A 121,896-nucleotide genomic window follows, 5' to 3' on the forward strand; every position below is an offset into this window, starting at 1 on the left:
ACGATGTGAATAATGAAATAATTGGTGATCATCGTTCAGATGATGATGATGATGAATCTGATCTGAGCGAGGCCTTCAAGGTTTTCGATATGGATGGTGACGGTTACATATCTGCTCGGGAATTGCAGTCTGTTCTTGGTAAATTGGGATTGCATGATGAAGGGCGTGAGTTGGACAGAGTTGAGATGATGATTTCCTCCGTAGATCAGAATCACGACGGCCGCGTTGACTTTTTCGAGTTCAAGCATATGATGCGCACCGTTATCGTTCCTTCTTCCTAGCCACATGCATCCATCCCATCCCCAATCCGATCCGGTCCGATCCAATCCTTAATATTTCAATTCACTAGCCTCTTGTTCTTGTATAATCTTATTCGTCTTCTTTTTATATATCCAGTACTGCATGCAATGGTACATGACTACTAGTATTACTGCTGGTTGTTATATATATCTTATATTTCTTTCTTTTCTCCACATATATACATATCAATTATCATGAATGAAATGCTACTTTTGTTTTCAATCATCTAATTTACTTACACTATTGGTATTATTTTGAGTTTGATGCAATTCTAGTCTTATGGCACTTAGTTTGTACTGTAGTGGACTGGAATGTGATAGATACGTGGCTGTTGTTCTTTTGGGAATTTCGAGCCCATTATGAGTAAAATGAAGCCCATTCATTGGCAGCAATGGCCCATAACTATTTCCATATCTTATTATTATTGTATTATTCAACATCATGCAAATGCAAAACACCATAAACTGCTCCATCAATCAATCAATAATATAATAACATTGCGTGGCCAATAAGTTATAATCCTCGTCACTTGTTTACACATTTTACTACTATGAATGAAAAGTCCAACGCTTACATGCTCCTGCGTGTCAATAATACATTTGTAAGGCCCAAGCTAAGGCTTATCTTAGCTAGATTAAAAAAACAAAAATGGGAACCAACATCAATGTGGAAAAATTAGCTAATAGTGCTCCCTAGATATAATAATGAATTATCACTAACAAGGATATATATTTTCTTTTTGGTTCACTTTAAATTCATTATTCGAACTGTTGTGGGTTCAGGCTCACAAACAATAACAAGCTACACAAAATGAAAACCAAACCAAGAAAGAACACACAGATTTCATTGTGTTGACTCAACCGACTATTGACACCGATGCAGATAATGCAATTACAATTGTCACAGGTCTAAAATTGAAAGCTATAAAACAGATAAAGAACACAATATTTAAAGTGGTTCGACCTGTATCACCACAGGCCTACATCCACTGTGCAGAGAGAACAAAATCCACTAGATCAAGAAGGTTACAGATTACAAGATAGTGATTACACTCAAACTCTCAACAGCTATTTCACCTAAGCTGTATTGACACTCCCCTGTGTATATCTCACTGTTTCTCTCTTGTTTCCCAACCCCAAATCTCACAAACCCTGTGAAGATTTTCTTCTTGTTTTCCCTCTTCTTGAGAGTTTCCTCTCTTTCCAGCCCTTCAAGCCTTATTCCCTTGATTAGCCTTAGCCTACAAGCCTCTCCACCAAGTGCTTTATATATGCTGAAAACCCTAGCAAATAGCAAACTTGGTCCCCAAGCAAATCATTGTAAGCTCGACAGGTGTCCACCACTGTCAGAGTGGTCCTCACGGGTTCTGTCTTCTTATGTAACAGCTCCTTACACTTCCAGCTCATACTTTGACTTTTACTTTAACTGATGCACCAGATAAAGTATCTACTTGGCATGTACACGTGGATATGAGTCACAGAATAACAATTCTCCACCTTGACTCATACTCCACGTAGGCTTCTCTTCTCTCTCTCTCTCTACACCCTAGCTTCTTACCAAGCTAGCTCCACCTAGCTTCTTACCAAGCTAGAACCACCTAACTACTCACCAAGCTAACACCTTCTAGCTTCTTACCAAGCTAGCACTGCCCCACCTAGCTTATAACCAAGCAAGCACTGCCTACAGCAGCTCACCAAGTCCATACAGTGATTGAACTTTGAAACCGGTAAAGACTTTGTTAGCATATCAACAGCATTCTCAGCTGTATTCACCTTCTCCACCTTCACATCAACGTGTTTCGACACTTGATGTCTTATCAAGTGAAATGTACTTTGATTGTCACAGTACATATTCACATTCTCATGCTCAATCCTCAACTCCTGAACCATCCCAATCATCCACATAGCTTCTTCGACTGCCTCAGTCACTGCCATGTATTCAGCTTCTGTCCTAGACAAAGCTACCACCGATTGGAGGTTTGACTTCCACCTCACTGCAGTCCCAAAGAGAGTGAACACATATCATGTTAAGGATTTCCTTGTGTCAATACTACCAGCATAATCTGAGTCCACAAAACCCTTCACCGCATCACCTTCTATTCTATCATTCCGCTTGAATAGAAATCCAATCTCAGCAGATCCCTTCATATATCTCAAAATCCACTTGAGTGCTTCCCAGTGTGCCTGCCCTGGATCAACCATAAACTTGCTGATCACACTTGCAACGTGTGCCAAATCCGGCCGACTGCACACCATGCAATACATCAAGCTCCCAACCGCATTAGCATATGGCACATTTGACATGTACATCTGCTCTTCATCAGTTACAGATTCTTGGGACTTTGAGAGTCTGAAATGCTGCCCCATAGGAGTAGACATTGCCTTGTACTGATGCATGTTGTATCTCAACAAGGGTTTCTCAACATAAGATTGTCGGGACAGGAACAAGTGACCACACCGTCTGTTCCTCACTATCTGCATTCCCAAGATCATCTTGGCAGACCCCAAATCTTCCATGTCAAACTCAGATTTCAGCTTCTCCTTGATATCATATATCTTCTCTTTGGACTTGCTTGCAATGAGCATGTCATCCGCATACAGCAACAAGTAAGCTCTCACCGTTCCTTCTGCTTTCCTCACATATACACCATGTGAGACAGTTGTTGTAACATTCACCTGTTCCAACACAAGGTCATACCGAGCTACTAGTGCCAACATGATTCTGATTGAGCAATGTTTAACCACCGGTGAAAAGATTTCCTTGAAATCTATCCCTTTCACCTGTGAGAATCCCCTAACAACCGATCTAGCCTTGTACCTAGGCTTCTCCACCTCGGGGATTCCTTCCTTCTTGAAAAGCCATCAACAATTCATCGGCTTCTTCCCACTTGGTCTCTTCACTAAGACACAAGTCCCATTCTTCTCCACTGAAGCTATCTCTTTCCCCATAGCTTCAATCCAATTCCTCATTTCCTTCCTATTTGCTTCCTGGTAAGTGGCTAGCTCACCTTCTATCTCAAAAGAAACATTGAGTGCAAATGAAATCATATCAGCTTGTCCAAACCTTATAGGTCGTTTAATTAGCCCCTTGGTTCTACCTCTGGCCATATGGTAATCCCTCAGATCATCCTCTGATGCAGAACTCTTACTGTGATCAGATTCTTTTTGAGCATCTGTGGTCACAGCTTGCTCAACTGTGGTCTCTTGCGGAAACTCCACCTCAATCTGAGTACCATCACTTGAATTTCTTTGAGTAGATTGATATCCAATAATCTTTGTCATCTTCGATTCATCAAAGACTACATCCCTACTCACATTACACTTCCCTTGACCAGGTTCCCGATACCATAACTTAAACCTCTTAACCCCGGTTGGATAACCAATAAAGGCGTATTTGAGGGCTCTTGGTTCTAGTTTACCACATTTATGGGCATAGGCTAAACTACCAAATACCTTCAAATTAATGAAATTAGCAGGCTTACCATACCATTTCTCACATGGAGTTTTGAAATCACTTTCTGTGATGGGACTTCTGTTGTTGAGACATGTTGTTGTTGCCACAGCTTCTCCCCAGAACTTTTTACCAATAACCGTCTGTCCAGACATATGGTAGATCCCATTGTTTCTGAATGCTTTCATAACAACCACAGACCCCTTAGACATCTCTAGAATGCCATTGTCCCCACTGAACGTGTGGCCACTCTTGTCTAAGACTCCAAGAGATATCAAGTTCCTCTTGACTTGAAGAACAAATCTCACTTCCGGTAGGATCCTCTCAATTCCATCAAACATCTTGATTTTTACCGAACCAACCCATTTCACATTGCAACATCATTATTCCCCAATAAGGTTGTACCCCTCTCATTCAACTCGAGAGTTTCAAACCAGTCCTTATTTGATGTCATGTGAAAAGAACATCATGAATCCAATATCCAATCCTCTGTTACATCACCTTCAGTGATAACAAGGACATCATAGGATTCAAAATCCTCAGCTATAATACCAGCTTCACCATTGTGCCTTTGATCTTGTGCTTTCTTCTCCGGACAATCCTTCTTGAAGTGACCAGGTTTCTTGCACCTATGACACTCCCACTGACCCCTCTCTACCTGAGTCCTCTTGCCCTGCACCAACTTAGATCTGTTCTTCGATTTCTTGTCCCTGAAGTCTCTCTTCTCAGATCTGCCACTGACAATGAGTCCCTCTCCAGATTCATGAGCTTTCCCTTCAAGTTTCTTCTGCAATTCTTTAGCCTTGATTGCAGATTGCACCTCTTCCAGTGATATGGTTTGCTCCCTTCCATACACCAGTACATCCTTGAAATGCTCATAAGACTTTGGAATAGCATTGAGTAGCATCAGAGCTTTATCTTCATCCTCAAGCTTTACCTCAATATTCTCAAGGTCATCCAGAATCTTGTTGAACTCATCTATCTGATCCGACAGAGGCTTGTCATCACTCATCTTGAAGGAATACAGTCTCTATTTCAAGTAGAGTCTGTTTATGAGAGATTTGGTCATATACAGTTGTTCCAACTTCAACCAAACGCCTTGTGCAGTGGTCTCTCTAGTTACTTCCCTCGGAGCCTTATCACCAAGGCTCAAGATGATCGAGCTGTGAGCTCTATCCATCAAGTCATTCTTCTCCTTCTCTGACAAGGAATCCAAAAGCTCTTTGGCACCCTTCAAAGCATCTATCAAACCCCTGTTGCACCAACATGGCTCTCATCTTCACCCTCCAAAGACCGAAATCACTAGATCCCGAGAACTTCTCCACCTCAAACTTGGTAGATCCCATACTGTGTGCTCAGATCTTACCACAGACGGCACCAATTATTGTGGGTTTAGGCCCACAAACAATAACAAGCCACACAAAATGAAAATCAAACCAAGAAAGAACACACAGATATCACTGTGTTGACTCAACCGACTGTTGACACCAATGCAGATAATGCAACTACAATTATTACAGATCTAAAACTGAAAGCTATAAAACAGATAAAGAACACAATATTTAAAGTGGTTCGACCTGTATCACCACAGGCCTACATCCACTGTGCAGAGATAACAAAATCCACTAGATCAAGAAGGTTACAGATTACAAGATAGTGATTACTCTCAAGCTCTCAACAACTATTTCACCTAAGTTGTATTGACACTCCCCTGTGTATACCTCACTGTTTCTCTCTTGTTTCCCAACCCCAAATCTCACAAACCCTGTGAATATTTCCTTCTTGCTTTCCCTCTAACTTCTTCTTTTGTTCTTGAGAGTTTCCTCTCTTTCCAGCCCCTCAAGCCTTATCCCCTTCGCGGGAACTGTTGCAACTGTTGGATGGACAATTCGCGTTGGAGGCATAGAAAACAGCAGCAGTCTGTTCAGGTTCAGCAAGTCTGGTTTCTTCCATATGAAAAAGGGATCGAATCTGTAGAAAAGTGGGAAGGGGATTCTGAAAGGAGATGAGATTGGCGACGGTCCCGTAATTTTTCGGAAGGCCGTGTAGGGTTTGTAGGACGAGTTATTTGTCGGAGATTGGATTTCCGACATTGGCCAAGCTGTCCGCCGTGGTTTTGACTATTTGGCAATAATCGTGAATGGAGAGAGTGCCTTTCTTGAGGGACTTGAATTTTTCTTCAAGTTGAATGGCCCGATAATCTCTATTATCGGTGAATAGAGAAGAGATGGCGGTCCATAGATCACTGGTGGTGGAGGTTTTGGAGAGAACCATGTTGGACCAATCGTCGGAGATGGTGCCGTAGATTCAAGATTGGAGAAGATAGTCGGCGCGTTGCCATTCATCGGCTGAAATTTAATCGGGTCGGGGTTTTCCATGGAGAAGATATCGGAGAGGCAGAAACGACCGACGGTAATTGTGAAAAAATGGCTCCACTTTTGATAGATGGGATTTTTCAGATCTAGGATAACGGGGATGAGAGATTTAATATTGGAGATGGCATGAGCAAGGTGGAAATGATTGAGAGGGGCGGTAGAAGAAGGAGCTTCGTCACCGGCCATGGAGAAGATAGGCGACGGTGGCTGAGAAGGGGAGAGAGGTGGTGACGGCTAGGTTAACTTAGTGACTGATACTATACAGGAGAAATAGAGTTGGAGAAAGAGAGAATTATGTCTCTCACGTATATTAATCATATATATATAGTTACATGTAGGAAACGCTAACCTATTACATAAGGTAACTATAATAAATAAAAATAATAATATATACGTAATATATAATATATATATGCTAATAGTGAGGATAGCGATGGAATTGAGTATAGGCATCCGCTCGCCTCGGTTTTGGGGCGACGAAATTGGTTATAGGAATGTGCTCGCCTCGGTTTTGGGGAACTCTTGAGGTCCGGGGGAAAATGATATAAGCATATGGCAGATAATGTTATTTACATACAATGTAGAAGTTGATTTAGAGTGTTAACTCCGGCGTCAACTTGCTTGCTTTTTGTACTAGCTCGATCCCAGTTGAGAATATTGAACCTCCACTCATTCCATTCAATAGTAGTGAAAGAACCCATCCAATCGAGGTATTTTTCGGCGGATCAACTAATTATGACTATTTTACAATCTTTATTCTATATCTTCCATCTAAAATAAATGAAGCCTCTTTTTAAAGTGAAACAATGAAACTCAACGAAAGCATTAGCTCATGAGCTTAGGCAATTTGATAACGTTACATGTTTTTTTCTAATTAGAGTCACCAAAATGTTTGATTTATCTTGGCAATAGCGTGTTTTAATGCGGTAATAAAGGGTTAGTGTACGTAATCAAACAATTGATAATTGATAATGAATCATTTGATTATGATAGAACGTATTAAAATATTTGGGTGGACTCAACATTAATATTGATAAACAAATACTTACACATATGGCAATTTCTGTCAACATTATTATTATACATGTGTCTTATGGAGTTGGGTATCTTTCATTATTTTGTGAAGAAAGATAAAGTATGTAAATACAAACAAACGATATTTATTGGGTATAAATAATTAAGTGGTACAATTATTATAAAAGAATAATAATGAATAACCGTTTGAAAGAGAAAAATGGGATGAGAAAGAGAAAGTTGAAACATGGCAGCAGATGTGTGGAAAGGGAAAAGGTCCCACACGGAAGTTTCTTGTTCACTCAAGTATGGACTCTCTTCTCTCTCTCTCTCTCTCTTCCCCTCTCCTATCTGGAATAGAAGAGTTACATTACAGAACAATTTTACGTTATTATCTTTCCTACAAACTCGGACCTATAATTCATATATATTATTTTCTACCTACCTAAGAAGTACCTCTTCTTTTTCAACAACAGAAATTATTATTTATCATTATTATTAATTTATTATTGCTATATAGAGGCACCAGCACCGTCGTCCTTTTACAACCGCGACCCCTCAATTGGAATATCAACGGCCGCCTTCAATTCCCTGATCGGTAACTTGTTCTTTCTATTTTCTATTTCCTTGTTCGCTAATTTTCTTATGTTTCGTGTAACCTGGTGGTGATAGTTTGAATTTCTTTCTTAGATCTTCAATTATTGGATTTATTCGAAATTCTGGTTTGAGGATTGTTGTCTATAAGAAAGAAAGAAAGAAAGAAAGCAAGGAGAGATGGCGGAGAGGATACAGAGGTTACTGGTTGAGGTCCTAACAGAGCCCCAAAAGGGAGGAGAGTCACTGATTGGGAGCATCAAAATTGCTGTTTTACCAATTGCAAAGGTTTTTACAATATGTTTCCTTGGTTTTCTCATGGCCTCCAAGTGCGTTAACATCTTGCCATCTAATGGGAGAAAGCTTCTTAATGGGGTAAGCTTCTTATTTCTTAATGTTTATGTTTGTATGTCTGTCTGTCTGTCTATATTCACTCATCTGTCTGTTCGTATGACTCGATGCAGCTGGTCTTCTCACTTTTGCTTCCTTGTTTGATATTTTCTCAACTTGGACAAGCCATAACCTGGGAAAAGATGATTGAATGGTACTACTACCTGTTTATTTTTAATTATTAAAATTAAAATAGCAACAATTAGTAGCTTAATTAAATTGTGTTTTACTTACACAGGTGGTTCATTCCTTTCAATGTTGTTCTTGCCACCATAACAGGCTCCATTATAGGTCTTATTGTTGCATCCATTGTCCGCCCTCCTTACCCTTACTTCAAGTTTACCATTATACAGATTGGAATAGGCAAGTACTCCAACCCACCCTATGCCTGGATAACTATACCTACACCTTTTCTATTGTGTTTTCTGCTGATTTTTTTTTTAACATGATTTTAGGTAATATTGGAAACGTGCCACTTGTCTTGATTGCTGCTCTGTGTCGAGATAAATCAAACCCTTTTGGTGACTCTAATAAATGTTCCCAGGACGGAAATGCATACATCTCATTCGGCCAATGGGTGAGTTCATTAATATCATTAATATGGATTTGAAATCCTTCCTTTAAACCCCCTTCAATCCAAATGCAGGAAATCCTATTAAATCATTCTTGGTGCATATCTAAAAACAAACAGTAATATGTATATATAAAACTCCATGGAACAAGAACCAGTTTTGCATCAAAATAGCCCTCTTTGGCATGCATAGCTACTCAACATTTTGTTTTTGTGACAGGTTGGTGCTATTGTCCTGTATACCTATGTTTTTCAAATGCTAGCTCCTCCTGATGGTGGGACATTTGATGTTGAAGACGGAGATGCGCCTATAAAGATTCCTACAACAACTAGCTCCTTTCTTAATAAAGATACTCCTCCTGAGCAACTTCCCCTGCTATCAGATGAGGCTACACTAGCTCGTTCAAATGCTACAAAAAAGGGATACAAGGTTAAATTCATCATGCAGTTTTTTTTAAGTTTTGACTGTGCAACTGCATCTTGGTGACTGTTCCTCATACGATCTCATCCACCTATCGATGTCTTCTCATGCAGGTCAAAGATCTTTTGAAATATATATATGAAAAATTGAAGCTCAAACAAATCATTCAGCCTCCAATCATTGCTTCTGTAAGTTTACTCTCATTCAATACTCTAGAAGAAGTAATGATTGTTTATTGGACGAAATGCATTTAGTAGAAAACAGCCCGGTGTCTGTTATTTTGCATGATTATGATGTGCACGTGATTAGTTTTTTCCCTTCATTTTTGGAAGAATCGCCACCATCCTTATGATTTTTTTTTATTTTTTTTTTTATTTATTTCCTCTACAGATCCTTGCAATATTTATAGGGTGTGTTCCATTTTTGAAGAAATTAATCTTCACTACAGATGCTCCACTCTACTTTTTAACGGACAGCTGCATGATTCTTGGGTATGTTCTTCCTTGCTAGAATAAAATATTTGGTAAATGATTATGATTACTGATAAATTCTAACAGTAGAGTTTCATTATATATGTATATATATATCAGGGAAGCAATGATTCCGTGCATATTATTAGCTTTAGGAGGCAATCTGGTGGATGGTAAGCAATCTATGGAAAGGATAATATTTATTAAACATATTGTATTATGAGTTGTTAGAGTGAATGATATGTAATAATGAGAGTATGTGGGGGGGATGATGATGAATGCAGGGCCAGGGAGTTCAAAACTGGGAGCACGTACAACAGCAGCGATTGTATTTGCAAGATTGATGTTAGTACCTCCAACAGGACTAGGCATTGTTATGCTTGCTGATAAGTTGGGTTTCCTTCCCCCCGGTGATAAAATGTTCAGATTTGTTCTCCTACTCCAGCACACTATGCCCACTTCTGTGCTTTCAGGTGCCGTGGCCAATCTACGAGGTTGTGGGAGGGAAGCTGCTGCCGTCTTGTTCTGGGTTCATATTTTTGCTGTTTTCTCAATGGCTGGTTGGATCATTTTATACTTGAACATTCTTTTCTAATTTTACACCTTCCCCATCTAATAATACATTAGCTGCTCTTTTCTCTCTTAAGAAAGATTAAGGCGGCATATATATATATATATATATATATATATATATATATATATATATATATATATATATATATATATATATATATAGATCATTCCCATTTATTTCCTCTACTCCATTGCTAATAATACATCAACTTATATATTTACTTATTTTACACAAAACATCAGCAGCTTCATCCTCTAAAGAAATTTTAAAGTATATTATTCGAGATGCCACAACATCAACATGTACAAGAAAGTTAACCTGCCTCCTGCTTAATTGGGTATAAAACTCTTGACAATCATAAACAAATTGATGATACATACCCAAGAGCACAAAAAAAAAAAAAAAAAAAAAAAAAAAAAGAATTGTTTGAACAAAAGTTAGTTAGAAAAAGGAAGACCACCACCTCCTCTGGCCATTGTCCTTGGGGCGGTGAATGTGAGCACTCGTTGGGCTTCTTCTATAAGCTGCTGCAGCTGCTGAAGAATTGCCAAACCACATCATCAGAGAAATCCCAACCATACCAACAACTGGTGCTGCCATCATCAACCATCTATTCTTTCCCCTGCCACTTTCTGCATTTACCACTTGTTCCATCTCACAAGTTTCATCCCCTTGAGAATTACTATCACTATCGTCATCATTTGTTTCGTGTTGAATGTTATCCTCAATTGTCTCGTATTCGTTCATGTCCCCATTCCTTTTTCTTGCTTCGTAATCCTTGTCATCCGTTGGAAGCTCGTATCTGCAAAGCGGGCATGTATTTCTCGCACTTAACCATGGCAATATGCAGCATGGGTGGTACATATGAAAACAGGGCAGCTCATTTACAACAATTCCAACACTGAAAGTTTCTTTGCAGATTGCACATACCATATTGTCCAGCTTCTCTTCGTTAATGGTCATGCATCGCATATTGCTTATAAAAGATACGGAAGCAGGAGGTGCCCCTCTCCTTGAACTTTCACTTTCAGCAAGATGCTCCAATATATCTCCGAAGCCTCTGCCATATAGGTAATCTCCAGATTCTCCAACATAATTGTACGTCTCCGACTCTTCCAAATTGGCTAACAAGTCCCCACTATGTGACTGTACCCTCTCATGGAATCTGCGTACAAATGTACCCGCAACTTCATGGGACAAAAAATGTCTACGCCAATTGATGTAAGCAACATTCGATCTCGACGAGCTATGAAGCTGAGTTGCAACTTCAATGTCAGCTTCCTCCTGTTCACTATCCTCTTCTTCCGAGTTCCATCGGTACAGACCAGCATTCATTGGGTCAATATCAGTATCACTTTCATAATTTTCATTTTCCAGGAAACTGTGGTCATCATCCGAGTCTCCTCTATAAGAAACAACGGTATCAACCTCTCCATGTGAAGCCCATCTATATCTCCTAAAGCTTAGATTTGAATCATTCTCTCCATACAGAGAATCAAAGGCATCACTCTCACTGTCTGATAACCCTATCCTCGATCTTCTAGACCCACGCCTTGCAGCACCATCTCCATCTACAGATTGAATATCATGCTCGAAAGAAATGGGCTGGCTTTGCCTTGCCAGACTGATTATCTGCGAAAGTTGTTGAGAAAACATGCTCTCAATCGACTCAGAACTGTCATACCTCCTTCTTGATACACGCATTGTCCTTGGGTACAACACATCTGGTGAGGCAGTATCAAGATCCTCGAGCAACAAAAACTTGCAATCGCCGCATATGCTGATAGTTTCAAGGTCAACTGTCTCATTATCTGATGAAAGGGCTCTGTGGCATAGAGCACACGTGGCTGAAATGACGTGCAGGGACGAGTTACTAACAGCTAAACTGTCGAGTATGTAGCCATTTCTGGATGATTCGGAATACCCCGCCAATTCCAAACTAGTTTCAGGATTGACATCCATGTACAACTCTAACTGCAAAGAAGAAAATGTCAAACAAAAGGAAAAGTCAGGAAATCTAAAAAAGACAATAAGTAGATTGTGGCCAGTCCACTAATGGATCTGCACACTCATAATCTGAACAAATTGGATTCATACAATATCAATATGGGCACTAAAATCAATCGAAGAATGGTAATAATTACAGAAAAACAAAGAAATCCATTTGATAATGGAATTGGTACATGAAGAATTGATAAAAATGTATTTACTTACGCCGTTCAATCAAGTGATTAAATTGAATTGGGTATATCGGGAGAGAGATGAAACCCCAATCGTTAGATGAAGATTTGACAACTCGAAAGATCTAAATCCAAATACAATTGAAGAAGACAATCAATTAGCTGGGCTGCGGCGGTGGTTGTCGATAAGAGAATTGAAAGTTGAAGGTGTGGTGATGAATTGAAGGAAAAAGAAAACAAAGGGATGTTTACTTATTATTTATTCATTATGTTCACAGAGAATAAGATAAGGAAAAGAAAATACTATTAATTAGTCTTGGGTGAAACGTGTTGGAACTTGCTGACTCAGTCTGTGTCTGTGCAGACATACAAATACAATACTAGTCTAATTAATCACACGTGGTTAGCTAGGTTTATTCATTAACACCATATCATAGAAAAGAAACTGCCCAATCCATCACAATAATGATCAACATTCCATAATTGCATTACTATTACTACTACTGCATCCTCGTGAATATTCTTAACCGATGATAAACAAGATTGAATGCTGGCTATGGGGAATGGAACTAACATGGCAATAAATCATTTGTGATATTTCTTGTCCATTTACAAAACAATAATAACTATATCTGCATGATCTCAATATCAATATTCATGACATTTTATTTCAATCCTTCATACTTGTCTACCTGTGTGTGTCCTCAATATCAGTCAGGCATATATATATATATATGCTTCAATGGCTGATGGATGATCTCCACCCACAACATTTCTAATTTACCTAATTACTTTCCGTTATTTTCTTGTTTGATACGTACTAGTCTTCGTTTCTGTCTCCCCGCACGTCAGCATCTGCTTCAATGGTCAGGTACGTACTACCTAATATATGATACTCGAATATGCAGGAAAATAATTTGTTTGTTTGTTTGTTTATACTAGGTAGTAGCTACGTAGCTAGATATATATATAATGTAGTGGTGAATATATATATATATATATATATATATAATATGAGCAGGAAAATAGACAAGTCAGTAGTGTTAGTGGGGAGAGATGGACAAAGAATGAGGAGGAGCCCAAGAATCTCAGCACTTGATGCTTGTAAGCCCCCAAAACAACAAATACAGAACAAGAAGAAGACCAACAAGAAGAGGAAATTTGATGATTATGATGATAATAATAATAATAATCATGTTTCACCTTTTGCTTCTGTCTCTAAATTAGCAAAGCAAGTTTGGAAGGTACTATTAATTAATTACTAATTGCCTGCCTTTTTTCTTTAACAAAAAATATTAGTGTTAATTTCATGTGTAATGATCATTATCTTAATTTGCATACATACATGCAGGGTAGAGACAATCCACTAGTGGATGCAGGAGAATCGGATCACTCACTTGATTGCAGTGAGTTCTTTATACCCCCACCCACCCTTGTGTTTGTGTATTCATTGTCACATCCTCCATGCTTATGATCCTAACTTGTTTTCTTTGATTCATGTGTATATCAGTTGACTGGAGATCTATTCGAGTGTCTAAACAATCTCAAAACCATCATATGAATAATCATGGTTCTGTCAATTTTTCCCTTCTTGCATATCATTTACTCTAATTTGGTTAATTGTTTATGACTCACTATCTTGTTTCTGGTTATTATTTATCAGCCAAAACATCAGTAATGCCAGCCAAGCATTTACTTGAGCTCGTTCTCGACACTCTACAAAGGTGGATCATTTCATTGTGCAGTTAGTTATATGAGTTGCAACATATAAAATACAAATGAAATTATATTATTCTATTCTTGGGTGAAATATATATATATATATATAAAAAAGTATGTGTTGAATAAAATGCTACTGTGTTGTTGTGTTTCAGGAGAGATACTTACGAAATATTTGCTGAACCAGTTGATCCAAATGAGGTTTCTTTCTCTATTTTTTCCTCAAATTCATATTTTGAAAATCTTTCTAACTCTACAGTATTGTTAAAAGGTTGAGGATTACTGTGAAATCATCAAGGAGCCTATGGATTTTGGGACAATGAGGGCTAAACTCCACGAAGGGATGTACAAAACTCTTGAACAATTTGAGGTTTGTATCATCACTCCGTAATATCTTCTAAATGAACCTGACTAATTTATTCCGGCAAACAATATTGCAGCACGATGTGTTTCTGATACCAGAAAATGCAATGCATTTCAATTCGTCAACCACCGTTTACTTTAGACAGGTATTGTAATCTTACTTGCATGAAAAATCTAAACTATGTTATTATCAAGCTAAACCATGTATTGATGTGAAATAGGGTCGTGCTATACATGATCTAGCTAGTAAGGTATTTGATGTCCTTAAGACGGATCCTGAAAACTTTGTATCTGAATTTTCGGGGACAAGAAGGAGGTCTATGAGAAAAACTCTGAGCAGCCACAATAAGGATTCTATTGCCAAATTACGCGCTGATGATGTTTCTTTAAAGGGAACTCTATTGCATTCTCCCTCAACATCAACATTTCCTAACAAGAACCTTTCTTGTGCTGGAGCAACCAATAATTATCATGCACGAAACATCTTCACTGGTAATGCAACAAAGTATTCTTTTAATTTTTTTTAAGAAAAACTTTTGTTTGATAACAAAGTCTGCAGTTTAAACATCTTATAACTTTTGTTGTTCCCTTAGCAGGAGGTAGAGATGGAAAAATACCGAATAGTCAGGCAGCAGATAGCCTTTCCACATATGAAAAGGATCCTATTGGTTGGATGTATCACAACAGTTACAAGAAGCTGTTTCTGGTACACGACTATTGCATTTTGTAGCTTAACGGGTCAATTATTTTCATTCAGATATAATAATGAATCGAGAGTTAAAATTTGTGTTGGCAGATGAATGAGAGAGATATCAGGTACAAAGAAAGCTTAATGTCATACGTGAAAGGTTTAGGACCAATAGCAAAAATGGTAGCAAAGAGGAAGCTACAAGCAATGCACCATGAATCCAAGAATACAAAAGATGCTTTTGATGCCGATTGTGCTAGTCCATTTAAGACATTCCGTGACTTTGCTCCTGCCACCAATCCGTTCCTTAACAAGGCCAAAGACATAATTGATTTGACAAATGAAGAAACAAAATATAATAATATGAAAGAGAAAACCGATGTTACACTGATAAACACCAGCATCAGCAGGGGATTGATTAATACAGATTTGAATTGTTCGAGCAGCAGGAAGAGGAAGAGGCATAGCAACAACCGGAGGGTGCGACCAGTTATACTAGCATTAGAGAATGATAGTGTTGCTGAATATAAAACAAGAAATAAGAAGAGTTGCATTGATGTTCCGATCAGGCGGAATGGACCTCAGAGTGAAGCCACCACTAGTAATGCTACAGCTGGTGCACTCGTCACCACCAACAGCAGCACCTTAGCTCCATTGTCGTTGCCGTCGAACAATAGCTCTCCATTCACTTTTGATCTTCCCTTCTTAAAAGCAAGGCTAAACCAGATGAATGCATCCAACAACAAGAATAGGCCGTCTTCTGGACGAGGACTTGTTGACATGGCGCCATTCAACTCCACACGCCAATCTGCTCATTCAATACCCACCACTATTAACCATTTCTTGTTCAACCAATCGAACCCCACCCCGCCATCACAATCATTTGATTCTTCTAACTTACCCCTTAACCCTTTTTTCAATTCTACTACTTTGTAATTATCTTTATACATAGCAATAACAATCATGTCGTGTTGCGTTATAAACTGTTGAGTACGACTCCTTCCATCCTTTCCAAATCAAATCATATCTTTTTAGTAAGTTTCCTAAAAACTATTCTATCTTCTCTCAATCTCCCACTCCCTGTATATTTGATTGTGTTTTCATATAGTATGTACTCACACAAGGAAAGGCCCCACCCAACCACACAAATATTATCAAGTACATAAACAAAATAATTTAAAAAAAAAAAAAAAAAAAAAAAAAGCTTTTATATATGACACAAGTTGTTTTGCATATACCATTGGCCACTATGGTAAAACTCCTGTAAGAGGAACCCTTGAGAGGCCTTTTTGATTACAATGTATGAACAGAATGGTGAATTTCTATCAGCCACTGCAGTTTACATATGTCAGTGACAATAAACACAATAGTTACAGTTAAATTTTGCTATGCAAATGTTGGGATGATCGGGACCGAGCTTCTCTGAATGTTGGGGGGCACAAAACTTGCTGGATTTAAAATAACTGAAAAAATAGACTGGTTGATCCATCACCAAATGATCTAAGATCAGCCGGTTTCACCAATGCCCGGCACAGAGGGCAAGTCCGTTCTCTCTCAAACCTGCCAAAAAAACATAGCCGACTGCTCAACAACAAAACACATATTAACAATTGCTTGGACAAAACAAAAGGCATATGCAGGAAAAGAAAACCAACCACTCAGACACACAGTCCTCACAAAATATGTGCTTGCACCGTAGAAGGACAGGTGCATGCATTTTTTCTTGGCAAATGGCACAAAGATCTCCTGCTGCAACGACCTGCATTAAGTCCAATAACACAACCCTCAGAACCTATATTCAGATGTCAAATATCACAAACAGGGAAATAAATGAATCATTAAATGTTATCTTACATCACAAGGGATTCAATATGCTATCTTTAAATCGGAGAAAACTAATACATTTATGCAATCATCAAGACAGAACCAATGAGTAACCCACCGTAATTAGATAAAAAATCGTCATGGAATTTGAGAGCCCATTAAAAAACATAAGCAGATAAATGAAGCAATACAATAAGAGTGATAGTCCACTTGAAGCATAAAACAGTAGCACCAAATATGGGGTAAAAATCAACTGGAAAGAACGGAAGGGCCGGACTAGAAAGCAGCGCATGAGTATGTCACGGTAAAATAGATAGCAGTGTACTGAAGATGTTCTGAATACCATCTTTTGGTTTTTGGATTGGTTGCAGATTTTGGTCATTCAGCAGCTGACAATTAGGGATTATATATTCTCTTGTCAGGTGTACAACTTTCAAGATCCATAAGAAAACAAGAACATCTTCCTGTCGTCACGCAAGGGCCGGACTAGAAAGCAGCGCATGAGTATGTCACGGTAAAATAGATAGCAGTGTACTGAAGATGTTCTGAATACCATCTTTTGGTTTTTGGATTGGTTGCAGATTTTGGTCATTCAGCAGCTGACAATTAGGGATTATATATTCTCTTGTCAGGTGGACAACTTTCAAGATCCATAAGAAAACAAGAACATCTTCCTGTCGTCACGCATGCATCTTGCCAACCTTCATCTTATCAGATAACTGCCAATCCAATTGCATAAATACTAATGTTCTTGTAATGCTGTCTAACAGAACAGGGGTTTGAGGCACACCTGTATCAGCATTCTCACCATGTGCAAATATAAAGGTGATGTTAGGCATATCCATTCACAGGGGGTTTAATGGTAGGATCAACTTTACGAAGCATCTGCCTCCTGCTCTAAAGTTGAACTTAAGCTAATGGCCAGACTAACATACATCACGAAACTTCCTTCCCCAAGGACTACATGCATATATATATATGTCTTTCAACTGGGCAAGTTAATAAAGATTCTAAGCAATACAGTTCTTCAATAGCAGCTCAAAGACAAAACAATCAAGCATATCTTAAACCAAAGAATGTCCTTTAAAAAAACGGATACCTGTTCAGATGTAGCATAACATCCATAATGGATGTCTTTCCTAGACAATGCTCTCAGAGCAGTAATGAATGATTGGACCTGAAAATACCGACCAACTTAGCAAAAATTGAAGGTGTTGTAAAAAAACAACTTATATTGCAATATCTAAAAATAAGAAATCCAAAACAAAAAGGAAAACTTCAAAAGTGAAATCTTAATGAGAACATAACTAAATTGATACCTTCTCAACAACAGATGTAAGCTTGAAAGTTAAGTACAGTCCAGTCATTAGTGATGAGAAAAGGCTCCCATATTCTTTGTTCAAAAAGAAACGATACCAAACTGGGGCAGGCAGTAGTGCACGATAAAGCAGAAGCAGGTACTCAACTAAAGTTAGCATTTGACCCTGTGAAACAAAGACCTCTTCATTAGGTAAGAGCTAAGAATATCATAATCTGACAAAATGGTGATTGAATCATTAGGTGGCATAGACATATACCTGCCTACGATAGTTTTGACCCCTACTGTTTTTGTAATACATCAATAGCATGCACTTAAAGACCATCGCTGCCTGACGGACCAGTGTATCTGAGAATAAGAGCCATGTTCGACGAATTAGATCAATGCACTAATAAATCACTACTCCCAGAAATCACAGTGTTCAATGAAAAGAACTGACCATTAACCATGATAATAAATATTGCATGCCAGAAAGGTGGTATAGTTCTTGGTGGCAGCATGAGCAACGGATATAGTAGATCATCATTCCGATACCACCAGTAAATCCCAACCACGTGAAGTGTGAAAAGAATGGCAATGCCAGTGAGAAGAAATATTCTCCTCTCACCCTGAAGAGGGAAAATCAGTTCCTTGTTAAGATTGACTACATTCAAAGCAAAGGAGGTTTTCATCGTTCGAGATGATTCAAATAATTAGAGAGGATGCAGGAGTATAACAACTACCTTAAGTGCTGTCTGCTTCCGTACTATATCATTCGATTTAAACATGAAAGCAGCAATCCATATGGTAGCACAGAACCCTGCAACTCTAGCAACAAGTCAAAAAACTGTTTTATCTAAACTTTGCATAAAGAATTTCTTTGAATTTATCTTCCTAGAACCTCACAGACTATTAGTACTGACACCAAGAATTCACAGGATCTTTAACCCATCATAACTAAATATTAATTGTAGGGATAAAAAGGTCTTGTTTGCTACAAGTGATGGATATTGTACGGAAGATATCAGACAAGCATGATGGAATTTCTCTTTAACATAAATCAATCAAATATAATGAAAGAATAGTGATTTTTTTTATAAATCCTCTCTTATAGCTAATTGACGAATAAGAAGTACAGGATAATGTTTTCTTCCATCATGGAACAAGAAAAGATATATGGAAAGATTTATGATACCTCGCATGCTACATGAGCAAATGAAAGTGTTTAACAACTTCAATGTGCTGGTAGTAATGAAAATACAATTCGTATAAATCGAAAATTGCCGATTAATACACTTGCATAAGCTAGGATGAGCTACTTTGGAGCATGAGATGAAAATCTACAAGTAGAAAGCAAGATGAAGCAAGGAAAAAGTACCTTGCAAGTGCTGACGTATGAACACAACCAACAGAAGCAAAGAGAAAGGAAGGACCTGCTCAATCCACCGAGCCGCCTGCTGAATATCATATCTCTGGTAAGAAGATGATGAGTCCCTGTTAGTGACGCCACCTCCGTCAGCAGCATCTGTATCACTGCCTGGATTCACCGTATGTGTAACTCCCTCTCCTGCCTCGCGATCACTCCTCAAATCAACCTGACTCTCCAATGAGGACAAGACAGAAATTGCGGACCCTGACCTTGAAATTGGGCGTGAATAAGACTCGGACTGTACACTGAGCTGCTCAACAGTCGGAACTGGATGCAACACGGTGGCAACCCTATCATTCTCGTGTTCACCAGAACCAATGATCCTAATTGAAACCTCTCCAGCACTGACACTGCTGTTTGCAACTGGGGAAGGTGCAGAGTCATTCAAGTGGTGATCTCGATAACCAAGGTTAGGTCCACTATTCAGTAAAATGTCTGATTCAGAGTGGTTTGACCTCGTTCTGAGAACTCCAGTATACTCTAATAAAGTTGACAATGGCGATCGAAGAATGTTAGAGGCAGAAATATGCATTCCATGTCTTCGGGAATGATTAGTGGAAGAAGAAGAATTCCTGTAAGCGTCCGAATTTAAACCGGACGCTTCCATTCGTGAGGAAGCCCTGAACCTAAACCTAACCCTGGTTAAGAATAGGAATATCCGACGGTACGGTCAAAAAATAAAATTATGATCCATCCACATAGAAATATATAATATATAAACGGAAACGGTAAAAAAAAAAACATGAAATGAAATGAAATGATGGAGAAGAAAAAAAGTACCTTGGAGATCGAAAATCCGTGGATGATCGTTTAATATTCAGAAAGAAGAAGGCGGATTCATTGTTGGGGAAAGAACCCTAAATGGAAAAGGGGGAGGAAGACATATCCAAATAGGTCGGGAGGCAGACGCCGGTAATAATATTGGCTCCGCGGGGGAGGAGAATCAGACGGTGAGACTCACGGCAGGGTAATACGCGTTTTTCCCTTGTCTCTCTCTCTCTCCTCTTCGTTTGGCTTTGGGAAGAGCGCGAGCGAGAAGGGAGAAAATGTAAAGCTAATGGACAATCTTGCCTCGTCGCCTCGCCTCCTCTTTAATTATTACTATATTAATAATATATATATATAATACGCCATAAAAATAGACACACCAAATTCTTCTCAACCTACTCATATTTACATTTCAATATACTAAAATAACTTTTTAGGATTTAATTAAATTCATTATCCCATATAATGAAAAAAGAAACTTTAAATATTTTCTTAAATCAGTAAATATATATGATACAATAGAAGGCCTTTTAATTAATTAAATATGAAGTTCATTCGTCTCATCTACTATAGACTTTGCATTATTATTATTTCATTCATATATTATATTATATTTAAAAAGTGTAAATACATTAAATAAAATGAAAAGTATAATTAATAACTTATTGAGATAATACATTAAATTTACAAAGAAAAAAAAGAAGAATGTTTGTCACTAAAAGTTTTTTTATCCTTGATAGAATAACACCAACAACAAAAAAAAAAGGTATCCAATAATAAGATTATTAATAATAAGAATCTTATTTAGGACATATTTGTATAGTTGGATTGGATAGTGTGTTGTACACAATTGTATTGGGCTGAAATCATATTGGGCCCTCTGACAGGAAAAAGAAAAACCAATAGAAAGTTAAGGCATGTATGGGCCAACACGGACAAGTTTTGTTTTATTGTAATAACTAATAAGAGACGGCAGTTAATGGCTTAATGCATAAGCATACAATGAGAATATATAATGTATGTATATATTGATTGATTAAAAGCCTATTATATGAATTAATTGAAAATAATAATAATTGGAGTTACCTATCACAGACACCAATGATATAGTAAATATTCAAACACAAATGTTAATGTAATGTAATGTCCAGTTACTCAAAAAAAAGAAAAAAATGTCCAGTTATAAATAGATTTTAGGAGCTGATTAATATATTAATATATATTGATTAAAAGCCTAATTTGAAAATAACAATAATTGGAGTTACCTATCACAGACACCAATGATATAGTAAATATTCAAACACAAATGTTAATTAATGTCCAGTTACTCAAAAAAAAAAAAAAAGGATAATTAGTGAAAACCCCCAAATTTATTTACTTATATAAGGGTGGATATAACCTCTTTTTCATTAGGGTAATAATATACGCAGGCCAAATTAAACATTCAGGCACTTTTTTACCATGATTTTTTACCTTTTTACCATAATTATTTACCTTTTGTACTATTCCTACCCAATCCTATAAAATATAAAACTCAACATTCAAAGTGAAAAAATTCAGATATTCAACAATTTTTGCGATGGATCCAAACAACTTAGACCCGAATGTAAGTTTTTCGTTTTTTTTCCCACAACTTTATCTACTCGTGTGAATTTACGCGAGCACTTGGCAAGTGCTCGTGTAAATTCACACGAGGAGATGATTTTTTTTTTTTATTCATGTGCTCGTGTGAATTTACGCGAGCACTCGGCAAGTGCTCGCGTAAATTCACACGAGCACATTAACAATTTTTTTTTTTTTTTTTATATTCTCTCGTGCGATTTTACACGAATAGGTGGCACCTGCTCGTTTAAAATCACACGAGCTATTTAATTTTTTTTAAAGAAATTCTAAAAAAATGTTTTTTTTTTTTTACCCACTCGTGTGATTTCACACGAACAGAGAAGGTATGCTCGTGTGAAATCACACGAGCAGAACGTCTCTGTTCGTGTGAAATCACACGAGCAACACAATTTTTTAATTTTTAATTTTTTTTTTTAGTTTTATTCTTTAGTTTTATAATTTGCTAGCTACATTAATATAAAAACAGGAAGTATACATAGATGTGGATGAAGATATTGAAACATTCGAGCTACATGATTACAGTGAATTTTTCACAATTTCGACTGCATTTGATAGTAAAGATGCACTAGTCGAGTGGGCGATGAATATGGCCATCAGTCAAGGACATGAGATTAGGCGACAGTCTTACCACGAGGGCTGATAATATTTGACTTGTAAAAGAGCCTATAAGAGACGAGGAAAAAATGCAGAGGTCAAAACAAGCCGGAAGTCCGGTTCAATAAAGTGTAAATGCCCTTTTGCGCTATGGGGTAAAGAGGGTCGTGATGGATTATGGCGCCTTACCATCAAAGATGGCAATCACAATCATTTTCCTCATAAATATCCACAAGGACTACGTTCACTAAGTCGCATGAGTGAAGAGCAACGAAAAGTGACAAAGATACTGAAAAAGAGCCATGTGAAGCCGAAGGAAATTTTGCATCATCTGAGAGAGATGAATCCGGATACGGCTGCGGCCTTGAGAGATGTGTACAATGAATCACAGAGAATTAGACGAGAGGAAATGAAAGGAAAAACAGTTATACAACATCTGTGGCACGAACTAAGTGAGAGTGGATACAGCAAATGGCATCGAACAAATCCACCTGGTGATGCAGTGCAAGACGTTATGTTTGCGCACCTTGATTCAATAAAGCTTTTGCAGTTATTTCCATACGTCATCCTGATGGATTGCACGTACAAGAGTAACAAGTAATAATTATTTAAATGTGAATTACATTTATTATATATATATATATATAAGAGTTGACTAAATTATAATTACCTTCGTGTAAATATGAAATGCCTCTTTTGGAGATCATTGGGGTTACTCCCGTGGCAAGGAACTTCACTATTGCCGTTGCTTTTATGTCACGTGAAGATGAGGACACTTATGTATGGACATTGCGATGTTTGCGAGACATATTACCAATCGGGATAGAACCAGAAGTGATACTGACAGATCGTGAGTTGGGCCTACTGAAAGCATTGCCAAATGTGTTTCCACATTCGCATCACATGTTATGTTTATATCACATAAACAGAAACGTTGAGGCAAACGCGTCAAAATTCTTGGGTAACACCAAGTTGGGTGTACTGTTCCGGAGGACGGTGTGGGCAAAGTTAGTCGAATCTGAGACTGAGGAAGAATATGAATGCAACTATAGAGAGATAGTTAGTTTGTACGGGCAATATCCGAAGTTGATAACTTACATCAATGAAACTTGGTTGATTTATAAGGAGAGATTTGTTAAGTGTTGGACCAACAACATCGTTCATTTCGGTAACACGACGACTAACGGGTATATAAATTGATTTTACTATAAACTCGTTACGTACAATCTTTTATACACATGTTACATTTATTCATTATTTGAGTGTTTTCTCGAAACAGGGTAGAGAGTGCACATCGTGCATCGAAACGTTGGATCCAAACATCGACTGGAGCTATGGATACAGTTCAAAATGCACTAGATGCGCAAGTTGACCTTCAAATTAATGAATTGAAGGTGAAAAACGAGAGCAGTAGAACAGTCATGATGAATAGTACCTCACTGCCGTGCTTCGGTGCTTTGGTGTGTAACGTATCACACAAAGCACTGGACCTGTTGGATAAAGAGTACGAAAAGTTGGAAAAGAATCCGGATAGTTGCAACTGTTACCTAAGCCGAACCCACGGACTCCCGTGTGCGTGTATGATTGCAGTTAAAATTGCTGAGGGAGATACTTTTTATCCGCAACAGTTACATCCATTCTGGAGAACGTTGGTTGTCGACCCGAAGTCGAATCCATGGGAGGACGAGGAGGAACCGTTTGATCGCACAGTTGCAATTAAGAAAGTTCTTCTCGATGAGTTCGAGAAGTTATCAAACAAAGATTACATGTCCCTAAAAAATGCGGCCGACTATTTACGGGACCTAAATAATCCTTCTTCAACGCATTTACAAGAGCCGTCATTTGTGAAGGCCAAGGGACGACCTAAGAATAACTCGATGAAGAGGAACTTGTCCGGATATGAGCACATGATGAATCGGATATGAGCGCATTTACAAGAGCCGTCATTTTTTTTTATCTTTTTTTGATTGTTTTTTTTTATTCTTTTATTCGTTAATAATACAAATTAAAATATAATTTCGTTCGATACAACATAATTATAATCCGTACAAATAACTAAATAAGTAAGTCCGATAACAACGTAATTAAAATACGGGCAAATAAGAAAAATCCGCAAATCCAAAATGAAACATCCGTACAAAAAACTAAATCCGAAAACAAACAACAAATCACAACACACAAATACCAATAGTCAGGTGCAAATAAAAATCATACACTAGTCAATAGTCCTACTGTCCACTCCTCGACCCCCGACCCCGAGTCCTCGGACCTCCCCCGCGACCCCTCCTAGGTAAGAGACGCAAATAGTGGGCATGTGGAGTCAACAAGTCCCTCAACTGCGGCTGAATGCTCAGGAATGCCTCTGTTGCGTCGTCACCAGTCAAACTGAACACGATCGGAACTAGGAGCCGAGCTATGTCGTTGGCGAACGGCTGGTCTGGCGGCACCGCAGCAACAACCCGTTCTGCAGGCGGAACTCTATCAGGGTTGCTAATGAACCGGTGCGTCCGCTCGATGTACCACTTCATGTACTCCTCGGCAACTGTTTCCGGCGGCCAGGCTTCACGGTATTGTGACAGGTCAATGAAGTTGGCGTACTCGTTCTGCCACAAGCCGCCAGGAGCGTGGAAAGTGACTTTGTATCCCGCGCCAAACAAACCGCGGTTATGTGGCAAGTTCGATTCAATTATCGGGAAAGAAATAGTCTGGACTCTTCCAAACTGCCGCAACGCTCGGTCGGGCATGTACGGCTCCACTATATCCATGAACTGTATCGTGCCGTAATACATGCTCCGAGGATGCAAGTAATGTGCACCGGTATCATACGGGGTCCAACAAACCTAAGCATATTTTAAACTAATTAGAAAAATCCGTAACTCTACTATAAACATAATTAGAAAAATTATTACTCATATCTCTTTCGGTCATGGCGTCGAGTTTTTTCCGGTATTCCTGCAGCGTGGTTTTATTGCCTCCACCATGGGCCCACCTTCTGCATCGAGGCTCAAACTCGGCATATGAACGAGAAAGAGGTGGTCGAAAGCAGGGGAAATACTCAAAGATCCAGCACTGCAAACAAAAACCAATGAAACGTTGTTGATATTACCTACATAGAAGTTTAAATAAATACATAATTACTAATAAAGGTACACGTACCAGAAGGAGAATAACACATCCACAGAGACTGTTCATCCCATCGCGGGTGGCAATACCCAATTGGCGGTACATGTTTGCTAAGCATGCCGAAGCCCATGAATACTTGCCGACATTATCGAGATCGTTGGTAAAATGGATCCACCACGGCTTCATGTTCCATGCTGTTTTGTCTACAAACAAAATAGACCCAAGCAGAAACATCAAGTAGCCCTTCATCTTCTTCTCGTCTGTGGTGGAGGGAAGGGTCAACTGATCTCTCACCTTAACCCAACCAACTCCCTTGTTTCGAAACATCTCATTGGTGTCCATCAGACCGACACCCAATACAGATGCAAGACTCTGTGAGCACTCTTCTACCGGGCGAATTTCAGACACGGGCGGTCCGTCCAGCCCCAACGCCAGGATGAAAGCGACATCGTGGAGCGTGATCGTCATCTCGCCCCATGGCATGTGGAAACTGTTCGTCTCCGGCTGCCACCTCTCCACGAAAGCTAGCATGAGGTTCTTGTTCATCCTCTTCAGAAAACAGTCTCGTAAGTGGTAAAGACCTGTTGCCTCCAGCCTCGCAATCATCGTGTTATCCTGCGGGCCGTGGTAGTCCTCGAGTGCTTTGGTCCTCAACTGGCACCGTGTAGTTTCACGGCGCTCCTCAAAAATATTGCATGTATTGTTAGCTAAAAAAAATGAATAATATAAGAATTATGTAAAGCAAGTGTTGACAGAAAACTTACATATCATTCCCAAATGTACATCGCTATATGCGACTTGAACCATCGCATAAACTCGTAATTTTGTGGCCCTCCCTCGCACGGACCCTCCAAGTACGCCGGACCAGGCAGCTGCGGAAAGGGTAAGGCACGACAACCTCTACGATCCTGATATACATCTGCTGGCTCATCATCTTCCTCCATCTCCTCGTCAGTATCCACATTATCGGGATTGTTGTTGTGGTCATCATCGTCGTCGGCATGTGGCAATGTACTACGAGCTAGCTGGAGGTCCCGTGTAGGTCCACAGGGTCCAGCTCCAACTGCAACAGCTTCTCGTCTCAGTCTCTCTTCTTCCCGCTGTAATGCTGCTTCTCGAGCTAACTGCTTTCTTCTACGGGCGGAAGCAAGGACATCTCGGTCTCCAATGCGATCCGGATCTTCCGGATTGTCCCCCTTCCCGCTCAAGGCTTTCATTAAGCTCTTGCCTTTACCGGCAACTTGACTCATAAGACTTTTCCCCCGGCCTCCTGCCATCTACAATTGATAATATAATAAGCATTTTATTAATATTTCATATAATAAAAAAAAAGCATTTAAATAATGAAATGAAAAAAAAAATTAAATTGTTGTGCTCGCGGAAAAACATGCGAGCATTAGCATCTTATAATTCAACAAATAAATTTATAAAAAAAAAAAAAATTAAAAATGCTCGCGTGGATTTACACGAGCGCAGTGGATGCGCTCGTGTAAATTCACGCGAGCAGGCCAAAGTCCGATTTTATTCAACAAATAAATTTATAAAAAAAAAATTAAAAAATGCTCGCGTGGATTTACACGAGCGCAGTGGATGCGCTCGTGTAAATTCACGCGAGCAGGCCAAAGTCCGATTTTTTTCGTTTTTTTTTCGGATTCGTAATCTACATAACAAGAGGATCATAAAAACGTAAAAATTACCTCCGATCTGTTGACGATTTGCACGGGCTTTGCGAAAGAAAATCGAAAGGTTGAGAGAGTTTTTGAGTTTTTTTACTTTTTGTTTTTTGAAGAATGGTAAAAAATGTGCCTGACTGTTTAATATGTGCCTGCACAAATCATTTCAGTTTTCATTATTAGTGAGAACTCCCACCTTATATTAAATAATTTATTTTTTAATTAATATTATATTTAACATTACTAATATACCTGATTTGTCCTTCTATGTTATATTTAAAATAACCAAACCTATTTTACGTTCTCTCTATTTCTCTTATTTCCCTCTCCCTTTTTTCTCTATAAACCGCCGCCTCCAACCCTCCCCATCTCTGCGTTGCCGATGCCGCCATCTCCAACCATCTTCCATCTCTGTGTCGTCGTCTACTCTCTCCCATCGGCGTTCCTCCCTCCACCGCCGCGAAAAGAAGGCGGTCTCCACCCCTGGAATTCTCTCTTCATGGATGGCATTAGGGTTTTCGGTAGGGAGAATGACGAGACGACGCAGCGGCGCTAGGGTTGATATTGCATTTGAGATTTCAATAGAGACCACCGCCAATATTATTTGATTGTTGTGGTTCTTCTTCTTCTCTGATTTTTTTAACCCAATTCTCGAATCTCAATTTTCTTAGTTGGAGATTTTGGTTGAATTCTTATATTGAAGGCTAATTTTGTGTTCAATCAATAGTATAATGGATGTTTGTTTTTTGTTGAAATTGTGTTGGTGTTATTTACAGACATATAGTTATTTTCGTACAACAATATAGTTGTATTCGTACAGTAATATAGTTGTTTTCGTATAACAATATAGTTGTTTTTACTACCTTTTAGTTGATGTTAATAAATAGTTGATTTAACAAATAGAATAGTTGATTTTGATAAATGAGAGTTGTTGGAGATATATAGTTGTTTTAATATAGTTGTTTTTAACATTAGTTGTTTTAATAATAGTTGTTTTATTGAAATATAGTTGTTTTAGCTGAAGATAAAAAAAATACTAAAAAAATATTTTTAAAAAATATAATAGAAAGTTATAAAAAATATTTGTTTTTAAATATTATTTTTTAAATAAGAAATAAATAAATAAACGAAAATTAAAATTAAAAAAAAAAGTGCATCTAAGTATGGTATAATAGGTAGTGAATAGAAGAAGGGTAAATTTGAGAATAAAAAAATGATGGGTTTCTCACTAATAAAGGAAAAGGAGATGGACCCATACTCATTAAAATAATACTAGAGGGGGTTCTCACTAATAGTCCCAAAATAAAAATGTCCAGTTATAAATAGATTTTAGGAGATGATTAATATAGAACATGGCAAACACTAAATATTGGTTAGCCATGGTTTGACTTTGATCATATAACACATGGGCAGATTCGTCTTTACACTGCAATAGTTGGAGGGTAATATCGACATTTGAACTAGTCAATTAAATGCGAAATGTTGATACACACCAGACCAGTCTCCCACTATGTACTGCACCAACACATTAAAGACTGACTTTATAGTTTTTATTTTTTATTTTATGATATATATATATATATATACGGAGTACTGCTACTACTATATATTAAATTAATTAATTAAAGATACTAAATATATTTCTAATTCTAAATTATGCCCCACATTTGATTTTTTAATTGAAAATGAGAGCATTCACACTAGAGCAGAGCAGAGCAAGCTAACAGTTGACATCATCACACATTCACACTGTGTGTCTCTCTCTCTCTCTCTCTCTCTTCTTCTTCTTCTCTCTCTCTCTCTCTCTCTTTGTTTGATTGATGGTAGCTGTCTTTTTTCTCCCCACTCAGTCAGTCATTCCCCTGTAAATTGTAATGTATCCACCACTTGATCTTCATTCTCTCCCCCTTATCTTCCTTCCTTCAATTACTAATTGGATTTTTCGGGGAATTAATGCAACCGCATTTAGCGTTAATTGATTCGGAATTTGGAAATAAGTAAATGCTTATCTTCCCAAACAGAAGGCTCGATCTCCGGAGGTGTTTGCTACGGGTACGGCTCTCACACAACAACTGATACTATTATTAGTAATCCCCCTCATTTCTTTTAGATTTAAAGCCGCCGCTGCGTTGGGTAAGGACACAAACTATGAAATTACTCTCTACTTAATTCTTTCATTTCACTCCCACATATCACAAATCTGCCTGCATTCCCCTCATTTTCTGATATCCCGAGGGCTAATTACCCACCTTTTTAGTTGTCCCTTCATTCTCAAGGGAAATAAAAATTTCATCTTTTTAGGGGAGGGTTTCTTTTCTTTTACAACGAAATGATTCTAAAGGGTTAAAGTACACATCGCTGCTGCTTCTGCTTTGCAACGGTTTAAAGCCAGCCTTCCTCTCTCTCGCTTCCTCTTACTTACTTTAAACTATATTTGCGATACTACTGCTACCGTTGGTTAAAGATTTCTGGAATTAGATTCTCCTGCTAGTTTTGGAAATTTATGTGTGATTTCCAAGTATATCTCTCTCAAATACATCAAGTCATGATGATGCCCACTTGCCTGTTGTTCTGGATCTGAGGAGGATACCCGCCCAAGCCCAACAATCACTTTGCTGGTGGGGTTTCATTTTGATTGGATATATAAATATCACATCTTGTTGACCCGACATTATATCACTGTGATATTATTGCCATGCCAAGCATCATGGGACTTCCTGGAAGTCTCAGGATGCTTCTCCTCTGGGTCTGGTTTTTCTGCTCATTGACAGTTCTGGAAAGTCTTGAGTTGTCCACTTCTTCTACGAGTGATGCACGGGAATTAGATGCTCTTCTCCAAGACTATGCTTACCAGGCATTTGCACGTCCAAGAACAGGTGTTGTTTACCAAGGGGTCGTCCCCTCCAATCTGACTGGAATTCAGGTATCAGCAATGAGGCTGAGAAGTGGGAGCTTAAAGACTAGGGGAGTGAGTATGTACCAAGAGTTTGTTATACCCGTGGGTGTGGTGGAGCAGCCTTATGTTGAAAGGCTTGTTTTGGTCTACCAGAACTTGGGCAATTGGTCTATGACGTATTACCCCCCTCTTCAAGGTTACATGTATTTAGCCCCTGTATTAGGTCTTCTTGCTTACGATGCTTCAGATTTGATGGCTAAGAATCTGCCCGAACTCGATATCCAGGCATCCGGTGAGCCCATATCTATCAAGTTTTCAAGCATTACAAGAGTGCCTGATGGTTTGGTTGCCAAGTGCGTATCATTTGATTTGAATGGATCGGTCAATTTGAGCAATGCATTAGCAGGTAACATTTGCACAACATTCAAACAGGGGCACTTCTCTATTGTGGCAGAGTCAATTGCCCCTTCTTCCCCACCAATTCCGATGGCACCTCCTCGTAGTCCACCACCACCACCACCACCACCACCACCACCACCACCACCTAATGATGAAAAGAATAAGTCCAAGGTGTGGAAAATAGTAGGTTCAGTGGTAGGAGGAATTGCATTGTTGGTTGTGTTGGGAGGTTTGGTAGTTTGGGGGAGAAAGTACAAGCAAAGGAAGGAAATGAATCAAATGGAGAGGGCTGCAGATGTTGGGGAAGCTCTGCACATGACCACTGTTGGAACAACTAAAGCACCAGCGGCTACAGGAACACGCACACAACCTGCCCTTGAAACTGAATACATGCCCTAATTTATTTTTTCTCTATAATTTCTCTGATGATTGCACCTAATTTTCGTGGTGTCTTATTATTAGTCCATTGTTTTGTTGATTCGTTAGTGGATGGTTACGGTTACGTTGTTGGTAATGTGGGGAAAATAGGTTGTTATTGGTGTATATAATAATCTGCCAGCTCTCACAAAACCATCATCTTTGTTCCATTCAATTTGTAATTGTGTGCTGCTGCATTGCATTTAGGCTGTGACAAGATTGATTTTTTATTTTTTTATTTTATTTATTGACCAGCGATGAAGGATATCTGTTGTGCTGTTGATGAAGAATAAAAAGTTTGAATGTCATTTAGGTGGTGTCAATGGTGGATTAGTATACTCAACATTGTGTGTGGTTCCAACAAATTAAACTCAAACAATGACTTGGTAGCAGAGATGGTAGATTTGAGTAAATGATGAGTTAGTGGTGGTGGTTACACAGAGAAGAAGAAGAAGAAGAAGAAGAAGAAGAAGAAGAAGAAGAATATTGCCCCTCACTCACTCACCTGCATTTTCAGAAAGCATTTCCTATTTTCTAACTCACTTCACATTTATTAACCCATTTTCCTTTTATCTCATTTATTTCCCATTTCATCAAATGGTCCCGTCTCGTGCTCCATCATTTTCTTGTTTCAATTTACGCTTTTTTGAACATTCAAATCTGTTCCTACCTTTTTTCACCTTTCGATATAAAGGGGCTCCGATACCACCGGTTTTATATATATGTTCAACAAATTGAATACATAATCGAGTTTATTTCATACTAAACATGTCATTAGACTCGTTTACCCACAAAAATACAAACATCCCACCTCTTTCTTATATTGTATAAGAATTTAGATCTCACCTACACAACAACTATTGGTGTGGAATGAGCTTCACATATTTCTCTCTGGCATTTGGTCAAACAGCTAGGACACATAACATGAACAAAAAAAAAAATATTAATATTAATAATAATACAAAAGAAAAACACAACAACATGCCAAAAATAATTGGGACTACAATGTCGGATTTATACCGTAAAAATATTGGTCAACAATATTTGACTAATATTATACCTAGTAATTACACAATTAAAGAAATTTACTAGTTTGTAATTGTTCTCAAAGGCAAGTAATGCAATGCAATGCTAATGCTGGTTTCTTTTTTCCACCAAAAAACACTCAGATGATCGGAATATTTTTAAACTAGAAAATTAAACTGAAAACATAAAAGCATCTGGAAGAAAGGCACAAACGGCGCCGTTGGTGGACTGTCGGCCACTGTGTCACTCCAGCTAAGACTCGGCTGGCAACGTCAATTACTATTGGTGAGGTGGCATTTTTACATTGGGTCCCACATCGAACCTTGCTACACGTGTCCACCTGTGTCTCACAAAAAACCATCCTCATATGATTTTTCATTTACCAGTTTACTGCCACCACCATTTTTGTTAACCATGATTTGAGCTTTGACGTCACTTTGTTTTTTTTTTTTTTTTTTTTTTTTTATCTCTATATATATATATATATTGATACTGAATTACTGACGATACTTCTCATTTCTTTCTGAGGGCCAAGATTTTTGTATTTTTTTATTTTTTGTATATTTTGACCTTATAGGATATCAAGAATGAATAAATAAATATATTCGCGATTTGATTTTTCCCTTTCTGCTAAATTACAGACCTTTCTTTCTATCTACTGCACACACACAGACACACACATACTTATTTCCTTGTTTTTGCACAAACCCTTTCTAGAGGTTTGTGTCTCTCCGTCCGTCTCTCTCCCCTTTTTCTCTTACTCCTCTTCATCTTTTTGTTCATCAGCTCTGAGTTGTACTAATTTCTGAAAGATTTGGTTGGAGAAAGGATGTCGGGTCTTTACAACCACAACTTCTCCCCCGCGAGGGCTGCCTCGCCGCAGATTAGAAGCAACCCCGATTTTGACAGGTTCGTTTCATCCCAACTTATTATTGCTAATATTTACTTTCCAGGAATTTTGATCCATCTTGGTATTTTGTTTGCTGATTGATTCATTTTCAAAACCAATCTTAGTAATCAGTACTTGTCAGAGCTGTTGGCGGAGCATCAAAAGCTTGGCCCTTTCATGCAAGTTCTTCCCACCTGTACCAGACTCTTGAATCAAGGTTCATTCTTTCCCCCCCTTCTTTTTTTTCTTTTTTTGTTACGAGGAATTGGATCTAGGTTTTCGTCACTATTTAACTCCACTTTGGGTGATTGTTTGCTTTTATATCTACTGTTTGGATCTGTAAACATTCTGTTACTTCACTAAATGCTATATGCCACTTACTGCAAACTCTTTTCTGCTGTAATTATACATGCATCCATGTGGCTTGATATGCAAAAGTGGAGCTTTATTTCCTAGAGCTTATCTTCTCTACTGAAACTCCATTACACAGATGCATCTGAGCTTCGAGATACCATTCAGTGTTCTTGGGGCTGTTATTCATCAACGGGAACACAGACCTCTTTGAGTTTGTTGCTTCCGACAGTCCTGATTGCATATAAGATCAAATGACATTGGATAATTCCCCTTTAAGCTGTCCGTATCCATCTGGTTGATACTTGATACTGTTTGTATGTGTCGTTGTGACAAAGACAATATTTTTTATTTACTTGCAACACTCCTGCAAATGTAAAGTTACTACATAACATAGTCATTTTTCTTTAATCTCATCTAGGATTCCCTTTATTCGGTAAATGATTCTTCTCCATCGTATATATAGATAAAAGATTCATAACATACTTAATCTTTTGAACTTGCGTGATGATTTGGTTAGTTATCGTTTTGAATAGAAAGAGTGTATCTTTATGTTAGTTATAGCATTAAACTGTTGTCAGTTTGCTTTGTTTGAGAATGTATGTGGTCTGATTATTGGATTTTCGAATTCTATTATTCAGAATATTAATGTCAGTGTAATATCTTGATTGTAAAAATATCCCTTTGTTCTTGTTTCTTTGAATTGTATCTTGTTGGTAAAATATATAATTCATTCTCACATTTTAATTCTGCAATCTTTCCAGAGATCTTACGGGTTACTGGTATGATGCCAAATCAAAGCTTTGGGGAACTTGAGAGACTAAGGCACAGAAGTCCGAGCCCAATGGCTTCATCAAACCTGTTGTCAAATATTGCTGGGACTGGATTATCCGGCTGGAATGGACCTCCTCAGGAGGTAATTATTTTCTTATCCTACGTCCTTCATCATATATACCTCTGCATTTTACTGTATATTTATAGAAAAATCATTCCATGGATGTGATGCAGCACACTTCCTCAATAAACATAATCAGCAGCCGTTACTCTCTCTGTTTCTATGGCTGCTTAGAGTGTATTACTAGTATTTGCTGTATATGTAATTAGTGCTATTTCATCCAAACCGTATTTTTATGTTAGGGAGGCTAACAATCTCATTCCAAAGCTGGCTGTGGCATGGTCAAACCAGGATAAAAAATTCAGCTTGGTGGTTAACTGTGAAAAATCGGTTCTTTGATATAGGGATGCTCCGAAAAAATCGTTTTTCTTTCTTTCCTCTTTCTTGTTGTGTAGCTTTTAGGACCGTGCTCTTTGTATACGAGATAGGTTGCAAGTACTCAACTCGGACTTCACTATTTTTCAACTAAGCGAAAAATTAAAATAGTATGCAAGTCAAGCTACTCAAGATTCGAGCCTGATGTATTAGCTCGTTTTAACCTGATTAGCTGCATATTAACAAACCAAGAATGTCTTTTGTTGCTGTTCAAACTCTATGCATGCCATCTTAATCAAATTTTTGGCTTGCTTACTGTTGGAAAGCAACATATTGAATATTCAGAGATCCTTTTTTCTTGATAGGTGGAGGCCAATTTGTCATCACGCACGCACGCACTTTGAAATTATTACATGGCTAAAATTGTCCCATTCTTGTGTTTGTTTTGTTAATTTTGGTGCAGAGGTTTAGTGGACCACCTGGAATGACGATGGACTGGCAAGGAGCACCAGCAAGTCCGAGTTCTTACACTGTCAAAAGAATTTTGCGGCTAGAAATTCCTGTGGACAACTATCCTACTGTAAGATTTTTGGATAAGCTGTGATAGCTTATTCTCATTTCTCAAAGACTGTCCTTTTAATGTCTTTTTTGTGTTCACAGTTCAATTTTGTTGGGCGGCTTCTGGGGCCAAGAGGAAATTCATTGAAAAGAGTGGAAGTCACTACAGGATGCCGTGTCTATATTAGAGGAAAAGGTTCAATTAAGGACCCTGACAAGGTATTTCAACTGTTCTTTGAGATACATATCTATCCTTTATGTGGTTAATTCCATTGGCTTGTGCCATAAACAATTATGCAAATTTGCTCATTGTCGTCAATTGGCAATATATGTAAAGGAAAAAAGTAATTCTATTACATAATATGGCTGTCAATTAATTTGCAGGAAGATAAGCTGAGGGGGCGACCGGGCTATGAGCACCTTAATGAGCCACTCCATATTCTAATTGAGGCTGATTTACCTGCCAACATTGTAGATATCAGACTGAGGCAAGCACAGGAAATCATCGAAGAATTGCTTAAGCCAGTGGTAAGCATCTCCTCATCTGATAATCGTCATTAACCCTCTAACTATAAGACAGTTAAGATTTGAGAGTTGATGATTGGGTTAATTTGTGTGAATAGGATGAATCGCAGGACTTTATAAAGCGTCAGCAATTACGAGAGCTGGCCATGCTAAATTCAAATTTCAGAGAAGAGAGCCCTGGTCCAAGTGGTAGCGTCTCACCTTTCAATACAAGTGGAATGAAACGTGCTAAAACTGGACGTTGACGTTGAAGAAGAATTTTCTCACAAAATTAAGCATGGATATATAAAAGTAGCTTGTGAAAAAAAAAAAAAAAACATATCGTATATCATATATCAGTAATCAGAAACTCATGGCCAAGTTTATGAATATGACAATTAGGCGGTTGAGGTTTTCTGGTTGGGCTTTGTTTGTATCTCCTTTTTTATTGAACAGAACACAGTAACATAAAAGAAAAAAAGAAAAGAAAAGAAAGGGAGGTGGTTCTTGAATCTTATATAGTTGGTTGGGGTTTTGAAGTAGGTTTCAGCGATTGAAAACTTATTCATTGTATTGATTCTTGTGTTGGTAATTATTTTATATTGTGGTTGATATATTATACTATACTATATAAATGCTCTATGTATTATTGATTGATACTATATTCTAGGGTTTCACTATTTTACAAATACAGAATACAAAAGGGCTATTTTTGGATCGCAAGAAATCATTTTTGGGCCTTGGCCCAACTACCAAGTAAATGTATGTAGCCATTTATTTATTGGGAGTTTTAGCACAGTCAGCTCTCTACCCTTCATTAAATAATTTTATATTCATATTTTTTAATTCCACTCTCTAAAATTTAGCATGTTTTGCTACCAACAAAATATAAAAGTATTAAATTGGAATTTCTAATCAGATTTACTTTTCAATATAAATTTTGAGATTCTTAGTAAAAACAAATGGTTAATTATTGCATTATATTTAAATTTTGAAACTAAATGTAAATTACTTATTAATTTCTATAATGTAAAAAAAATGTTTTACATCATCCGACTAATAAATAAATATTAATTAAGGTTAAAAAAAAGAAGTAGAAACATAAAATTGAGAATCCAGTTCGACATCGCCTCAGAAATATGAAGGAACGCAGCAGCTAATCGTCCTCTTCTGTAGTCTGCAGTGTCCAAGAATCTGTGTGTAGTGTAGGTTGAAGGAATCATTTTTTTTTTCCTTTTTTTTTTTTTTTTTTTTTTTTTTTCCAATTAGGGCTTTCTTCTGTGAGAGTAAACAAGACCTTCTACAGATTTCAACTGCTCCACTGTGCCACTCGCCCTTCTTCACTTTCCGCAATCTGTGTCTGATTCGCGCACTAGGTTCGTCAATATTTCTTCTCCCCTGATATCGTTCACACTAACGCATGCAATCATTCTATCTATCTCTCAATTTTAACTTATATTTGCTTTTGATGTTCTTGTTTTTCTTCCTTTTAATGACAAAAGATGAGGATTTTTATATGGTATCAATATTGGGATTAAACAAAAATCACTCCACATCCACTGTCTGGGTATGATATATTTCCTTAACAATTAAGATGCCTTTGAAGAAATGAATTTTCTCATCCATGCATGTACTTGAATCACATTTTCATCACGTTTCTTCTCCTCAATTTGATTCAGGTTTGCAATATGAGGTTCTTTTCTTTTCTTCATTGAACTGTTTAGTGTTAAAAGTGGGTGGGTTGCTTAAAATTTTGTTACTTTTTACAACTCCACCAGTTAAGTTCTTGGGTTGATGATACCTTGCTTAGGCTTGTACATTGCCATATCTTTTTTTTTTTAGGTATGGGGCATTTGATGTCCATAACTTCTTTAGATGCCTGACCATGTGGATCCTGTGGATAATATATTAAAATTCTCTCGGAGACATGCATTTTTTGGTGGAATACTAGATTATTTGAGGCGTTTTTCTTACGTGGTAAGTGAACATGTTTCTTCCAGATGGTTGCAACATCCATGTAAATATCTTTGTTTGCCACATATTGAGGCACGTTGTTTCTCTGAATTACAGGTCAGTTCAGCATTTGGTCAGTCAATTGAATTACTAAGTCCGACTCATAATAGTTCTTTTGAAGCAATGGATTCAGTGGGTCCTATAGATATCAGCTCGACGGACAGCGATTCGGATTTAAGGGAAATAGATAATTATAGAGACGAATCTCCGGAGAGGGACACACTCTCTTCTATGAATTCCAGGATTCTTCCATCTTGGGCATCTTCAACTCATTCTACAGGTGACTCCTGAATTACTTGATATGAATAGCTTTATTATGAAAAAACTGATGTTACATATCAGATAGCCTGTGATGTGATTTGCAGGTCAAACTGGCCTTTCTCGCAAAGACCCTTCTTCTTCCAAGAGACCAAATGTTAATAACGGAATTTCACCAAGACCCCATAAGCGATTGAATATTGCGGAGACTGCTGGAGTTTCAAATACCAGGACGGATGAAAATGTTTATAAGAAAACTAGTTCAAATGGTTCTGGTAGATATGTTACAACTCATGAAATGCATTCTTCTCATCAACCATTGAAGAGGGCCCTCCCTCCATCACTCCAGCCTTCTACCTCTAATTTCCGACCGAACAACCTGCTCGAAAATGTTGGTCCAAGTGAAATTCGTGATCCATATGGAAAATCTCACCAATCCTCAGCATGGTCAAATTCTTCTAATGGAAACAACTCGATGAAAGAAAATTTTATCTCGGGCAGTGGGAATGATTCGTTATTGTATGAAAAAAGAGGAAATAGACTACTGCCTCCTTCTATGATGCCTGGAAAACATTCTTCATCCACTCCATATAGTGGTTCAAACGATTCCTTCCATCATACAGGGGTAGGTGAAGAAAGGCCTGCAGGAGCTGATGAGAGATTTGTTTTTCAAGCAGCTGTGCAGGTACTTGTTTGTGTGTGTCTTTGGTTTTTGTGTTCATTGGGGACTGACCTCAATCACGTATTCTGTTCTCAAATGAGATTTCGTTGATAGATTTTGATTTAACTGAGTTTATGTTTGCAAATTTACATTGTTTTTTTAGAGGTTTTGATTTCCTTCTTCTCATGTTTCTTGGAAGGATTAGACTTTCTTGTTATTCCTCTAATCTTGATGGTACCTTGAGAAGTCAAAAGGATTTGAAGTATTGCCCATTGTATCTTCTAAAATCAATGTTTTGAGGTTCCTCTCCAAATTGAACGATTTCGCCCTTCTAAGTAGAGACATGTGGCTATCTTTACCTGTATTCTTCGACAACAACACTGATTTACTAGCAAGTAAATTTACTTTAGAAAATTATTTTTCTGTTATCGCCTGTTGCTCCTGAGAATGATCACTATGTTTTTACTGACAGTTCACTGTCTCCCAACGTTTTTGAATTCTCTTTAAAAAAGTTATCATTGCTTGCTATTAACCTAGTTCCAAACATGTTTCTGTTAGTCAACCCAAGGTCGAATTATGAATACAAGAATAAGTGTGTATCAAAGTTATTGTACTTTTCCTGCAGGATCTTCATCAACCCAAGGTCGAAGCTCGATTACCTGAAGGTCTCTTGTCAGTTTCTCTTCTTAGACACCAGGTCCTTGTTTGCTGATGTTAGAAATCTTTATAACTGCATTCCGTATTTGTGATTTTAAGCAGAGATCTTATCTTTTTTTTTTCTTATCTTTTTTTAGAAAATTGCTTTGGCATGGATGCTCAATAAGGAATCATCTGGTTTATGTTTGGGGGGGATTCTGGCTGATGACCAGGTCTGCAAGCTAGTGATTTGGATGATTTTATTTTCTCATTTAAGTTTCTAACTTCCATTTTGTCGGAGCATTATATCTACCTTATAACTTTCAATACTGCAGGGCCTTGGTAAGACTGTATCAATGATTGCCCTCATGCAGATGCAAAAGGTTTTGGAGGCAAAATCTAAACCTAAAGACTCGCCTAATACAGTAATTGAGGCCTTGAACTTGGATGATGATGATGGAAGTAGTGGTTGTGTTGCAGTTGGTGATGCAAACCAGCAGATTAAAGAATCTGATGATTTTGCAATTAATACAATTAAGGATTTCCGAAGCAGGAGGCCCACAGCGGGTACGTTGATTGTTTGCCCAGCTAGTGTTCTTCGACAGTGGGCTAGGGAGCTCGATGAGAAAGTAACAAAAGAAGCTAGAATTTCTACTCTAATTTATCATGGAGGCAGCCGTACTAAGGATGCTGCTAAATTGGCAAGATATGATGCAGTTTTAACGACATATGCTATTGTGGCAAATGAGGTTCCAAAGCAACCTTTGGTTGACGAGGATGGTACTGAACAGAAAGATGGAGACCAATTTGGATTATCTTCTGCATTTTCCATGGAGAAGAAACGGAAAAAGTCATCAGTTAATAACAAGTCCAAGAAGGGTAAAAAAGAAATTGACATGTCTGCTTTTGATAGTAATTGTGGTACGCTGGCAAGGGTGAAATGGTCAAGGGTTATTCTGGATGAATCTCAAACAATAAAGAATCACAGAACACAAGTGGCTAGAGCCTGTTGCAGCCTTAGAGCAAAACGAAGATGGTGCTTATCTGGAACACCGATACAAAATTCTATAGATGAATTATTCAGCTACTTCAGATTTTTGAGGTATGATCCATATGATAAGTACAAAACATTTGGCTCCTCAATCAAGGCCCTAATCTCGAGAGACTCGGTGAAAGGTTATAAGAAGCTCCAAGTTGTCTTGAGGAATATCATGTTGCGTCGAACAAAAGGTGATTCCCTATGTTCCTAGCCATTCATTGAAGATAGCAAGTTAAATATGAAGCTTTTTGAAAATATCTCCTGACGTAGTGCAGAACTGTGTGAACTTATATCTTGAACAAAGCATTTCTAGAATCAATACATGTGGAAAGTGTGATAACATTCTCCTCTTTGTGGCTTAGGTACACTGCTTGACGGTGAGCCTATAATCAACCTGCCTCCCAAAAGAGTACATTTGACAAGGGTGGAGTTCTCTTTAGAAGAACGAGCTTTCTATAGTAAACTTGAAGCAGATTCACGCAAGCAATTCAAGGTCTGTCTCCATTTGCTGGCTAAAAAGAATTGTAACTCTTAATGTTGCAAACTAATGTATTCTTCAACTTCTCCATTCACATTGGTCCTTTATAGAAGATTGCATCAGGACCTTTTTAGTTATCTGACATAATGGTTTCGTTTATGTTTGAAAAACTTTGGATTTTAAATTATTTATTTATGCAGGCTTATGCTGCTGCTGGTACAGTTAATCAAAATTATGCAAATATTCTGTTGATGCTTCTGCGTCTTCGACAAGCTTGTGACCACCCGTTACTTGTCAAAGGGCTCAGCTCTGACCCTGTTGGAAAAGTTTCCTCTCAGATGGCCCAAATGCTCCCCAGGGAACTCCTTGTCAATTTATTGAAGCAATTGGAAACTTCATTGGCAATATGTCTTGTATGCAGAGTATGTTCTCCAACATCCTAGGACTTTCTGCATCATATTGTTATGCATTCACAATCATTATCTCTCAAATGCTTTAACTCAAGTATCCTATTTTACAAATTTAATATATATAAAATGAGTTAATTATCATGTTTAATTATTTCAATGACACATGTTCTATAGGATCCTCCAGAAAATGCAGTCGTCACAATGTGCGGACACGTTTTCTGTTATCAATGTGTCGCGGATCATTTGACAGGGGAAGACAATACATGTCCTGCCCCTGAATGCAAAGAACAACTTGGTGCCGACGTTGTATATTCCAGATCTACCTTACTGAGATGCATGTCCGATGATATTGATGGTGATACGGCTGCTCCCTATGAACTGTCCGATAAATCTACAGTTTTACAACGTGACTACATATCCTCAAAAATCAAGTCCGCTCTCGAAATTATCAAGACGCATTGCATATCAAAAAGTCTGAGTTCCGAGTCATATGATTTGGTCAAATATGATGGGGATGCTTCATCTTCAGCTGGTCCTTGTTTAAATTCTGAGAATAAAGAACCTGAAAAGGCTATTGTTTTTTCACAATGGACTAGCATGTTGGACTTGGTGGAGATGTCACTTAAGAATTCACGTATCCGTTACCGGAGGCTTGATGGTACTATGTCAATAGCTGCTCGAGACAAGGCTGTCAAAGATTTTAACACTGATCCTGAGGTAGTAATAAATAGTATTTTTACATGTGTTGTTATTACATCTGTATGGAAAGTTACTATTAGTTTAACATGTCGCTTGATGAAAAGTTAATTTTGTAATTTTTAGGTAGATGTGATGTTAATGTCCCTAAAAGCTGGAAACCTGGGTCTGAATATGGTTGCTGCATGTCGTGTAATACTTCTGGATCTATGGTGGAACCCAACTACGGAAGATCAAGCTGTTGATCGAGCTCACAGAATAGGACAGACACGTCCTGTTACTGTATCAAGGTTAACCATCAAGGACACCGTTGAAGATCGAATCTTGGCTCTTCAGGTTACTGTGGTTTGATTAGTTATATACACACATTATGCATGACTCTGGACTGGAATCATAGTTGTTAATTTCTTAAGCAAGCATAAGTGCACAAGTTTGTACTGAAACTCCCTGTGAAAATGTGTTTAAATCTGGTTATGATATTCCAGGAAGACAAGAGGAAAATGGTGGCATCTGCTTTTGGTGAAGATCCAAGTGGTGGCCATGTCACTCGCCTCACAATGGAAGATATCAGATTTTTATTTGAAGGCTCTGATGCAAGAAGACATTGAAGAATGCACTTTAATTTGGGGGGCAATTCTCACTTGATGAATTTTATCAACTTAACTGTAGTAGTACCTTTTTGTTGCTGGCAATGGCCAATTTTCGCCCCTCGTATTGCGAAAATGTAACTCTTAAATGCTCGTACATATTTATTATTGTAAGTGAAAATGTATATGCAAATTTTTGTTGACCGACTGTAATGATGATGTTTTAAAGTAGGAGATATCCTAGTTTTGAACATCTTGGTGGAGCTCGATCTTCACTGTTTATTTAGCTTCGTCGTTAGTAAGTGCTAAGTTGATGAGTAAGATGGAATTTTGTTCCTCCGTATTGCTGAAAATCTCTATTTGATTTATGAAAAAAAAAAAAAAAAAAAAAAACAGGGTTTATTCGTCCATTCATATTCTGTTTACTTGTATACATTGAATAAATAACTCAAATCACATGAAAGACAGCGATACATACTATATACAACGGTGAGACGATATGGAAAATTGAAGGAGGAGATAGATGATCAGCGAGGATTAATGGTAGGGATGACACCACTAACAAGATCACCGCTATTGAGATCCATGGATACATATGGACTCCTCCTATCATACACAGAAGACAAAGGACCGGACCCCACTGATGTGCTGCCTGGACTGAATCTATTTATTACATTCATTTCTGGTACTGTGTCTGTGCCTCCAGTTGATGCTTGCTGCTCAAACATTGTTGTTATATTCTCAAGCTCTCTTACAACCTCCTGCATTGTAGGCCTATCCTTTGTCTCATCCAAAGAGCATCTCAGTGCTAATGCCATTAATTTCTTCACACATTCCGAAGGGTAGGGCCCCATTTTCCTGTCTATTATCGAAACCATCATCCCAGATCCACATGCAGCATTTACCTGATTATTATGTAGTGTGTACAAATCATCACCATTGCAATTTTATTCACGTGATTATTATTTGAGAATACAATACCTCTCTGACAATGTTCCTTCCATGTGATATGGGCTGCATCCCTGTTAAGAGCTCCAGAAATACAATACCAAGGCTATAAACGTCACTTTTCTCCGTTAACTTGCGGGTCAAGAAATATTCTGGATCCACATATCCCTGCAATTCAAAAACATGGATTAGCTGTAGCCTTGTACAATGTGGTGACAGCAAAAGTGTTTTGTTTATCATACAGGTGTTCCTTTAACATTGGTGGATATTTGTGCATTTGAATCCCCTTTTGCGTCTTCTGATACTGGTACAAGCCTCGAAATCCCAAAATCGGAGACTTTGGCAGTCCATTTTGAGTCCAACAGTATGTTGTTTGCCTTTATATCACGGTGAATGATCGGTGGATCAGCTTCAGTGTGTAGGTAAAGGATGCCTCTTGAAGCACCTAAAGCAATATGCAATCTTGTTTTGAAATTCAGAGGTGCTCTGTATTGAGCTGTTGCCGTAAGAACAATGCAGACACGTTACTGATGGATTATAATTATTATTATAAAAAAAAAAAAAAAAAAAAAAATACTGTGGAATAATTAATATTAGTACCAGAGAGGAGGTCATGTAATGAACCATTCGGCATGAACTCATACACCAACATCTGCAGTAAAATTTGGATTAAAAAAAAAACATGGAATAAAATAAAAACATGAGCACTGAAATAAGTAATTACCTGTTCTCCTTTTTCGTCACAATACCCAACGAGTGAGACGAGATTACGATGATGTACGCGAGAAAGCATTTCAATCTCTGTGTAGAACTCTTTATCACCCTGTAACGAACCCTGTTGAGCACGTTTTACAGCGACAACTACACCATCTGCTAAAGTTCCTTTGTACACTTTCCCATATCCTCCTTGCCCTATTTGAGTGGTTATCACGAAACCGCTTGTTGCTGTTTGCATATCCTCAAAACTAAATGCCTTCACTCCATCCATCTTCATTGTCACTTTCGGTACTGCAGATAACAACACTATTATGTATATGTTTCAAGTATTTAGGATGTCAGAATACCAGCCATCTATAAGGTACATGAAAAACTCACGGGGTTGATTTTTGACAGCTTCAGCTTGCGACTTTTGACGCATTTTTCGAAAGAGAAACAGCAAACCCCCAACTACGACAATGACACATGAGATAGATCCTAATATTATTCCAGCCAACGCACCTTTGCTTCGACCACCGCCTCCTAGTGACGGAAGTAATACTGCATTCGTTTAAGAGTGATTAAATATAAAAATGAAAATCCAATTAATAAAAATCTGGTTGGAGTTGGTTCTCATACATACATACCATTTGAATAAGGTCCTTGAGCTGTGAAATTGAGAAGATCATAAGGGCCAAATATATCGCTCCCAGGTATTGTGAAGCCGGCAAATGTATTTGCAATAGCCTGAATCTCACTTTCAGCGAATGTATTAGAATTATTTGTGTACTCGGGATAGAAGAGCAAAAACATTTTTAGCCTTGGACCGGCTTCCCACTCGATTGAATCAACGTAAAGCTGGTATTTGTACAATGTAAGATTTGGCTTTACGTACACATTTGTTGTTATAAACATATCAAATTCATCACGATATGGAAGGAAGTTTGATATGCTAGGACTTCTCAGTCTTAGTCCAATACCAAAAGGTGCAGCACAAAAGCATTCATTTGGTAATGTTGGGACATATTCAAAGTGGTCTCGGATCGGACAAGACTGCGGTTGACAAGTTAAAACTGGCTTATCCAAATTTTGTGGTGCTTCTCCGTTTCCATTGCTAGGTCCACAAAGCAGCCTGATGTTTCGTTGATTTGCGTTTGTGCAAACAGGATTTCCGCTAAGCCTAAAAATTGTAGACTAGTCAGCCATCAAATCCTAAGCTAACAGGATTTATGTACACATTAAAACGTAAATAATACTTACTTGAGTGTTACATTTGGAGGAATATCAAGGACGCCGGAAATATCAGAGAGGAGATTATTTTCAAAATTTCTGCAAGAAACAGTAGAAAATTAGATAAGTTGAATGTAAGAAAAAAGACCAAACATTGAAATGTAAAGTCGAGTCTTGTCTTACATATCAAGTTTTGTATCTGAAGTGAAGGTTATATTATCCCAGATGGTAGACGGTACAAATCCGCTCAACAAGTTGTTATCTAGATACCTATGATGATGAAAATGACATGATTTAGAATACTAGAAAATGTAAATGAAATAAGAAAAATGAAAATGACATGATTCTAAGGCAGATTCCTCACAATTTCTGGAGATGAGAGAGCCCAGAGAAGTTTGACGGAATGGACCCATTAAGCTGATTATTTGATAAAATACTGCAAGTAAAAATGTATTATGCATTAGCCGTCAATATATCATGCGAAGATAACAACCAGCTGGCAATGAAAATATGTTTGAAATTAATTAGTTACATGGTTGTGATATTTTGAGATATTGTATTTGACGTTATCTTTCCAGTGAGTTGATTGTGGCTAATATCCCTGTAAGTTGAACACCAATGAAACGTTTAGCATGTTGAACAATTATTACAACAATCATATGTAAGAACAAGTACTTATGCTGACATACAAGTACAGAAGTCGTCGTAATCCACTTAGATCAGGTATTGTTCCTTGTAGGCCGCAGTTTCTCAGACTCCTGCTCAAATGAAATTATATCATCACAATCCCAAAAAAGACAAAATATATTTGTTGATTGATAGTCTGGTTTTCATTCAACCAAGTAAGTTGAACATTATTAATTGTTTAATAGTTATAGATTTATGTATGAAAGAAAAGGGGAGACAGACAATACAGCTTAATGAGCTTGCGTATCTGGCCATAAGAATCTGGGATCACGCTCCCAGCAAAGTTGTTGTTATCAAGTTGACTGCAATAAATAGTTTGTACAAGGAGAAACATTATTATTATTATTGCTTGAAAAAAGAAAATTCTCAATTAGCCCACTAAATAAATCATAAGAAGCACAAGACATACAGAATTGTTAAGCTAGGCATCTGAGCAAGCTCCGGAGGAAGATACCCAGACAAATTGTTGTTATCAAGAAGGCTGTTAAAGTTCAACAATTAATTAGTACGCAAAACATGATGTATATTTTCTAATCTGTTAACCAAGTATGCGGGCTTACAAGTGCTTGAGTAAAGGAAGGGTAGAGAGCTCAGGTGGAATCTGACCGGTGAATTTATTGTTGTTCATGTGGCTGCATTTAATTGGGCATCGATAATAAGTTTTTCATATTTTATACGTTCTTGGGTATGAGTATTGATACTCACAAATGCTGAACTTTGGGTAAGTTGGCAAACGATTTAGGGATTGGTCCCGATATCTCGTTCAGATCCAGCTGAAACTTATTCAAGTTGGGAAGATAACCAAGCTCATCTGGTAGAGAACCTGTTAACTGATTTCCACTCAAAAGCCTATAATAAAATAAAATACTAATTTAGTTGGAAGAAATAACTAAAAATGAATGACAAAGCACAACTATTACTAGGAGAAAATACTGCAAAATCATAAATAAAGTCATTATATGATTGGATGGAAGGATGATATCGACATCATACAGGAGCTCAAGTGCAGTAATATCGCCAATCTGCTTTGGTATGCTTCCACTTATTTTGTTCCACAAGAAGTCCCTGTACACAACACCAGAACACAACACAACACAGTGAGTGGTCAATACTCGGATATAACAATTATTGATTGATTGATTGATGACTCACAATCTTTTCATATGAGTTAGCTGACCAAGCTCTGGAGCTAATGTTCCAGAGAGATTCAATCGAAGTAAGCGCCTTCATGCATTCACAGGGAAGAGAGAGGGTAAGAGAAAATCATAAAATAATTTTCAAATTTTCTAAAGAGAGAAGCACATACAGTTCTTGGACATGCATATAACCATCAGTTTCATTTTTGTAACATAACACCCCTGTCCAATTCGACGTGCAAGGATCGTTTTTCCTTGTCCAATTCAGATTCTTGTCCTTATCCTTTAGGTTACTACGAACTGCCAATAAAGCGGCGACTGCACCACACACAGAAATATAGATTAAAATATTATTATCATTATGATGATGATGATGATGATGAGGAGGCAAGGTATAAGCTGTAATAACCTTCTTGGGGATCAGTAATCTGCCCATGCGCAACGGGAGAAGACAAACATAATGAAAGCCAAAGAATTACTCCGAGAAAAAGTATTGTCCGCCCTGCCATCTGCAAGTGTAATAAAATGCGTGCTTTCAGAAAAAAACAATCATATATAGTTCAACAGCTCATGAACATGATAAGATATTGCAAGAAAATCCTGATTAATTATACTCTACATATTCAAGAAGAAGAAGAAAGTAAAACAGACAAGTGTATTACGATATGAACCCTCAGGAACATACAATACAAGAAAGTCAGTGGCTTGGTCCAGTGGAATGTGTATAAAATTTTATACACATATTAATATATTTTATAGGATATATAATAACTTGGGAACTAAGAGTTGGGACGCAGTCAATGTTTTTGAAGAAATCACAAAGGCATTTGGTAAATGGCATTGTCAACAATATGAAAATCAGAATTTGCAGATAAAGAATTGCAGAAATCGGGCAAATCAATCATGATGACCGGGGGAGAAAGGGACAAATTCAAATTAGTATGACGTTGGTAATAAATGGGGTATCATGAACTTGAACTCAAAACTCATCAATGGCGCCAATGCCCAGTTTCAGTTAGGTTTATTTGTACTCGAATCGCATTAACTTTAATCTTTTCCTCTCTGCTTTCTGTACTAAATGTTGATTTTAGTAAAATAATAATGTTTTTCCCCTTGGATTCTTGTTGTTGATTAAAAAATAATAATGTTGAACACTGAATTTCAGTGAATATGTACGTGTAGGTAGCGAGAAAGAGTTATTCAAAGAAGCAACAGTGCAGAATAAACTAGAAAAATGAACACTGGGGGCATATTTAATATAACAAATTATGTTCCAGTTCAAAACCAGCGCCCAATTGTCAACCATGGATCCATTAATAAAAATATATCCAACTTGTATTACCTACTTCCTAATCAACGTTTTCAAATCGTTAACAAATAATATTAGCAACCAATATGTTTGTTAGCCTTTGACAAATTCAAATATTAACAAGAACAGGTATTGATGTGACTTGCAAGTTTCAATTTCATACTTACATTATTCATCTATCTAGATGGCCACAAACTTTTACAATGTGAAAAAAAAAAAGGAAAAAAACATAAACGGAGTGAAACAGTCAAACGAGGGCAGTTAAATACGTCAGAGGTTAGCCGAAGTTATGAAAATGTTTAATGATGCCACAATCACTGACCATAAAGTCCAATAGCACATACACATATCTTAAAAGACATCCAATGAAGATACTGTATATTAGAGCAACATAATTTGAGATAAATTTCTTAATTTATGAACTTAGCCTGCTTCTCAAACCCCATTCTTTTGCTACTGGGAACGAACGTATATTTACAACTACAGGTCAGGCTCTTCAAAACCTCCAAAGACCAGACCACATGGTAGTTGACATCATCCCAGCACAATAAATTGTCACATTCCCCCAAACAAACATGGTCCATCCAAGTATTTCACCAGACAACTCCAAACTAAGTAGTCGTGGTGGTCTCAGACTGGAGATCAAGATCATCAGCTATTACTTTGGGTACCAAAACATACCTTTAATGCCCTCAGGATCAGGTTCAAAACCTAGATTCTGGTAGAACTCCACAACTGCATTCAATCGCAAGAAATAACATCAACTCAAATAATTATTCCTATAATTACAGCCTACAGGTGTTGAGCATATATTCTTGTTATGCCAGTCTCAAGGCAGATTTTAGAAGCACCTCTCTAGTGCTCAGTAATATACCTTTGCTATCTGCAAACAGAGAAATATTTCCTATATCCCGCTGCAGAAGAGTCCTTATTAGCTTCTCAATAAGGACTTTTCCGAGTCCTTGGCCCTAAATCACAAGCACATCCATCAAAACATAAATAATGCATAACCGAAATTAAATCTCTTGCAAAACGACTTAAGATATAATCTAGCAGGTCTGATGTTGACTTATATGTAATGCTGTGAGAGTACCTGATAAGAAGGATCAACAAGAACATCCCATATTGTTGCATTGAAAGCGTGATCTGATGTAGCACGGGCCATTCCTATCAACTTCTTTTGGCCATTTCCCTCTGCCAAGTAACTTGCCAAAGTACACTAAGATGTCTGTCACTTTAGTTTATTTAATAACAGTATTACTAATTGTTACATAGTTAGAAATATAAATTTTGGATTAACAAGCTTTAGACATTTAGTTTTAGGCTGTATTAATTAACCAAGAAAGATCCTGCTATTTAATACCTTCTCCAGTTGATTTGCTTATGGAATGCAAAGTAGCAACTATGTAGCTATTTCTCAGAGCTGCCGCTAGCTTTGACAGTGGCCTACGAGGCCAACCAACCTATTATGTGCATTTTGAGAATTAGTGTAACTAGTTAATTTTAACAAGGTGTAACTCCCATTTTGGCAGGAAAACAGGGACAATGTCATAACAAAATGAATCAAAGAAGGAAATCGCATAAAAATATAAGTGACTAGAGAAGACCTACATTAGCCAAAATAGGAAACTGAAAGTGCACATGTCCCAAAGTGTATTACAACAATTGAATTACAAGTTCTGTCTTTGTCATAAAAACGCTCCAATTACTAATGTGATACAGAAAATTTGCTTTCTTTAGTGTGAGACATGGCCCACAAAATGTGGGACTGCCAAACAGCTTGTTACATCGTCACAACAGAATGTATTTCATGCTGGTATCTATGGCATCTCTGGAGTAGACAATTATAATAAATGCAACGAATAATATCAGATAACTATCCGACATTGAAAAAGATGTTCTTCTATACATACATATCAAAATGAAGAATTTTAAAGAAAACCAAGAGAATGGAAATAAGAAAAAGGAATAGTTTAATCACCTTATCGCATAAAGCTTCGAGATCATAGACATCAACATTACCACCAGACGAAAATATGATCTGTTCAACTGTCCCATCAGGTCTGGTTCTCTCGACAAGAACAAATTCCTCGGGCAAGAGCTCTTCCACTTCTTCAACAGGGGAAGGTGGTTCTACAACTTGGGCAGTGTTGTTCTTCAAAATCCTAAAATGAAGCACAAAAAGTCTCAAGTTGTTCATTCCGCCCCACTTGATCTCAAACTACATCAGAGGTTATGTCATTATACGCAGTGTCTAGTCCGACAAGTAGAAATGTAAATTGCAGAGCCAGCCATAATTATGTACAATAGGTGTATCCAATGAAGGAGACATATTTTAAGCCCATCATAGTTAAAAAAAAAACTAATTGGTTGCTAAATGCTACCATAACAAATCAAAATTATGAAATAATTCAATTTACCCTGATCTAATGGACTCCCAAAAGCCTGCCTTCAGTCTAGAGACCTTTTGGTTCCTGCCGCCTGCAAAACAAAGTGTAGACCATGCCTGTAACTATGAAACAAATACAATACAAGCATCCCACTGACACTGAGCGTGGGCATATCTAAATATTTTGAAAGCTACAAGATAAATCTGAACCCACGAATGTCAAATTTGAGCAAGTCAGAAAACGAATAGTTCATACTCAATGACTCTACTGTAACTGGAAATTAATTTTTAAAAATAGTAACACTGTCACTGCAAGGAAAGAAAGTTGAACAAACCTCTCCGAAGATGGAAGGGGAAATTCAGCGGGTAGAATGGTTGAGAGCGGCGATCAAGAGAAACAATCGGTGGGTAACTACAGCAAACCATGGTTAGAATCAGAAATTCAAAGAGAAAAATCGAATATTACTGAGAATTCATCATACTCACAGCTTGAGCGCAGTGGGCAAGGCTAATACGTCGTGGCTCGGCATACTCATGCTTATTGATATGGGTTTGTATGTATGGCGGAGCTCCTCCCGATTTCCAAATACAACTTTCCTTCGATCTTCACTTTACGCCCCAACTTAAATGAATATTTCGAAATTGTCCCTCACTTGGTCACTTTTTGTTTCCGCCCCAACTTAAATGGATATTTCAAATTTAGTCCCTCTCCACTTGGGCTGGACCCAGGATAATATGGAATTATATAATTGGACCAAATGCACAAAACCCTAAAATAAGGAACACAATAATAGCCCATATTTTCATAATTGTTGCTAGGCCCAAACATTTAAACATCAAATAAGAATTAATCATGATTATCTTACTAACCATTTATTATATCATAGTTTGTAGGGTATATACTATAGTTATCTAAAATTCAAGTATTTAAGCCTACTTTATTTATTGCTTTTCTAAAATTAAGTTTATTTCAGATCACATGAAAGACTTAATTCAAGTAGATCTGTAAATTGGCAAAATACAGCACATCAGTTCCTTATTGAATAGAGAAATATGTTTATTGCTATATCCAAAAAAAGAAGAACAAGATAGTTCAAAAAATTAGTAGAAAGTAATCATGTAGCAGGAATGGAAATGCAGTGGAAGTAATTATTATGTGAAATAAACAATGAAAAAATAATTAGTAAAATTGCATTGAAGGATGGTAAAAGTAATTATTATATAGAGTAATAATTTGGGTCTTTAGTATGTTATTATATATGTGTCAGTCAGTGACCATTCCATATTGCTTTCCATTGCTTTACAAACTTGCTTTGCTGCCTCCCTCACTACCACATACATACATATCTATATATTTTACTTTTTCCCACATTTAACTAATTAATCTGTTAGTTCATCTTTTTTTTGGGTAATGTAATAATCATAGTTACATATCGAAACAGGACATTGTGACATTATATAGTTAATTAAACCAATGAATCTGTAACGTCTATTTTCACATATTCAAAATTTCAAATATAGTTGAAGGTTTGTAATCATGATGATGATAGGTATGGTAATCAGTAATTCAGTAATCAGTAAAATCACAGAATAAATTAATTAATTATAATCGGTGTAAAGAAAAAGCAGAGTTGGTTTGTTTTTATTAAATTAAAAAAGAGAAAGAAAAGTGAAAAAGTAAAGACAATGATCCGTTTGAGAAGAAGGAGACAAAAAGGAAAGAAAAGCAGAACTCACTCGCTCGCTTGTGTATAAAGAGGAAAAGGTTAACCAACTCTCTTAATAAGTAATCCGTTTTTATGTTTTTATTAAACATAAAAACAATCGCTTTTGTATTCCCCTAAATATAATCTGTGTTTAATTTGTTTCTTTTTTCTTTAACTTTTGATTTAATTAATAATAATATTTATGGATTGATAGTCGATAGAGATGGTGGCGGTGCATGATGCATGATCATGAATTTATTTAAATCCAATTCCAATTCATGCAGTACTGTAAATGCCAATTCCTGCAGTACTGTTTTCCCTTTTATAGCAGCAGCAGCAATATAATATAATTCTTTCAAGTTCAACTACTTTTTTTCTTGACATATGATTGTTTTGATTCCATCTCTCTTCAATGATTGCATTTTATTACTGTTGCTTAGTTTCTGCCGTCGCCGGAGTAGTAGTTAGAGATTCTGTTGCAAGCTCAGCTACGACTCTTATACTCAGACAACAAATCCCAATGGTGTCGGAGCATTCTCTCTCCACCCCCCACCACCACCCTCCTCCCACAAAGTTCTCAACTTCCTTTGCCAACCGGTAAACATACTACCTCTTGTTGCTTACTTCTTTATGTTTCTGGTTTAATTATATGTTTACATGGAAACTTTTTTTTATTTTATCTACTTGTGTGTGTGTGTGTGTGTGTGCAGTATTTTCTCAGATGTTGCTGGTGACATCACAATCATTGTTGATGGAGAATCATTTCTATTGCATAAGGTACTTACTTGTTTTGTTTATGGTTCTCAACTGAAAACTATATATAAACTAATCAACTTCCCACATTTAATGGTTCGTAAAGTTCCCCCTAGTAGCTCGAAGTGGTAAGATCCGTAAGCTCGTTGCTGATGCCAAAAACAGTAATTCAAATCTATCAAAGCTGGAACTCAATAACTTGCCTGGAGGCCCCGAAACATTCGAACTTGCTGCCAAATTCTGTTATGGCATGAATTTTGCCATCACTTCAGCAAATGTAGCCCCTCTGCGCTGCGCTGCTGAATACATGGAAATGACTGAAGATTATCGAGATGAAAACCTCATCGAACGTACACAAACCTATCTAATCGAAGTTGTATCTCACAGTCTTCAAAAATCAGTCGAGGTTCTATCTTCCTGCCAGAACCTACTACCACTTGCTGACGAAATAGGAATTTCAGACAGATGTGTATGTGCTATTACGACGAATGCTTGTAAGGAACAGCTCGTATCAGGTTTATCTCGTTTGGATTTTCACAGTGGATCTTTAGAGCCGAAAGATAGGTGTCATGAGTGGTGGATTGAAGAGCTTTCTGTATTGGGTGTCGATTTTTATCACAGAGTTATTAGTGCAATGGGACAGAGTGGTGTGAGGACAGACAGCATAGTTGCCTCTTTGATGCATTATGCACATACTTCACTAAGGGGAATTGGGAAGCCACATATGTGGAATCCAGCAAGAACAAATAATCCTGGCTTGGTCGAAAACGCCCAGAAGACTATTGTCGAATCTCTTGTTACTCTCTTACCCACAGAGAAAAGCTCCTCCGTTATTCCTTTGACTTTTCTGTTTGGGATGACCAGGGTAGCTATAATGGTGGGTGCTACCTTAGCGTGCAGGATCGAGCTCGAGAGAAGAATTGCTTATAGATTAGAAATGGCTATACTGGATGACCTGCTTATACCTTGTGTCCAAACAGGTGAGTCCTTGTTTGATGTGGATACCATCCATCGGATTCTGGGTCATTTCCTCCAACGCATCGAAGAAGAAGAAGAAAATGAAGAATTCGGATATGAATCGGATGGGCATGGATCCTTGTTAAAAGTTGGAAGGCTTATCGATTCGTATTTAGCTGAAATCGCTCCTGACCCGTATTTGAGCCTTGCAAAGTTCATTTCGATGATTGAAGTACTACCCGATTACGCTCGTGTCATTGATGACGGCCTTTACAGGGCTATCGACATCTACTTAAAGGTAAGGGACTTGATGATGATTTGATCTTGTTAAAATTATTACATATGTTTGCTGTTATAACATGTACGTATATCTTTCTAGGCACACCAAACGCTGAACGAAAACGAATGCAAGAAGCTGTGCAAGTTCATAGACTGCCAGAAACTATCGGAAGAAGCATGCAACCATGCAGCACAAAACGATAGACTCCCGGTACACTTGGTGGTTAGGGTTTTGTATTTTGAGCAGCTGAGGTTGAAGAATGCACTGTCGGGAAGCTGTGGTGACGGTTTGTTATCGCAGAAGATAAGCAGTGGGGTTGCGAGCGCTGCAATGTCACCACGAGATACTTATGCTTCGCTGAGGAGAGAGAATAGGGAGCTGAAGCTGGAGATATCGAGAATGAGAGTTAGGCTGAGTGATGTTGAGAAAGAACAGTTGGTCATGAAACAGGGGATGATGGATAAGTCTAGCCAGGGGGGGAAGACTCTGCTCACCTCCATATCTAAAGGGATCGGAAGAATCGGTATTTTTAAGGCCCAAAATCAAGATCAACACAACAAGCGTGGCAAGAAGCTCAAATCAGCTGGCAGGGGTAAGAGGCACTCTGTATCGTAGCCTAGTTCTGTGTACTGTGTTATTTTCACAAAATGTGAAGAAAAAAATGGAAAATGGATATGCTACAATTATTTATTTTTTGTGATGAAAAAAAACTACTTGTTCGAGTCCTGACATTGCAGATCATTACAATTATACATATATATCCCTCGATTTGCATTTGCATTTGCATTTTGAATCATGCATGAATCAAGGGACAAAGTACATGGGATTGGGGAGTTTGAAAGTGCGGTTACCCACATAATCTCCCTGAAGATCACTCCACTGATCTCCCACGTTACCCCATATTCTGTATCCTTCTCCCACCAATTGCCTACGTATATCCGACTTGTACGTTATCGCGCTTTGACCTTTATACGAATCATTCCTGTACAGTGAAAAGTTCAGTTTTTATCGTAACAATCAATATGTATGAACAGAAAGGATTGATTATGACTATGAGGTTTAACAGCATATAATAAAAGGGACCTTAGAAAGAGACGTTCGTAACCGAAGAATCCTTGGTCGTCCAGATTTTGAATGGTGGCCTGCCCGAGAGTGTCTTCGTTTCTGCCGGTGACGAGGAACACCTTGAAGCCAGTTTGGATCAACTTGTTGAACAATCTGAGAACATCAGGAATTGCAGGGCAAGCTCCATTCAGTGCCCATGCCTTGAATGCCGATGGATCAAAAGGCTCACACCTACAATTATTATTATTATTATTATTATTATATGTTAATAATAATCGATCATGAGTCTGCCAGAAAATTAAATAAAGAATTGCATAAATATATATTTGTACCCATAGCGCTTCCCTCTGTAGTAAAAGAGGTTAGAAATGCAGGTGTCGTCCACATCGAAAATCCAAGCATCAAAGCCGTCGTATGGGAGATGGATGGAGTCGATGTAGGTGAAGATGTTGTCGACAATGAGGTAGAGGTCACGCTGGTATTGTCCAGCTGTCATGTACGCCTCCACGTGGCGAGAGCACTGAGTGGGCACTGTCTGCCAAGCTCTGATATTGTTTGACTCGACCGCCAGACGCCAGCTGAGGCAGTAACCTGAAGTCTCCGTAGTGTCGCCGCTCGGCCACCAGTACGGCATTGAGGTCACTGCTTTTGAGAACATGGCTAACAACACAAACACCATTGCTTCCCTCATTCTCTGCACAGTCGACATGATCATCTACGCACGCACGAGTATACGAAATCCATCATTAATTAGAAATTAAATAATAATAAGACAGAAAATAATAAAAGTAATGATTAATAATAATAATAATAATAAAAATGGTACTTTGAGAATGAAAAATGAAGAGGAATGAATCAAAGGATGAAGCAGACATGCAATGCAATATAATGCAGTGCAGATGAGTATATATAATAATGGAGAAAAATATATACCATAAAAAGAACATTATATTGACGACGAAGACGAGAGAGAGAGTCAATGGTGACTATTCTGATGAATGATAAGAAAATTCTTGATGAGAATCTTGTTTATATAGAGGAAAGAAAAAGGAAAAAGGGGATGATGAGTAGAGTCCAGGTACGCAAGCCTTTTCATTTGGTGCTGACGTGGTGGCCTCCATTAATTTTCATCTTTTTATTCTCTCTCTCTCAAGTGTCAACTCAACTCTCTCTCTCTCTATACAGATATAATTTATAAATATATACCTGAGTGTGTGTGTGTGGGGGGATGAAATCAATGTAATATTGGTGGTGATGTTTAGAAGACATGAAAAGGTGGGGATCTGATCGGAGAAACAAATTAATTATGAATCCCACCGCCCGTCCTACAAATTTTCATTTATTTTTCCTTATTTATTAATCATTTCTTTGGATGAAAATTAATATAATTTCAAGGAAGGAGAGAGCTCGGAAGTAATTGGCGGACTTATAAATATTAATCTGTGTGTGTATCTCATCTCATGGAAAAAAAGAAAAGAAGAAAAAGAAGATTACGTTAGTTACGTATCTGTTAATTAATGAGAATGAGGGAATAGTATGCAAACACATTTCCACCTATAATTTGAATTTGGACAAACGTACAATCTAACATATATAGATAGATAGCATCAGGTATATATGTGGGTGGGCCCCACTTCACATGGTCAACATATATAGTTGACTTGAATTGATCAACGATCAATATATATGTATACATTATATATACAAATGTAGTGAAATACTAGTCCAGTATACAATAGGGGAATAGAATGGAATTATAAATAATGGTGATGGGCGTATGAGTTGGTGTGGGGCGGTGAAGTCGGCCATTCCTCACATCACAATGTAAGTGAGTGGGCTTTGGCGTCACAAAGCAGCACCATATGTGTGTGTATATATATATATATATTGTCATACATACATACATACTCTCAGATATATGAATGAGTGATGGTGGATATATTGGATTAATCCAATGTTTCATTAATAAATTAATTATTATGTTCATCAACACCCTACCTATTTCTACAAATTAAAAACATGCATCATCACTCACGGTCTTCACTTCATTCAACCCTCTCTCTCTCTCTCTCTCTCTCTCTCTCTCTCTCTCTCTCTCTCTCTCTCTCTCTCTCTCTCTCTCTCTGCTACTAGTACTTGTGTGCAACTCACCACATTAGTTTATTGTATATATCACTCTCTAATTCGAATTTTATCTAGTGGATAAACAATATTATACTAGTTATAGGGCCACATCTGATGCAATTTGGTTAGCATAAACAAATTAAGAACAAATTATAAAGGGAATTAACTTTTAGGGGCAACTTGATTATATATATACACGGTGATCGATGATGACCATGCATGACTTCACTAAATAGTAAATAGAATATAGGGTTAAATACAAAAACACCCCTGTACTATGGAGTTTGTATCAAATACCCCCCTGTACTACACATAAATACAAAAACCCCCCTCACATTACATTTTTTTCAAAATATGACGAAATTACCCTTGCTTAGCCTATAAATTAAATGGTTTGTTTGAGTCATTTTCCACTATATTTTTAATATTTTCGGTCAATTTTACTTGGGAAATTTTGTTATATATTTATATTTTTTTTCTCCAAAACATTAGATTACTTAGTTTTTCTTTCTCAATAAAACCTTTTATTTTTTCCGGTAGTTCAAATTCTCAACAATCATAGGATTGTAAAGATGTTTGTAATCTTATGATGTTTGAATTACCGGAAGACATTTAAGAAAAAAAAAATGAAGAAACTCAAAATGACAAAAATAAAAGGTTTTTATCAGAAAATTTAAAAAATATAAGCAATTAGATGTCTTGGAGAGAAAAATATAAATACGGAAATACCAAAATTTTCCACGTAAAATTGACTGAAAATGACTCAAACAAACCCTTATATATATATATATATATATATATATATATATATATATATATATATATATATATAAATGCTTGAGTAGGGGTATTTTCGTCATATTTTGAAAAAAATGTAATGTGAGGGGGGTTTTTGTATTTATGTGTAGTACAGGGGGGTATTTGATACAAACTCCATAGTACAGGGGTGTTTTTGTATTTAACCCTAGAATATAATTATTAGGTGTGGCTGGGTGCACGCATTCATTGGCCGCCCGACCAATCGTCGATTCTTTGACTTTGATATATAGATCGAGAATCCTCATGAAATTATGGTTTCATAGATATATATAATTGGGCCCATCATTTGACACCTGCAGGCCCATATTCCAATGCCCAATTTTCAACTCTTCTCCCGCCTTCCTTCCACCCTCCTTTCTACGCACCATTTCGTCTCCACCCAGCACAGTAGAGTAGAGTTGCAGCCTGCAGAGGAGGAGGCCATAATCCAAAAATATATGTCCGATGAGTACGTCTAACTAATTCGCAACCCCAACTACAGTAGATCTCTTTAGTTTTAAGTTTGTTGCTTCCTTTTTTTACGGATTTATCTAATTTCATTTTTCTTAGGGTTTATGGGCCTCTACTACGCATTCATTTGCTATCCAGATTCATCTACGTCTCTACATATAATTCATAGGTATTTGTTATACTAGTAGATACTGATTTTTTATTTTTTTTTAATAGTATATCAGACCGGATAGAACGAGGGTCAATACCAATTTCCTTAGAATCTGATTCCTTGCAGATATGCAGTCGCATCTGATCTCCGAATCCCACTCACAATATTTTTCCTCTAATGGATTACTCTTTTATTTGTTCCGAGAAGATATTTTTTTATGCTGGAGTTGTAAGGATTTGCAGCGATAGATTGCTGCATTTGGTTTTACATTAAGATAATTGACTCTGTTAACAACAATTACTCATTAATTCTGCTGGACACAAAGGGTTCCTAGAATGGTTTTGGAGTTCAATCAGTTCTGATACAACTTAATAGCTTCACATGTGCAATTTTTTTAATGATGTCTTGTACATTGGTGGATACTCGTTATCTTTTGTGAGCTTTCTATATCTGTAAACATTCCTTTTTGCTCTGGTAGATGGAATAGATTTGATCATCTGTGAATGACAAGGCCATTGTGCCACTAAACGTGCCGGCACTTTGGACCATGGTCTTTACATTTTCATGACTTTCCTGCTTGATATTCAAGTGCTTAGTTGACAGAGTAGAAAAATAACGTTTTCTGGGAAATTATTTTCTTCCCTCCCTCCAGTTTGTAATGAATTTGCTCTGGTTTATGTGCTCTGCACTTATGGTCTCTTTCTATGCAGATTTACTGCCAAGATGATCTTAACCGATGAGGCTGTCTTAGAGGACTATGTAACATAGGTGCAACTGAGGTTTGTTTTATGGCAATCGTCTCCACCAAGCATTATATTTACTTCTTCTTTGTTCATGCATGAACCACAAATTTGATGCTTCAAATGTATAGTAATGTAATGAGATCTATTGATTATTAATATATGCATGGAGAAAAATGAAAATGAACTTGCGTCGTTTGTGGACTGCATACTGGAAACAAGTAACAGAAAGCACATACCGGTACGAGTTTTTTTGTCTTGATAGAGAAAAAACTCAACCTCATTTTTTGGTTGTGAAGTTCGTTGTGAGTTCTGTTACTTGTGTTGCTAAGAGAACTTGTGAATGAATTAATTGGTGGTTTTGTCAGATTGCTGCTGCCTTATGTGAGGAAGCAGTTCTACGTGTTGTTTGCAAACACCAGTATGTTACACACTTACAAAGAAATTTACAAGTAAATGCATGTTTAATAACAATTGAATATTTGTATATTAGAATTTAATATAATATTGAATATGTATATGATTTGTGGTGAGTGAATGCCGTGTGTGGGCTCATTTAGGGAAAAAAAAGGGGGCAGGTCATTGTTGATGGGAGGGGTGTGTCCTGCATTTGCTTGTCTTGCTATTCTGGTGAAATGCATGCACTTATTAGTGATTTAGATCCAAATGATTTATATGGTAGCTAGATGTGAATAAAAAGGGTAGGGTCGAATGTCATCTTTACTCCAAAGCAAGGGGCATTTGCTCAATGGCCAAGTGGGCTCCTTTGCATGTGAATATATTATTTTACATGATGATTGTGCTTTGTGTGTGTGTGTGTGTGTATAACACTTAACAATGTGGTGAATCACACATGGTGTTTCAAGTGCATGCCTCTTTTTTGTGTCAGTTAATCTTGTCTTCCGAGTTATAGAAGTACCGCCTATAATTGAACTCTGTAATAAATGCGCAGTTTACTTGTTAATATTATGTAAATAAAAGCAATCATAATATTAGTTTTATTGCATTTAAGGCGAAACATGAACAGTTGTTGCATCTACCTTTATCTGTAGGAGTAAATGGCACTATTATGCCGGTACTTGGGACACTTTTGTATGTACTAGAATATGTTTATGAATATTGATTGACATTAGATTTATGGTCCGCAACAGGAATATATTTGCAATTTTTTGTTGCTGCTGCTACTATTATTATTATTATTATTATTATTATTATTATTATTATTATTATTATTATTATTATTATTATTATTATTATTATTATTATTATTATTATTATTATTATTATTATTATTATTATTATTATTATTATTATTATTATTATTATTATTATTATTATTATTATTATTATTATTATTATTATTATTATTATTATTATTATTATTATTATTATTATTATTATTATTATTATTATTATTATTATTATTATTATTATTATTATTATTATTATTATTATTATTATTATTATTATTATTATTATTATTATTATTATTATTATTATTATTATTATTATTATTATTATTATTATTATTATTATTATTATTATTATTATTATTATTATTATTATTATTATTATTATTATTATTATTATTATTATTATTATTATTATTATTATTATTATTATTATTATTATTATTATTATTATTATTATTATTATTATTATTATTATTATTATTATTATTATTATTATTATTATTATTATTATTATTATTATTATTATTATTATTATTATTATTATTATTATTATTATTATTATTATTATTATTATTATTATTATTATTATTATTATTATTATTATTATTATTATTATTATTATTATTATTATTATTATTATTATTATTATTATTATTATTATTATTATTATTATTATTATTATTATTATTATTATTATTATTATTATTATTATTATTATTATTATTATTATTATTATTATTATTATTATTATTATTATTATTATTATTATTATTATTATTATTATTATTATTATTATTATTATTATTATTATTATTATTATTATTATTATTATTATTATTATTATTATTATTATTATTATTATTATTATTATTATTATTATTATTATTATTATTATTATTATTATTATTATTATTATTATTATTATTATTATTATTATTATTATTATTATTATTATTATTATTATTATTATTATTATTATTATTATTATTATTATTATTATTATTATTATTATTATTATTATTATTATTATTATTATTATTATTATTATTATTATTATTATTATTATTATTATTATTATTATTATTATTATTATTATTATTATTATTATTATTATTATTATTATTATTATTATTATTATTATTATTATTATTATTATTATTATTATTATTATTATTATTATTATTATTATTATTATTATTATTATTATTATTATTATTATTATTATTATTATTATTATTATTATTATTATTATTATTATTATTATTATTATTATTATTATTATTATTATTATTATTATTATTATTATTATTATTATTATTATTATTATTATTATTATTATTATTATTATTATTATTATTATTATTATTATTATTATTATTATTATTATTATTATTATTATTATTATTATTATTATTATTATTATTATTATTATTATTATTATTATTATTATTATTATTATTATTATTATTATTATTATTATTATTATTATTATTATTATTATTATTATTATTATTATTATTATTATTATTATTATTATTATTATTATTATTATTATTATTATTATTATTATTATTATTATTATTATTATTATTATTATTATTATTATTATTATTATTATTATTATTATTATTATTATTATTATTATTATTATTATTATTATTATTATTATTATTATTATTATTATTATTATTATTATTATTATTATTATTATTATTATTATTATTATTATTATTATTATTATTATTATTATTATTATTATTATTATTATTATTATTATTATTATTATTATTATTATTATTATTATTATTATTATTATTATTATTATTATTATTATTATTATTATTATTATTATTATTATTATTATTATTACATCCCCGTATCCAAGTTCTTGAGTTGCAACTTGCAATGCCACGTCCCCCCATCTCTTATTATTATTTACCTTGCCAGGTTTGTTGATGGTAGTTATACTTGATCACCTTAAGACGGTTTGGCGGCACACCCTTGTAAGTAAATTTTATTTCGTTATTATATATGTATATTTTACACAATGAAATGAATGAGTGAATGAATAGCCTACAAATTAGATTTGAAATTTAAAGGAAATAATACACCCATCGTGACTCTTAAATTAGTCTCAGATAGTATATATTATATAAATGGCTAAATTGTACATTTGAGATATAAGATAGAGAGGAAGACATCAAAAAGTTAAGGAAATCACTGTCGAGTGTCGTCGACCCATACTTGAATAAGATACATCATTGTTAAAGGATGTCCTATTCTCTCTTAAATCTGTGTTTTTTTTTTCATTTAATTAATTTGTTTCCAAAATACATGGATATAAATGGGTTTGAGCACGATGGAGCATATATGCGTTCATACATCTCCTATGCATCGTTTTCTATCATGTACTACGTATTGTATTAGGCCTTGGATTGATACACATTCATTTAGTTTTTTTAAATGTGGCCCCGTTTCTATTTTTGAGGAATTGGACATCTTCTTTTCTTATTTGATTATTTGATTTAATTTTATCTTTTAGGGGACCGACGTAACTAATCCACTTGCATTTTTACCAGCACAGCCCATAAATAAAGATTCATGGTTACTTGCATTTGAACCTCAACCTATAACAGTTGTTGATAAATAGTTCATTAATGTACCTATTGGAAGGTGAAGTGATGAGGTTAGATGAACCCACTCCTTACTTTAATATCTTAGGTGGGGCATTAATTTGTCCTTTAAATCAGACTTCTTATTGCAAATTCATTCAAACCTTTTCCTTATGTTGGTCTTGAGTTATTATTCAAGGAATATGATTTATTAATTATTTAATTGCTGGAGGCTGGGGCAGTGTATGAGTTTCAGCTAATGTAATTATATTCTCACCAGCCACAACCGGTCATTAATTTGAGTTTGACTTCCACAACAAAATACTACTTACTACTCCTACATTATTCAAATTCAATGCATTTTCCAAAGTCTCCAACACTTGCTTTTTTCACACGTCATACACATTTTGGTCATCATCAATCAAACGAATAAAAATGTTTTTAAGTTCCTAAGATGGTTTCCATTTTCACCAATTTATGACTATTGAAGTACTTTATGTTTAATCATACTTGTGGTTTATAAAAGTTGCGGCCTATAATTTGAGGTGGGAGAGAAAGGATAGCTAATGAATGGACCAGGATGACTCAAATATCATTGGAAGATACCATATATATATGTATATATATAGTGATAATGTGATCCAGTAAACACACACACATTAAAACTTAGGGTTAGGGTCCAAATTATACAATGGTAACTTGTTGTTTGCTTAAATAATTGTAAGATCCCAGATCTATCTATAATATGGATTACAATAAAGTGGTCCACATTTTGGTAAAGTGCCCCATCCATGTTCTCAAATCTCTGCCCTATCCATACTTACTTCACACAAATTCACCCTACCAAATTACTGTTCTTCACCAAATTGACACTTAAATTTCTTCTCCAATCTTTTTTATCAACACCAGGTTAATTCTCTAGGGTTTTTTTTACTGTAGATATGCACACAATCACGTACACGTGCGTGTAAAATAAATACTTGTCAATACAAGTGCATGGTGGAATCTACACACGGTGAATTTAATTGAGTGTAATATATAATAACTCCAAACATAATAATTTATAAATCAACCGGGACAACATTTTCGTTTCTTAAAAGAAAAATGAATTTAATTCAAATAAAAAATATATTTATTTTAACTACAAATTCTTCATTTGAAGGCAATCTAATAGAATATACAAGTCAGAATGGTTTGTTTGCTCCCAATATTTATTTTAAATCCCAGAAAAAAGAAAGAAAAAAGGGGAAAAGAATATGGTTGGAAGGGACACAGCTGGTATGTGAATTTATTTGGTTATTTTAGTATTGAGTGAACATGCGCTTGCCCCTCTCCACTGCTCAACTCACCACTACCACCATCTCCTCAATTTTGTTTACTCTCCAACTCAATCAATACTCTAATATAATACATACACCATTACAGATCTAATTTATCTATATCTATGTCCACTGAAGCGCAGCACATGACTCGTCTTTGTATATATGAGATCAAACGAATAAGTCTTGTTCCGTGACTCGGTTTTCTTTGTCCATTTTTTCCTCTCTTCTCGCGCTACTGCTCTTCACGCATCATTACATCTGTTCTTTTTTTCCCTCTGCTCTTCCTCTTTTCTCTACTGAAGACTTGGTCTATGCTGCTTCTCTGACTTTCCACACCCACCGCTGTCCATGAATCGGACCTTGAGGGAATCTGTTACCGGCGGCGGCCGCAATTTTCCGCTCAACCACCGCCGCGGCCTCAGCATCAACGGTGTTCCCAATTCCAAGGATTCCACCGACGAGAATTTAGATCTCTTCTCCAAAAGCCGCCGCAGTCTATCCGTCGCCTCCTCCGACGAGTCCGATGGTAATTATCCTCATCTCCAACACGTTATTATCTCCATTCTCCCCTAGGAATCTCACGTAATGTTAATGAGGTGGTGATTATTGGATTTGATTCCAATCGATTTTACTACTCCGCGCGAAAACATCGTTTTATCTTTTCTGTTTTTGGCATTATCTGTTAATAATTATACGTTGCGTCAGTAATTAATCCAAACGACGCCGTTGTATTGATTTCCTTTGCGACAATATGCAATCGGTGATTCGACCTTTCCATATGGTGTATCTATTATTCTTAGGCTTCATTCAGTTCTGTAGATTCCTTCCTTTGCTTTTCCTTTCATGTTTTCCCCTGATTTGGGGTTTTTACGTGCTTAGTGCCGGTGAAACTGGGTAGAATCTCAACTGGATCAGCGAAACATGGGAGGAGTGGATTGGACGATTTATTGTCTTCAGCTGATGGAGGAAAGCACGACTATGATTGGTAATTCTTCAATTTATCATTTATGTTCTTATTAATGATCAGATCTAGCTTCTGCTAAAATGTGGAGTATGTTCTTTTAATAATATCTAGTCTATGCTTATGAGTTTGTTGGCTAATTTCAAGTGGTATCCACTCCGTCATCAACAGTGATGGTGAAAAAACCCACATCAATTTTACCATCAATAATTTGCTCAGTCTTACATAATACACTGATCGAGCAACATATTTATTAAGATTTAGTAAATTGACTTTTTAATAAGTTTAAATAACTTCATAAACCTAATTTAAGAGCCATTCTGTAACCTGGTCCAGGGATGGTGGCATGAGATTTCAGAATATGTACTGTAACATTTTTCTCCTTCTGTTGACAATTCAGACTTGAATTAATCTTTTGCATGGCATTAACATACATAAAAAGAGCTCTGAACATAGCCAACCGAACTTTTGGCACAATTTTTTTTCTTTGTTCACGGTCGTTCAGCATCATTAGATAACACTACGCCATTGAGGGCAGAATTTGAAGATAATGTGCTTAGATATATGTTGATTGAAAATTATGATTGTTACTTTAACAGTTCAGCCTAATTTGTGCCAGTGGTGAGTTCTACTAATTATTCCAAATTCGTCTATCTAATAGGCTTCTTACTCCTCCTGGAACTCCGCTGGTCCCTTCTTCGAATGTAAATGAATCTCAAACTGGTCTTATGGCTCCAAGAAGTGGTCCGCTGGTCAGATCAATCTCAACAGCCAAAGCCTCGCGGGTATGTCGAACCTTTATCCTATCGTTGTGTATGCTTCATTGTGATTACTATTAAATACTTCCAATTGTAATATGTTATCTTGATTGTGAGAATAGATAATCTGCTATTGGTGGTCATATACTCTTGAACTTGAATTTTACATGTATTACTTGCAAATATCTGTAACTATAGAAGTTCTCCGATTTCAGCTGTCAGTATCGCAATCTGAAAACAACCATGCTGCTGCAAAACCAACTCGAAGTAGTTCGGTGACTAGACCTTCTGCTTCTAGTTCCCAATATAACACCTATTCCAATAAATCAACATCCATTCTTAACACAAGCTCTGCTTCCGTTTCATCTTATATAAGACCATCAACTCCTACCAACCGATCCTCATCTATCTCAAGGCCTTCAACCCCTTCTTCCCGTCCAACAGTGTCAAGATCTACAACTCCTGCTAGACCTCGTCCTGCTCTCAGCACATCTTCGATAGACAGACCAAGACCATCCCAGAACTCGAGGCCATCTACTCCTACTTCTAGGCCACAAATCTCTTCGAACATGACTTCTCCTGCTGCTCGGACTACATCGAGACCATCAACACCTACTCGTCGAAATCCCACACCATCTTTATCTCCTACTTCTGGACCTTCAACCCCTGGTGGGCGTAGTCTCACTAATGGCCGCAGTGGTGCTTCAGTGTCTCGCCCAAGTTCCCCTGGTCCGCGAGTTCGGCCCCCACCACAGCCTATTGTACTCCATGATTTTCCACTTGATACACCGCCAAACCTCCGAACGACTTTGCCTGATAGACCAGTATCTGCTGGTAGGTCCAGACCTGGTGTTTCTCTCACTTCAAAAGGAAATGCTGAACCTACGCCTGGTAATGCTGCTGTTCCTAGGAGACACTCATCACCAATAGTCGCTAGAGGAAGAGTTGCAGAACCCAATGGACGGGGTCGAACACACGCCAATGGCCAGCTACCTGATGCGATGGACTCCCGGAAAGAGTTGTCAGCACGGAAACCTGCAAAGATATCCACTGATAGCACAGGGTTTGGCCGGACAATTTCAAAGAAATCACTTGACATGGCAATACGGCATATGGTACTCATCTCTAACTTCCTATTTATTTTTTCTTTATTGGATTTTCAAAATGAAGCTCTTCCTATTATTCTGATATGCGAGCTAGGAGCATAACTGAAAATGCAGTGAGGTCATGTTCATTACTAGTTTTTCTGTAATTATTGGCAATGTCACATTACTTCTGTATTCGTATTACTTTGGAAAGTTGTTCGTGTGGAATATATCGGTGACCCAGAAAAAAGAGGATAAACATAATAGTTATGTGAAGGTGTCATTTCTTAATGACCCATTCATAGATATCGGTGGGTCTCATTGGAATGTGGAGCACTGTGTAGGATTCATGCTAGGTTGGACTATGAAGATGAACACAATATTCTGTGCTAATACAATTCTATCTCATTCAACATGAGATGAGTTTTCCATGATTCATCATTCTCAAAGATTTTCCCATTGTATTGCAGGACATAAGAAACGGCAACAATGGTTTTCGTCCTCTTACTGGCTCAAATCTATTCCCTCAAAGTATTCGATCCACCAACCAGAAAACCCAACAAGGTGCAGCATCTCCCAACGGAAGCCTGTCCATCAGTAGTAATGGTGCCACTGCTGAAAATGGACACCGATTTTCTGAAAGTGGGAGTGAGGAAGACAAGTATCAATATTCAGCAAAGTTGACCAACATTGATATTTATGAAAGTTCCCGTTATGACATGATTCTTCTCAAAGAGGATTTGAAGAATGCAAACTGGCTTCACAGTATTGATGATAAGTCTGACCAAGGATCAATCTTTGATAATGGGTTTGAACTACCTGAACCGTTTGAACCTTTATAACCTCAGGAAGAGCGTGGACTCTATTTTGACCGAAATTCTTCCCTAATTTTATTTTCAATTTCTTGGGAGATAAAAATGTGATATATAAGCTGAGCTGCATTCCACTATTATAAGCAAAGGTCATATTTATGTAATTTGTTTTGGTCCATACAGAATGATTTCAGTTGATACATGCTCAAGGATTAAATGGTGTTTGCTGTGATTGATGGTTGTAGGATAAGGTATACCTGGATAGCAGGGAAGTTTGGAGTGTAGAAGTTTTATCTTTTGATTGTAGTATTACTGTGACACGCTAACCTTTGTGAATGCTATTCTGTATTATGTTTCACCCTGTATTTCTCGACACATCCACTCGACTGATGCAGTAAAATACAGCGGTTACTTTGGATTGGAGACTACCAAAAGGGGAGGTTAATATGAATCAGAAGCTTTCCTCTATGGATTAATCTGGTAATATTTCTTGCAGATACTTCCATGCCTTGATCTATAAGAATGTCAAATATTGGCAAGGAAACAATGACTATGGAGTAAAAAAAAAACAAATCCCTGCTTTCAGTTGCCACTTTTGTAGGTTTCTCTAAGATATCATTTTGTTCATTGGGGGATTTCTTAGAAATGAGGATTATCTATAGATAGGTGGGAAATAATGTAAGTTGAGTAGAAGAGCCGTAACGAATGAAGATTGTTTATATTTCTCCTTTCTTAAGACAAAATAACAAGAAGAAGATTGCATGCACACCCATTACAGGCCAGCTAGTATAAAATTATATGCAAGAAATCATATTAAGATTCAGAAGCTGCACTGCAGCAGTAAAGAGTATCGAGGGCATCGAATTTTGCAGTACCAAATAATCTGTAAGTTCCGAAAGTAAATTGCTTGTATTTTATGCATGATTTAATTGAACTGTTTGTTGTGCTTCTATATCTGTCTTTGTTTTTTTGAACAACTTGTATATTTATCTTGTAGATGTATATAAGTTTCTTGAGATTATTTTCCACAATTTATATAGCAAGGTCAACTAGTAACATTAGATTAAAATTATAGAGATACCTAGTTGGGTTGATGTGAAATCCAACTTCATTTATGTATGCATCTCAACTAATTACTGGTGGCAATATTACTAATGCAAAGAACAACAAAGGGGGCCCTGGTATATAAATAAATAACAAAGTCATATCCATATTTCATCATATAAAATAGATAATTGACTTTCCAATTTTGTAATAATAAAAAAGAAGAAGATCTGTGGCTGTGGCATCATAAGTTTTGCTGACCTGTAGAAGATTTTTTAAACAGAAAATGGTATGTATATTATATATATAGATAAGCCATGTGAAGGGGAATATTGAGAATCGATAGTAGTTTGACTGACCGCATCTAATATCACAGTGGCTCCCAACTCATCATTATTAAGGCATGTGCTCCCTCCTCTCTTATTTATCTTTTATTTGGTGGGCCCCAATGCAAACTTCTTTTTTCTAATTTTTTTTTAAATACCAAACCCCAACTGCCACATATATGCCTAGTCAACTGCTTAACCTATAATAGGTGGAACTCGATTGTCATAAAATAATTTCGTAGTTTCTATTTTGTCTTACGTTTCTTCTGCATGTGGGTTTGGTTTTTCTTTAATCACCGAGTATCAATATTTATATTATATATTCTTGATATGATTAGCTCACTAATAGTTGTTGTGTCTTAACTTAAGCTAATTAACCCACCGTAATGCCAATTAATTATCTCAACCACAACCACTTGTGGACGGACAGGAAATTAGCACCCAATTAAATAAATGTGGAGATTTGTGCAGATCGATCAGTAATCCATCCAGCCAAGTCCGTTTGCTTGACGACGAAGAAGCCCTAAAAGAGAAGTAGTAGTTTCAAGAAAAGGAAATCTTGATTTCTCTTTCATGTTTATTAATTATATATATTGCAACAACAGGCTATAGTAGAAGCTTGATAGATATGCCAGAAGAAAAAGAAAGAAAAAAAGAAAAAAAAAGTAAAAGTGGGAAGTATAAATAGAAAAGTGATAAACAATGCCGTTGGGGTTGGATCAGCTAGCTGATATTGGACGTTGAGATATATATTCTATCATGTTTATAATTATGATGGATGACTACTACTGAATACTGATGACTCTCTTCTCTCTCAGATTTCATTTCTCCCACAAGCCTAGCCTAACAACACTACTTAATTAAGGTGCTCCATTTCCACCTCTCTCTCTTTTTCTATTATTTCTGTATTTCTGTATGCGTTTTGCTTTATGTTTCTTGTCTGCTCCACTTAACAGCATATCTCGGAGTTTGTCTGATTTCTTGCTTACTAATATTTTGCCTTTTGTCTTCACAACAACAATGGCTGCTTCTGCATGCATATATATATGTGTGATCAACTGGAACTTTAACTTTTCTCAAAAATAATTAATCATGGATTTACTTCTTCAGGTCGTACCAAATCTACATTCTTGCTTAGAAAATATATAGTTTTACCCCAGTAGCTAGTTTTTGTACACGAATTTAGACCTTATACTCTTCTACATACTTATAATTTGCTTACCATCTGTACATGTTGAAGGATACTATGCTGTTTCCTCCAGCAATCGTCTTTGGATGAAAAGAGGTTCCTAATTTCTTCCAAACTTGGTCAGTCGTCGAAGAACAATATAATGAAGCTATTTCTGCATTCCTCATTCTCCATATGGTGTTTCTTCTTCTTCTACCTATTTCAAGTGCCAAAAATCACTGCAGACCTCAACTCAGACAGGGAAGCCCTTGTTGATTTCGCTGCCTCTGTGCCTCATGCTCGAAGACTCAACTGGAAAAACACTTCTTCTATTTGCAGCTCTTGGTCTGGAGTCACTTGCACTCCAGACGCCACTCGTGTAATGGCACTTCGCCTGCCTGCACTCGGACTTATCGGTCCCATTCCTGAAAACACATTAACTAGATTGGATGCCCTCACCACCCTCAGCCTTCGGTCCAATCACCTCAACGGTCCTCTTCCATCCCATCTTCTCTCTCTACCTTCTCTCCGATACATTAACCTCCAACAGAACAACTTTTCGGGGGATGTCCCCTCCTTTTTCTCTTCACAGCTCAACGTCATTGATTTTTCCTTCAACTCATTAACGGGGAATATCCCTCTCACTATGCTAAATCTTACACATCTCACCACTTTGTACCTCCAGAACAACTCTCTTTCCGGTTCCATACCTGATCTCAACCTTCCAAAGCTGAAGCAGTTGAACCTCAGCAATAACCACTTTAACGGTTCCATTCCATCTCACTTACAGACGTTTCCTCCTTCTTCATTCACCGGAAACTCTTTCTTGTGCGGTACACCCCTCGATAACTGCCCTTCATTACCACCTTCTCCTTCTCAAGATTTTATTCCACCTTCTCCTTCTCAAATCCACACCCCATTTTCTCCGATAATTCCTCAAATGCACAAGTCCACGAAAAGTTTAAGCAAAGGGACTGTAGTTGCAATTGGAGTAGGTGGTGCTGCAGTGCTATTTCTTGCAGCTTCAGCAATGTTTGTGTTCTGTACAAAGCGTAAGATGACTGTTAGTGGTGGATTGCTAAAAGGAAAACCATTCCAAGGAGGGAGACGTGAGACGGCCAATGAAGAATTCGGGAGTGGGGTACAAGAGGCCGAAAAGAACAAGTTGATATTCTTTGAAGGATGCTCATTCAATTTCAATCTTGAGGATTTGCTGAGAGCCTCAGCTGAGGTGCTGGGGAAAGGAAGCTACGGTACAACCTACACTGCCATCTTAGAAGAAGGAACGACTGTTGTGGTGAAACGGCTTAGAGAAGTTGTTGCTGGGAAAAAAGAATTCGAACTACAGATGAAGACCATTGGGATGATGAGTCAGCATCCTAATATTGTCCCACTTCGAGCTTATTACTTCTCCAAGGATGAGAAACTCCTTGTTTATGAGCATGTCCCACGTGGCAGCCTCTCCACCCAACTCCATGGTACTTACTACTAATCTTGCTCTCATTTCAATTACTAACATGCATGAATTTGAATTTGAATTTGAATTTGAACTCCACGTCGTATAATATTTACATTACAGGGAACAAGGGGAGTGGAAGGTCTCTTGATTGGGAATCGAGGGTCAAAGTTTTACTAGGAGCAGCCAAGGGAGTGGCTTACATTCATTCTGCTGCTGGTGGTGGTGGTAAATTGACCCACGGAAACATCAAATCTTCAAATGTCCTACTCACTCAAAACTCCGATGCTCGTATAACAGATTTTGGTCTAATTCCTGTAATGGGAGGAATCCCTGGTATTCCATCTAGAGGTGCCGGTTACAGAGCACCGGAGTTGGTTCAAACAGGAAAATCAACTCAAAAGTCGGATATTTACAGCTTTGGTGTTCTGATACTGGAATTGCTCACAGGCAAAGCTCCGGTTCAGCCGATGGGACAAGATGAGGTTGAAGATCTACCGAGATGGGTCCAGTCCGTTGTGAGGGAGGAATGGACGGCTGAGGTTTTTGATGCTGATCTCATCAAGTATCATAATAATAATGAAGAAGAAATGGTTCAAATGCTTCAGATTGGTTTGGCGTGTGTGGCAAAGGTGCCAGAGATGAGACCTGCAATGAGTGAAGTTGTTAGGATGATTGAGGAAATCCGGCTTACTGATTCTGAGAATCGAACATCATCCGAAAAGTCCAGGAGCACTAGCCCAGCATCTTAGAGAATCTCCACATATTTATTTATCCAAACATAAAAACGGTCTTCACAAGTTTCAGATGTAATAATAATAAGTTTATTCCAATACTAGTAGAAAGTGTTTGATTGTTCACCACCGTATTCACTAGATTGCTTTTATTGTATGTTTCAAGTTTAATTACTACACAGTCAAAAGATTATTATGATTAAAATAAAAGAAAATTGGTTAATTCAATTGTTTCCGACATTCAAACATATCTTCTAAATAGTTTAAAATAAAAAATGTATAAACAGATCTAGATAGCTTTTTCTGGACCTGTTATCTCTGTATCGACCTACTAGAAAACTGTGGGCGTGATCCTATTTGGACCGGTTCAAAATCTCTCGAGTGTCTGCTTTGTATACAAAAATAGATATAACTATAAACGCCCATGGATGGGATTCATCAATCATCCATATTTGGCAGTGTTCTTATCAACTAAATCAGCTCCGCTAACATATCTAGCAAAAAAAGATATTAAACGGAACGGAGCACCAATCAACGGAGCATCCGTGAGTCCTACACCTTCCTTGTCATCATTCTCCAAAACGGGTTCCTTAATTTCTTTCTCATTTAATGGAATTTGCACAATTTCATCAGACTCCATTATTTCCGAAGAATTTGCAAGTCCGGGGCTATGACTAACATTGACAAGTTGAAGGTTCCTCTGATCTTCGATCATGACATCTTCCAAAGACTGGGTGCTGCCTGAGATAGGCCGCAGTACCTTGTTAGCTTCAGCTCCAACTGCTAAATCAGGTTCAAGAGCAGCTGAGCCATTATCAATATCAGTAAAAGCCACTGGAACAGAGGTAGCAGAGGAAAAATGTTCTTTCGCTACACCTCGTTGGTCAAGCTCAGCATACAACAACTCATTCACCTGAACAATATAACCGTTATGTGGCTCCCATGTATATTTATTTAGTTGAACAAAACCTTGTGCATTTTAAGTTGTTCCAATCGAATGCTACTTGAGGCAATCACAGTTTGGCAGCTTACCTTGTCAACAAGCTCTGCATTTTGTGCAACAGATTCCCCAACTGGTTCACGTGCATCTTCTATATGGTAGTTAACTTCACCATCTTCGGAAGTCTGAATCAGAAACAAAAACATTACCAAGAATCATGTCGACAACCCAACATAAAAAAAATAATAATCATAATAATCATAAAAAGAGGAAAAGTATTCTTTCTTGAAAAGTTGAGTCTCAAAGTAAAAATCACATTCGAGAAGCCCGAAGACGGAGGATATATTATATTACCACTTTGTTGTCCATAGAGGAGTGAGGAAAATCAGCGGTGGTATCAAGATTTTTGTTCTGTAAGTTTAGACTGGAAATAATCTGAGTCAAATGTTGTGTTTCTTCTAAAAGACTCTCCCTTGATTGCTCCAGCTCCATCACCTGCCAGACTCTGACATTAATTAATACCCACTAATTTGGAGAAAAAAAAGGCTAAATGATAGAAATCTAATCAAAGTATTTAATTATTATCAATTTATGCTGCTACGGTCGTTACCTGAGCTCCCAAGTTGGTGTTATCCTTAGTCAGGCTGGCAATCGATTCCTTGGCTGAGTCCTGTCATAGTTCGTACAGAAAATCAGTGTCTTCATAATTATCTCAACTGAGCAGTTAGAAATGGAAAAGAATGATATCCATAAAATATAAAAGGTAGTTTCACCTCTTTGAGGATCCACGTATCTCTTTCTCTTTCCATCTGTGTTATCTTCTCTTGCAAGCTCACCTATATTTCATGAATTACGTCAATTAACTAAACCACCCTAGTTTCTATTTGCTATAAAATAGTGAAGACCCAAACATCAGAAATTGGAAGAGAAAACAATTTGATGATTATTTCTTTATGAAGGTAAGGTAAGCCCACACGTACCATTTTCAAATGCAAAACTGCAGCTTCATCCACCAATTGATTGTTTTTTTCTTCAAAATCGGCCTGCAATTTTACAAGTTTCAGGGAACAGTGAACTATCTGCCACACTGCTGGCATAAAAACTGATACTGATTAAATAAGAGTGATTGTGCCGAGTCAAGCTCAAGCTTTCAATACAATTTGAAATTTGATGTTCACCTCTTTCTGCATCCAAGAATCCTTTTCATCCTTCAGCTGTTGAATTTCAATGTCTAGACTAGCCTAAAAATATGCACAATCATTAGAAAACCTTTGGAAATACAAGGGAACAAAAATTGAAGATATACACAAGTGGAGTATAATAAAAATTACCTCTTTCTGCAGGTGAGCATCGATTTCCCCTTGTATTTGTTGAATTTTATGTTGAAAGCTGCCCTGTAAAAGACTATAAAATATCAGCTACTTCCAGAGAAGTGTAATAATCACTTAGAAAAAGAGAGTTGTAAATCAGCAAGAAATTGCTCTTATCTAATCTTCTGCTTCTATAATATAAATTACCTCTCTCAGGATCAATGCATCATTTTCCTTTTCTAAATGTACAAGTTTCTCCTTTAGGCTAGCCTGTCCAAATCAACATGTCATTATTTTATATTTTATTTTAAACATGATCCTGCAACAAAATGATGGTACTATTTTCATGTATATTATGAACCACTTTCTGTCTTTATATTTTAAATTGATGCATTCTCACCTCTTTCTGTTTCCAGGAATTCTGTTCATCCTTCAGGTGTTGAACTTCGGTTTCTAGACTAGCCTAAAAAATATGCATAATCATTAGAAGACCGTTATAAGATTAGGATGCACAAGTGATCCAAAAGATTGGCCTTACCTAATCTTTCTATAATAAAAATTACCTCTTTCAGGATCAATGCACCAATTTCCTTTTCCAATTGTACAAGTTTCTCCTTCAGGCTAGCCTGTACAAGTCAACATTATCACAAACTGCTTCGAATTGCTTGTACAGATATAGGAAATTAGAAACTTGTAGCATCCATCAACAGTTGCAACGGACACCAATTTCAATTCCTCTAAATTTTTTTATTTTTTATTTTTTCTCAAATTTTCACTACCTCATTCTGCATGGATGCATTCTTTTCATCATGTAATTGTTTGATATTTTCTTTCTGACCAGCCTGTGAAAGAAGAAATAGTCATTACATCCTCAGGAAAAAGAATAAATTAGGTCATTCACACACTATAATTTTGAATATGTACTAGCTCTTCTTGTGAAATTTTGTCCTTTTCCTTGAGCAACTGCTTAATTCTCTCGTCAGTGGAAGCCTGTAAAACCACATGACAAGATGCTGAGTAAAAAAAAGAAAAAAAGATCCAAAGTAGTAGCATGCTCAAACAAACAGTGCAAATTTAGGATACCTCTTTCTCTATCCGAGCATCCTTTTCAGCTTGAAGTTCTTTAATTTTGTCTTGGAAACTGGCCTATATATAAACCTTTAGGTTAGTAGGTGTTTTTGAAAGACGTAAACACAAGAAATAAAATGATAAATAGTGAATCATAGGACTAGATAGATCAACTTTGTCCGTACCTCTCTGTCAAGCCAGTATTGTTTCTCGACTTGAGCTAAATTTGCCTGTATATGAAGTGAATAAAACAAGAGGAACAAACAAAGTGACACAATCAGCACTTTAAGGAGGGATACAAACAAATTCAAGAATGTTCAGTTGCATAAATACACGGAAATGAAAATAAACTTACTCCTCTAGTGCCATTAGCAAGTGGTTCATCCCTATTAGCAAGTAGGTCCCCTCCAACATCATTTGTCTCATCAACAATCCCTGATACTTGACCATTATTATTATTCTGTTCTATCTCCGGATCATGAATCTGACCATTAGAAGTTGATTGCCCGGCCCCTACGTCAAGTGTGACACTTTCTATTGGTTTAGTAGCTTGCTTATTCTTCTTCTTCCTGTTTTTCTTCTTCTTCTTGTCTTCCTCCATTAGTCGATAAGGTCAAATATTGCTAGTAAATAATTAATTATATTAGCAGCATGAATGTGTAAGCCTCAGAATATTATTAACAGAAAGTTGTAAGGATGATGGATTGGAAATTTGAGCAAGCACAATTTTTGGCACACAGACTCCAAATAAAACCAGTGTAATAAACAGGCATTGAATCAAAATAACAGAACAGTTGGGGTACTCTGTAACAAACTAATGAACTGAGCACGTAAGTTTCCCCCAAGCCATATAAAATTCACACCTTTCCTAAGTCTCTTATGTGCTGGATACATACGTGGAACCAAAACAGATTAAAGACAGAACTTTACCTAACAAATCCCCCATTTTCAGACAAGATTAGTTCGATAACAAAACAAAAAATCAAATGCACATCATTGGTGTTATCGCAATAATAGTTAAAAGAAAAATCAAATCGAGTGTTACCGTGAAGATATATTAATCGAAGTGAATTGAAGTAAATATGTATCCAACGCAAATATGAAAAGAAAAACAGAGAGACATACGGTCAAAGGAAGAAGCTTCTGAATTGTGATTTGGACAAGTGAGAATGAGATTTGGGGTGGGAAGAGAGTGCAAAATAAAGAATAAAAATGGAAAAACGTGTAATAATAATTTATATTAATACTCGATTTAATAATATGTCTTAGAAATTACATTTTGGCCCTCTCCAACAATAATCTCTTTGGGCCATTTTGGGGATTTGCATTAAAAAAAATATATATAAAAGAAGAGCAGGAAGGGGCAACAGAAACGAAAACATGGGGAGCACGAAAGGAAGGAAGCAGTCCATTTCCGAGTCATCTCATCGCCCCTTCCAATCTACTCCTCCCTCCCCCGGTAAGTTTGAAGTTTGAAGCTCTTTTCCCCGGCTTTTACTTCTTGGGTATTCCCTTCCCTCAATTATTTCATTTCATAATTCATACTGCTTTTTTTTTTTTAATTTTCTATCGACTCGTTGAAGTGATTGATGGCTTCAAGGCGTATCATTAAGGAACTGAATGATCTGAAGAAAGACGACTCAGCTAATAATCCTTTCAACGCTGGTTCCTACTCTTTACATCTCTTACTTTTTGCTTTTATTTCTCTCAACTTATGCTGCTTTATAAATTAATTGGGGACTGATTTACTATTACTGTATGACCGATGGATTTTACATGTTGCAGGTCCTGTTGCTGAAGACTTGTTTAACTGGAAAGCAACCATCACGGGGCCCGCAGACAGCCCTTACTCTGGAGGTTTATTCCTTGTTGCTATCCGCTTCCCTCCTGACTATCCCTTCAAGCCCCCCAAGGTGTGATTTTTTTTCTTTTCTTTTTTGAACTCTTTGTTTATAATGAATGTTGAATTCTTGATGAATGACTCAATTGATAGTTTGTGGAGGCATTGTATCATTTAACCTGCTATGTATGTATGTATGTATGTATGTATCAGAATTATATATTATTCTTGAGAATTCAAATGGTCTCTCATTTTTAGGTTACTCTTAAGACCGAGATTTTTCATCCCAACATCGATGAATATGGGAACATATGCCTCGACGTTCTTAAAGAACAATGGAGCCCGGCAATTACTATTTCCAAGGTATAACTTCTTTTTTCTTTTAATCTCGAGCTTCCAATTTCCTCTTCTGAGATGATGATGCCAATTATTAAATATACTTTCCAAAGGTTTTTATATTACTTACCGCCTCATCCCTGGTACGTGTACAGAACACGCTTATAATGAGGAAACTCAAATGCAATGTCTAATAATAGGTTTTATATATAGAATAAAATCAAGTGATATATAACAGAACCTACACTTGAAGAAACATATACTAAATCATTATAAATAACAATAGATTGTGCACTTGTCTTAACCTATTACAGGTATTTCTGCTTCAAGTGTTTACAGAAATTTGGCCACATTAGTTGGCTCTTAGGATTACACCACTTTAATTTCATATACATTTGGAACACTAGCCAATTTAGAGTGGGAATTGGTGAAATTGTTTCTTTCCTGTTTTCTTTTAATTTGCATGAAATTTTCAGCTCCAGCTCTGACTGTAGCGGATTTTAACATGCAATGTTTTTGTTGGCTATTAAACTTAATAACACATATATTGGAAATGAAGTTCACAGAATCAGCAACAGAAAGCTTGAGAACATGCATCGTTGTAGATGAAGCATTTAGGTTAGGCTTCTTCTAGCTAGTTACCAGGATCAGTCAGACTCTACTTTTGCTGCTTGAATTGAAGATTCTCCTGTGGTAAATTAATGCCCCTAACCAAGAGCAGAACCTCCTTTTTCATACCTCTTTATTTGTTCGAGAAATGCACCACCTCAACCCATACATCTTAGATTATCCGATTCGTTCCTTCCTTAAACCAAGAACATAAAAGAGAACAACATCAGTTCAATCCAAGAATCATTGGGCAGCAAAGATAGAGGATGTAACATGATTATTTCCAACGAAAACAAGTAATAAGTGACAGACAGGGTTCGTAAGAGAGAATTTAACTTCATTCATGCTCCACAACTCTATCAAGACATGGGCTACTTCGGAACATAATAAAAAGACCTTATAAACGTTGTTTTTCTCTTGCAGGTGCTGGTATCAATTTGTTTGTTGCTGAGTAATCCAAATGCTGATGAACCACTTATACCTGAGATAGGCAACATGTATAAGACTGACAGGGCCAAGTACGAGTCCAATGCCCGTGGTTGGACACGGATACATGCTATGGGATAGAGAGAGAGGTGTCAGTGTCACAGTCATTGTATTATAAAACTTTGAATTTGGATCTATTTGATTCCCTGTAGCATCTTATTCCCATGATGTGTTTGTTTGTCTTGTAAAATTTGCCATTCCTAAATTTTCTATGGTGCTATTAAGTATTAACCAACCAGTTAATGTATCTCAGTCCTTTTATTTTGATTTAAGTTTCTCAAAAGAGTAGTCACATTAGATCAGAATGTGGGTAAATTCTAGCCTTTTGGAATTTATTATTGACTCTGTTTTGAAGTTATATGAAAATTATTTATAATTTCAGTAACTTCAAAATTCTATAAAATATTAAAATTCTTGTGTAGGAAAATTATTTATAATTTTGAGTAACTTCAAATTTTTATAAAATATTAGAATTCTTATTTAGGAAAATTTCAAAATATTAGGAAAAAATTCAGAAAAATGTATTTTCTTATACAAATGTAGAAAAAAAACAGGACAAAGCTTTTTTTGGGCGAAAAAAAAGGAAAGTAAAAATGAGGGTGCCGGGTGCTGAGGAGTTGAGGAGGTTTTCTCATTGGAAATTAACGTCTTTAAATACAGGAAATGGAATAGTTTAAAAATAACTTCAGGGGGTGCGGGGCCTGGTTACACGCGCCTTGTCCTACTTATTAGAACCGATGTGTGTAGCTTCGTAGGTATGAGAATGTGTCTGGGATTTTCCTTTTCTATTTTCACTTGGTATTGTTTTTTTCTTCTAAATTTGTTGATTATTTTTCCAGCTTAGGTGTACTGTCTGCGTTGGGGTAATTTTTTTATCGACTCGTTCAAGTGATGGGGCTTCAAAGCGTATCCTCAAGGATCGACCCTCCTACTTGCTCTCTAGTGCTGCTGGTACTTCCACTTGGTGCTTCTCTTTATCGTTTATAATTTTTTGTTTGATTGCATTAGACATCAGTTAGGATTGACAGGTGAAATTTGATGATGATGATTATATATATACATGCTATGGGATGACACACTGAGAGAGAGAGAGGTGTGACAGTCATTGTATTATAAAACTTTGAATTTTTGTGGATCTTATGTATGTCTCGGAACTCCAATATTAACTTGTCCGTGCTATATGTTTGGTGAATTGTTGCTGATTATGACCGTGCTTCTGTTCGATATACCTTTTGTGATTATCTTCTTATTAAAATAGAATGCAGTCTCATGTGATGACACCATGACAGATGGATTTTACATGTTGCTGTCATGATCATCCATTCAACCCCCCAAGGTGGTCTTTTTTTCCTTTTTGAACTCTTTGTTGTTTATGCATTCTGGATTCTTGATGAATGATGCAGTTGTATCCATTAAGCCGTGACCCAACAACTAAAGAGGATATCGCCGACACAAATAACACTTGAGCAAAATGATTCTTGGACGAGATATGCTAATGCCTAACAGTATGGCTCTTATACAGCAGCCTATTGAAAGGCTAATTTTATTGGATCCTTCCACGGAAAAAAAATGGGGCTTCTGAAATATTTATAGACTAATAATATAAGCTCGTGCTTTGTGATTGTTGATCTGTTAATTATCATCTCTTGAGAATTCTGGTTATGTTTTTCCATCTTGAGAATTAAAATATTTTTTTTTTTTTTTGATCGGTAAATGTGAAATATATAGATCAAAACGGACTTTACAAATACACTGGGCATACCCAGGCAGTGTAATCAAAAAAATATATATCAATGCCTATACATGAACAAGACCCCACAGGTCAAGTGCAAACCAAAGATCAAAAAGGGTCAAGTGCAAACCAAAGATCAAAAAACAATCAGGGATGCACGATTTGCAAAGCTGATTGCGGAAACAAGGCAAAAACCGTCTTGTAAACGAGTATCTTGATCTTACGCACCATCTCAGTAATCCTAGGCGTCTCGTTCTAAAAAATTTTCCGATTGCGAGCACTCCAAATCTGATAAACGGTGCAAGCAAGGGCCACCTTCTTCGCTTTTTGCCGCCAACATGAGCCACGAGCCTCCTTCTTCAGCCATTTCAAAGCACTCTTGAGCGTAGTTGCAGCCCGAGGGAAGCCCATCCATTCCCGAATAATGCTCCAAATGTTGTAAGTAAACGTGCATCCGAAAAACAAATGCACCACAGTTTCAGGCTCCGTACAAAAAATGCACGACTTTTCAACCTCCACGTGCTTGATTCGATTCCTGGTCTTGAGCCTGGACAGAATACCAAGCCACAGAATAAACGAGTGTTTCGGTGTAACAGTTGGACACCAGACCACATTAGCCCACGGACGAGGAGCAGCCCTCGGACGAAAACAATCATAAGCAGCGGCAGACCCCTTGCCGGGCAGACCATACCATTTGGTCAAATTAGCGATTGCCAACTCCTCCGACCCAAAATGCAATCGGATCTGATCTCGAATAGAAGCCAGGTATTTAATAAAAGCTGAGTCTTGTCGGCCCGGAACCCATTCCCAAACAGATTGTTGCCGTAAATATACACAATTAACCCACCGAACCCACAACGAGTCCTTCTTGGATTGAATCTCCCACAGATTCTTCGTAATAAGGGCAGCATTCCAAGCCCCTAATTCTCTCAATCCAAGACCTCCCTCGGTCTTCGGAAGGCAACATTTCTTCCATGCCACGGACGCTCCTGCCTTTCCCCACAAAAATGCACGGCATAATTTAATAATTGCGGTTCTAACCGTGACCGGGATGGAGAAAATAGAAAGCCAAAAACATTCCACGCCTTGTAGGACCGCTCGAATTAACTCAGCCCGACCCGCATAAGAAAGCGAGGCCCCCGTCCAGGCATTAATATAAGCCAAGATCTTGTCAAGCAAAGGCCCATACTGCACAACCTTGAGACGTGCTGCAGCCAAAGGGATACCAAGGTACCGAAAAGGCATAACTCCCTTAACCAAGTGCGTCGTTTGCTGAATATCCTCGCCCTGCTGCTCGGAAACCCCCGCAAAATAGATATTTGATTTGAGCACATTAAGTTGCAGCCCCGATTTCGCTCCAAAATCTTTCAAGCAATCCATGAGCACTTGAACCGACATAGGATCTCCTCTAGCCAGGAGCATCAAATCATCCGCATACGCAAGATGCGTAATCTTCAAAGGACCACATTTCGGGTGGAAATTAAAGTCGGGATTGTCGGTAGCCTTGGCCATCAGTCTCGAGAAATATTCGAGACACAAAATAAACAGATAAGGTGATATCGGATCACCTTGTCGCAGCCCCTTCTTCCCTTTGAAAAATCCATGCAAACCGCCGTTAATGGAAAGAGAATAGGATGGAGTCGAAACGCACTCAACAATCCAATTAACGAACAGCGGTGGAAAACCCAACCCTTTCAGCATATCAAAAAGGAAGTCCCAACTAATCGAGTCATACGCCTTCCGAATATCAATTTTAATAACACATCGAGGAGAAATTCTTTTTCGATTATAATGTCGAAGCAGCTCCTGCATCAAGTGGATATTATCACTTATACTCCGCCCTTGAATGAACGCCGCTTGAGCCTTGTCAACAATCGAATCCATAATCGGCGCCAATCTCGCTGCAAGTACTTTCGTAATTATCTTGTACACGACATTGCAGCACGCAATCGGCCGAAAATCTCCCACCGAAGGAGAGTGGCTTCCCTTCGGCACAAGAGAGATAAAAGAATTATTTAACTGTTTAAGCAGGAATCCGTTGCCTTAAAATATTGTCTCATTCTTAGGTTGCCTTTTAAGACCAAGGTTTTTCATCCGAATATCGGTATTAATGGACGCATGTGTTGATATTCTTAATAGACAGTGGTCCCCTGCACTTACCATCTCGACGGTATAATTTTTTTTCTTCCTTTTTAATCTCGAGGTTCATGCTTTTGTCTCTTTTATCTTCTGAAGTGATGGAAACCAAATGAATTATAAATATCTCGCGAGGTTTTTATATTTCTTATAGCCTCATCCCTGTTGTACAAACATGCTTACAACGAAATGCACGTTACGTCTAGTCGAGTAATGTTATTTCATTACTTTAAGTTGATACTATGTGTGGTTTCCTGGATGACTTAAAAAGTTTTTGGAAGTGCAACCTAGTGTATTCCTCAAAAATGTTGTACTTAATTATGAGTTGTGTATTAGTTAGAAGTTCAATAGTACTCATGGATGAAACTGAATCGTACGTCTGTATAGGAGTCTTATTGTTATGCAATTTTATGCTCTACATAACCAAAGTCTTCCCTCCTCTATTCATATTGCCTTCATTAACTATTAGCCCCTGAAATAATACATTTGGTATATCAGTGTTTTAGTAAGCAAGAACGGAATCTGTATTCAATTAATAAAGAAATAATGGACACGAAATTGAATTATCGTATGAAGCAGGTGCGGTTCTCGATTTGTTCGTTGCTGTGCTGACTGATCCAAATGCTGGTGAAGCAGTTGAGCCTGTGATATCCCACATGTGCAAGACTGACACCGCCAAGTACGAGTCCTCTGCCCGTGGCTGGACTTGGTATTATGCTATGTGATGATACTCCAAACCTGCCCTTTCCCTTAAATAAATATAGAATATTTATGATGTATATATGTGCATGAAATGAAGTATGCTGTTTCAATTTGCTTTAAAACATTTATGATTTAGAATGTGGTAACTGTTTTTGTGGAATTGATTAAAAAAAAAATTCGCTGACTGAGTACGCGGTTGGTTTCGTAATCTACTAGAGTTGACGAATTTTACAAGAAATAAATTCAAACTTGTGTGTATACCACCAACTGATGGAAGAGGGAACGATATTATTGTTTAATGCACGTGGTGAAAACACATTTACCTGCCAACTCCATTTCGTAATCACTAATCAGAATGTCTAGAAAAATCTTTCAGACCAAGTTTGTGAAAGGAATTGGCAGGGAGAGAATTAATTAATTAATTAATTAATTAATAAAAAGATGTTGAATTAAATGAATGATAGTGGGTTTGGAACAAAAGATGCGATGCCGATTATTAAAGGCACATAAGTACAAAGTTAGCAAAGGAAGGCAAACGTGGGTGTGGGCCGCATACATGCCTGCCTGTGTTGGCCATTCATATACAATACAATTCTTATTTCAATTCCAATTTCAATTCCAATTGCGTGGAGGAGGGAGAGAGGTGTATTATTTCAATTCTTACTCTTTCTAGAAATTGTTGTTAAATTGGTGGCGGAATCTTCTCCCTCCTTCACTCCCTCAGCCGTCGCAATTTATTTCATTCCGCCCCAATTCAACCAATATTTTTCTTCTGAAACCTCATTTTTCCCCCAAATCTTAAATCATTCCAACCTATATTTTCTTTTTCGATTATCAATTCCTCCTCAACCTCTAATATTTTCAGCCGCAAAGGTATTTATTGATAAATAGCATCTTTTACTTTTAATGGATCTCAAACCTGGCCCTTATTCATCCCACTTGTCAATTGCGATGCGTATCTGTGATCACATATTTACTGTTTTTTTAATTCATTTTTAGTCTGATAATTCCTTTTTTTTCCCCCCCTTCCCTCCATAGTTACAGAAATCTAGCGATTAACAAAAAGGTTGTGTTTTGGTCTTGGGTGGACATTCAGTTTCTACAAGACATAAAGATGGGGAGCTGCTTAGCTAAGGTATGCATTTGTTCTCCAATTTCAAGCTTCTTTTTTTTCTTTCCCCTTTACTTTTTGCTTTTACTTGCTTGCTGTAGTTGGATATTCTTTCCGTTTATCTTCATCAAACTACTTCTGTTATGATGCAGTCTACTAGTGATGGAGATGATTCTGAACATAATGTCGAATTTGCTGGTGGAAATGTGCAACTCATTACAACCAAGGAAAGTTGGGAGCAAAAGCTGGCAGAAGCAAAACGAGACGGAAAGATCGTAAGCATTTATTTCATGCTTACTTTTCCTCTTTTATGTTAATCATAGAAATCTTTATGATTTGAGGTTTTTAATCCACTGTGATTATTTCAATCATATCGTAGTAGTCAGCCTGAGATTGTGTTATGCTACAACATGCTTACTAATACATGCACTCACTAATGAGTTGTTCTCTTCTCTGCTATTAGAATTGCATCTACTACTATATCTCGAGGTAAATCTTCACTGGGATTTCTTAAACAAAGGGAAACACTTTTAATCTTTTGTTTTCTGCAATCACATGACTTACGTAGCATTCAAGGTCTCTTTCCTCTGCATGGGTTGAATCTTCTTGCACCTCGTATTTGTTAAAGACGCTTCTCCCACGATATTCTTTGTGGTGAGTATGCAACTTTGGCTGCTAGTCCTAGCTATCAGATAGTCAAAATGGATTTATTAGCTATCCATCATACATCAGAAATTATTGATGGTATACGAAAGTGAGTCACATGCTAATGAAGAGAACAAAATGTTCAGTTCATCTCATGATGCTTAATACACTCTTGCCACATCTCTACTCCTTTCTCACTTCAAAAGTTATAAGTCACCTTTTTCTTCTTCTAAGAAATGTACTTTAAAGATGTTATAGCCGATACACTAACATTGATTATGATTAAATTTTACTCCCTTCGTGCCAAAATAATTGACGTTTTGGGGTCGGTGCACATTTATTAAGAAAACTAATAGATATGCATGCATTATAGGGAATAAAACATATAAATGACTAAACGACCCTTCTCAGTAATCGTCCCTCCATTAATCCTCGAAAGGCAAATTTGAGAAAAGTGCAATTACTGCATAGTCAACATGTATCGTATTTATTACTTGCCATTTCATTTTTGGAAGGCCATAACTTAAGGCTCTATCTACCAAGATGTACTTTTTCCCCCTAAAATCCTCCAACCCCTTCCACCAAGGACTTCAACTTTGTTTCTTCCGAGCACAAATACTTCTCACTTAGAATACTATAGACACCAATTCCATCATTACTTCCCACCTACAAATGTGACTTATGGGTGTTGCATGTATCAGTAATTATTCGGAGGAAAGTTATACCTTGTGGTTGTTTTTGCTATTGCACCCTATGCACCAGTGTTTTTAACTTCCGGTCATGTCATCTTCATGCTAGTAAGAGTGGAGTGTGTGGAAGAATATTGGCTTGGCCGACATTACTGATGCCAGATCTAACCTCCCAAAATAACTCCAGTACACTCCTGTGGTTCCTAGAATTCGCTCTAAGATGGAATATTTTACGAATTTAGACAATTTTTTGCTTCCTAACATGGATTTATTACATGTCAGGTGGTTGCCAATTTTAGCGCGGCATGGTGTGGCCCTTGTAAAATGATTGCACCTTTCTATGTTGAGCTGTCTGAGAAACACCCTTCACTAATGTTTCTGACAGTCGACGTCGACGAACTTACTGTAAGATACTCTGCTTCTTATCAATCTGAAATGACAAAATTAAGACTTGTTGAGAAGTAACTCTGCATTGTCTATTCAAATTAAAAAAAAAAAAAAAAAACAAAAACAAAAAAAAAAGAGAGAGATCATAAACTAAGTTCCATTATCGGAAGTAAGCTTATGGATATTGTTCTTTGCTTCAGGAATTCAGTACAACATGGGATATTAAAGCAACCCCAACCTTCTTCTTCCTTAAAGACGGACAACAAGTTGACAAACTCGTTGGAGCCAACAAGCCAGAACTGCAGAAGAAGATGATTGCCATACTAGATTCGGAGAACCCATGTGAGACATAGTTTTACGGTTTTGAGCCAGACGGTGTTACTACTTGATCTTTGCATTTTACCTCCGTCTATCTATTATATGTGTACAATTGTAAAGTTAAGTGACGTTATTGCATGGATTTGTTTGTTCCAGAAACCTCGAGTGAAGCTCCTAAATTCCTTAAACGATGTAATGTGTTGCAAATTAAAGATTTTCTGCTTGTGTTGAAGTCCATATTTGTCTTCCCTTCCCTCCTAGTATTTACCTTTTTTTTCCAGCATTTAAGTAGTAATGTCTGAAGACTTTGCAGTAGCATGTATGTTTTCTGATGAATGAGAGGATGAGAAATGATTGACTTTATATGGGTTTTAACATTTGAATATCTTATCTAGACCAAGACCATAATAATTTAAACTGGTCTGAAATTATTCGGAAGCCAAAGGAATACTTCTAAACATCACGGTAAGCACGTCTGTAGGAGCACCTTCCAGGAAAGGAAAAAAAAAGGTCAATTTTAATTATAATATTATCTGGATGTGAATGAATGATTCATCATTCACTACAGAAGGTAAGTTTACTTTTGAAAAGAAAACAGCTGCCGACCAACCATTACCGACTTCGTAATATAAATATCAGCCAAATCCATCCTTTTCAGTTGAACAACTGTTCAACCTTTTACCTGCTCCTATATGTTTTCCCCAATCGTAATTAATGGTACCATAATGCACTTTAAATATATCATACATATATAAGCATTAGGCACCAAACAAAATAACAAATATTTGTCACACATCTTTGAATATAATACAACTTATACAAGGTTCCAGTAAAACACATCAAAAGAAAATACTCAAGTAAAAAGAATAAATAAAAGGACAAAAAAAAAAAACTCTTGCCGTGGTTAATAGGACTAAAAAGGTACGGTGGCTTCCTTCATCGTCTGTGTCTGTAGTAGGAACCCGATGAACTTAAACACAAATGTAGGTAATATGATTTTACCTCCCTTTAGGATTCATTATCTGAGAAAAGACAGCACTTGGAGTAAGCCCATCAGAGTCTTCACTTGCAAGGCTACGGCCACCAATACTCATCGACATTCCACTGCTTTTCGAATCCGTAATATTTCCATCAAAACCCAAAGAAGAATCCGGATCCTTCTTCCCACCCTTGCTTGTAATCTCGTACGATTCAATGTCCATTTCTCCAAGAACCCCCTTTCCACTTTCCTCTGCACTCTCCTGTAGCTGCAGAGCAAACTCAAGGTTCCACAAAACATCTCCCATGGAAGGCCTGTCTGTCCCTACGTCAGACACACACTTCACCGCTGTCTCGGCAAATTTCTTGAAACACTCTGGTGCAATCTTTCCTTTCAGATAAGGATCCATCATCTGCTCCAGTATTCCCTTCTTATGACAGTGCTGGGCCCACTCCGCCAAGCTCACTTGTTCTTTAGGAAGTGTAGGGTTCAAAGCTGGCCTAGCACATATTATCTCGAAAAGTACAACTCCATACGAGTACACGTCCGATTTCTCCGTGAGCTGCTGCCGCCTGAAGTACTCTGGGTCCAAATACCCGAAACTACCCTTCACCACTGTGCTGACATGTGTATGATCGAGCGCGGGCCCCGTTTTCGAAAGGCCGAAATCGGAAACTTTCGCTACCCATTTCTCGTCCAATAGGATGTTAGTGGTCTTGACATCGCGGTGAATTATAGTATGCTTAGCACCGGTGTGGAGATAATGCAATCCACGAGCTGCGCCTATGCAAATCTCGAGCCTCTGCTTCCATGGCAATGGTGGCTTTTGGGTCTTGTACAGATGCTCACGAAGGGTTCCGTAAGCCATGTAATCGTACACAAGGATCATCTCGGAGTTCTCCTCGCAGTATCCTATGAGAGAGACCAAGTGACGGTGGCGAAGTTTTGACAGCATCTCGATCTCGGTTTGGAACTCGTGCACCCCCTGGTCTGAGAGTGGGTTCCCACGCTTGATTGCCACCTTGGTGCCGCTGTCGATTTCTCCACGGTAGACTTTGCCGAAGCCTCCGACACCGAGCAGGAGAGATTCGTCGAAGTTATTCGTGGCGGCCTTGATCTCAGCGATTGAAAAGTGGCGGCAGAGATTTGACGGGAGGGTTGAGGCGTAGCTTCCGGTGGTGTTTGTCTTGGCGGAACCCGAAGAATGCGAGTTTCCGTACAGAGACAGAGGCAGCCAACCGTCACTCGTGCTGGAATCCTTCTTTTGCATCTGCCTTCGGGAAATAACACACACGCACAAACCGAGAAGAAGAATTGCAGCGATCCCACCACCAACACCTCCTCCTATAATAGCTTTGTGGTTTTTACCAGAGCTTGAGGACTGCTGAGGCGAGGTGTCAACCGGTACCGGAGGAAGTGGGTCCGGATTTGGACCGGCAAGATTGCCACGAGGGTCGCTCACTTTAAATATTTCAACTCCATTCAAGATAGCATCATAGTACTGGGGTTTCAATGCAATATTAGGATACAAAGCAAGCCAAAGCAGTTGCTGTGGAGGCCCAGTCGGAACAAAGACAACATAATCCTTGTGAATGGGAATCCCATTTTTGCCGCCGCCCCAAGCAATCACATCTGCCTCCTTCTCCGCCGTCTGATTACCCATAAAGATAATAAAAACTCTTTGGTTCACTTTAGTAATAACATCAGTTATCTCACAGAAGTGGAGCCTAACTAAGTACGAGAAGCCAGTATCGACATTAAACTGCCAAGTTAGATTGTAGTTCTGGTTAACGGCTGTAGTCGGACCCATCGATCTCAAAGTACGGTACACATCAATCGGGGCAATGTAGCTCGGCGATCCAGAAGGGTATCCAACGGTCACATTCGAATCAGGAACCTCCGTAACACCATTTGCAGCACCGTATATATAGCTTGAATCGTCGCGCCACGATCTAAAGAGACCTGTATCGCGAGAGGGTGAAATGTCGTTTCCGCCCACATTCAGCCGGTAGACATTCTCGAGTGCCGTACCGTTGTCGATATTGAAGCCAGTGGTCTGACCGACGACTTTTACGGTCCCGTCTGTACTGTAAATATCGGGATGCGATACGACCTCTATGCCGTTCACAAATGCGTACGAGTTGGATGTGTTGGGCGAAGGGGTGAATGTGACATTCAACACTTCGGACGGAATATTCATGGAGAACTCCTTCATTATGTAATCGTAGTTTAGAGCCTCGGTTGTTTGAGAGGCGCTGAAGTTTTTCATGAGAGTGAATGATCCGGAAGTTACCGAGAAGATAGCATTGGAAGCTTCTAAACCATTATAGGTCGCTGGATAGAAATAGAGACGGACAAATTTGCGGCCGGGGGCAACAGGGAAACTGTAGGTGAATTCGGATTGGAAAATTCGAGCGGTCATGTAAGGAACTTCTGGGACTGATGGCTTTTGGGTAGCTGCTGGGGAAGTTGAAGATTTGGTTGTAGACAATGCGAACTTTGACCCGATATCTGATGTCCATTTTCGACCGTCAGGATCGGTGGAATCAGGGGGGCCTCCACAGTTCAAGAAAAACTGATCCGTTGCTACATAATCAGCTGCTGATATTATTTCAACGCCCAGTAATACCACCAACAGAAAACTGAGAGCAGATATAAGCCAAAGTTTCTTCATAGATGATGGGATTGATAATCCCAGAGAAAAAAAAAAGCCACTCAAGTTCTGGAAAAAATGAAATGAAACAGTGTGAATTCCGTGACCTGAATATAAATCAGATAAACAGATCTAAAAAGGTGCTCAGAAATCTCAAAAGGAAAGTATAAACATATAAGAAAAATATGGACAAGAACAATGCACCATTTTAAGCCTCTTAACTAATTCACACATATCCAAGTTCAATAACATAAACTAGGGCTATTTGAAGATCTGATGGAGTACAGAATCAAAAAGTAAGGTCAAATTGAACAACAAGCACGGGCATAAACGAAGAAATTATCTCATAACAAAGACTTGTGGGAAATTTTGATCAGATCCACGAAAACCCAGCTCAGAAAGCAATAATTTCCGAGGGATTAGTAGAAACTCATCCTAGTTCGAACATGAACAAGTTAAGAGAGAAGAATAATTACCTCAAAGATATCAGCACTTTAGCACCGAATATGCAAACTTCATTTGCACATAAATAAAGAAAAAGGCTCAAATATTACCAAGCTTATTACTTCCGATCAGAGAAATGCTTGTGATTGGAAAAGGTTGCGAGTTTGAGTTGAAGTTTAGAGAGAGAAGAGAGAGAGAGAGAGAGAATTAAAAGAAGGAAAGGGTGGAAGAAGTGGTTAAGCTGGTAATATACAATGATCTGCTCAAGTTTCAGGACAATAATAGAAAATGTTTAGACAATAATCAACTAGTTAATTAATTGATTACCTAATGTTGAATTACCGAAAAGCCCTCTGCACTGCACAGTAAATTATCAAATGTCAATTAAGAATTACTAGTATTAAAACTTATGAAATGCTTTGACTAAGTTGAATGTTTAGGACAGCGTCAAATAAAACTCTGAAATTGATCCATCTCTATTCAGTAAGAAAGTGATTTTAAAATAATAAAATAATAACGATAATAATATTATTATTATTTATTAGATATTTAGTGAACGCGTGGGAGGTAGCTTTGGTTAACGCGTTTGTGGCTCCACTTTCATTTTGCCACATAAAATATATATTTGACATAAGTGTGTGAATATAGGTGAGAATGAGTTGTACAAAATACAAAGGTTAGTAGTATGCGCCAGAAGATGTGGACCCATAATTAATATTAATATTAAGATTTTCTTTATTTCCTTGAATACAGTTTAAATAAAATAAAATAGGATAGAAGGAGGCAATCACGTTAGGGGTGGGTCCCACTATAAATTCGGTGCATCGAAGCTGGCACCCCGCCACGAACCACTGAAAATGATCGCCTCCCCCTCCCTCCCATTTTTATTAAATTCATCTTTCCTAATTAGTACCCAAATATTACATTTTCAATTTTATTTTTTTATCAAATACTACTAGTTTTATTTGTCTCGGAATGATAATAATTGTGCATTATGGATTGACAATTGGTTGAAAGTTGAAAAATTTGAATGCTTATTTTTGTCATTCTAAAATAGGAAATATATATGGTATTTAAAGAAGTTTATGATAGGCAAGAGATGACAAATTTCTCGAAGAAGCAAAACATTCTACATGTTCTTCACCTATTCTCTACTACACTCTCAACTGTAATTATTATTTATGAAGAAAACTATCAATCTCAAATGTTGATCAGTTCAATGTATTTGGTGTTTAGGGTTCACTGTATTAATAATATTCTTTCCATAATTAGGGGATTAATTCAATGTGATAAAATAACTTTAGCTACTCTACCAGACTAGCATATAGAATTGGGAATTTATGTAAATAACTTTTGCTGCAAATAGGAAAGCAAAGGCCCAATAATTAGATAATATATAACAACAGGAAGAAGTGGGCTAACTGATAGGCCCAATTATAATACATATATATGGGCTGATTATACCACAACCTTGCTTTCAGATGATTTGTTAAGGTTGTTGTTGCTGCTTTACTTAATTTAATTTTACATATCTACAAACTTCATTTGGCTGCAGTGTTATTGTAGTTCTGAAATGGCGAACGATTTCCAGTAAACAAGCGAAACGTTAATCAATCGAAATCAGATATGATAGTGTATCGTCAATTGACTCCAAAAAAACACAACCTTTGTTTCCAAATGTTAATAGTAAGAAACTGAAATTAGTTCTCAAGTAAGAGATTTTTTTTTTCCAGAAGAGGGTCGGGGGGTCATTCATGCACTAGATAAACTTCAAAATAACCCCATTCGGATTGAACTTTAGGTCAAGTCCCATTCAATCTGATCCATGGAATTTGGTTGACTTGAATCTGTCAAGTTTGGCAAGAACATCATCTTCATTCTCCTTACGAATGCGTTTCTTCTGCTTGTGCATCTGTCTATCTCCAAGCAACTGTAAACCAGCATCATCTGCAATATCAGCAGCCCTGCGCTTTGCCCTGAATTCAGACCCTATTCGTTTTTTCATCGACAACAATTTTCTCCAAGCAACTGTAGATGCTATAACACGTTCATGCGCATCAGCCCACTCCTTCTTATTTGGTGCATCATCTTCTTTCACCATTAATAATTGCACATCCTCTGTTTTTTGGCCTTGATCATGGTTTTCGTTCAAAACATCACGACTACTTGTTATTCTAGTCTTGACAAGTAATTCCTTGTCATCTTGTTCAGCTTCTTCTCCAAATGAAAGCAAGTTCAACTTTTTTGTAACCTTCTTCTTCTTCTTCTTCTTCTGCTCCGTTTCTTTCTCCTCAGAGGAATCGAAGTTTGGGTGCATTAATATTCTCCTTGGGACAATGTCATCAAATGGATTCCATAACACCTCAACTGAGAGTATCTTGGGAAGTGGATCCAGAGTGGGCCTATCATCTTTACCAGTCTCTAATTCACCTAACCCTAACACATTATACATTGAATCCCCAATTACTTTACCAAAAATAGTATGCTTCTTGTCAAGCCATTCACAGCGATCGAGGGTTATAAAGAACTGGCTCCCATTAGAATTAGGTCTGCCAGCGTTGGCACATGCTACCAAACCCCTGTGGTTGAATCTGAGACGAGAATGAAATTCATCGGGAAAAACACCGCCGGGATATATACTCTGACCGCCTTCTCCGGTGCCGGTGGGATCACCTCCTTTAATTACGCGGTGGAAAACGGTGCCGTCATAGTAACTTTCGAGGCACAGCTGCACGAAGTTTCGGACGGCCTTAGGAGCCTCCTTGGGCCAGAGCTCGATTTCAACAGAACCGTACGACGTCGTCAATAACACCTTACCCTTCGTCGCCGGCTCGGATACATAAATCGTCGACATTTTCTTATATCAACGAACAGCTGAGTTAGGGTTTCAAAATAAAGGTCAAAAGCAAATGGATGAGAAATAGGATCGTGAATATTGTTGATCGAGGAACAGATTTATCAAAATCATCCGACTCAGATATATATATATATAAACAAAGTGGGGGGAGTTTGAATTTTAATTGATAAAAAAAGCGGTGTTCATAATTAACAAGGATTACCTCTGGCACAGCAATTAGGATTGTGATGCGTAAATTATTAATGATAATATGTATAAATTCCTTGTGTGTTGGAGGCCCATAAAGATAATAACTTTAGAGGAAGGCCCATAAAGATAATAACTTTAGAATTGAATTTAGAAGAACATCGTTTAAAATTTAAATTATGTGGGTTTGTTTTTTTGGAGTCAAGTTCCAGTTCCACCAAACGGTGTCGTCAGCATCCAGTTTAATCCAGAAGGCCAAGAACCGACTGGAGAACATGAATCCTTTCCTTTATACATTATTATCATTATTCATTCATTAAACCTAATTTCCTGAGATGAATGAATTATTACCAGAAAAAAATAGATGTAATGCTGAAACGCAAGGGATCACAGGGAATTACTTCATTATTTAATAAACGATCACATCTACTGTTAGCCAGGTATGTACTACTACATGCTTTTATTTCATCTATTTCTTTTTACATGATCTACACTTAATTTTTATTTTGGTGGTATTAATTAAATATTTACTTTCGTATTAATTAAATAGCTTGAAGATGTTGTTATCAATATATGTCTATTAATAATAACCCTACCCTGATCATTTGCTGTTCATTAGTTATTTTCATAATAATATATAGTTTATGGAATCTGTAGATCATTATGAGTTCATCAATCAATCGTCGGAATTCGGGAGTTAAAGAAAATAAATTATTATTGATTATAACATATTCCTATCCCACCATTTCCATATAAATTAAATTAAAAGAGAAGAAATCAAATTTTCATCTTTGCTTCCAAGTCATGCAATGCAATGCAATGCAGCTCCAATATATATATATATGCTTGCTTCTTCTTCTCCGATCCTCATATATTCATTCATTCTGCGCTGTCAAAACATGGATATCAACATGAGTTTTAAAATATCCATTTATTTACCATTCATTCTCATGACCATGCTTCTTGTCCACGTATCGTGTTTACTCGTTGATACTGTATACAATAATAATAATAACAATCCCTCCGAGTGGGAGGAGGGTTCTGGATATTATCTACCATCATCTTCTGGCATAACCAATAGGTATACATACCATTTATATTTTTTTTTAGTGTGTTTACCTTTTTTCCTCCTTTTCTTTTCCAACTACTAGTAGTTTACCTTGCATACATAATATATACTCTGTTTAATCAGGATGATTGATGAGATGGAAGAAGATGCATGGTCTATGGTGCAGAAAAACGGGAACCAATTCACAGTCAACGGCCAGCCATTTTACGTTAACGGCTTCAACACTTACTGGTTAATGGTCTTTGCTGTTGATGCATCCACCAGAGGTAAAGTGACTGAGGTATTTCAACAGGCATCTGCTGTTGGATTATCTGTTTGCAGAACCTGGGCTTTCAACGATGGCCAATGGCGAGCTCTTCAGAAATCCCCTTCCCTTTACGACGAAGACGTTTTTAAGGTATATACATACTAGTTCATTTTCCTCTTAACAACACTCTACATTACTACTATTCATGCGTGGCTCTAATAATATGATAACAATTATTTGATTTCAGGCGTTGGATTTCGTCGTGAGTGAAGCTAAGAAGTACAAAATAAGGTTGATATTATCCTTCGTTAATAACTGGGAAGCATATGGAGGCAAATCACAGTATGTTAAATGGGGTAAAGCTGCTGGCCTCAATTTAACTTCTGATGATGATTTCTTTTCTCATCCAACCATCAAATCCTATTACAAGTCCCATGTTAACGTAAGCAGCTTTCTCGTTTTCTTTTTACACGTAATACTTTGCCTTCTTCTTCCCCTCGTTTTTCACTTTTCGTGTTTGGCTTCTGCAGACAGTGCTAAACAGAATGAATACTGTAACAAATATAACGTACAAAGACGATCCTACTATTTTCGCTTGGGAACTGATGAACGAGCCTCGCTGTGAATCCGATCCCTCTGGAGATAAGTTGCAGGTCTGTCTTGTTATTAAACCCACAACAACAAAATAATTAACTTAAATCAATTACAAATAAATAAGATACGTTTTTATTTGTAGAATTGGATTGAAGAAATGGCAGTTTATGTGAAAAGCATTGATCCAAAGCATTTGGTGGAGATTGGCCTTGAAGGTTTCTATGGTCCTTCTACTCCTAATAAACTTCAAAATAACCCCAACACTTATGCTCAACAAGTTGGCACTGATTTTATCCGCAATCATCAAGTTCTTGGGGTTGATTTTGCTTCTGTTCACATCTATCCAGATTCTTGGTCAGGACTCTCTCTCTCTCTCTCTACATCTCTCTAGATCTCTCTCTCTGTCTCTAACTAGCACCTTCACAATTTGTCTAAAGGATATCTCAACCAACCGCGGAAGCACAAGTTGCATTCACAAAATCGTGGATACAATCCCACATCGACGATGCTGAGAATTTCCTAGGAATGCCAGTTGTGTTTTCAGAATTTGGAGTCTCCACAAAAGATCCAAACTACACTATAACTTTTAGGAACACCCTCATAAGCACAGTGTACAACACCGTTTTGAACTCTACCAAGAGAGGAGGCGGTGGAGGCGGGACCCTCTTGTGGCAGCTGTTTCCGGAAGGTACAGATTATATGGACGACGGATATGCTGTTGTTCTCTCCAAGTCTCCCTCGACTTCGAATATCATATCTACTCAGTCCAACAGGCTAAACACCTTCAATTCCTTGTGTTCTTGGAACTGCCGATGGGGCTGTAAGAAGAAGCATCTTCTGCATAACTCACTCTACCACGACGAGCTTTGATAATGCAATTAGCTACGCCTCTTATGTATTATTAACAACAAACTCATGAATAAATTTCGATAACAATATTACTATTTATGCAATGTTTTGTTCAATATCTTCAACATTTTATACTACTTTCAGTTAAGAATGAAAACTCGAATACAGTGAAGAAGAAGAAGTTTTACACTCACATGTCGTATAATAATCCTGATCACTGCTTGATAAAATTGAATTTGGAGATAACAGAAGCAGCTTGATCAGTACCTAGCAAAAAATAAGGATGCCTCAAAGCAGCAGCAGCAGATAATCTCCCCCTTTTCAAGAAACCTCTCTCGGAGATAAGTTTTGTGGCCAAATCCCACCCTCTACCCGAATCAAGATCAAGAATACTGAGATCAGGCCTCGTTCGTGTTTTCTCTCTCCATCTATTCAAATCATAACCAAATCCCTTCAGTTCTGTATTGAAATTCTTCAGCCCTGCACTAGATCTCAATGTTGGTATAGCCATTTGCAGGAGTACTATTCCAGCAGAGTACATATCAAAAAGATCTGGACTGTTTAGCTGCAACAACCAAACGTAAATGCAGTCTACTCAGTTCACTAAATACATCTTTTGTCAACATATCAAAATAGAGGTGTTGGTATTTTTTTTACTATTTATACCTGCCACAAGACAGGAGAAAGAATGGCAGCAATTGGCTCAGGGGGTGGAATTGGAGTTTCCTCAGGCATTACATAGAGTTCAGGTGGGCAATAGTCAGGGTCGAGCAAGCCACGATCTGGCACATAGTTCTTGCCTATGCGAAGGTCTGTTGCAGCACCAAAGTCGATTAGTTTGATTTTGCCCTTTTTGGTGACTACCAAGTTCGATGGCTTTACATCTCGGTGAACAATACCCGTGTTGTGGATTTTCTTGAGGGAAGTAATAATCTGACGCATTATCTGCTTGATGATTAGTGCGTTACGCTCGACGGATTCTAGGCCTTTTAGAACACGCCCGAACATGACAGACTCCAAGTTCAAAGGAAAGCTTCGATCTTTGATGTAGTCGTCCAGGTCTAAATCTCCCTGCACGAAGCTTTGCTTCTGAATTTAATGCAGCTATTGAAAGTATATCAAACACAACACACATATCACTAAATCAAGAGTTACCTCGTATTTCCAGACGAGCCATTTCTCACCCTTTGTGAATTGAGTATTGGTTTTATCAGCCACAAAACTTCCAAGAAAATCAGCACAAGTCTCGGGAGCTGCTCTCGATAGCCTGTAATTAAACCACTCTTCGAATTCTGCACACTCAGCAGCCCCTTGTACTCCAATTTTGACCTGCAAATAGACATAGTTAAAGTAGAAAAAAAGATAAATGAGTGAGTGCAGCACATGAAAATTATTAGTATACCTTCTTGAGGATAACTTTATCTTTAAACCTTTCATCCAATTGGCGGCCTCTTCGATTTCCTTTTCTCCGAAAAGTTTCATCAACAACTACATTTTTTGGAACAATGACACCAGAATAAACAATACCGAAAGAACCTTCACCCAAAACATCACCGATCAAGAAATCGGTTCTCTTCAAACTCCTTCTCCCGATCAAAGTGTCCAAGCCCAGTTGCAGAGGAGCCAATATATACGCATCAATTGCCCCAATGAGAACACCAGGCCTAGCAGTTAAGTAAATCCAAAGAACACCGGAGAAAATCAAGAAACCCCATTTTTGAACTTGTGGGAGTTCATCAGCGGCTATCTGGAGCTGCTGGATAGGTGGATATTGGAGCAACGACTGGTCCAGATGAATGGAATTGTTCAGAAGATTGTCGGAAATATCGTTCAAGAATGCATTGCACCTGACAGAATTCTTTTTGAAACAAAGGAAACCATTAGATATGTGTTTTGAGGGGGGGAATTTAATGGGTTTAGGGTCTTGATGAAATGTAGTTGCAGTGGGAGATAAGAGAGAGGCCATGAATTTGATAAATCAGTGGCGCCACCGCCACCGCCACCGCCAGCTACTTTTGTTTCCCCTGTTTTTTTTTTCTTTTATTGGAGAGCTGAGAGGAGGAAGAAGCTTTGTCAGCAGAGGAGGGACTTCTTCCACGTGTCAATCCGAGGTTATCCTCAACTCCATGAATATGTGGATTGAACGGAAACAACGATGCAGCACAATTTGCTCAAATTTTAGCTCTCAAGATTCTAACTTTGAAATTGCATGTTCACTTTAGTGCAGATTTTAAATTAAAATAATTAAACGTTATTTCAGAATAATTAGTTTAAAAACAAAATATACATGTGGACTTCTTTGGCTGAATTTTGTTCTGAATAATTAAGAAAACCATACAATAACAAAATAAATTATGTCAAGATAATTAAACCATCTCAGGGTACAATTAAATAACAGGCAGTAGTAGTACAACCACAAAAAGTTTATGCATCAAAGCCATCCTGGCACAAGGGACTGTTTCTTCTGAGAAAATCAGAAGCAGGCCTCACATAGGTGAAACCCAAGAAGAGATTTTCAGTGATTTTAGGGCTGGAAACTGGAGAATCCGACAATGGCATTTCTGTAAAATGCTTATCAAAGTTGGCGATACAGTGGTCTCCATCGATTTCAGGCCGGAAACTTGGTAGCACAGCTCTCGCCTCCAATTTCTTCCAGTTGATTGACTTGAACCATTTATGGCTCTTTACTTCATCACTTCCATTTGTCCCACTCCCCAACCGCTTACTTGGTTCCTTTTGCAGTAGCTACATTGTTGACACAAATACAGTCATTTCAAAGATTATCTTTTTATACAAAACATTATCATGTCAAGTTTCAGTAAAAAATAGATGAAGGATGTCGAGGACTACCCCTTTTAATAGAGAATGTGCTTCACTTGTTAGAAATGCCGGCAGCTTCATCTTGTCTTTAACTATCTTTTGCTGAATTTTGTCTCTATTTCCACCAATAAAAGGGGGCTGTCAAAAGAACAAACAATACTTAGTCACAGGAAAATAGAAGCAGTTATGTTCAGATAACTTGCCTCTTTGCAGTATATGTATCAATGTAGAACTTAAAGTAATTGCGAATGCTAACCTTCCCAGTAAGCATCTCAAACAACAAAATTCCTACACTCCACCAATCAGCAGCCTTGTCATGACCCTTCCCAAGTATAATTTCCGGCGACATATATTCTACAGTTCCGCACATGGAATTTGATCTTCCATTCTTTTCCAACTCTTTTGCCAATCCAAAGTCAGTTAGCATGGCCTAACAACATAAATGATAATTCAGTATTATAATTAGATAAATTAAAACACAAATTCATAAGATGGATTATAAAGATTATAATACATGGCCCTCTGCATCCAGTAAGATGTTCTCAGGTTTGAGATCCCTGTGCATTATTCCATTAGCATGAAGGTGCGATACTGCTGAAATGATTTCTGCTGTGTAGATACGTGCTAGTTCCTCTCTGCATTGTATAAAACGAACTTATCCACTAAATCACCAATATCAGAGAAAATATCCAGAGCACGACCAAAAGAAATACCTGAAGAGGCCATGATGATAAAGCTGAAAGAACAGGTGCCCGCCATTAACAAAGTCGAGCACAAGGTAAAGCCTATATTTTGTCTGCATATTAGATAAGAGACAAAGTTACATTACTGAAAGGAGCTAACTACTTGAATTTGTAGATTGTTTCCTAAAAGTGCACCTGGAAGGAATATCTCAGTGGCACAATAAAGGGATGATCGATTTTTGTCAAGATATCCCTCTCTGCTTTCATGTATTCAGCATGGTTTTTCTCCATAATCTTATCCTTCCTCATGACCTTCATAGCATATACTTCGGACGAGCCCCTCTTTCTCACCTGATATACTTTTCCAAATGCACCTTGTCCAACAACTTTCAAAACCTCAAAATCCTCAAGGCCCACAGATTGGTTTGTCGACAAATTATGACAATTCTCAGAAACAGAATCATCCCCGGATAAGTCCTCATCTTTAACTGTAACGTTCACTACACCTTCTACTAGTTCCAAACGATCTTCATTCTCATGTATAGTTAGGCCACTGAGCCTCAGAGATTGACTTACACAAACAGAAGGACCAACTAGAGAATGGGAACGGTTGTGAATGACCTCCGGGTCATCATATACAAGCTCATTTGTATCTCCACCATTTCCATTATTTGAGGGTTGAATTGGTGGAGGACCAAACACATCAGAGAAGTCTAACTCAACCTGTTCCGAAGAAACAACATCTGGAGGATTGACGGGAAACAAAAACTGGCCCTGGATAGTCTTGGAGGTGCGATCTTTCCCTTGAGAAGAAAGTAGCCGAGAAGAAACCATGCTGGCAAAAACTAATTGGGGATGCAGATAGGTGATTATCAATCACCACTACAAGTGAATCCCTTCCAAGTTGCAAAACAACTACGGGATCGCCTTAACCAAAGAAACAACTACGTGCAATTTAGGAGTTTTGAGGTAGTTCAAAAGCAAGCAAACAAGATTCCAGAAAAAGAAGTCGTCCTTGTTTCCCGAGTTGCAGGAAACTGTAGATGCCACTGTGGTTTTAGAATTCATGAAGATCTGGCTGTCAAGTCTGAAACCATATTAGGACGAACAAATCAGCCAAGAAATATGCACAAGTGTATAAAAATCTAATTAGTTGAATCAATGTATTATTCATATAATAATAAATACAGTCCATCAATAGGTTATTAGCAATTTGAGGATTCACTAACCCATTACTAAATTAAAATATTTGAAGTATGCCTTGAACGAAAATTGTTTATGGAAGGCTGCCACATAATTAGAGTGTTGGTGGAAAGTAGAATCTAGAATTATCAAAATGAAGTCTTTGCAGCCGGAAACAATACAATCAAAACAAAAGATTATCATGGTGCAAAATTACCAGAATGTTTCAACTCACTGCAAATTACCTGATGAAATCAGGCCTAATCAGAATAAATCAAATATCAAGGGTCAGATCCAGATGCAAGCATGCGTCTTTCATCATAACAAGGCATATAAGAAGGAAATCATGCTGATAAAAGAACAAAATTTCAGATCTTAAAAAATGTATTATGATCCATAACATAAATTGCCCCTTAAGAATAATGTAAGTAACAAGTTCAGACGCATGCAAATAAAAATCGAAAAGACATCAATTCCTCATTTTTAAGATTCGAACAGTTCTTGTTGAACCCACAAAATAAAAATTAAAAAAAAAGAAAAGAGAAATCCGAGCGGGGAAATCACATTCAAACTCGCGCTACAGTGCAGATATTTGCCGTATTGGGACTGCTCATAAAAAACTTAATACTAGATTAGAAAATTTAGCTTATTGATTAGTTGAAATAAATACGGAATACTGAAAACAGGCAAGATTAGAAGAGACCAAAATTCAGTGAGTGTGTACCTTTGTTTGTTGGGGAGGGGCTGCGGAGAAGGGAGCTTTTGAGGAAGCGTTTGGAAAATAAATAATTAAATTGGATTCGCGTGGCCACTTAAATACTTGTTGAAATAATAAGTCACATACATAAATGCCTTCAAAGATAATTGTCTACGTATTTATTTTATTAGTGGTTAGGAATGGTGAGGATCGCTACACCTGTGTTTCGTCGGAGAATAAATCAACCGAATATACCAATAGTGTGAATAACAAAAAAAATAAAATAAACTAAATAATTACTATTTCACATCAACAAGCCAACAATACAGCTTCATTTTAAATTATTGATATTCATTCTGAGAGAAAAAAGAAAAAAAAGCATACTTTTGTCCAATATAAAAAAACCTTTCAATTTAGTTCGAAAATTGATTTTTTTTTTTTTTAGAATTAAAAAATAATTGAAAATGGCATATAATAAATTGAAATAATTGAAAATTGCTGGGTTTTTTAGGCCCAGTCTATGTACTAAATAATGGCCCAATTTCTCTGTTCTGAATTGTTTTCCAATTATATTGTGGCCCAATTAATATGTTCAAAATTGTGGCCCAGTCCCTGTATTATTATGTTATCCATAACCCGTCCACTTACTTCTCCGACGGAACAAGCTCAAAGCTTTAGTTTCAAGCGTCGTCGTTTACGCTCCTTTCTTCCATTTGAAACTCAATTAAGCATGTATGACAGCCTTTCCTCCATCAATTTCCCCACTCAATATTCATTCAAGGTACATAATTTTGGGTCTGCCACTTGTTTGAGGTTCCCCAGATACGCCGATTGCAGCATTCCTAACTCTAGGAGAAGTTCTATCACCATCAACTCTACTCGAGATCGGGATGCGATTCCATTTCCTTCGGATATAAATGAGTACGAAGACCTAGAATTTGGGTTAATTGACCCCGAAACAGATCGTCAGTTTGTACTGAAAAGAGACCAAAAGGGCAAGAATGGTGAAACGCAAATGAAGGAACCAGCTGCCAAAAGTGGAATTGATGAAGAGGATTTGAGCATCCGCGAAATTTTGAAGTTTATGGGTCAAAAGAAGGACAATAAATTGGTAAAAGAAGACGTAGTTGTTGATTCCAAATTGGACGAATTAGAGAGAGACCACCACCGAGGCACAGTTGAGGTTGCCAAGAGCAGGAGACAGATGACGAGGAGATCAAATGTCATGGCAAAGCAAGTTATCAGCATCCGATCTGCTCTATGTTTAGGTTTTGTTTCTCAGCTTTGGGTTGACACAACTACCGTGAGTCACATTTCTTACCTGCAAACCTAATCAAGGATTTTTTTATTTTTTCTTTTAATTTTATTATAGTTCTTTTTCCCCTTTATGTGTCCAGTGGATGGCAACGGTTGTGGAAGTGAGGCCAAACTTACTTTCAGGCGATTTTGAAAGGTTTCTATTGAATGAGATTGTGAAGGTAATTTTATTTATTCCAATTTTGATTGTCTTCTCACATTGCTTGCTTGTATATTGTTGCTGAGCCCATTTGATAAACATGAACAAGGCATGTAATAGAATTTTGCATTTGTGACCTTCTTCTATGTTGCAATTATCATCATTCGTTCAGCTCATCAGAGTTTGAGCGGGTACTAAATTGTGAAATGATAACCAGATATATTATCCGTCAAGTAGTGAAGGGAGTCGCAGGTATAGGTTGGAGTTATGTTATTCTTACCATCTCACGGGACATTAGAGCTTAAACAATAGTTTACAACATACTACTATAACATATTAACATGAGGAGGACAGGAAACAGTACCCTATTCAGTGTTTATAACCTAATATACGTGATAAATGCTCAGCAAAAAAAAATTAAGTACTTCCTATGATTTTCAGAGACTGATAAAAATCTTTGACCGGCAAATAGCTTCTTGACTTTGTATGTTTACTGTTGGTGACAGGTGGGAGATGTTATTCTGGTTGAGGATGAGAACGTGAGCGGATATGATTTTAAATTGGTTGGACTGGAGACATTGGTATGTGTTGTTGCTTCCAGTCTTCAAGGATATGGAGGCCCTTGTCATTACTTTTACTGAACTTATTTACAGGACCCTATTAATTTTTACCAAGCCTTAGGTCCGTCTCCACGATTTTTACTAATCTATGCTCTGTGCTAGGTAGGATACGATGTTGTAACACCAAACCTTCAAAGTATTGGAAAGGTGCCCCATATTATTATTCTTTAGTGTCCGCCAAGATTTATGTTGTCTTGTCTTTGACACTCTTCAATCACGGTTCACTTTTAGGTGCGTGGCTACACCTTTAATATCAACTCAGGCACAGTGGAATCTCTTGAGCTTGATTCATTTGGAATTTCCATTATCCCATCAAGTTTGGTAGGTTAATGGTACTTTTTACAGTGGGATTTTTTTGTTGCTGCATATGATATGATTATTTTTATCTCAGAAGCCGCTCATGTAAACTAAACTCCCCAGTCTCATTGGGGGTCAATCGAAATTGAAATCAAAACGTTTCATCACTTAGACAAGGAAGTTGCTGTTTTTTGTTTCAGGTAAGCACATATGCTCTATATGTGGAAGATGTGCTGGAAGTTATCGCTGACAAAGTTGTTGTACATGAAGCTGCTGTATCGCGCATACAGAGGATAACTAAGGTACTTTTGTGGCTGCCTTTGTGAGTTGTGGTTCCTACTTCCTACTTCCTAGTAGCAAATCGGTAAATACTGTAGCTGCTATAAAAAAAAATATATATATATATATATATATACATATATATATATATATATATATATATATATATATATATACATATATATATATATATATATAAAATCTTGGATTTAGCATGGTCCAGGCCACTGGTTATGACATGGTTGAATTAAGTGAAAAGCTACGATGGAGGATGCATGTATACTATATAAATGTGTGCTCTTATGCTTATGAATTCCTAGCAATGGCAGGCAATAACTTGTGGTACTAATTAATAATTATTGCTCATTGGTAATGGTAGGGGTTTTGGGATGGTCAGAGTCCAGGCAACTCAAATAATGACTTTGAAGAACAATTGGATGTCGATAAACAACAGAATCGTGCAGAGAAGGGACGTAAAAAAGTGTCAAGTCGAAAACCTCGCCCAAAGTCGAGAAAAAATGCAGATGATTGGGAGCTTCCAATGGATTTTTTATGATCTGAATTTTACTTCCCATCCCACCTGGCTGGACCCTACCCTCTGTATATAAATCAAGTATAGAAGTAATCTTTGCTTTGTGCTCCACTCTCTCTCTCTCTCTCTCTCTCTCTCTCTCTCTCTCTCTCTCTCTCTCTCTCTCTCTCTCTCTCTCTCTCATCTCATTCACTTTATCCCTTCATTTATACCACATTCTACAAATTTGGCGCTGCATCCATGTAAAATCTGTAATTTAATTTTTAATTTTCTGTTTATGTTTTTCATTTATTATATTCCAGGCTGGCTGACGCTCATACATTTTGAATTTGAAAATTATTTTATTCATCACATCACATCACATCACATGAACAAGAATGGATAAGAGTGTACTTTATTCTTATGGAAAGTCGAGCTCTTAAACATTAAATAATATAGATTCCGTCTGACCCACCTTGTACCAAACACATGACTTTCATTCTAATATTATTAATTAAAAAAACAATTAGTAGCCGTTAGTTCGGCTGCTTCTTTCAAATTCAAACCCATTCCCTCTCTCCCCCCACTCCCAAATTCATCTTTTAATACCTACCTCCCCAGCTTTCATTCTCTCATTCAAAAACCCCAAAATAAGAAGAAGAAGAAGAAGATTAAAAATAAATAAATAAATGTTGGCAGCTCAATCCCAACTCTCCGGCCATGAGCTGATCCGAGCTCCTCCGAATAGCAGCAGCCGCAGACCACTCCAGCCCAAGAATATTAATCAATCTGAAACCAAAGCCGCCACCACCACCACTTCCAATCTGAAACCTAAGCCACACCACCCTCCACATCATATCTCTAACAAAGAAAATGTCCCTCACATTTACACCACCACCACCACCACACTAGTTAAAAAACAATCTCCTCCTCCGATTCAACCACCCTTCGACGCCTCTCTGGCGGATGAACTGTCAGCCATTCGCGAAAAGCTCGAGAGGCAGAGGATTGACAGAGACAAGAACGAGAGGCTGTTAAAGGAGAGGGGTTTGATGCTGGATCTGCATTTGAAGGAGATTCTTCACAGAGGTGAGCTTCAGAAACAGCTCGAGATCGAGGTCGATCGCCTCTACCGTCTCAAGGAGATCAAATTAGCTTGCATGGTAACCATTTTTCTGCCAATCAGTTGTCTGAAATTTGAATTTAATTATTGAATTTGTGATTTATGATCGATCATGTGTGTTGAATTGAATGGGTCTTTTGTTGTTATGTGTGAATAGAGGATATCTGGGATTCGATCTTTGAGAGATAGGGAACAAGAGAAGAAGATGAATCATCATCATTTAAACAAGGCAAGTCCTGCCCTCTTTCGAGATTTGTCGTCTCTTCTTCCCATTTATGTAATATATACTAACTTGCTTTTTATATTATTTTCTTTTTTCCCATTCTTGATCTTTAGCCTCATATCAAAACCGATGAACAGAAAGACGAAACGCCATTGCACACTCCGAAGAAGTGAAGTTGTCAGTAAATAAATCATATTTTTCATCGCCATTTCTGTTTGATTTCCCTCTCTCCGGGAATACGAACGAGTGGGAATTTGCGCCCGAGTTTTTTTTTTTTTTTTTGAAAATGCAGCTTGTGGTAATATGATGTGATTAAACTTCCTCGTTTTTGTACTATTCAAGTAAATCATTTCTTTCTTTTCTCTGGTGTATTATGTGTAATGTAAAAGTCCGAAATTGTTATCTGGATCCTCGAGCGCAGTAGGACTAAGCATTCGGGGTGGCAAGTTTACGCCTTTAAAATTTCAAAATTTGAACAAATGAAAGCTGGTATAATATTTTATAGCCACTTATGAAACTGATAGAGGATTGTTATTCAATACACTGGTTTTTCATTTCCACCGACATACATAAATAGTGTTTATTGCCTTTTTGTGACACTTCCTAAACCATGAGACCATAGTCTTATAACATAAATATTGAACAATCGGCCCATGAACCCACATTTTTATGATACCTGTACTATTGGGACGCTTTTATCACTGTTACTATTTTTTTTTAATTAAGTACAAACCATGGCCCATGAACCCACATTTCTACACTAGCCAGTACAAAATCAACAATGCACACAGTTAATGGAGTCTAATTTTTTATTTTTAAAACATACCAAATTTCTCTAAATTTTACCAACTAATACCAAAGTGCAAAATAGTCTCTCTTTTTTTCTTTTCTGCTTTTTCAACATTTTCGTGTTATCTTTTGCTTTTCCAAACATGGTTGCCTAAATTAAAGAAAAGAGACAACAATACTAATAATGGTGGCCTGGGCCTGGGATGGGGTGTTTAATTGGGAATTTGAAAGGGAAAATGGTAAAACAAATTAAAAGAATGCAATAATATATATATATATTACTAAAATAAAATAAAGCCAATAATCGTGGTATTCCACTCGTATCTGTCTCTCCCATTTTCTCTCTCTTGTTCTCTCTTCTCTCTCTCCTTGCTTCCTTTCAGTTCGATCTCGATCTCCACCCCAAACCCTGTCAACATCATTTCAGATTCAAAACATTACATTTTTTATTTCTCTCTCTAATTTATCTTTAGTTTAAGTAAAATCAGTTTTTTGTTGCTACATGGGAGATAGATAAAAGTTGATCATGATTCAGAAACAGAGTGCGAAGAAGCCAACAAACAAAGAAAGGGATCGTAGACCTGAAATCTGACATTTTTTTAGTACCATCATTTCGTATTCACTGCATTCATTCATTTCCATCAATTCACGTTTTCCCAGACCATAATTAAACGGACCCTCTCTCTCTCTCTCTCTCTCTCTCTCTCTCTCCCCCTTGCTTTCAATATTTCCACAGGTCAGGGTTCAGGCTCTTTTATTGTTACTGTCATTTTATTATACATCATACTATATGGTAGCATTTATTTGCTGCATTATTGTGTTGCGCATTGTGGCAATCAATTCCTGATTCAAATTTCGTTTTTGTTTGTTCTTGTGTCTTATTTTTATTTTTTTGTTTGTGTTCCCAGTTCTGGCATTTTATTGAAGGCTGTGGAGTGCTGCTGCTCTTTACAGACTTTTTGTTTCTAATTGTTTCGTGATTTTTGTTTGGATCTATCCTCACTTTGTTAGTGTCAAAGTAAAGGTACCATTTTGTAAACATATTTGTATGCTTAGGGTTTCAAAGACTTTTTAGGAACATTATATTTTTTTTCATTTGAGTGAGTGAGAAACGTTAGCTAGTGCAGCTTATTTATTGGTTGCTGTCTTAAGAATCGAAATGGTTCAGGGTTAATGATTTTAGGTGGCCTCCCCATTGTGTTTGCAAATATTGTTGATTTTGGTAGGGAATTCTCCTGAGGTTTTGCCTTTTGGGTGAGGAGGGAGACGGAGACACTTTGGGGGGTCAATTATCTGGCTGGGTTTTGTAGGATTTTAGCAATTCTTCTGTGTGTGGGTTAGTTATGTTATTCTCCAATGTGTTTTCTGCGTTGGTGGATCATTTATGTCTTCCGACAAGCCATTGTTGTCCCAATTTGAACCCTCTTATGCCCCAAACCCTCAGCCCCATCACCATCGCCGTCACTCATCCTTGAAAAATAACCCACTGGGATGTTTGTCCGAGACTACGCCGATCTCTTCGTGGGTTGCTCATGAGACACAAAATTGCAAAGCTTACAATCTGAAAGAGTCGGAGGAAAATTTTGCCCCAGTTGAGGGTAAAACTATTGCAGAGAATTTTTTGGAACGCCCCACTTTACAGCCTGCCGGAAAGGAATTTTGGTCGGCTGAACTTCATAAGCAATGCCCCCCACGCGAGCGGAAACGCCTTGTGTCATGGGGTGGTGTAATGGATCTGCGACACTTGAAAGCTCTTGAAATCTCTGGGGCTTCTTCTTCTAGGGTACAGGACTTGAACAGACCTCAGACATCTCGAAGATCTGAAAGGTTCCTTCAGATAAGCATGCAGCTCGAGGAAAATATACCGCATCATGACAACCCCAGGTTGATCCATATTAATGATCCGAAGAAGACTAATGATAAGTTTGGGTTCTCTGGAAATGAGATTCGGACGAGCAAATACACATTGCTTAACTTTTTGCCTAAGAATCTCTTCATTCAGTTCCATAGGGTTGCTTATTTGTATTTTTTAGCCATTGCCGCTTTGAACCAGCTTCCCCCTCTTGCAGTATTCGGAAGAACGGTTTCCCTTTTCCCTCTTCTTTTCGTGCTGACTGTCACAGCTGTAAAAGATGGTTATGAGGATTGGCGAAGGCACAGGTCTGACAGGAATGAGAATAATCGGGAGACGCTAGTGTTCCAATTGAATGAATTCCACCCCAAAAGGTGGAAAAAGATTCAGGCAGGTGAGGTGGTGAAGATTAGTTCTGATGAGACCATTCCTTGTGACATGGTGTTGTTAGGAACTAATGATTCTAGTGGAATTGCTTACATACAGACAATGAATTTGGATGGCGAGTCGAACTTGAAAACAAGGTATGCTCGACAAGAAACTAACAAATTGGTACTTGAGGGGACGACAATATCCGGGGTTGTCAGATGTGAGCAGCCGAATAGGAATATCTATGAGTTCATGGCCAATATGGAGTTGAAAGGGCAGCGTTTTCCTCTCAGTCAGTCAAATATTATTTTGCGTGGTTGTCAGCTGAAGAACACTGAATGGGCAATTGGGGTTGTGGTTTATGCCGGTCAAGATACGAAAGCTATGTTGAACAGTGCAATGTCATCTTCTAAAAGAAGCAGACTTGAAACCTACATGAATAGGGAAACTATCTGGTTATCTGTTTTCCTTTTAATCATGTGCGTTGTTGTAGCACTTGGGATGGGTTTATGGTTGAAGCGCCATGAGACCCAGCTTGACACACTGCCTTACTACAGAAAAATTTACTTCCAGAAGGGGAAAGAAGGAAAGAAGTACAAGTATTATGGGATTCCTATGGAGACTTTTTTCTCACTTTTGAGTTCGATTATAGTTTTCCAGATAATGATTCCAATATCCCTCTATATCACCATGGAGCTAGTACGGTTGGGGCAATCATATTTCATGATTGGTGACCAGCATATGTATGATAGTAGCAGCAACTCTAGGTTTCAATGCAGATCCTTGAATATTAATGAAGACTTGGGACAAATACGATATGTATTCTCCGATAAGACAGGCACACTGACAGAAAACAAGATGGAATTCAGAAAAGCTAGTATCTGGGGAAAGAATTATGATAACAGTTACCCTGACGCTGATGCATCACTAGACAAAGATGTTGAAGGTATGGCTGAAAATCATGTTTTACATTTGATAATAATTTAGAAATTGTGATAAAGCATTATGTCCATCATTAATCTATCAAGTGTTTCAATGTTCATTTTGTATTTTAAAATGACATTGCAAAATCATTCTGAAGAACAAATGTGGTTTCTTTAAGTTCAAATATTATCCCCTTGTCCTTGCATATCGAGGTCTAATAAACACCAATAAAGCATTTAATTGACATTCATATAGAAAACTAGCTATCAAACAGTTATACTTCAGATGTTTGATTGCAAATGTATTGACATCTTCTGTAGAGGCTAATGAAACCCTTTGTATGCCGTTTGCTCGGATATGCTCGAATAGGGCTGCAATAGCTCATATAATCGACCCTTCCTTTGGCATTTTGACATATCAGTTTGGGTATTCATAGTGTATTCTTCGTTTCTTCTCTATAATACTTTCAAGTAATTGCAACAGTGCAATTTTATTGTTTCTGAGTTCTGACTATTGCTAAGACCCCCTGGTTTTACATTTGTTACAAATGCTAAGGTAGAATCAATTGTTGATCGTCTTTTCTTTTGGTGTTTTTCTTTGTTACTTACGATATCTCACCTGTGCAGCGAAAGATGTTACAGTAGATAGAAGAAAATGGAAGCTTAAATCGGAAATTACCCCTGATCCGGAGCTCATGAAATTGTTGTACAAGGATTTATCTGGAGAAGAAGGGATTGCTGCGCATGAGTTCTTTCTGACACTGGCGTCTTGTAATACTGTGATTCCTATTCTCACTGAAAGTTCTTCAAGTGGCTGCGACGGTGTATTAGGTGGTAGTCCCGTATCTATAGATTATCAAGGTGAATCTCCTGATGAACAGGCACTGGTTGCCGCAGCTTCTGCTTATGGTTATACACTTTTTGAGAGGACATCTGGACACATTGTTATTGATGTCAATGGTGAGAAAATAAGGTAGATAGCTCACTTATTTACTAAGATTTAGTTATGCTCCCTCAACATTGTTTTTTTCCCCTTCCCATTGAGATGGTTTTTTGGATGCCGACTTGGCAAGGAATAATATGCAACATAAGATGTTTTCTAATCGGATTTTCCTTGGTTAAGGAACCTGTAGAAGTTACATACTGAAATATGTCTTCCTTTGTTAATCCTGTATATATTAAAGTTGTATTTCTGGCTTATAATTCTTTTATCCTGTGTGGTGTAGGTTGGAAGTTTTGGGCCTTCATGAGTTTGATAGTGTGCGTAAAAGAATGTCGGTCGTTATCAGGTTTCCAAATCACACCATTAAGGTATTGGTTAAGGGGGCTGATACATCAATGTTCAGCATCTTAGACAATGATCGCCCTGCCGAGGATCATATAAGACATGTGACACAGGTTCATTTGAATGACTATTCATCTGAAGGTTTGCGCACTCTGGTTCTCGCCTCTAGGAACCTTACTGGTGATGAACTGGCAGAGTGGCAACACAGATATGAAGATGCTTGCACATCTTTGACTGACAGATCTGTAAAACTGCGCCAGACAGCAGCCTTAATTGAATGCAACTTAACCCTTCTTGGGGCTACAGCTATTGAGGACAAGTTACAAGAGGGCGTACCAGAAGCCATTGAGTCCTTGCGCCAGGCTGGAATAAAGGTGTGGATCCTTACTGGAGATAAGCAAGAGACAGCAATATCTATTGGTCTCTCTTGCAGACTCTTGACTGCAGATATGAACCAGATTATCATCAATGGAAATTCGGAAAATGAATGCAGGAAACTTTTATGTGACGCCATGGCCAAATACAATGTGAATTCTACCAATTGCTCTAGTCAGATCACTAAATTGAGGAGGAAAGCTGAACCTGATTATCTTGAACTCCCTTCTCAAACAAAGTCGTCCAGTATTCCCCAACAATGTGCAGGCGAGGAAGACACACCTAATTTTGGGCCGCCAGCCCTTATAATTGATGGGAATAGTCTGGTTTACATACTAGAGAGAGATTTGGAGTCTGAGGCACGTATCATTTTTGTTTTATTTTATTTCTTGTGTTTTTACACGTTTACTGCTTTGTTTTGCTGTCTTGGATTGGTTTACTACGTAGGTCTTCAAGTGTATTAATGTCTTAGTGTGAAAGTTCATTTAGTTCCTTTACGAATGCTTTACTAACAAAATTTCTTACAGTTTAAATTTTCATTGGTTTTATCAGTTATTCGACCTTGCGACTTCGTGTAGGGTTGTGCTCTGTTGTAGGGTTGCACCCTTACAGAAGGCTGGAATTGTTGACCTCATAAAAGGCCGCACCGATGAAATGACATTAGCTATAGGCGATGGTGAGTTAGTCATCGTTGAATACATGTGGAATTATACAATCACTGTTTGATGCTTGCTTATTTTTTGGGGGCTTGATTATGTTTTCTCTTAACATTGCAAATCTAGACTTGTTATTCTGGCTGCACATACACTTATGATACTTGATGAAATATTATTTCCCTCTGGAAGGTTATGTAAATTACTTTTATCTAGATCTAATTGATAATGCTTCTGCAGGGGCTAACGATGTTTCAATGATCCAAATGGCGGACGTTGGTGTTGGAATATGTGGTCAAGAAGGGCGCCAAGCGGTGATGGCATCTGATTTTGCTATGGGGCAGTTCAGATTTTTGAAGAGATTGCTTTTGGTGCATGGACATTGGAATTATCAGCGTATTGGTTACCTAGTCCTCTATAACTTCTATCGAAATGCCGTGTTTGTATTGATGCTTTTCTGGTAATACAAACTATCCTTGGTCTTTACATTGCACTAGCTGATGATTGTGTGTCCTTTTTCCTTAACAAAACCTTCACCGTTGCATTTAAATTGATAATAAAATTGACGAAGGCACAAAGCTGATTATTAATGAGACTTTTAGTTGTTTAGGATGATTTTCACATATCTTCAGCTAATTTGTATTATGTGTTTGGCTAAAATTACTGATGCACATGATAAATGTATGTATACGTTCTTTTTTTGACTTGTGTTTTTCTTGGTTCAATTTGGCAGGTACATTTTGTGTACAGCCTTTTCAACTACCTCTGCTCTGACAGACTGGAGCAGTGTTTTTTACTCTGTTATATATACCTCAGTACCTACCATCGTTGTTGGTGTTCTAGACAAGAACTTAAGTGACAAGACACTACTCAAGTATCCAAAGCTTTATGCGGCGGGCCATCGACAAGAGAGTTACAATATGTCCCTCTTTTGGATTACAATGGTTGACACATTATGGCAGAGTCTTGTTCTCTTCTATGTACCGTTGTTCAACTATAAAGAGAGCACTATTGACATATGGAGTATGGGCAGCTTGTGGACGATAGCAGTTGTTATCTTAGTCAATGTACACTTGGCGATGGATATTCAGCGATGGGTATTTGTTACTCATCTTGCAATATGGGGATCAATAATCGTAACGTATGGTTGCATGGTGGTGCTTGATTCTATACCTGTTTTCCCGAACTATGGGTTAGTTTATTTTCAGAGTGATCTTAATTTTTTGTAAGATGTCAATAGGTTTCACAGTAATGATGAAGTTGTTATTTTGCAGTACAATATACCATCTGGTGAAGTCACCAGCTTATTGGCTCTCCATTTTGCTGATAACGGTTATAGGATTGCTCCCGCGGTTTATTTTCAAAGTATTCCATCAGACTTTCTGGCCTTCTGATATCCAAATTGCTAGAGAAGCTGAGATATTGAGAAGAAGAAGAAGGCTACATATAGGGTCGAAGACAGATGAGGTTTCAAGCTGACGTGTTACATGTATACTATATTTAATAGATAATAGTGAGCCTCTCCTCACCTTTGTTCAGATCCTAGCGGTATACAAGCGTCGAATTTATTGGTAAGTCAGATTTGTTTTGATTTTGTTAGGCAGAATATTGGTGGTGTATTTTTGCAGTTACTCAAGTTTTTGATAGTGTCCAATCTAATCTGATGCCTTGGTCACCTTGTCCAGGTATTTGGGATGAGCAGCAGAAATGGAATTGATGGCATGGGAAACGAGCAGGAACAGCCGAGACAATAATTCAACTTAACTTATACAAAGCAGCAGGGGAGATGGGATGGGCTTATATTGGGACAAGGCTATATATGTTAATCTTAGTGAAGGAGAAAGTGTTGGGCCGAGAACAAAAAGTTGAGTCGAGAAGGTGCGATTTGTGTTGCTACAATCCGAGGTGTATTTTTAGTTGTACCTGGAAGAATGTACTGTACTGTACTGTACTGTATAGGCACATATATGAGATTTTTACAAGGGAAAGTTGGCATAACGCCGTGTATAGAGAGAGTGGTCGATTTCTTTAGAGAAAGTAGGTGTTTGTTTTATCCTCTACATATCTTTTATCTGTAACAACATGTCTTTATATAACTTATAAAAGATGCATTTTATGAAGACACGTTTATTACTTATTTGTATTAGTAAAGTTAGCCTGTAAATGTGAAAAGAAAAATTAGTTAGATAAAAATACCAGCTCAGTGGTGGTAACAGATTCACGTTTTTCATAATCTTCAATAATCTGTTAATGAATGCTTGGTAACTTCGTAACGTACAGACACGATCTAAAATGCAAACATACGTGCAAGTACTACTATTGATTAATTGTGGAGAAAAAATGAAATACAAAATCTTAGGTCAAATTAATTGTCTTCTACTTCACATCTTTCCACGATCTTAATCAAGAAAATTAATACAGTGTGAACACTGCTTTTCCCACATGGAGAGACTGAGTTCAACTTGGGATTTTTTTATTTATTTTTTTAAAATTTCACATATATTATATATTATATTCATGTGTGAACGCACATTTTTTCTCATGTCCCAACCAACCCTCTATTCCAACACATATTATATATATATATATTTTCACTTTAAAAAGTGTCAAGTGTTGTCAAATGTCAAGATGCATGTAACATCATATATAATCTGTATTTACTTACTATGATGCCCAAATCTAACATATATATATATATTAATTAATTATTGCATAGGCGGTTTGGCCAAAGCTAGCTAAGCATATACTATGTATGTATATATATATAGATAGATGCCGAGCTGCATATGTGTATATCTGATCTGTTAATTACTTAGTTTAGGGAAGCAATACTGAATCTAATTGGATTGGTTAATTAATCTAACTAATTAATATTTTAATTAGTTGAGTGAGGGAAAGGGTTATCCATCCATGTGATTTTGATTAGTCAAACTAATTAGTAAACGAATTAAACTGATGAAACGAGACAAGATCCATCCATATGATTCGTTCTTTAATAATATATATAATTATCATTGATAATTCATATATAGCTTGAAAATGAATTACTTATTGTACATACAACACAGTATTTGTTTCCAAGCTTAATCAACATATATATATGGTCTGAGCTTCATAATCTGGACGGCTATCAGCTCCAGTATATTATAACTACCATTAATTAATTAATTATTTTTCATTTTTAATTGATTAAGAGTGATTTATTAATTCGGGAGATTAATTAATTATGTTGGAACTTTAGGGTCCGTGGACCAGATAGATAATAGAGGCTTCACATAGCAATATAATCTTAGAGGTACCCTTTTTTTAGATTTTGTAATATCAAATCTTCATCATATGATTAATTCTTTAAATGCAACATATTTTTTCTTCAATATAATGAATATTTAATTTGTTATATATGTAATGAGCAAATTATTTGAGAGCATACAAAATTTGGCATATGCGATAGTCTTTATCACAACCCATTTAATTCAATTTAATTTAATTTGTCATATGCTGAAGAATACAAAAAAACATTCAAAAATCGATGGCATCATCTCCTAGATTACATTGAGGTCATTATTGTCATTACTTATATCAATCTATAGAGAAAGTTAATTCATATTATTGTACTAGTATCTTATTTAGATTTGTAAATTACCACCACTACTACTATATATATTCCAATCCAAGCAGCCCAGTTGCACATGGAATGACACACACCATGACAAAGCATGATTACGTCATCATTACTGCGATTGCAAAATCAAACCACGCGCTATGCATACCTTGTTTAACGCACTCTCCACGATCTTCTTTACTTTATAGTACTTTTTCTCAACAAACCCAATCGCATCCACATACAAGTCACACAACACAAGTGGGCGGGCAAGTGGTTTAAGCGAGTGATCCTACGAAAGTTAGCATGCGCGTAGGGTTGGGATTTTCCACAATCGCCATGAATTTCCTACATATTTCCTCCAATGTTCTGTGCAAATTACCTACCTAATTTCAGAGAAGCACAACAGTTTCTAATAATAATTACTCTCTTCTCTTATATATATATATATACACATTCAAAAGGCATTTTGGCTCATCTTCCTAGCTACTACTATTTAGTATTTATATACACACACGTACAGTAAATATATCTATCTATAGCATGACGAGTTCTTGCTGGGTTTCAACAGAGGCGGTTGATCGGAAAATTAGGGTTATCGGTGAACTGACTCGCGGCCGGGATGTAGCTGACCAGCTCCGGCAGATGCTCCGTGAAAGTCATCATGGGGTTGATGATGATGCTTCCTCTTCTGTACTGCCTGCTCAGGGCCTCGTCGGCAAAATCTTGGACTCATTTACTCATTCCCTTTCGATTCTTTCTTCCGACGAGGTTTCTCAAGTTCCGCCTTCACTGAAATCCGAAGATTCCGGCGACAGCTGCAAGACGCCGGCGCCAAAAGATCGGAGAGGCTGCTACAAAAGAAGGTATTTTCATTAATTATATATGTTATTTTATTAATTAGTTAGTTTAAAAATTTGATGATGAAACCAACCTTCAAAGCAGAATATAATAGGGACATCATTTTTGTTACAAGGGTTGAATAGTCTTTTCATATGTGGATTGTGACAATTAATTAGTGCTTCAAAAAACTATATCTTATATATAATATAAAAAATAATGATATATGATTGCAGGAGAAGTTCAGAAACATGGACAAAAGAGACAGGTTCGCTGTTTGAGGACGGTCATGCATGGAGGAAATATGGACAAAAAGATATCCTTAATGCCACACATCCCAGGTACATACATATATTGATCTAATTATTAATTAATTAGGTTATAAAGTAATATAATAATAATAATAATGGTAATTAATTAATGAAGAAAAGGAAATTAATTAAAAAAAAAAAAAAAAATGAATGAATGAATGAATGCAGAAACTACTTCAGATGCACGCACAAGTTTGATCAAGGATGCCAAGCATCAAAGCAGGTGCAAAAGATACAAGAAGATCCACCTCTGTACAGGACAACTTACCATGGTCAACACTCATGCAAAGACTTTCTAAAGTCGTCTTCGTCATCGTCACCCCATGGCCGCCACCACATCATCATGGACCCTGATTCTTCTAATTCCGTCATCTGGAGCTTCGGATCACGCCACCTTCCAGACCCGAATAAGAAGAAGAAGCAGAAGCAGCCCAACTCTGACGAAGCTGCAATCTGCGCCATCAAAGAGGAAGCAAAGGCGGAAGATTATTATAACAATAATAATAATTACGGAGGAGGAGTTTTGAAATCTCCTTCTTCATCTTCTTCTTCACAGCTTCCTGCATCAGTAGTACTGCCACCACCACCGTCGGATATTCATATTCATGGGGGGGATTATTTCATAACCCAGGATCATTATAATAATTATAATCTGACGGGGTTTGATCAAACTTCGGGTAGTTGGGGTCAATTTTCAGCAGCCGGCTCGGTTATTTCTTCTTGCACTACAAGCACTAATCACACTAGTCTGGATCCGGAGATGGACATCATGGTTGCCTCTAATTTTGAAGATTTTCAACTTGAATCCTTCACTTAATTATATATATCATCATTAGCTAAGCTAGTTTAATTAGTTTTCCCTTAATTAATTAGTGTTTTCATATTTCTACTTTAGAGTACTTACGTAGTGGATGTAATTAATCATGTAATGCTGCTGTACATAGCGAGTAGTCTTTCGTTTCCGTTTCTGTTTCCGTTTTTGTTTCTGTTTCCGTTTCAGTCACATATATATTTATATGCATAACTTGATGAGACTTTGTTTAACCAGATCTAGCTAGCTACCTACTACTAGTACATTTATAATATATGCATGCCACTAATTATTTCTATGAATATCGATCGATATGTATGTATGTGTGAGTATTACTTAGTTATTGTTAAACTTTCTGATTATGATCATTAACCTTAATCTATAACTAGCTGGTGTAATTACTCTGATCTAATAATTAATTAGGTAAACTGAGTGATGAGAAATTAAAAAAGAATTAAGGTGAGTATCACATGCAGTACTTGTTCATTGTCTTATTCATCAGTTTGGATATATCTTAGTTGGTGCTAGCTAGTATCATATACATATTATATTCCACAATATAAATAATAGCCAATAATATAATATTAGATTTTCATATATATATCAACACACCTAAATTTAATAGAACAGAAGGATTTTGAAAATCCAGCAACAACCAAATAGTTCAACATAAATTAAAAAGAAAAAGAAAAGAATTATACTAGTTAGCATGACATAGAATATCCAATAATGTAAGAATAGAAAAGCTGCAGGTACATACATCACTTATCATTAATTACTTTTTGTGCAAAAATAAAAGTGGGGTCAAAAATAATAAATATCATATAGTTACTTGGAAAAAATACTCTGGATCGATCATCATCAGTATACATGGAAAATGTAATCCACGTCTGCACCAATTTGACCCTTGGGAAAAAGATGAATTACTCCAAATAAATAAACCAAAATGAATTGCTTGCGTTGCGGGGCAAACGTAAGGATGAAAACATCAGCAGATCGATAAATAACAGTGTCATGCAAAATAATTTTAGAAAATTATAAAGTAATTAGAATGCCTGCCAGGCCTTTCGTGGAAGGTTTCAACTTTGGTTTATTTAGTATATAGTTAAAATCATTAAATATCTTTGTTTGAATTTTCAAATTGGGTCACATCACATCACATCACACACTCTCTCTATGTATGTATGCATGTATGTGTGGTCCAATTAAAGGTCCCATTAATATTAATATTAATATTATTATTGTATATAATAATATATCTGTATGATGTGAACATTTTATAAGGAAATAAAGTGGTTCGTGTGAATCAGTATGTTTAAAGTGAAAACGTGATAGGAAACATACATACAACACCACTTGAGATCGATCCAGATGAATTATTAATTATTATTATTCAATTTATTATTATGGCCTCTTCTCTTCGTCTTCTTCTTCTTTAATTTCGACAACCAAATCTACTTTTCGGACGATTAAATTAAATTAAAAAAAGGTTTTTTCATGGTGTTGGAAAATATCAAAATAAATGAAATTACAATGTATACAGAAGATGAGTTGATGAGTTGATTATTCTATTCGAATCTCGAAACACATATATATGCTGCATAGAGAACATGCAACAATCTGGGAACTATATATGTCTTAACAACTTTAATTTAAAAAATAAACCAATTTGGTAGTACGTACTATTACAATTTGGGTCGTCGAAATGAGAAAAGCGGAAAGCCCATACCAACATGCATAAAGGCCCATACCAACATTATAAAGGCCCAATTGTCAAAAGGTCATCTTCCTCTACACAAAAGGTCATATTAATTCCCCATAAAAAACTACATTAGAGTTTTAGGTTCATTTAATTGGAAGGAACACTCAACTGATCTCAAGTGTTACTGTAATTATTGATGATGTTGTCGGAGAGGAACAAGTACTGGGTATTATCGGAAGAAGGTAAGGTACATGTTGGGTGCTAAATACCAACACGCAAGTGTACGTATCGCAAACAAGTAGTAAAGTAGACTCGTGAGAGTCGGATGTCGATCCCACAGGGAATACGCAAATTATTTAATCCTAAGTACCAAATCCTAACAATTGTGATTTTTATCCAGCCTACGCAGGGTTGTCAAATTAATTAACTAAATAAATTAAACTAATTAAGAAAGCAATTAAACACGAGAAAAATATCAATATAAAACGGATCTAGGATTTTATCTTCCCCCTATGCGATAATTCTTCACCCGATTAATCTCCTATCATGCAAGTTACGATTCCCGATTATTAACCCAAGACACGAAATTATTCATAACCAGCTGTCGCTGCGCTATAAACCTATTATTCATAAAAGATTCACTATATGTCTATGCAAACCTAGTATAAATAAAGCATTAAATAGCAAGTCTCGTAAACGGCTACCTAAGGTATTATCTGTATGTGTACGATAATACATGCAATTAACACACTCATCCGGTGAGAACTACTCGAAGGCTCTTCTATCTCTGTTCTAATTATTAAAACGATCTGTCAATCAATTCTAACAATAACTAATAGCAACATAAGTTAGCTACGCTCATGCACTAAATACGATCAAAATAGAAGAAATAATCGAAGAATTAAACTTGCATAAAAGTAGAAAAATA

The 121,896-nt window shown here is 36.9% G+C and overlaps 27 protein-coding genes and 1 long non-coding RNA gene across 51 annotated transcripts in view; 18 read left to right on the forward strand and 10 right to left on the reverse strand.

The window, feature by feature from the left end:
• CML42 (calmodulin like 42) overlaps window positions 1-522 on the forward strand; it is a 1,225-nt gene extending 703 nt beyond the window's left edge. The window contains exon 1 of the mRNA XM_012976403.2: window positions 1-522. This exon is cut by the window's left edge and continues 703 nt beyond it. Coding sequence (XP_012831857.2) covers window positions 1-281 — 281 coding nt within the window. The 3' untranslated portion in view covers window positions 282-522.
• A 6,818-nt stretch (window positions 523-7,340) lies between these two features.
• Window positions 7,341-10,235, forward strand: LOC105953220 (Auxin efflux carrier family protein). Its single transcript, XM_012976864.2, has 10 exons — window positions 7,341-7,737; window positions 7,830-8,108; window positions 8,198-8,277; window positions 8,362-8,486; window positions 8,579-8,700; window positions 8,915-9,124; window positions 9,229-9,303; window positions 9,506-9,606; window positions 9,706-9,758; window positions 9,870-10,235. Exons 2-10 carry the CDS (start codon window positions 7,914-7,916, stop codon window positions 10,178-10,180), a joined length of 1,272 nt encoding a protein of 423 aa, XP_012832318.2. The 5' UTR covers window positions 7,341-7,737; window positions 7,830-7,913; the 3' UTR covers window positions 10,181-10,235.
• Window positions 10,236-10,405: 170 nt separating this feature from the next.
• LOC105953219 (RING/U-box superfamily protein) lies at window positions 10,406-12,615 on the reverse strand. Of its 2 annotated transcripts, XM_088823838.1 has the most exons (3): window positions 12,374-12,457; window positions 11,090-12,133; window positions 10,827-10,961 (listed from the first exon to the last, which is right to left on the reverse strand). In XM_088823838.1, the coding sequence occupies exons 2-3, from the start codon at window positions 12,119-12,121 to the stop codon at window positions 10,941-10,943; spliced, it is 1,053 nt and encodes a 350-aa protein (XP_088679964.1). In that variant the 5' UTR covers window positions 12,122-12,133; window positions 12,374-12,457; the 3' UTR covers window positions 10,827-10,940. The 2 variants fall into 2 exon arrangements, with proteins under 2 accessions (XP_012832317.1, XP_088679964.1); XM_012976863.2 differs by having other exon boundaries at window positions 10,406-12,133; window positions 12,374-12,615.
• A 1,393-nt stretch (window positions 12,616-14,008) lies between these two features.
• On the forward strand, window positions 14,009-16,144 carry LOC105952760 (uncharacterized). The gene is made up of 7 exons (XM_012976340.2): window positions 14,009-14,063; window positions 14,214-14,259; window positions 14,330-14,428; window positions 14,499-14,567; window positions 14,643-14,913; window positions 15,018-15,127; window positions 15,218-16,144. The coding sequence occupies exons 1-7, from the start codon at window positions 14,017-14,019 to the stop codon at window positions 16,043-16,045; spliced, it is 1,470 nt and encodes a 489-aa protein (XP_012831794.2). The 5' UTR covers window positions 14,009-14,016; the 3' UTR covers window positions 16,046-16,144.
• A 153-nt stretch (window positions 16,145-16,297) lies between these two features.
• On the reverse strand, window positions 16,298-20,760 carry LOC105953216 (RING/U-box superfamily protein). 3 transcript variants are annotated; one of them, XR_016033733.1, is made up of 9 exons: window positions 20,440-20,752; window positions 19,609-20,297; window positions 18,974-19,050; window positions 18,691-18,859; window positions 18,511-18,599; window positions 18,253-18,417; window positions 17,469-18,110; window positions 16,765-17,257; window positions 16,298-16,669 (listed from the first exon to the last, which is right to left on the reverse strand). XR_016033733.1 is itself a non-coding variant. In XM_012976861.2 (9 exons), exons 2-9 carry the CDS (start codon window positions 20,264-20,266, stop codon window positions 16,564-16,566), a joined length of 1,446 nt encoding a protein of 481 aa, XP_012832315.2. In that variant the 5' UTR covers window positions 20,267-20,297; window positions 20,440-20,760; the 3' UTR covers window positions 16,298-16,563. The 3 variants fall into 3 exon arrangements, 1 of the variants encoding a protein (XP_012832315.2); XR_016033732.1 differs by having other exon boundaries at window positions 16,765-17,209; window positions 17,421-18,110; XM_012976861.2 differs by having other exon boundaries at window positions 16,765-16,868; window positions 18,033-18,110; window positions 20,440-20,760.
• Window positions 20,761-22,900: 2,140 nt separating this feature from the next.
• LOC148767196 (uncharacterized) lies at window positions 22,901-23,245 on the forward strand. The gene has a single exon (XM_088823863.1). It carries the CDS (start codon window positions 22,901-22,903, stop codon window positions 23,243-23,245), a length of 345 nt encoding a protein of 114 aa, XP_088679989.1.
• Window positions 23,246-29,126: 5,881 nt separating this feature from the next.
• On the forward strand, window positions 29,127-31,414 carry LOC105953218 (transmembrane protein, putative (DUF1191)). 2 transcript variants are annotated; one of them, XM_088824037.1, is made up of 2 exons: window positions 29,127-29,573; window positions 29,742-31,414. In XM_088824037.1, the coding sequence occupies exon 2, from the start codon at window positions 30,136-30,138 to the stop codon at window positions 31,132-31,134; it is 999 nt and encodes a 332-aa protein (XP_088680163.1). In that variant the 5' UTR covers window positions 29,127-29,573; window positions 29,742-30,135; the 3' UTR covers window positions 31,135-31,414. The 2 variants fall into 2 exon arrangements, with proteins under 2 accessions (XP_088680163.1, XP_088680164.1); XM_088824038.1 differs by having other exon boundaries at window positions 29,175-29,492.
• A 1,252-nt stretch (window positions 31,415-32,666) lies between these two features.
• On the forward strand, window positions 32,667-36,302 carry LOC105953215 (KH domain-containing protein At2g38610). Its single transcript, XM_012976860.2, has 7 exons — window positions 32,667-33,087; window positions 33,193-33,284; window positions 34,183-34,334; window positions 35,092-35,208; window positions 35,289-35,405; window positions 35,571-35,714; window positions 35,810-36,302. Exons 1-7 carry the CDS (start codon window positions 33,008-33,010, stop codon window positions 35,954-35,956), a joined length of 849 nt encoding a protein of 282 aa, XP_012832314.1. The 5' UTR covers window positions 32,667-33,007; the 3' UTR covers window positions 35,957-36,302.
• A 197-nt stretch (window positions 36,303-36,499) lies between these two features.
• Window positions 36,500-42,735, forward strand: LOC105953213 (helicase-like transcription factor CHR28). Of its 2 annotated transcripts, XM_012976856.2 has the most exons (12): window positions 36,500-37,066; window positions 37,533-37,667; window positions 37,761-37,983; window positions 38,069-38,646; window positions 39,248-39,319; window positions 39,417-39,491; window positions 39,594-40,488; window positions 40,660-40,790; window positions 40,976-41,197; window positions 41,360-41,902; window positions 42,008-42,217; window positions 42,367-42,735. In XM_012976856.2, exons 2-12 carry the CDS (start codon window positions 37,566-37,568, stop codon window positions 42,487-42,489), a joined length of 3,174 nt encoding a protein of 1,057 aa, XP_012832310.2. In that variant the 5' UTR covers window positions 36,500-37,066; window positions 37,533-37,565; the 3' UTR covers window positions 42,490-42,735. The 2 variants fall into 2 exon arrangements, with proteins under 2 accessions (XP_012832310.2, XP_012832312.2); XM_012976858.2 differs by lacking the exon at window positions 37,533-37,667 and having other exon boundaries at window positions 36,738-37,066.
• A 112-nt stretch (window positions 42,736-42,847) lies between these two features.
• On the reverse strand, window positions 42,848-48,451 carry LOC105953214 (Leucine-rich repeat protein kinase family protein). 3 transcript variants are annotated; one of them, XM_088824053.1, is made up of 21 exons: window positions 47,828-48,451; window positions 47,575-47,674; window positions 47,336-47,483; window positions 47,182-47,253; window positions 47,023-47,094; window positions 46,735-46,878; window positions 46,590-46,661; window positions 46,439-46,510; window positions 46,257-46,331; window positions 46,032-46,100; window positions 45,875-45,943; window positions 45,707-45,778; window positions 45,526-45,612; window positions 45,373-45,441; window positions 44,760-45,292; window positions 44,512-44,673; window positions 44,141-44,424; window positions 44,017-44,068; window positions 43,659-43,912; window positions 43,450-43,584; window positions 42,848-43,373 (listed from the first exon to the last, which is right to left on the reverse strand). In XM_088824053.1, the coding sequence occupies exons 1-21, from the start codon at window positions 47,846-47,848 to the stop codon at window positions 42,996-42,998; spliced, it is 2,940 nt and encodes a 979-aa protein (XP_088680179.1). In that variant the 5' UTR covers window positions 47,849-48,451; the 3' UTR covers window positions 42,848-42,995. The 3 variants fall into 3 exon arrangements, with proteins under 3 accessions (XP_088680179.1, XP_012832313.2, XP_088680180.1); XM_012976859.2 differs by having other exon boundaries at window positions 47,851-48,172; XM_088824054.1 differs by having other exon boundaries at window positions 47,817-47,964.
• Window positions 48,452-48,751: 300 nt separating this feature from the next.
• NSI (nuclear shuttle interacting) lies at window positions 48,752-51,499 on the reverse strand. Of its 2 annotated transcripts, none has more exons than XR_001172406.2 (8): window positions 51,350-51,499; window positions 51,199-51,275; window positions 50,895-50,955; window positions 50,456-50,639; window positions 49,838-49,937; window positions 49,568-49,708; window positions 49,349-49,442; window positions 48,752-49,209 (listed from the first exon to the last, which is right to left on the reverse strand). XR_001172406.2 is itself a non-coding variant. In XM_012976853.2 (8 exons), the coding sequence occupies exons 1-8, from the start codon at window positions 51,397-51,399 to the stop codon at window positions 49,133-49,135; spliced, it is 744 nt and encodes a 247-aa protein (XP_012832307.2). In that variant the 5' UTR covers window positions 51,400-51,498; the 3' UTR covers window positions 48,752-49,132. The 2 variants fall into 2 exon arrangements, 1 of the variants encoding a protein (XP_012832307.2); XM_012976853.2 differs by having other exon boundaries at window positions 49,568-49,668; window positions 51,350-51,498.
• Window positions 51,500-52,647: 1,148 nt separating this feature from the next.
• Window positions 52,648-55,281, forward strand: LOC105953210 (Phototropic-responsive NPH3 family protein). The gene is made up of 4 exons (XM_012976851.2): window positions 52,648-53,166; window positions 53,280-53,346; window positions 53,429-54,577; window positions 54,659-55,281. Exons 1-4 carry the CDS (start codon window positions 52,982-52,984, stop codon window positions 55,172-55,174), a joined length of 1,917 nt encoding a protein of 638 aa, XP_012832305.2. The 5' UTR covers window positions 52,648-52,981; the 3' UTR covers window positions 55,175-55,281.
• Window positions 55,210-56,694, reverse strand: LOC105953211 (HAD superfamily, subfamily IIIB acid phosphatase). Of its 2 annotated transcripts, none has more exons than XM_012976852.2 (4): window positions 56,558-56,694; window positions 55,957-56,339; window positions 55,643-55,855; window positions 55,210-55,541 (listed from the first exon to the last, which is right to left on the reverse strand). In XM_012976852.2, exons 1-4 carry the CDS (start codon window positions 56,558-56,560, stop codon window positions 55,364-55,366), a joined length of 777 nt encoding a protein of 258 aa, XP_012832306.2. In that variant the 5' UTR covers window positions 56,561-56,694; the 3' UTR covers window positions 55,210-55,363. The 2 variants fall into 2 exon arrangements, with proteins under 2 accessions (XP_012832306.2, XP_088681000.1); XM_088824874.1 differs by lacking the exon at window positions 56,558-56,694 and adding an exon at window positions 56,451-56,533.
• Window positions 56,695-59,402: 2,708 nt separating this feature from the next.
• Window positions 59,403-63,636, forward strand: LOC148767197 (uncharacterized). The gene is made up of 3 exons (XR_016034098.1): window positions 59,403-59,603; window positions 59,879-59,947; window positions 63,049-63,636. It is a non-coding gene; the product is annotated as an uncharacterized LOC148767197 (long non-coding RNA).
• A 709-nt stretch (window positions 63,637-64,345) lies between these two features.
• On the forward strand, window positions 64,346-69,009 carry LOC105953207 (serine/arginine repetitive matrix-like protein). The gene is made up of 5 exons (XM_012976849.2): window positions 64,346-65,561; window positions 65,915-66,020; window positions 66,658-66,781; window positions 66,970-67,869; window positions 68,310-69,009. Exons 1-5 carry the CDS (start codon window positions 65,384-65,386, stop codon window positions 68,679-68,681), a joined length of 1,680 nt encoding a protein of 559 aa, XP_012832303.2. The 5' UTR covers window positions 64,346-65,383; the 3' UTR covers window positions 68,682-69,009.
• Window positions 69,010-69,147: 138 nt separating this feature from the next.
• Window positions 69,148-73,505, forward strand: LOC105953193 (putative inactive receptor kinase At5g58300). Of its 3 annotated transcripts, XM_088824876.1 has the most exons (4): window positions 70,287-70,886; window positions 71,132-71,148; window positions 71,316-72,667; window positions 72,769-73,505. In XM_088824876.1, the coding sequence occupies exons 3-4, from the start codon at window positions 71,353-71,355 to the stop codon at window positions 73,395-73,397; spliced, it is 1,944 nt and encodes a 647-aa protein (XP_088681002.1). In that variant the 5' UTR covers window positions 70,287-70,886; window positions 71,132-71,148; window positions 71,316-71,352; the 3' UTR covers window positions 73,398-73,505. The 3 variants fall into 3 exon arrangements, with proteins under 3 accessions (XP_088681001.1, XP_088681003.1, XP_088681002.1); XM_088824875.1 differs by lacking the exon at window positions 71,132-71,148 and having other exon boundaries at window positions 69,148-70,886; window positions 71,262-72,667; XM_088824877.1 differs by lacking the exon at window positions 71,132-71,148 and having other exon boundaries at window positions 70,259-70,886; window positions 71,284-72,667.
• A 73-nt stretch (window positions 73,506-73,578) lies between these two features.
• Window positions 73,579-77,922, reverse strand: LOC105953195 (Mitochondrial ATP synthase D chain-related protein). Of its 4 annotated transcripts, XM_088824880.1 has the most exons (18): window positions 77,823-77,922; window positions 77,053-77,320; window positions 76,883-76,927; window positions 76,713-76,775; window positions 76,554-76,619; window positions 76,409-76,471; window positions 76,193-76,255; window positions 76,030-76,092; window positions 75,837-75,899; window positions 75,651-75,713; window positions 75,498-75,560; window positions 75,300-75,362; window positions 75,093-75,155; window positions 74,930-74,989; window positions 74,674-74,814; window positions 74,412-74,504; window positions 74,206-74,292; window positions 73,579-74,175 (listed from the first exon to the last, which is right to left on the reverse strand). In XM_088824880.1, exons 2-18 carry the CDS (start codon window positions 77,296-77,298, stop codon window positions 73,822-73,824), a joined length of 1,659 nt encoding a protein of 552 aa, XP_088681006.1. In that variant the 5' UTR covers window positions 77,299-77,320; window positions 77,823-77,922; the 3' UTR covers window positions 73,579-73,821. The 4 variants fall into 4 exon arrangements, with proteins under 4 accessions (XP_088681006.1, XP_088681004.1, XP_012832284.2 ...); XM_088824878.1 differs by having other exon boundaries at window positions 73,579-74,292; XM_012976830.2 differs by having other exon boundaries at window positions 73,579-74,292; window positions 77,743-77,857.
• Window positions 77,923-78,086: 164 nt separating this feature from the next.
• On the forward strand, window positions 78,087-81,061 carry LOC105953205 (ubiquitin-conjugating enzyme E2 5B). 4 transcript variants are annotated; one of them, XM_088824887.1, is made up of 5 exons: window positions 78,087-78,156; window positions 78,281-78,362; window positions 78,483-78,610; window positions 78,796-78,900; window positions 79,906-80,235. In XM_088824887.1, exons 2-5 carry the CDS (start codon window positions 78,287-78,289, stop codon window positions 80,047-80,049), a joined length of 453 nt encoding a protein of 150 aa, XP_088681013.1. In that variant the 5' UTR covers window positions 78,087-78,156; window positions 78,281-78,286; the 3' UTR covers window positions 80,050-80,235. The 4 variants fall into 4 exon arrangements, with proteins under 4 accessions (XP_088681013.1, XP_088681010.1, XP_088681012.1 ...); XM_088824884.1 differs by having other exon boundaries at window positions 78,094-78,202; XM_088824886.1 differs by lacking the exon at window positions 78,087-78,156 and adding an exon at window positions 78,182-78,196 and having other exon boundaries at window positions 78,272-78,362.
• Window positions 81,062-85,069: 4,008 nt separating this feature from the next.
• On the forward strand, window positions 85,070-87,920 carry TH9 (thioredoxin H-type 9). Its single transcript, XM_012976848.2, has 5 exons — window positions 85,070-85,411; window positions 85,577-85,673; window positions 85,802-85,924; window positions 87,266-87,388; window positions 87,571-87,920. Exons 2-5 carry the CDS (start codon window positions 85,653-85,655, stop codon window positions 87,721-87,723), a joined length of 420 nt encoding a protein of 139 aa, XP_012832302.2. The 5' UTR covers window positions 85,070-85,411; window positions 85,577-85,652; the 3' UTR covers window positions 87,724-87,920.
• A 540-nt stretch (window positions 87,921-88,460) lies between these two features.
• Window positions 88,461-92,360, reverse strand: FER (Malectin/receptor-like protein kinase family protein). Of its 2 annotated transcripts, none has more exons than XM_012976825.2 (2): window positions 91,797-92,360; window positions 88,461-91,389 (listed from the first exon to the last, which is right to left on the reverse strand). In XM_012976825.2, exon 2 carries the CDS (start codon window positions 91,339-91,341, stop codon window positions 88,687-88,689), a length of 2,655 nt encoding a protein of 884 aa, XP_012832279.1. In that variant the 5' UTR covers window positions 91,342-91,389; window positions 91,797-92,360; the 3' UTR covers window positions 88,461-88,686. The 2 variants fall into 2 exon arrangements, with proteins under 2 accessions (XP_012832279.1, XP_012832280.1); XM_012976826.2 differs by having other exon boundaries at window positions 88,461-91,427; window positions 91,797-92,029.
• Window positions 92,361-93,370: 1,010 nt separating this feature from the next.
• On the reverse strand, window positions 93,371-94,920 carry LOC105953200 (peptidyl-prolyl cis-trans isomerase CYP57). Its single transcript, XM_088824580.1, has 2 exons — window positions 94,824-94,920; window positions 93,371-94,638 (listed from the first exon to the last, which is right to left on the reverse strand). Exon 2 carries the CDS (start codon window positions 94,616-94,618, stop codon window positions 93,578-93,580), a length of 1,041 nt encoding a protein of 346 aa, XP_088680706.1. The 5' UTR covers window positions 94,619-94,638; window positions 94,824-94,920; the 3' UTR covers window positions 93,371-93,577.
• Window positions 94,921-95,660: 740 nt separating this feature from the next.
• On the forward strand, window positions 95,661-97,670 carry MAN6 (Glycosyl hydrolase superfamily protein). 2 transcript variants are annotated; one of them, XM_012976835.2, is made up of 6 exons: window positions 95,661-95,888; window positions 96,000-96,273; window positions 96,371-96,565; window positions 96,654-96,776; window positions 96,860-97,071; window positions 97,155-97,670. In XM_012976835.2, the coding sequence occupies exons 1-6, from the start codon at window positions 95,707-95,709 to the stop codon at window positions 97,585-97,587; spliced, it is 1,419 nt and encodes a 472-aa protein (XP_012832289.2). In that variant the 5' UTR covers window positions 95,661-95,706; the 3' UTR covers window positions 97,588-97,670. The 2 variants fall into 2 exon arrangements, with proteins under 2 accessions (XP_012832289.2, XP_012832288.2); XM_012976834.2 differs by having other exon boundaries at window positions 95,690-95,888; window positions 96,003-96,273.
• Window positions 97,634-99,814, reverse strand: STN8 (Protein kinase superfamily protein). Its single transcript, XM_012976831.2, has 4 exons — window positions 98,969-99,814; window positions 98,722-98,895; window positions 98,233-98,637; window positions 97,634-98,131 (listed from the first exon to the last, which is right to left on the reverse strand). Exons 1-4 carry the CDS (start codon window positions 99,530-99,532, stop codon window positions 97,781-97,783), a joined length of 1,494 nt encoding a protein of 497 aa, XP_012832285.1. The 5' UTR covers window positions 99,533-99,814; the 3' UTR covers window positions 97,634-97,780.
• Window positions 99,815-99,906: 92 nt separating this feature from the next.
• LOC105953197 (serine/threonine-protein kinase AtPK2/AtPK19) lies at window positions 99,907-103,160 on the reverse strand. Of its 4 annotated transcripts, none has more exons than XM_012976832.2 (7): window positions 102,976-103,160; window positions 101,265-102,156; window positions 101,100-101,182; window positions 100,901-101,021; window positions 100,643-100,816; window positions 100,417-100,524; window positions 99,907-100,311 (listed from the first exon to the last, which is right to left on the reverse strand). In XM_012976832.2, exons 2-7 carry the CDS (start codon window positions 101,901-101,903, stop codon window positions 99,991-99,993), a joined length of 1,446 nt encoding a protein of 481 aa, XP_012832286.2. In that variant the 5' UTR covers window positions 101,904-102,156; window positions 102,976-103,160; the 3' UTR covers window positions 99,907-99,990. The 4 variants fall into 4 exon arrangements, with proteins under 4 accessions (XP_012832286.2, XP_088681008.1, XP_088681007.1 ...); XM_088824882.1 differs by lacking the exon at window positions 102,976-103,160 and adding an exon at window positions 102,299-102,973; XM_088824881.1 differs by lacking the exon at window positions 102,976-103,160 and adding an exon at window positions 102,469-102,901.
• Window positions 103,161-103,611: 451 nt separating this feature from the next.
• Window positions 103,612-106,449, forward strand: LOC148767198 (uncharacterized). Of its 2 annotated transcripts, XR_016034099.1 has the most exons (8): window positions 103,612-104,251; window positions 104,346-104,426; window positions 104,911-104,985; window positions 105,127-105,171; window positions 105,256-105,345; window positions 105,522-105,623; window positions 105,980-106,243; window positions 106,294-106,449. XR_016034099.1 is itself a non-coding variant. In XM_088824889.1 (7 exons), the coding sequence occupies exons 1-7, from the start codon at window positions 103,679-103,681 to the stop codon at window positions 106,154-106,156; spliced, it is 1,143 nt and encodes a 380-aa protein (XP_088681015.1). In that variant the 5' UTR covers window positions 103,612-103,678; the 3' UTR covers window positions 106,157-106,449. The 2 variants fall into 2 exon arrangements, 1 of the variants encoding a protein (XP_088681015.1); XM_088824889.1 differs by having other exon boundaries at window positions 105,980-106,449.
• Window positions 106,450-106,701: 252 nt separating this feature from the next.
• On the forward strand, window positions 106,702-107,865 carry LOC105953204 (myelin transcription factor). The gene is made up of 3 exons (XM_012976840.2): window positions 106,702-107,274; window positions 107,392-107,463; window positions 107,571-107,865. The coding sequence occupies exons 1-3, from the start codon at window positions 106,801-106,803 to the stop codon at window positions 107,628-107,630; spliced, it is 606 nt and encodes a 201-aa protein (XP_012832294.2). The 5' UTR covers window positions 106,702-106,800; the 3' UTR covers window positions 107,631-107,865.
• Window positions 107,866-108,545: 680 nt separating this feature from the next.
• On the forward strand, window positions 108,546-115,818 carry LOC105953189 (phospholipid-transporting ATPase 1). Its single transcript, XM_088824888.1, has 10 exons — window positions 108,546-108,982; window positions 109,155-109,292; window positions 109,369-111,413; window positions 112,018-112,363; window positions 112,617-113,409; window positions 113,603-113,726; window positions 113,944-114,163; window positions 114,437-114,895; window positions 114,978-115,274; window positions 115,389-115,818. Exons 3-9 carry the CDS (start codon window positions 109,631-109,633, stop codon window positions 115,180-115,182), a joined length of 3,930 nt encoding a protein of 1,309 aa, XP_088681014.1. The 5' UTR covers window positions 108,546-108,982; window positions 109,155-109,292; window positions 109,369-109,630; the 3' UTR covers window positions 115,183-115,274; window positions 115,389-115,818.
• A 1,870-nt stretch (window positions 115,819-117,688) lies between these two features.
• WRKY62 (WRKY DNA-binding protein 62) lies at window positions 117,689-119,423 on the forward strand. The gene is made up of 3 exons (XM_012976836.2): window positions 117,689-118,170; window positions 118,381-118,485; window positions 118,624-119,423. Exons 1-3 carry the CDS (start codon window positions 117,848-117,850, stop codon window positions 119,270-119,272), a joined length of 1,077 nt encoding a protein of 358 aa, XP_012832290.2. The 5' UTR covers window positions 117,689-117,847; the 3' UTR covers window positions 119,273-119,423.
• The last annotated feature ends 2,473 nt before the right edge of the window (window positions 119,424-121,896 follow it).

The sequence above is a fragment of the Erythranthe guttata genome, chromosome 10 (assembly GCF_056151865.1).
Source record: "Erythranthe guttata isolate IM_541 chromosome 10, IM_541, whole genome shotgun sequence".
Taxonomy (NCBI): Eukaryota; Viridiplantae; Streptophyta; class Magnoliopsida; order Lamiales; family Phrymaceae; genus Erythranthe; species Erythranthe guttata.

Bases quoted from the DNA above. Each gene is read 5' to 3' on its own strand.
- LOC105953220 (XM_012976864.2), top strand. From the start codon at position 7,914: ATGGCGGAGAGGATACAGAGGTTACTGGTTGAGGTCCTAACAGAGCCC. The intron at 8,109-8,197 runs GTAAGCTTCTTA...GACTCGATGCAG, and splicing joins GGAGAAAGCTTCTTAATGGG to CTGGTCTTCTCACTTTTGCT. The intron at 8,278-8,361 runs GTACTACTACCT...TTACTTACACAG, and splicing joins TGGGAAAAGATGATTGAATG to GTGGTTCATTCCTTTCAATG.
- LOC105953219 (XM_012976863.2), bottom strand. From the start codon at position 12,121: ATGGATGTCAATCCTGAAACTAGTTTGGAATTGGCGGGGTATTCCGAA.
- LOC105952760 (XM_012976340.2), top strand. From the start codon at position 14,017: ATGCCAGCCAAGCATTTACTTGAGCTCGTTCTCGACACTCTACAAAG. The intron at 14,568-14,642 runs GTATTGTAATCT...GATGTGAAATAG, and splicing joins CCACCGTTTACTTTAGACAG to GGTCGTGCTATACATGATCT. The intron at 14,914-15,017 runs GTAATGCAACAA...TTCCCTTAGCAG, and splicing joins TGCACGAAACATCTTCACTG to GAGGTAGAGATGGAAAAATA.
- LOC105953216 (XM_012976861.2), bottom strand. From the start codon at position 20,266: ATGGAAGCGTCCGGTTTAAATTCGGACGCTTACAGGAATTCTTCTTCT. The intron at 18,600-18,690 runs GTCAGTTCTTTT...TCTTATTCTCAG, and splicing joins ATTTATTATCATGGTTAATG to ATACACTGGTCCGTCAGGCA. The intron at 18,111-18,252 runs GTATCAATTTAG...CGGTATTTTCAG, and splicing joins TTACATCTGTTGTTGAGAAG to GTCCAATCATTCATTACTGC.
- LOC148767196 (XM_088823863.1), top strand. From the start codon at position 22,901: ATGAGTGAAGAGCAACGAAAAGTGACAAAGATACTGAAAAAGAGCCAT.
- LOC105953218 (XM_088824037.1), top strand. From the start codon at position 30,136: ATGCCAAGCATCATGGGACTTCCTGGAAGTCTCAGGATGCTTCTCCTC.
- LOC105953215 (XM_012976860.2), top strand. From the start codon at position 33,008: ATGTCGGGTCTTTACAACCACAACTTCTCCCCCGCGAGGGCTGCCTCG. The intron at 34,335-35,091 runs GTAATTATTTTC...ATTTTGGTGCAG, and splicing joins GGAATGGACCTCCTCAGGAG to AGGTTTAGTGGACCACCTGG. The intron at 35,209-35,288 runs GTAAGATTTTTG...TTGTGTTCACAG, and splicing joins CTGTGGACAACTATCCTACT to TTCAATTTTGTTGGGCGGCT.
- LOC105953213 (XM_012976856.2), top strand. From the start codon at position 37,566: ATGCCTGACCATGTGGATCCTGTGGATAATATATTAAAATTCTCTCGG. The intron at 39,320-39,416 runs GTCCTTGTTTGC...ATCTTTTTTTAG, and splicing joins TTTCTCTTCTTAGACACCAG to AAAATTGCTTTGGCATGGAT. The intron at 40,489-40,659 runs GTGATTCCCTAT...TTTGTGGCTTAG, and splicing joins CATGTTGCGTCGAACAAAAG to GTACACTGCTTGACGGTGAG.
- LOC105953214 (XM_088824053.1), bottom strand. From the start codon at position 47,848: ATGTTCCTGAGGGTTCATATC. The intron at 46,332-46,438 runs GTATGTCTTGTG...TATTTATTGCAG, and splicing joins ATGCCTAGCTTAACAATTCT to TCAACTTGATAACAACAACT. The intron at 44,069-44,140 runs GTAATTACTTAT...ATTTTACTGCAG, and splicing joins GTGACGAAAAAGGAGAACAG to ATGTTGGTGTATGAGTTCAT.
- NSI (XM_012976853.2), bottom strand. From the start codon at position 51,399: ATGAGTATGCCGAGCCACGACGTATTAGCCTTGCCCACTGCGCTCAAG. The intron at 49,938-50,455 runs GTGATTAAACTA...TGCACATAATAG, and splicing joins TCGAAGCTTTATGCGATAAG to GTTGGTTGGCCTCGTAGGCC. The intron at 49,443-49,567 runs GTACTCTCACAG...CTTGTGATTTAG, and splicing joins TTGTTGATCCTTCTTATCAG to GGCCAAGGACTCGGAAAAGT.
- LOC105953210 (XM_012976851.2), top strand. From the start codon at position 52,982: ATGATTGCATTTTATTACTGTTGCTTAGTTTCTGCCGTCGCCGGAGTA. The intron at 53,167-53,279 runs GTAAACATACTA...GTGTGTGTGCAG, and splicing joins TCAACTTCCTTTGCCAACCG to TATTTTCTCAGATGTTGCTG. The intron at 53,347-53,428 runs GTACTTACTTGT...TGGTTCGTAAAG, and splicing joins AATCATTTCTATTGCATAAG to TTCCCCCTAGTAGCTCGAAG.
- LOC105953211 (XM_012976852.2), bottom strand. The intron at 55,856-55,956 runs GTACAAATATAT...TAATAATTGTAG, and splicing joins TACAGAGGGAAGCGCTATGG to GTGTGAGCCTTTTGATCCAT. The intron at 55,542-55,642 runs GTCCCTTTTATT...TTCACTGTACAG, and splicing joins TACGAACGTCTCTTTCTAAG to GAATGATTCGTATAAAGGTC.
- LOC105953207 (XM_012976849.2), top strand. From the start codon at position 65,384: ATGAATCGGACCTTGAGGGAATCTGTTACCGGCGGCGGCCGCAATTTT. The intron at 66,782-66,969 runs GTATGTCGAACC...CTCCGATTTCAG, and splicing joins CAACAGCCAAAGCCTCGCGG to CTGTCAGTATCGCAATCTGA. The intron at 67,870-68,309 runs GTACTCATCTCT...ATTGTATTGCAG, and splicing joins ACATGGCAATACGGCATATG to GACATAAGAAACGGCAACAA.
- LOC105953193 (XM_088824875.1), top strand. From the start codon at position 71,353: ATGAAGCTATTTCTGCATTCCTCATTCTCCATATGGTGTTTCTTCTTC. The intron at 72,668-72,768 runs GTACTTACTACT...TTTACATTACAG, and splicing joins CCTCTCCACCCAACTCCATG to GGAACAAGGGGAGTGGAAGG.
- LOC105953195 (XM_088824878.1), bottom strand. From the start codon at position 77,298: ATGGAGGAAGACAAGAAGAAGAAGAAAAACAGGAAGAAGAAGAATAAG. The intron at 76,093-76,192 runs GTAATTTTTATT...CATATTTTTTAG, and splicing joins GTGCATTGATCCTGAAAGAG to GCTAGTCTAGAAACCGAAGT. The intron at 74,990-75,092 runs GTGAAACTACCT...GAACTATGACAG, and splicing joins ATACGTGGATCCTCAAAGAG to GACTCAGCCAAGGAATCGAT.
- LOC105953205 (XM_088824887.1), top strand. From the start codon at position 78,287: ATGGCTTCAAGGCGTATCATTAAGGAACTGAATGATCTGAAGAAAGAC. The intron at 78,363-78,482 runs GTTCCTACTCTT...TACATGTTGCAG, and splicing joins TAATAATCCTTTCAACGCTG to GTCCTGTTGCTGAAGACTTG. The intron at 78,611-78,795 runs GTGTGATTTTTT...TCTCATTTTTAG, and splicing joins ATCCCTTCAAGCCCCCCAAG to GTTACTCTTAAGACCGAGAT.
- TH9 (XM_012976848.2), top strand. From the start codon at position 85,653: ATGGGGAGCTGCTTAGCTAAG. The intron at 85,674-85,801 runs GTATGCATTTGT...GTTATGATGCAG, and splicing joins TGGGGAGCTGCTTAGCTAAG to TCTACTAGTGATGGAGATGA. The intron at 85,925-87,265 runs GTAAGCATTTAT...ATTACATGTCAG, and splicing joins CAAAACGAGACGGAAAGATC to GTGGTTGCCAATTTTAGCGC.
- FER (XM_012976825.2), bottom strand. From the start codon at position 91,341: ATGAAGAAACTTTGGCTTATATCTGCTCTCAGTTTTCTGTTGGTGGTA.
- LOC105953200 (XM_088824580.1), bottom strand. From the start codon at position 94,618: ATGTCGACGATTTATGTATCCGAGCCGGCGACGAAGGGTAAGGTGTTA.
- MAN6 (XM_012976835.2), top strand. From the start codon at position 95,707: ATGGATATCAACATGAGTTTTAAAATATCCATTTATTTACCATTCATT. The intron at 96,274-96,370 runs GTATATACATAC...ATTTGATTTCAG, and splicing joins ACGACGAAGACGTTTTTAAG to GCGTTGGATTTCGTCGTGAG. The intron at 96,777-96,859 runs GTCTGTCTTGTT...TTTTATTTGTAG, and splicing joins CCTCTGGAGATAAGTTGCAG to AATTGGATTGAAGAAATGGC.
- STN8 (XM_012976831.2), bottom strand. From the start codon at position 99,532: ATGGCCTCTCTCTTATCTCCCACTGCAACTACATTTCATCAAGACCCT. The intron at 98,896-98,968 runs GTATACTAATAA...GTCTATTTGCAG, and splicing joins ATAAAGTTATCCTCAAGAAG to GTCAAAATTGGAGTACAAGG. The intron at 98,638-98,721 runs GTAACTCTTGAT...AGCTTCGTGCAG, and splicing joins GGCTCGTCTGGAAATACGAG to GGAGATTTAGACCTGGACGA.
- LOC105953197 (XM_012976832.2), bottom strand. From the start codon at position 101,903: ATGGTTTCTTCTCGGCTACTTTCTTCTCAAGGGAAAGATCGCACCTCC. The intron at 101,183-101,264 runs GTGCACTTTTAG...TCTAATATGCAG, and splicing joins CACTGAGATATTCCTTCCAG to ACAAAATATAGGCTTTACCT. The intron at 100,817-100,900 runs GTATTATAATCT...TTATGTTGTTAG, and splicing joins TACTGGATGCAGAGGGCCAT to GCCATGCTAACTGACTTTGG.
- LOC148767198 (XM_088824889.1), top strand. From the start codon at position 103,679: ATGTATGACAGCCTTTCCTCCATCAATTTCCCCACTCAATATTCATTC. The intron at 104,427-104,910 runs GTAATTTTATTT...TGTTGGTGACAG, and splicing joins TATTGAATGAGATTGTGAAG to GTGGGAGATGTTATTCTGGT. The intron at 105,346-105,521 runs GTAGGTTAATGG...TTTTTGTTTCAG, and splicing joins CCATTATCCCATCAAGTTTG to GTAAGCACATATGCTCTATA.
- LOC105953204 (XM_012976840.2), top strand. From the start codon at position 106,801: ATGTTGGCAGCTCAATCCCAACTCTCCGGCCATGAGCTGATCCGAGCT. The intron at 107,275-107,391 runs GTAACCATTTTT...ATGTGTGAATAG, and splicing joins AGATCAAATTAGCTTGCATG to AGGATATCTGGGATTCGATC. The intron at 107,464-107,570 runs GCAAGTCCTGCC...CTTGATCTTTAG, and splicing joins ATCATCATCATTTAAACAAG to CCTCATATCAAAACCGATGA.
- LOC105953189 (XM_088824888.1), top strand. From the start codon at position 109,631: ATGTCTTCCGACAAGCCATTGTTGTCCCAATTTGAACCCTCTTATGCC. The intron at 113,727-113,943 runs GTGAGTTAGTCA...ATGCTTCTGCAG, and splicing joins GACATTAGCTATAGGCGATG to GGGCTAACGATGTTTCAATG. The intron at 114,896-114,977 runs GTTAGTTTATTT...GTTATTTTGCAG, and splicing joins CCTGTTTTCCCGAACTATGG to TACAATATACCATCTGGTGA.
- WRKY62 (XM_012976836.2), top strand. From the start codon at position 117,848: ATGACGAGTTCTTGCTGGGTTTCAACAGAGGCGGTTGATCGGAAAATT. The intron at 118,171-118,380 runs GTATTTTCATTA...ATATGATTGCAG, and splicing joins AGAGGCTGCTACAAAAGAAG to GAGAAGTTCAGAAACATGGA. The intron at 118,486-118,623 runs GTACATACATAT...GAATGAATGCAG, and splicing joins CTTAATGCCACACATCCCAG to AAACTACTTCAGATGCACGC.